Source organism: Taurulus bubalis (assembly GCF_910589615.1).
Source record: "Taurulus bubalis genome assembly, chromosome: 13".
NCBI lineage: Eukaryota > Metazoa > Chordata > Actinopteri > Perciformes > Cottidae > Taurulus > Taurulus bubalis.
Window position 1 is genome coordinate 9,767,891 of NC_136601.1, and position 123,572 is coordinate 9,891,462.

The 123,572-nt window shown below is 39.8% G+C and overlaps 2 protein-coding genes across 2 annotated transcripts; one reads left to right on the plus strand and one right to left on the minus strand.

Annotated features, from left to right (window-relative positions):
- Nucleotides 1-56,376: 56,376 nt before the first annotated feature.
- Nucleotides 56,377-103,533, plus strand: tnmd (tenomodulin; the record flags this gene model as incomplete). Its single annotated transcript, XM_079229178.1, has 7 exons — nt 56,377-56,424; nt 59,399-59,527; nt 81,158-81,298; nt 87,289-87,396; nt 94,416-94,575; nt 97,451-97,539; nt 101,737-103,533. 7 exons carry the CDS (start codon nt 56,377-56,379, stop codon nt 101,944-101,946), a joined length of 885 nt encoding a protein of 294 aa, XP_079085304.1. The 3' UTR covers nt 101,947-103,533.
- A 3,010-nt stretch (nt 103,534-106,543) lies between these two features.
- On the minus strand, nt 106,544-117,384 carry elf1 (E74-like ETS transcription factor 1; the record flags this gene model as incomplete). The annotated part of the gene is made up of 9 exons (XM_079229137.1): nt 106,544-109,520; nt 111,091-111,441; nt 111,567-111,759; nt 112,450-112,533; nt 112,650-112,811; nt 112,939-113,043; nt 113,432-113,606; nt 116,772-116,828; nt 117,313-117,384. 9 exons carry the CDS (start codon nt 117,382-117,384, stop codon nt 108,728-108,730), a joined length of 1,992 nt encoding a protein of 663 aa, XP_079085263.1. The 3' UTR covers nt 106,544-108,727.
- Between the last annotated feature and the right edge of the window lie 6,188 nt (nt 117,385-123,572).

The following is a 123,572-nucleotide window of genomic DNA, read 5'->3' on the forward strand; positions in this document are numbered from 1 at the left end:
CTCGCCCCTCGTCTGCCGTGTCACCACATAAGGAGGCAAGAGCATGTGGTTTGGCTCGTGTGTGTGTGTGTGTGTGTGTGTGTGTGTGTGTGTGTGTGTGTGTGTGTGTGTGTGTGTGTGTGTGTGTGTGTGTGTTTTTTCTCAAGGATGGAGATCCATTTATAGACACATTCCACTGAAAGGTTGGGATCATTTAACTTTGATGCTTTCTCTCTGCAGAGGGGAGATATCCCTCTGCAACCACTGCTTATGTTCTATAAGCATTTGTACTGCAGGCCATCTGAGGGAAATACAGTTGTGCTGATCATATAATAAGGACTAAAATACAAACTGCCTCTGAGCATGCAAAGGAGGGGGGATACATGTATGAAACATGCTTATGCAAGCAGATTTAAATGATTGTTTACGCATGCATGTGCGAACAAACGCTGGAGTGTGAATATATGATCATCTTAATGGTATGCTTTGGTGCAATGCATTTTCCTCTCATCTTTGATGAATGTATCTCTTCACTTTGCAGCTTTTCACATCATGAGCATGTTTGAAAGCCCATTTGACCCTCTAATTCTTGGGCCTGTGACACGGATACACCGTGACTCATCTCTTCAATACAATTTAAAAAGCAATATCAACCATCTATGATCTGATGATGAGCATGGCAAAAAAAACAAAGTGAAGTGCAGTGTAAAGTGAGGGGATTCAAAGTGTGACCAAAGCTTTCCAAGGAGATGCTATTGAAGTCACAAAGCTCTCGTGACAATTACAGCCAATTCCCTTTCCAAGTCCACTCAGCCACTTCAACAGTCTCTTCGAGTAGAGAGAACTTCTTCCAATGTCAGAGTGAGACACTGTGTAAAGAGCTAGATTTCATTAATAATCCTTTCAAAGTGAAATGTCTGCCTTTGCAGTTTTAGTGTGATCCTACTGACAGTCAGGGCAGACTGCGAGGCCAAGTAGTAATTAGAGTTTCTTGAGCCAGAATATAAGAAGAAACTGTTTTACATGAACTTCGTCAAGTATTGTTGGCATTCCATGGAGAGATTTTAGAACCATATAATACATGCTTCATTGGCCACCTACAGTGTTTTTTTCCCTTTAGAACTCAGTGTTCTTTCCCACTCTGTGCTTGTGATTTTTGTTCACTATTACTGGAGCTGTACAACAACCAAGCAACGGAAACAGAGCTGGAATGTAAACGGAGAAAAATCCTGAGACGGCTGTTTTTAGAATATAAGTCCAGTGTGTGCAGGTTTGCATGTTTTCCTAATTTGTCAATTCTAAATTGTTCAGAAAGCATGAGCAATAAATCCAATTACACTGTAAAAGCATCAGTGAATGGCATTGATGTGGCTTTTGGACTAAGCACGATGACCATTATGTCAGACGGGGATGCCACAATAACAATTACTGGAGAATCTTGCCTGTAAATATGCTCTGCGCCAAACTGTCTGGCTCCTCCTGACAGATCTTTATTAGCTTTAGGTGCCAGGAAGATGTGCATGTTGATTACCAACCGCTTCATTTGTCTCACTCTAAGCATCTACATTCTCTGATTCATAATTCAAAGCAGCCACTCTCATTTAGATGAGCCCTGACGAATTGTAAATATTTCATGATGGATAACGCTACCAAAATTAGTATCGCTACCAAAAAATAATCAAGCACAGGCCTTGGTTATCCATGAGTAAAAACAGAGTGTGCTCACCATGTTCTCCTTCTGTACCCTCTACAATGCCAAAGTGGCAGAAATTAATTTAGAAAGTTGTAAGGGTTTAATACATCCCAGATAATGGCCCACTATTTGAAGGGATGGTTCTTTGTCGTTAGAGATTTACTATCGCTCCCGATTTCATTATTTAGCAGTCATTCAAAACTATCACTTTTAACATGGCCTTTATCTGTCCGTTTACTTAGATTTTTGTAAATGGAGTTCTTGACACTCCACCAACCTTCCGTCTGAGCCAAATCAATTGCAGTTAACATCATGTGATTCATAGCCCCACTGTAGAACTTTATCACAGAGGTACTTAATTAGTTGGAGCTTTCCATTTGTACTCAAAAGACAAACCAGCACAGAGGATTTGTCAGTTGTCTCACAGACAATGAGGGAAAAGTATGGCTAATTAATTATCACTTATTTTCACTATTGCCATGGCAAAAGCAATCTCTTAATGCAGGTTTCCAAGTGATTATTGCAAACATGCACCGGGTTCGGCATCAGATATTCAGGATGGTAATACTGGGAAATGCGCGCTGGAAGAAAATGATGCAGTATATAATGAAAGCTGGAGCGTTTCTACTCCTTGGCAATAATGTGTACATTAAATTTCTTCCTGACTGTAACCTGGCCAAGAATGAGAGTTATTTGTTTGTTTTTTCATTCTCTATTTGATTACAGCCCTCGCAATTGCATGGGTGTATGTGTATGTCGGCCGGTGGATACGGAGAAAGAGTTCCATCAAAGTTTGAAAAGCCAATGATATACAATATTCTGTGTTTTCTCTTGTTATATGCCCCCACACTGATCATGATTCAGGGCAGACTTCAGGCATACATTATGCTTTGGTACGTACAGTAGTAGAGCTGGGCTGCTTTATGACATTCTCACTGTATAAGCATGTGTCAAGGCATAGTGTAGAGCAAGAATCACGGGATAAGAAATCACATGTATGAGATAGATACCTCCACATCCAAAATGAAAAGAATAAGTACGAATATTACATTTCTTGTTTTGGTATTTTCTTGGGATTATTGTGAAGAAAAAATATATATATAATATCAGCAGACATATCACTCAATTTTGAAGGTCAGTGGAGCAGGGATTATCTTGTATGTATTTGGAACACAAATCCAATAGAGGCTGTCCCTCTGCTCTTTTGGACCTTGTCACTTGTACGAATATTACCTTTGCTCCAGTGCTGACAAGTGTTGAACTTGGATTCAACATTCATCCAACCACACCAAACCTTTTCTGGTCACAAGTGCCACTCGAGAATGAATCATTGCTTTATTTTGCTATGCTTCATTCACCTTTCCAGGTGGCTTGGCCTCCATCATGCCACAGCTCTCTCAAAGCTAGTAATTCATAGCTGGTATTTCAAGTTAGAACGTATTTTCAGGGCTGTCATGAAAGCTAGCACAGAGGATGCATTTTTCAAGTAATGGGATGTGCATTAATGTCCTGACGTTTGTCCAATCATGTGGTTAAAAGTGGGAAATGTTGTTTTTTAAACAAGCACATCAGATAATTATCATTAACTGTGGCCAAATCCTAAATTAAATTTTAAAAGGTGTAACGTGTGAGATGTGTCCAGAATTTTAATTTAAAACATTCACAACATTAACTAACATTATCAACAGAATGTGAAGAGGTTACAGCGGTGACCATATATTGTACACAACAACTCTATTAGTCAATTAATCAGTTCATTTAATCAATCACCATCTTCGTATTCTTCACATATTTCATGATAAGCAGACTTTGCTGCAGTGTTTTGTATTGGACACCAAAGCAGCCGCTTCACATTGGAATTGCCTGCACTTTGATGTGACTCGCCACATTCCCGTACTAACCAACATACAGTAGGCTTGTTTGAGACTAGTGAAGCAACCAAAAAATAATGAAGCGGCAGAATTTAAGCCACAGAGACTATAATATCTACTGCATAGTTATATTTCAAACATGACATGTTGTGATAACTGCTAAGAGCCATTATCTTTTAGTCATAATCAAAACCAAATACTTGTGAAACAAACATATTGAATATGAACAAATGCTGCTTTAGTTTGCACTTATCAACAGATCTGTTGTGCTAAAATCTTTACTCACAAATGTTTGGGATTTAAATCTTCTTTTTAATATTCAACGCCTGTCTTTTGTATCTCTTCTAACAAAACGTATGTGTAATTTCTGTCAAAACATTCAAAGATAAAGCTTCTTTTGTATTGATGCGTCACTGTGTTAACTATGACAATTTAAAAATACGTTGATCAAAAGAGTAATTTGTAAGACGTTTCAAACCGTAAGACCCACTACCTGATGTTTTTTTAATAGTTGATTTGAAAGAAATGCTCAGCACAGCACTTGTACACTTACACAAACACAATATGTATTCTATTCGAGTGATAAGATGTTCACTTTTCCAACAGATAAAAAGGATTTGCTTTCAGTTCTCAGAGCGTCGGTTTGATCAAGTTGTCGCTTACCACAGCCGTCATGTTTATATTGTTGGCGGTGGTGGAGCCGGTGGCTCAGTGGTTTCAGAGGCGACTTGCTGACAAAGATGGGGAATGTTTTATTCTAAGGGCCCTGTTAGAGTTTAATAATTTATTAGCGCTTCATCCTGAATAGAGCAATGTAATCTGGTAACAATGTATAAGGAAATAAAGACAATGTTCTTAAATAATAGACATGGTTTGTAGCACCTCTCTTATTTGAATTTTTAAGAAGGTTGTATAGCTATCTTGCTGAATTCCAGAGGGATTTCCTTGAAACAACTGCTGTTCAAGATCAGAGAGAAGCTAAATAGCTGCTTATAGACAACTCTATTCTCAACATTTGTGGCAAATGTTGTGTTGGCCAGTAATACAACATTGCGCTTAAGGAAAAAGGAAACATGTCACATTTCTGCATTGCTGCAGGAAATAATAATACCTTTTTATTATTCTTTCCATCAGAATTAAATCTAACTTCATAGTGTAAATGTATACTCCAGTCTCAGTCTCTATACAGCACAGTGTTATATTGTCATATTCTTTATATTACGTGTTTGCATTCTTTAATGTTGGCAAAGGAGAAACAGTCAGTTAATGTCATAATGTCTCGTAATGTCTGCTCTCTGCCTGCTTCTCTGTTGGTTCATGTCGGCATAGAGACGCCAAAACTGGTTGCAAAAGTACTCTTCACAGTGAAAATCTTTAACAATTTCATAAGAATGCATTCGATGTGTGCCACTCTATGTTGCTGACAATAACATTATTGCAATCCAGCCTATGTAAAAGTTTTTGGTAACTTGTTTTTCTAAGTTCAAAGTATGTGTTTCCTGTCACCTATGACATGTCAGAGAAATGCATTCTGTAGTATGTGATAACAATAGTATGTGGAGGTGGGTTAAATATCGGGGTTGAGGAGGAATTTTGCCTGCGTGGTAGTGCAGGCCAGCCAGTCGCATCAGAGATCTCAGGGTGCTGGGCTCTGCCTGTTAGTCGTCCTGTTAGTCGTCCTCCCACATCCCGAGGGTGTGAATGCCTCTTCGGCTTTGCACCGAGAGAGTTCCAGGGAGGACTACCATTTGAGGTTTCGTTAATAGCTACACAGCCCTCCTGTTTCTTGGTAGGCCTGGTGGTGCTAGTTAGCTGTGTCTTAGCTTGCATTTGTACAGGATTTTGAGTCCATGGTAAAGGGGTATCGTTCTGACACAGTCCATTTACCTCCACGATCACTTCTATTCGGTAGATTTGTGTTTCCAAAACTGCAATCATCTGCAGGAGTTTGTAGTAGTTGTCCATGGAGAGGGATGGCATCTTGCTGCTCCTTAGCTTTAGTTTAGCTGCTAAGTAGCCTTTAGCTTAGCTGCTAAGTAGCCTATAGCAATTTATCTTTAAACCAGCGGAATTAGGGCAATAGCCAGCCACATCTATAGAAAAATAGAGTCCCAGTGGTTTTCAAGTGTCCGGGAGTTGCTGCTCAAAGATTCTCACAGAAGAAAAAACAAGAATATCAGAAGGTATTAGCAGAAAAAAACACTGGTACATTTTCACAGAAACTCAAACTTTATCAACAGAAATTCAAGAGTGAATCATCACTACGAGTGTTTAATTAGGACTCTAGCTCTGGAAAGTGCAACATGCAAACCACAAAAAGAATCTTCAAATTACTTATTTGCTAATGCAATACCCACGTTTGAAAGAGAAAAAGAGCATGAGCTTTTTCATCCTACATCAGTTTTGTTTGAGTAATTTAGTTTCTCATTTATTCTAAAGCAATTATTCTAAACCATGGAAATGATTTGTTCAAAAAAAGTATTGTTTTAGTTGTGGACCTTATTATATGTATATATATATATATATATATATATATATATATATATATATATATATATATATATATATATATATATATATGTATATATATATATATATACATATATATGTATATATATATATATATATATATGTATATATATATATATATATACATATATATATAACAATACGCCTTGCTAACAACTCATTTATTTACAATTATTACTAAGATTCACCAGTTGCAACTCACACTTCAATTATGGATCTGCTCCTGAGATGTGATTTGATCGGTTAAAAGAGAGACCTTCCTCACCCAGAACTTAGATTCCCTCTGATGCAACCAACACATTCCCTACAAGAAGGCACGGGCTCATAGTTCTCACTGTTCTTTGCAACATATGTTGTTATTTAATAACAAATGATCAAAAGTGACAGAGCCTTTAGTGACAACTGTAGTTCTATGTCATTCCTTGAGCACTATCAGCAAGGTTGGACATAAAACCAAACAACCCAAAAGACTGGAAAGAGGCAGATGTTATTGGACCAGCAGATGCTGCCATGGTTTGGAGAGCACTGATACTGATGAACCATGGAAGGCCACATACACACAAACATTACATTACTTAGCAGGTTTCTTGCTTGTTGTGCAATGATCTGGAGGTGGGAGCAGCACAGGACACGGAGACATGGGCACGGAATGACCCTAAACACGTTTCAGACCTGCACTGTACTCCAGTTTCTGCTTCATCGGTACAGTCAATTTGCAGAGCCTCTGTTTGGATAGGGCATGATCCATGATCCAAACAAACAGACTCTCAGACTGGTCTTTTCCTTCATATACGGAGCCAGGCCACACTGGGTGAAGCTGTTTTGATATCTCATCCTCCTCACATTGTTGGTGAGCGAGGCCATATGCTGCCAACTCACTGGCCTGATTGGCATGGAAGGCAGACAGTCTTTTGGGGAGGAATGAGGAGTTCCTGCACATGCACACTTGGCTCGTGAACAAGGTGTGGAGCTTACCCACATTCTTTGCTGAGGCTTTAGCAAGAAGAAAGGCCGTTTTGGCAGACGGCCTCTTTGACTAAGGCTTCCCCTAGGGTTCAGAAGGGAGCACACAAAGCCCTTCTAGCACTCAAAACTTGGCTTCAGTACAAACCCCACAGAGGAACTCATAAGGCTTCTAACACCAAGTCCCCTTTAGAAAACAGATACGAAGTATGTGAGACCTTACAGTTTGGTTTCACACACTACAATGTGGGCCATAATGGTGGCCACATGTACCTTCGAGGTAGAGGCTGATCTGTTGCCATCCAGCAGAGAGTGCGGTAAACGTCAACATTATTATCAAACTCTCAGGAGCAGGTCCAGCTATTTAGAGACCAAAGACACGGAGTCGGGGTCTCGAGGAAAGGTGGCTGCCGGTGTGTTAGAGCAGGTTTTGCCTCATGGGCAAGTACAACAGTTTTGAGACAACAAGCACTTGTAATACAGGAAATCATCCCTGGCCAGCAACAGTGTCACTTTGTCGGTCTCTAATGTAATCGGAAAGCACTGTGGCCTCTAACAGCCCACTCCAAGTGTACACCCATTTATCTGCTTAGTGAGAAATACAACTCCACCGTCACAATGTGTCACTCTTATTCAGATTTTTTTTCTTTTCGAATTGTACCGAGGAGCTGAGTGGTTGTAATGTATTCTGAGACACAAATTAAATCTCATTCACCACTCATTATATTCTCACAACACCTTCAGAAATGTATTTTGATTCCAGTCTGCATACAGTCTGCATACACACATTCAACTAACTCTATGAGATGTCATCTGATCACGTTCAAAGCAACAGTGATTTTACCAAGAAGATGGAAAGTTCAGCATGAAGGAAGCTTTACGACCCATGAAGGGTTTTATTGCACGTCGTCATCTCTGGTCACAAGAGAGCTTTATAAACTCTTGACCAGTGAGGACAGAAGATGAATAGAGAGTCCACAGTGTTACCGTGTGTTATGCCGTGTATATGGATGTTTCTAATTCTAAGATCAACACTGTTTCTCTGATAACCACACTATCTCTATAAGGAGATCAAAGACCTTTGTGCAAAGGCTCACGCATGCAATCCATTAGTGAATCTGTCATTTTTATGGCAATGACGACAGGCAAGGTGTTGTCACAGTGCCACAGATGTGTACCTCGGGGAAGCGGGAGGATTGTTTCTCCGTCATCTACGACTCCAGCTGTGGTGTCCACCAGTAGGCTGTACGTTCTTTTGTCTTCAAAGCATTCTTTGTTTGTCTTTTCTTTGGATGCACGCAATTAGGCTTGGGTGAAAAGAAGAAAAAAACACACTGTATGTGCTGTGTAAGAATAGCCCCTGTTTGACCTCTACATTCTACCAACCTCCTGGGTAACAACAACCTCCTCTACCCACCGAGAGGCAGCCAGTTTGATGAAGTTTGGAAATCAAATTCAATGTTTTTCTAATATGGATTGTTTTGTTGCTTGATATTTATTGTATAGAATGTAATGTTATTGTTCTTGTATTTGGGCTGTATAGATCTATATTTATCTAAAAGTTCACTCACTGTTGGTAATTTATTAATTCTGTACTATGTCGGGTGTGTAGAGGTTAACGCTCTTCTGTGTTGTGATATTAAATGTTCAATACAACTGATGACAGTCTCAACATGACGGATTAATGTTGGCGTGGCGCATTAGTTATGTTGATATGTATTGTATGAAATAAAATGTATCGTCTTCAGTTTTTTTCATGAGAAACAGAAGCAAATGGTATTATCTTTCTTAATGATTAACTTCGTAGTAGCTATGTAGCTACAGATAATGTGTGATGTCTTGGTAAAGTAGGAGTATTAAATTATTGCACTCATAATACATTACATGAAAAGGAGTTTACTCTAAGTAATACAATACTTATAATTTGCTGTTGCTACCTCTGGTTGATGCAACATCATTTTATATTCTGTGTTAAGGAGCCAAGTAGACAATATACATTCTACTCTACATGAAGTATCAACTGACATGTATAAAACACATTGAATGTGCATTCGAGCATTTGCAGAATGCACAGATTGTAGACAGGGATGGAAGTGCTGTAATGCAATGAAATAATATGCTATTAAATAGTAATGCTGAGTACTGTAATGGAAATGCTTGCAGGGAAAAGTGCCTTAATATAAAGGTTTGGGGAAACTCTGAAGTTGGGTACGAATGTGTGGCAACCCTCAGAAATAATACATCAAATAGAATACACAGAAGAGCATTTCTCTATTCTTTTTCTCTCTTAAAAGAAATAATTCCTTTCAACTTCTGCCTCATTTTCTTAGTTTTTGCCACTATGATTGTTTTCATTTGACTGTACAGCAGCACTTAGCTGCTCTCCAAAACACACACACGGGGTCTCAACAGATGAACCCAAAAAGCTATTAAAACAAACCCTTTCAACACCATAAGATTTCAAGGCTGATTTAACTGCAGTTTGAGTAAGACGGTGAGTGAGGCTGCTGGAGCGTCTCCAACACACCAGCACAGGCAGACTCTCTACAGATACCTTCCTCGAGTCTAACCCAGTCTGCCGTATACGTTTTTTCACAATACAATCTGTCATACACGGAAAATTCATATTCAGAATTTGAGACATTTGTTTCTATTTTTCCATTTACATCCTTCCACTTTATCACAGCTGTCTCATGTGTTGTTGATGACCTTAATAAGCCATCATTCTGTCACCTTTGACACATATTTTATGACATATAGTTGCTTATCTTGTCAGTAGTTACCACAGCAGTAAAGTGTGATTGCCTTCATTTCCTACCAGCAGAGGAAACATATCTTTCTGGTTATTACATTATCCACACAGTAAATTGAGAAGTATTCACAGTTTGGATAATGACAATGGTGAGGGTTCTGTCATAATCTTTAATCCTCTGCGGGGCTGTATGGCTTCATTTTGGCAAGTTGACGTAAATGGCCTCAAACTCATTTACAGGAAATGTACTCACTTTCTGGTTTGGAATCATCAACAATACACCAAACTATGCTCTTACGCTCTTTTCATGTTTCATTTTTACACAGTGAGTCAACAACTAATATTTCACTAACCTTTTCAAAACAGTTCAAATACACAGCATAAGAACTAAATGCATACAATTACTGTTTTCTATCTATTAACACATTTTAAAAGATCAGACCGTATAACTCCAGTATGCCAAAACCTTAATGACCTTTTGCTTTCAGAATTCAATACAATACAATTCAAAATCCACTTCCTGGTCCTCAGTACATCTTAGACATGCTGTCAGTTTGGAACCTCTGCGGTCACACAGTGGAAATCTGCTCCATGTGCACAAAGCACTTTCTAAGTCCAGTGAGATAGTTTTATGTATTTATGCAACTAAATGATGGAACCTGCCTGCCTAACGTTAGACTTGCTCATAAACTGTCTTCTTTTAAAATCAAACTAGAGACCTTCTTTTCTTCCCCGAGCCTTTTCTCACATGAACACACCATATTTGCACAACACATTTGTATATGTGGGGATGTGTCAGATTATTAGCATATTTGTGCTGCTATATTTGTGCTTTCGTTTTGTATTCATGCAATGTACACTTGACTTTTACACTGTAATACATGGGACGTACATGAAAGACATGTAGACCCATGGAGGCTGACGTAGGAGTACCGTGAAGGTTGCGCTGGACTGCAGAATTTAGTGGAGGAGGGAGTAATATATTTCAGAAACAATGTTAAGTATTTACAAACATTCTATCTACTTGAAAAATATACACTAGATAAGATAAAGTATGAACCACAAGCACATGACCACCTCAAATACCTCACAGCTCATAGTCAATCATCAGTGCATCTACTGCATTGGTCCCTGGCCTTGTCAAAAGATCGTTTAACATTGACAAGTCAATGTGTTATTATACAGACTACATATTTCACAAATTATATATTTTTCCTGCATACCCTCACACAGTCGGGACAACACACAAATCAAATCATATAACCTTAATTTTAGATTAAATTAGTTGACACAATTAGACACATTGTAAATTGCAGTTCAGTATTACAGATATACAGCTAACAAGAGATAATATGCTCTGAGTCATGTACCATGAAGCTGCTTGAGTTTAAAAACTACTGCAACTACTTGGGTCACAATCTTGAGCCAACGACTCCACTTCTCTAAACATTTCTCTTCAAGGTCTACGTCCTTTTGGCTTAGTTTAATTTTTTACTGCACTAACTCTTCCACAATAAATCACAGAGATGAGAGTTTTATTTTTTATTTCCCCTACATTTGAAAAAAGGGAGCTGTGATGCAGCGTGGCAGAACCTTTTATGAAACCAGCAGAGGTGACATGTTAGTCCTGGAGCAGAGAGGGAGATTTCTCAAGTTGGCTGCAAGCATTCGCCACATTATAACGCTATAATGTATGCTAAGCTGTGTCTTTATGAAGGCGGTATTAATGGGTGGGGTCGGTGTAACTGCCTTAAACAAGGGATTAGCCTGTCGCTGATGAGTCGGGGCTCTGTGATGGGATTATTTACATTGCTCTGGTGGCGGGGCGCAGGTGTCATTAGAAATACAAATCCCCTAATAAATTTCTGAAATGGGGGGAGTTTCTGAAGAGCGCTGCCTGGAACAATGCTTGTGTCATCTGCAGTCTCACAGAATTTGCAACATTAATCTGGTTATATTAGGAAGTTGACTGTCAAAAAGTTTTGCTTCACTTTGTCGCCAGAGTGTTTCTTGACTTGCTGAAAGAGTCAGTTAACAATGTTCTAATCAGAGGAAATAATAGCCGATAGGCTTCAGACACTGAGAGTGTCTGAGGCACCTGAGATACAAACACGCGCTGGGTAAATACAGTAATCCGATCAAAGGACCCCGAGTTCTTTTCCTGTTCTCATAATTCCCCGCTTTTAGCCAGGGGCTGGTTTAGCGTCACCTCCCTTGGTAAATGCATATATTAACATTCCTTTAATCCTTAACAGAGGGCTGATGTTAACACGTGGACACTCTACAGAATGCACTCATCCTTTGCTCAAGATTAAACATTATTGCATTGACTAATTATTTCCTGTCCATCCCGTAATTAGATACAATTGAGCAACCTTTATGAGATGAGCATATTTATTGGTTGCATTATTATCTTATATTACAGCAATTAATTCATCTGTTGCCCCTGCTCTCAGCTGGGGGTTTCATTATATTATATTAACGTCAACATCACTCTTGAAACTAATAGATGTTTTTAATTTGAACATTATGAACAGAAATAAATACGGAGAAATGACTACCGCTTCACTTCAAGTCAAGTTAGCGGTGATATATGTGTGTATATATAATATATATAACCATAACACATTTTCCCCTAATTAGTTTTGTTATTTGTACATATGTTTGACCAGCTTTAATGTGAGCCACTTGCAGCCACCACAGGATTGCATATAAGGCTTAGAGACAAGACGGTGACTGTCCCTCATGTGTAAAACGCAGCAGTTCCATGTTGACAATAAGTGCTCTTAAGGAAATCATGGCTTATTCAACTGTGAGTAACTAAATAGTTATGGCGTCGTCAAGGGGATAAAAACTTCTTTTTTTTTAAAGCAGATTCACTGAGAACAAAAAAATCCAGCAACAACTCAGGGCTCTTGTTGTCTTTCCGCTCGAGGTTATGCTGCATTTCTTCACTGTTCTCTGAACGAATGGGGCTCATAACTCAGGAAAGCACAGTGGGAAAATAAATACACTTCACAGGGGTGAATGGTACCTTATGTACTGTGGAAAATAGAAGGTGGGAAATCAGGGTTTTTGGCAGGTAATTTAGCACTTTGTATACAGTGTCAAACTTCACTGAGAATAGCTCAGACGTCAGTGTTGTGAGCGTTTTTCCCTGTGCAGCTCATGTTTTATTAACTTCAACACTGCAGCTTTGGGACTTTTTTGTCATTTGCGCCAGTTGATTTAGATCAAGAGCAAATTAAATTAACCCTTTAGAGTCCTGATGATCGGCCTGTGCTGCAAATTCTGTCGTCTCAGCTCAAAGATTATTCACAATTTTAGATTTGTGTTTCAGAGTACAGATGCATTTTCTCCTTTTCGTGCTACATATCAACTAAATTATACACAAAAGCTTGTGTTAATCAAAGGTCCACTGAGCTCAAATGCAAATGGAGTGTTTAATTAAGCTCTTCTGTGATAAGTGGGACAACCTGCTAATTAATCAAAACTGGCAGAGGGTCTTATATGGCCCATGGAAATAATGTGTCGTACAAGTTGGCATGTATTGTTGAATTCTCAATTAATATAATCAGTTTTTTGATTAAGTGTGATTAGATTTACCAGGTAAACATTTTGCAAACTGCACACGGCAATTAAAATAAGATCAAATTCATTAAAAAAGGTAATTTTGTATAACTTGAAAGACATTTTTATGGATTATATAATTACAGAGATAATAGTAATATGATACGTTTCATATCGATAGTAATTATCACTAAGTAGCTGCAGACTAATTAGCATTAAATCTATCCAAATGAAAATGGCAGTGGAATCATTTATTACCAAGAAATCTACAGTTCCACCTCGCTATACAGTCAAAGGAATGGCTACTTTCTCCCTCTCTCACACACACACACACACACACACACACACACACACACACACACACACACACACACACACACACACACACACACACACACACACACACACAATACTTGTAAGTCATTTCAAGATCTCTGTGGTCATCAATTCATCTATTACAGTAGGAGTAGCCGAGGAAAAACGTTTTGTGCAGTGTGACTATTAAAGGGATGGTTCCTGTTATTTATGTGAATGACAATCAGATCAAAAAGATACACCACACCTCAACTGGAAAATCAGCCATGCAGCAGCATTCTGGTCAAATTGACAAAGTGTGTATTCAGCAGTCAAAACAAACATGTTGCCGCTTCACAGCCTTCTTCAGTTCAACAGCAGTTGAAAAAAGACTTTTTGAGGACGTTTGTTCTAATTGGGTTTTTCAGGCCCTGTAATTCTCTGGTGTTTTTAAGTTATGCTCATTATCCTAAGCTATTGATTGGTCTTCAGCCTCCATTTAGTATGTGCAGTAAAATATTCTTGGATGAATGCATTATATCGTGTGACACGTTGTTTTCTGAGCACTCTATATTATATCATTTAATAGTATTTTGTATCCTTAATCACCAAGTAGTGACGAAAATGTAAAATTTGGAGACAAAAATGACGAGCAGTTCTATCACAGAGTACTTATCATGCAGACTAGTTTCATTTTTTAGCTGCGTTTTCTCATTATCGTAGTTCTAAAATGTAAGGCTAAAAGAACTGCAGAACAGTGACCACAGAGGAAAATAATTTCTGCATAAGCTGCTGTCTGAGAAGGGATCCGGTGGGGACGGGTAGAAAGAGAGCACAGAGGGCGCCAGCATCTCACTTTGAATGAATTTCATGAGACAAAACTTCAACCAATTAGATAATACAATAAAGTGATAAAGGCTATTTAAGTTCCCCTCAAAACAATGATTCAACAGCTTTTGCTGTACTCAAATATTGTTTTGACAGATATGTGTGCTTCACTTTGTATGAAGGTATAAACTTAAGGAGCAAGACGTTCACTCATAAGTTCATAAGAAATGTTTGTCAACACAATACTATCCAAAATAAAATGTTCTTCGATACTGTTCTTCTACAGTGGTGAAAAAGCAAGGAAACTAAAGACACATTATTTATGCTATCCCTTTTTAAGTTTTAAGTGAAATCCATCCAATCACTTCTTTCATGAACTATTTAGTTGGAATAACAACTTGTGGATTCGGTGAGAGAAGAACCGAGACAGTAAAGATATATTGAAGAAAATATATATTGCCATACCCTCTAACTGTGGTGTTTATTAAAGTTGGATAACTTGTTATGGAGAATAACTTTGACTTTCTGATAAACAACTTCATTGTGTTGAGTAAAAACTGTATTCATAGATGCAATTATTTATAAGTTAAGCCTCATATCAATGGATAGAGTGAACTCAAGACATTTGCAAAAATCTCTGCAATGCATGACAGACAAAAATGCCCTGAAACCTTTTTCAGTTTTTTTACTTATTTATGCGAATTGAGTGGGACCATCACTATTTGTCAAAGCAAGAATTTCTTCTTTGAAGGTTTATTTTAATTTGTTTTGCGTAGGTTATATTTGTGTCAACACCATTTTGACTATTAACATAAGCCTTAAATGTTTAAACATGTAAGGCATATTTTAATTGTCAAAATGGAATTGTGTCTCGATAAAGTAAATAATATATATAAAGGTGAGATGTAATCGCAATATCTTTGTGTGTGTGTACCACACAAAGTGCTGAGCTGAGCAAAGGAAGAAGGAGGAACGGCTTATCAGTAAAATGAAAAAAAAGTGAGCCTGGACCAAAGATGTGGCGATAACTTTGTGACGAACCTTGCACGAATACACTGTACACACACTCTGCTACATTCACAGCTATAACTTTACTGCTAACTTCATACTCACCGTCACACACACACACACTCGATTTTAATTCATATAGTGGTGAGATAGATTTGGTATTCCTGAAAATATTCACACTGGCCCAACCCCAGCGCTCTCCTCTATGTCTCTCTACGCACCGACTTAGAGGAGTTTGTAACAAAAGATAAAAACATAAAACTTAAAAGTATATTTGAAAAAGGGTTAGGTTTACAAGTTTACAAGTTGTTCTGTCAAAGATTTGTAAAGTGCAACTGCAGGCTATATTAGTAAGCTATGCTGTGAAATGTTGTTATTTTTCTCGATATTGAAAGCTCATTTTTGATTGATTTCGATTTAGAATGCAAATCCCAACACCCATAGAAGGTACTCGGTAATTATAGCGGTCAGATGAATGTAATGGAGCTAAAAGTACAATATTTACATCTGAAATACAGTATAAAGGAGCATTAAATGGAAAACTCAAAAGTACCTAAAAACACTTTCAGGATGCAGCACTTAATATAAAATGTTCCGACCAGCTTGCACCGAACCACATTCAAAAAATAGAACGGTCCGTCAAACCTGCACTTGCGGATGCCCTTGTAGTTGTATTTCAAATAAAACGATTATTCTATATATTAGAGCAAACATGTACAACATATGCCAATTCTGATACGGTCACACTCAAAGCTCATCAAGTAATGATGCGAGGGTCAGGGTTTTTTAATATTTGCACCCACCCGACTCGTTATGAGCACCAAGCCACACCGCCGAACCCACACAATGTGTGTGAATTAACCGCTTGAACCCAACCCTCAACCAGAATACATCATAGTAGCACAATCGTCAGGATTGAGAGAAGGACAGTGACGAGGGAGTCTTCTCATTTACTGATTGTGTGCCTCCTCATCTCCTCGCTCCTCCAGAAATCTACCTCAGTGCTCCATCTTGAACAAATTCCAAATTCATAAAATGCATCTGGAGGAGTATGAGCGTGGATACACGGGTGTATCCCTTGCTGAAGTCTCTTCAGCACCTGTGACATAAAAAGAGGCACGACACACAGCCGAAATAATCTCAAACCACGGCAGCAGCACTCCACAAATTAATAATGTTGAAGATGATCAAATAAGCAATCATGTTTTCACCTTATGCATAATGCCACATTGCAAATTGAATTAAAAGGAAATATGTAAGTTGTCGTGAACACCTAAACTACTGATGCAGCTGTCATATTTACTTTGAAGTCACTTTAAAATGATCGCTCCGAGGCAAGGATGTCTCATTTTGTTAAATGCCTGATACATCAACCTCTCTCTCCACGCATCTCTTGCTCGCCTCCTTCGCTCGCATCTCCCACGGGAGGAATGGTAAAGGCTCAAGGACTGAGCAGCGCGGAGCCTACCGAGTCGTTCCTCGGAGCTCTGCTTGAAGGGAGCAGCTATGGAACGGGCCAGAGTGCTCTCTTTCTCCCCCGCCCACAGTAAAGGGAAGATAGAGGCTAAATAAACATGAAAACTCTTCCAACTGTGTTTATTGTTGAATAACAGAAGTACAAGTAGCTCTTCATTAAAGATAGGAATCTTTTCTCTCTCCCACCCTTAATAATGACGGATGATGAAGCACTGTTGTCTCATAAAAGTAACACCAGAATGAGAATATTGTTGGACGAGAGCATCTTGACCAAGCAACCGACCAGAAGGTGTCAACCCATCTAACAAAATGCAGATATGTTTAATTGAAACCACTTTGAGGAATATTTCACCAAAACCATGTTTCTTAATACCAAATAAACTCACAGCTGTTGGCTCTAAAATGTTTGTTCATTTTATAGAGAATGAAACCTGCAGATTAAGCCAATAATTAAATGAATTGTTAGTTGCTGTCCTAATTCACAGCATATTTAGTTGCATTCAATTATTTGCATATCTGACAATTTCTTATCAAAACTAGGAATGCAACGCTGCTCTGCTTCTTATGTAAGTGTAGTGAATATATTTAGTATACCGTATGAAGGCCCTATTGGCAAGTCATGAGACAACAGCCTGTACAGTTAGATACCTGCACAGTGTGGCTGTAACAACTATGAATAGATTCACCTAGGGAAGTGTCTGGTCCACAACACATATTGTTTTAGAAGGAGTCCCAATATCATCACAGTATCATACCTTAACACTGTAGCCTACTTCAAGCTTCATATAGCTATACTTCACACTTTTCACATTGAATCAAATTACTAAATTCTACAAGAAAACTGGAAGAAATATATTATTATTCTCAGCTTATGAACAGTTAACCAGACTCTTCCATCTGCACTACCTGCACTTTTTTTTGCTACTGTCTTTAATGTCTTTTTTATATTTTTGTATATTTATCTTGTTTACTGTATACTGTGTGTGAAAAGGTACAAAGAGCAAAGTGAAACCGGAGTCAAATTCCATGTATGTGCAAACTTACATGGCCATTAAAGCTGATTCTGATTCTGAGCTAATCTTAAATATATATTGTCAATATTAAATTAACCGCTTTGGTGATGTTACACATCTTTAAGTTAAAATGCTGAAAAATCAAATCTCTATTGTACCATTTTGTTCTGCCGCTAAATCGAGATTTTATCATTTTCTGGCCATCAAATGAAAAGACAATAACACAATGAATCAGATATCGAAAAGGTTTCACAGAACAGCATATGTTCTCATGAGGCCCTTTAAGTTTTCGATTACACACAATGCAACTTTACAAGATGACCATTTTTAGAGAGAGGAGACACAATCAAAGTCTCATGAATTTATCCATTCCCTCCTCTGTTTTTCACTCTTCCTTGATATTGTATCTGAGCAGGCAGTTTCCATAGAAACATAACTTTATTATTCAACTACCCTTTACTACCTTGTGGGAAATATCTTTGTCCACTTATATTCTAATTATGTTTGAATGAATACTAAGCTGGCTCTTGAATAAACGAGGTGTCAGACAGCAATATCACAACTTCTCATAAAACTACAAATACAAGAAAAGGTGTATAATATACCTGACTTTAAATTCTTGTCTGAGAGGGTGTGTACACAGTATATGAAGTTTGTGTATGTGTGTGTGTGTGTGTGTGTGTGTGTGTGTGTGTGTGTGTGTGTGTGTGTGTGTGTGTGTGTGTGTGTGTGTGTGCGTGTGTGTGTGCGCGTGTGCGTGCGCATTAGGATATGGAAAGACGCTTGTGTCTTCATCTTCTATTCATTCAAGAGTTTATCATTTTGATTTACCCTATTCTACTTATTTTTGGAATTTAGTAGAGCTCTTCTTACACCACACAACAGAGACTGGGCGGAGGTTGTGGTGCAACCATTCATCACCTGTAGCAACAAACCAGAAATGTGTGAATAAACAACATTAAGATAACACCATAAACTGCACTATTTCTGTCTCATAATCCAACTAAATCAACAGCTACACAGAGACTGTCGAGATCTGTCGAGTATGGGGGCTCCGAAGGATAAAACACATTGTTGGAAAGCACAAACTAACAAGAATGCACTCCAATTAAGAAATGCTCCATCACAACACAAACAACGGAAGTGTGCAGGAAAATAAAGCAACACAGATGAGTAGAGAGATGAACAGCAGCAGAATAGTTTCCTATTGAGGCTCAACAGGCAGTGAGAAGAAAGAAGACCAAAACGAAGGGAGCCAGATGTACATGAACGTCCCAAGAGGGCAGCAGAAGGCTTTTGACTTTTTGCTGCCATGTTCTCTCTCTGCAGCACTGCTAAACTATTTTCAAACTACTCGGTGCAACGATGTGAATGCGATGATAAAATTGTATTCCTCCAGACCACATCAGAATATTTTTGGAAGAGTGTACCATCTCAGAGTGTTGTGCACAGAAATATGAGGAAGATCTCTGTGCTACATTCATGGCAGGTGTGTGTTGAAGTCAAAATACTTTCATTGGAAATTGATGGCTCAGCGAGAGACAGGCTAGGTTTTGATCAAAGCGCAGCAACTGACATCTCAACATATGCTGGATGAATTATTAAAAATACAAGTGACCCCTTGTGAAGAAATAAATTGCTGCTCCTCCTGCATCCGCATATGCAATATGTCAGCTCTGGAGGCAAAGTGGAGGTTATTTTTTATTAGCTTAAATCAGAATGGCAGCCTGTCACTCCAAGCGGATGTGCCATGGAAGGCTGAAGCTTGGCTCTACATCTGTAAAGACGCGCTACCCTTCACTTGCTGAGAGTAGGGAAGCGTTTTAGCAGAGATCCTTAGTGTCGGATAGATGATCAAACACATTTGTATTCACAAAATGTGTATGATTTAAACAGAGTTAGTTCAATGATAGTTCAATTGATCACTTGTGACTCAAAGAGCAAGGCTTGTAAACATATAGTTGAAATTATAAATGTGTTCTTAAATTTGTCATGTTGTAATAAAGACAAGAAAGTGAACGGATTTAAAACAGACGTGAATAGATGAAGCAAAAACAGACTAGATTTGATACACCTCATATATTCATCACAAGCAGAGAACCTGCATTTATGCATTTGTGCAGTGGCAAAAAAAGGGAATTATCCAATAGTTTGAGAAGCAATGACTGCAAGATGGGAGTAAAACAGATCGCTGAGGGGTTATAGACATGGCCTTTGTTTAACATATTGATCAGTGTAGGTGTTGAATAATAAATGCTGTGCAGAGTTAGCATGCATAATAAGTTATATATGTCTCAAATGTAGCTTGTTCTTAATCAACTCAGACCTGACTTTCTAAAAGCATGTTAACAGAAAAGGCCAATTTATATGTTTCATATACTTACATCACTTTAAGAGCTAATTTATCAATTTAATTATACATTCATCAACTCTGTTTTCAATCATTTAATTTATGAGTTACAACTCTAATAGATTCAAGGCACCAAGTGTCCTGACCTGAGCTCAGGTGTAAAAGCTGCAAGTGTTACATAATTAATAAACTTGAACTTGTATGTCACACTTGTCTAATAAATCTGTGTACCCGCTGTTAAGTCTATTGTTGTCTTCAAATATTTATCATAACCAAAATCCTTTTTGGACACTTTAATGGTGTAAAATATTAATTAAATGCACATCAAAAATGTAAACTGCGATCAAGTGAGCTGTGGTTTATAAAATGCTCATGCTGAGTTGTGCATACCTGCTGAGTTGCATGCTCCTCGCAGTAACGAGCACAATGAAAGCAGAAATCAGCGAACATTTTCCCATCCTAATTATTTCGGAGCAGTGGGTTGTCACAGCCCAACACCAGGGGACTAACTCCAATTCTCAAGCCAGTTTCTTGGCAGGAGTATTCCCAACACATGTCTTTTGGGGCAGGAGGATACAGTTTGAATGGAGCACACAAACTCATGATCCTCTTGCTGTGAGGCGACAGTGAGCCCCCACGCCGCCAAAACCGTGTCTATTTATTTATACCCTCGCCCAGCGAGTGTGACTTCATGTGGAGTGACGCTGTAGTGAAGTTTGAGAACGGGAAGGCTGTTTTGGATGAGAGCCACATACAGAAACAGAGGAGCGGAGACAGAGAGAGAGTTGGCAATTTGACAGTCATCACTTAAACGTTCAGACAATCAGAGCTTTAATTCTAGGGACGAGGAGGTGTGTATGTACTGCTAGGTATGATTCACATCTAAGAGTATCCTCATACAGCTACAGTCTCAGCAATTAGCCTTGGCAGTGACTGTTGTCGGAGGGTTGAATATGACTGTTGACTTCCCCATTCATGAAGCACGATGTGAAAATACAGATTCACATGCTTCTAGTTACACAAGTCCACATTTTGGCTACTTCCAGACTGAAGGGAACTCAGCGACGGAGGAGGCTCGTATACATTGTGATGCTCACGCTGCAGTCATGGCAGCACTTCACTGGGAAGTAAGAAGCAGGGCTCCAGAATAACTTTTTACATTGGTTGCACTGGTGTGTCGAACTCCAATCAATTCAGAACTACGATGCCCCGGTAATGCTTTGGCCACAAACAATGCAATGCATAATGTTGGCCGTTTCATCGATGTTGGGCCAGGATCATCTCACCGGGGATAGACATGGTTCCGGAATTACCTCCACCGACGATGTCTGGTCTGAGCTCGGCCTTTCAGGGCCGGGTGTAACGGGCACTGCAGCATTATTTTGATGACGAAACAATCAATAGTCGTCTTCATTTCTAATTACCAGTGTGTTTTAAGGCTGTGATATCGCTCGAGGAGGAGTGCAGGGCACAGATGGAGACAGGGCGTGCCCTACTGTGAGTGTGTGTGTGTGTCCTATAGCCAGACCTATCACCACACTCCAGCGATGTGGGTGTGCCAGCGCTGCTGGAGACGTTGCGAGTGACGCAAAAGACGAACAGATGCATCTGTAGAAATCTGATTTGGATCACACTATAAGCCACCACCAAATGTGGTTTGGATCCCTTGTGAAAAGGTTTGCTGTCCAGACTTTCCAGGATCAATCTGGATATACCAAAAAACAGAAACAGAGGCCTAAATGTGCAGGTACTCAAGTGTGAAATGATTCCTGCTGCAGGCAGTGAATACAGAGAAAGAGCCGTCTCTTTTATGGGATCACTTTTATCTGAGCAGCAAAGCAGGTCAGGGATGATTAGTAATGTTGATCAAAACTAAAAATTGACATGGCACCTTTAACATTTCTCTGAGTTGCTCAGTAAATAAATGTCAGAAACCTAATGTTGAGCATTAATGCAGTGTGACAACACCAGGAGCAGACCTCCAGCACAGGCACAGAAGTGTACTAGACTATAATTTATGCTAAGAAAAAAAATTAACATATGTCTGCCATAAGAGCATTGGTGAATCCTGAGCTTGCTCACAGAGGGAATTGATTGGCCTGTTGTTAATCAGCAGTTGTTTTTTAGGTTGTCAGATGGCACAGATTCTGACTTCCTGCTGGACAAAATATGTGCATGTGCATATAAAGATGGCTTCATAAACCACACCAAGTGAACTTAGCAAGTAGATCAAAGGAAGCAGCTGGTTTGGGGTGTGCAGGATCACCTATTCCCGGTCTCTCTAGCTGCTTTGGATAGAGGCGGAACTGCTAAAAGATGCCCGACAATACTTGCTGCCAGAAGCACACCTGTCTCGGTGGACTCAGGCAGACTCCTCTTCGGCTCAGACAGTAGGCTTACGGAGATATGAGTTTAAGTGGGTGCAATTTGTAGCCTTGACTGCCATTAGCCTAGAATGCATCTGAAACCTCCATCACAAATGATCTGACTCGACTCATCGAATCACTTTCACAGGTTGTGAAACCGATGTGAGAATTGTTCACTTCTGCAGCTTCTCTCGGGGTCCTCTGTGGGAGGGAAGGCACTTCAACAAATAGACATGCCATAAATTGCAAGGAGAAAAGGTCTGACAGATGAACAGATGGGTTCAGTATATTACTCTCTCTGCCCGTCCACCTTCAGCTGATGAAGTGAGGTGAGGAGCGAGAGAAGAGGTGAAGGGAAATGATCTGTGTCAATGCATTAGACCAAATTGCTCCTTCACCTGAACATACAAATGAGGCCCATTGGCGTGAGCAATGTCAGAGCAATTAGAAATCCTGTGTTTAGAGGTTAGATCTCTTCCCACAACTGGTCTCTCCTGAGCATCAGAGGCACAGACACAAGTGTAATTTATGTTAGCAACCTTAATAAACCATAGGACTGAAAAAAAACAAATAACTTTGCATGGTCCAAAATACAAAAGTTTTTTGAGACGGAAAAGCAGTCGAAGAAGAAGAAATAGTACTTTGTTTCATGGAGATTAAATTATTTGTTGGAAACAGCAGCTGTTTGCAATTTAATTTGATAATTTCCCGACTTTCCAGCCTGTGCTAGTACTCTTTTTCAGTTAATTTTAAAAGAACATTTGTTTTTCTGCATGCAGTTTATTTATTTTAGACCATTGGGTTATTCCTGTTAAGCACTTGTTGTTTAAAGTGCTGGATGCAAAATTAAGATGATATTCATTGGCCCCCCACCGGCTCTTAAAATGGCTACAGCTGAGCCAGTGGCTTGCAGCTGAAGGTGCTTACAGCTGAAGGTGCTTGCAGCTAAAGGTGCTTGCAGCTAAAGGTCCTAACAGCGCTAAGAGTCCTGACATTGCAAACTATGGCAACAGTGTCAGTTCTCACAGTATTTACCTGAGGTGCAACCGCAGGGTGGGCGCTACGTGTCAGTGATGTCAACGGTGTTACCGCTGTATGAGCCCGATGCAGAGCTACTGTCATGAGCTCGCCAGTGGGGCACGCTCACATGCACTTAAAGACACTTATGGCAGGCCCGGCTATGTCAACAAAGCAAGGAGAAGCTTGAATTACAATTTGCATAGCGGGAAAGGCATTGCCATGTATAGACATTACTCTGCAATGCCTATACGTGGCAAATTGTTGTTTGCTGCTGTACTGCATCAATGCTCTGAATGTCAAATGGAGAACTTTAAAAGGTCACAAAAATGTATTGAATAGCTACTTGTCCTGTCACCAAGCAGTTCTTAAAACAAAAGACAATAATGGACAACAACCAACGAAGCAAAAAAACATCCATAAAAAACCTATCCATTAAAATATGTCAGGATCAGCCTATACTGATCATTAGGAATGGCTCAAGTTGCCTCTACCCGTCCTGTTACATACAGTATTTCACCTGACGAACACATTTAAAAGGACTAGGCTGTCGGACTTAGTAGCATGTAGCGTTGAGGTTGCAGATTGCAACCAGATTAATATCCCTTCACTCACTCCTCCATTCCCAAGGCGAACCTACAGCGACCTTCAGGTAACGTAAATTGTTTGGTTTGTCAATGCTGGGCTACTGTAGACTCTATGGAAGTCTCTGCCTTTGTAGATATGAAGGGCTCATTCTAGGTTAATGAAAACACAATGATTCTTAGCGTCAGGTGATTATACACAAATGAAAACATAGTTTTGAATATTATGTTCTCTTTTATGACAATAAATCCCCCAACATCCTTTACACCGGTCCTTTAAGTCCTACACTTTCTCCAGGTAAAAGTCTTGCTGAAACTGCACAACCTTTTTTTTTAACCCAGACTGTTTCACAGCTATGCAATGATGTATAATTCACATATGGGAGCTGCCACGCACAAAGATAGCCTCCTGAAATCAGCCAGAGTCTTTTCACCTGAACACATAGCAGTTAATTGCCTTGCTCAAGGGCACCTCAACATTAGCTGGTGAGAAAGGGAGAGCTCCACTTGTTCATTCCCCCCTTCAAGGTGTTGGGGATGTCAGGGGTTTAAACCAATAACCTTCAAATCACGGATGTATTTCTATATCCTTTAGGCTACTACTGGTTCCACAAATCTCAGTGCAATTATTGGGTCATGAAGATGTGTCTCGCCGAATTTTTTAACGGGAATCAAATATGCCTCATTTCTCTATTTTGTCAGATAATTCAAGGAGGCTATGAGGCGGTGAATTTAATCTGCTTGTCACAGAGAACAGTTTTGCTGATAGCTTTTGACAAGGGGAATGTCTTATCTGTAGCTGACGAAAAGGGTCATCATCAGTGTTAATGGATTGTAACAAACAGGAGGTGGTAAAAGGACAGTTTTATTTGGCAACAGGTTGAAGATGTTCTACCTGTTTGAAGTGACTAAACTGCCTCTGGGGGAAATCAAGGTGAAACATAAACATAAGCGTGAAATACAGAATTTCCTGTCAGACACAAAAAAAGTATTGACAGTTATCTACACTTTGGGATCTTGAAATTTGAGGTCATATTGATCATTTCCTAATGAGGTTTTCCCAATACATACCCAAGGCATTCCATCAGAAATCAAATGGTCGAACCTGGTTTGATTAACCAGAATGAGCAACCACTCAGGAGAGGGGCCCACAAAGTTGACAAAAATAAACAGTACGGTTCTATTATCAGATAGCTAACAGACAAGGTTATACACCATTTCAATGCTTTCGGTCCAAAAATAAATAAATATTCAAATTGGGTGTTTTTTCATCAATTGCTAAGTCGCAAAAACTTGTAAACTCATACATCTGCCGAAATTTTCATTTTGTGTAAAATGGCATCACTTATCCCATTTGTGTGAAATTCTTGAGTAATGCCAAACAACTGAGATCACACTGACCTTTCTCCTCCAAAATCTAAATCAGTTCATCCTAAGTGGACGCTTTTGCCAAATTCGAAGAAATTCCCTTCCTGAAAAATATTGCATGCATCTGTATGCACCACATGGGAAGACAACCTGGAAGCCTAATGTCTCCGACCACTGTTGTCGCCAACGTGGAGGCATAAACATGTTCAACATGGAGGAGGGGAAATAAAATTAAAATCGAAAATATTTCCATACGAACTTCATTTGGTGGAGAATGTGACAGAGTAGAAAACATCATGTCAAGAAAAATAAAGTAATTCAATCACTTGAAAATAGGAGTGTGCAGTCTGTTAAAAACTATTCAGTCATGTACAAATGTGTCTGTGAGTAATGGAGATGGTAAAGTGAAAAGGAAACAGTGTAAACAAAGGAGGGTAAATATCTGAAGGTGTCCAGAACAACATCGTACGTCATAGCTCAGCAGTTGGTTATGACTGATTCATAGCGGAGTGATAAGGGAAATCCAGCGGCGGTGCATACAGCATGCTTTGTGTTTTTATACTCTATCAGCAAACATGTCAGTTCTCCTCAGCACTTATCAGAGCACCTTGACAGTGAATTATAAGTCTTTTTGTAGAATTTACTTTTCAATAGAGGACACTTTCATAATATTTCATAATTTCTACAGCACACTGTCACATCCACAAAGGTTAACTACTACAATAGCTCAGTATTATGCAAGTAAAGAGACAATGAAAAAAATGGTGGGCTGGCATGTTAGTCGCGGAGTGGCTCAATGTTACATTAAAGCCCCTGTACTCTATTGAATATTTCATTTGAATAATCTTCGCCTCTTATATTATTATACCATAAGATCCTTCCCAACATTGGGTACACATGATCTTCCCGTTGAGTCGTTGCAAGCTCTGAATTATTTCTCTCTCATTACCACGGCAGATTGATATAATCACATGCTCTTCTTAATATTCAGTTTACTGCCGTATATATCTACATGTCATTGGGTAATGTAATAAGAGTCATTGGATTCACTTAGCTGAGAGGATAACTCAATTTTGTAACTTAATGTTATCTCTTTGCTCACGCACAGCGGGATCCCTACTTTTCAACAATAAAAGCGTACGGTTTCCTCGAGCACACGCATAATGAGCACGTTATGAAAGCTTTTGGTTTAATGGCTGAAGCAGACAATGACGTATTCTCACATTCGCATGTGGCACGCATAATGGTAATTGCTAAATTACATCTCGTATTGACATCATTTAACACAAGATTCTTGGCGCCAAAGATCATTTATTGGCATTTATTTGTGGGTTTGCTAAGTTAAAATATATTGTTTGATCTAATTGCAGTGTATGTCACTCAGCACTAATGAATACTGGTCTATGCAAGTGAAATGAAACTCTGGGATGTTTATCCCTTTGGGTGACATTTACCTAAATGCCACGTATCTGCATCCCTCCTTCCAAGATATGTGTGGTATGTAAATGTAATTTCCGTATCACTGTACAATTGTCTGGAAAATATCACTAAACAGGACGCTCCCTTAATTGGGATGTTTTTCACTTGCCATTGTGGAGCGGACCATGAATAGGCATTGTGTGTAAAGAAGCCCTTTTTCACAACATGTATTAGTGTATGTAAAAACGAAACTGCATTCTGCAGTTCCCAACATGTTTTGCTTGTTCAATCAGTCACATTTTACTCTCCTTATTTAGCATTTAGAAACATAATATAACTATGTTTTGAACTGTGATCTAGTTGTAAGCAGATATAAGTAGTGATGTGTCCTTTCGTGTCGAGGCTTCGATGCGCGTGTCGAGTAATCCAGATAGATTTTGGTGAAGCGCGTATCGAGGCTTGTGTCGATGACGTATGCGGTGACGTTCGAAGCCTCGCGAGCCGGCCGTACCACGTGACTGATTCAGAAAATAGTTTGTGGGTTTGCCGTGCGATTTGAAATATAAGAGGCAGAGAAACTCAATGGATTTCCCCCCTTCCTCTCTGTACCCAGCTTCATGTGTGCTGTGAAAGGGTATTTTATAAAGCAGGCGAAATAGTCTCAAAAAACCCAGCACAGTGGAAAAGTTCTTATTTTTAATTTAAAAAAATTGGACACATCAACAAGCGGAGCTGAGGCTTGAAACACCGATCCTCTGACTGAAAGTCAGGTATTCTAACCACTGACCCACAGTCACATCACAACCCTCTCCCAATTTGTTTCGAGTTTTGATTTTGACCCCGCCAATATATCATAAAGATAGACACAATATTAATAAGTTAATAATTGATGTGTTGGCGTCACAAACATAATTTATTCCATTTAAAGCTTCACACACCAAAGCCATGGTGTCGTTATGATCACTCTGCCTGTTTTACATCTATTGTCCACTTGGTGGCGCAGTAAAGCAAATGAAGCTCCATGAAGCTCCGATACATGAGCGAACCAATTGGATGGAAAGCTTCAATGCTTCAGGAAGCTTCATCTCGCCATCACTAGTATCTGCTTAACTCAGTGTGTTATAAAACATATATTGAATGTTATTACACTGTCTATAAATGGTATTTGTTGCCTTCCCGACCTAAAGAAGCAAAATCAGAGGGGGAAAAGCAACAATAAGTGATGTTTTTAACCCCTTATATTCATCTTGTGAAGCCTTATGTGGAGCTACTGGACTAATTCATATATTATAAATCATCAACAAAACACTCTGAAACTATAAAAACTGTAAGACATTACAAACAGCAATTTGTTGTGAATTGTTTTAAGAATGTATCACCTTACATTAACATTTTGTTCTAATATTTAATTAACTGATTTTTTTTATTTTTTTAAAGAGAAAAAAAAAATCACATTTGAGGCAATGACACAAACCCTCCAAAGGCTCAGCTGATGTGCTGTGCTTCACCACCCGACAGCCTAATAATTTTTTTATTTTGCTCCAACCTCTAGCCAACCGAATAATGCGTGGTTAAATGAAGTAATCATTTTTACTGGAGACATCACTCACGGGAAGATAGCAGGTAGGTATATCACTTCCCACCATATGGTCATGGCTGTCAAGCGCGGGCCAATCAGAAAGCAACAATTTGCCACAGAGTTCCATGTTGTGATTAAATAGTTCCAAGGACGGCTCCGGCACACAGGAAGGCTCTTTGACCACACTGATACTCATCTCCGGCTACAGATTGGAAGTGGTGGTGGCACAGTTATGTGGCTCTCTCAGTCTGGATTTGTTATGTTATTCTTTCCCATTTTCCCCCACAGGCTCACTGTGCAACAGACTGTTATTTTGGTCTCATGAATATAGAAAAGTTCAACTTGACTCTCAACTCTGTTCAAATCATAAAAAGTACAGAAAGGAGTGAGGTATGAATATATTGCCAAGATGGCAAATCACAGAGAAGTGGGCTGTGAATAATGAACTCCCAAGAAATATAAGCTATTATACAAGCGCTAGTTACAGGTCTTTGATGTAATAAAAATAGATCAAATCGTTGACCGTGTCTTACATTTGTATATAACGCACATTTCTTACATGTATTCTGAATAACTCTGGCTTTGTTGGTATTGCATGGTGGGATAACATGCAATGCCATAAAAGGCAAATATCAGATTGACAGAAACTAATTTATTGTAGGTACAGACACACACACAAACACACGCACACACACACACACACACACACACACACACACACACACACACACACACACACATTTCTTTGAGGGAATTGCAATACACTGGTTTTAGAAGAATAGATATTAGTTGTGAAGGCATCGACATGGCAAAACCCTCTTTTAAAACAAAAACGCTTCTAGATATTTAGATATTTACCTTTCACACCTTGCATGATGCATTGAATAAAGAATTGAGTGCACGCTTTGTCTGCATAAAGGATGTTGGGCATTCTGTAATTTTCCTTTTTCAAGTTAAATTTTACACATTTAAGTATTTACGCTGTTGGATAGATAGATAGATAGATAGATAGATAGATAGATAGATAGATAGATAGATAGATAGATAGATAGATAGATAGATAGATAGATAGATAGATAGATTAATATACTTTACTTAAACAAGATAAAACATACTTTGTTATTATATTTTTTGGATATTTAGGAAACGGTATACCCTAATAGTATCCAAGTTAAACTAACAATAATGATTTGAAGGTGTATGTTTCTCATCAAAGCATACCAATGCATAGACCAAATGCATGACATGATTACGTAGTTCATCTATATGCTTGGCATACACAGGGGCCCGTGGGCACTGATACTTAACAAACCTCATTACTCATTATACTATTCAGTTAAATGCGAAAGAAGGATGGAGACATTCTAACAAGCAGCCAGCAGATCTGGCAGACAGGTTAATTCTCAAATGACAGACAATCACCATGTGACGGGACCAGCAAAAAATGAATTGTCTGGGACATTTTAAATGATTGATAGCCGTGGCAGGCTCTGTCCCGAAGACTCATGTCAACATCTTAAGTTACCAGACAGACACACACAAAGTACACAGTTCATGATATAATGTTCACAATCGCACATCTAGGTCAAGGAGATAAATAGGCTGAGGTTACAGACATACAGCAAGAGAGAAATTACTTAACTCACGTTATTTGGCAGTGAAGCTCGTTCTTCTTTCTTTCATGGACGTGAAGTGATCAAAATCTACGTCATATATAATCCTCTGCACTTGCTGATTGTTGTCAGAACTCCTCCTCACTAACTAACTAGTAACAGTTAGTCCTACACAAACACAGTGGCTCATCATTTAAGATAGGAAAACAACAACAAACTCTCACAGTTGTTTCACTTAAATTATGTTTTTAACCACCTTCCTGTTTGTCAAGTCCAAAGTATGACTGGCTTTATGATTCAATTTGTTTGCAGCCAACGCTACTTTATCTTAGTCAACTTCACCACCAGGCTTCCCTTTGGTGGTGGACCTGACAGCAATGCCATGTTTGACCACAGAGGGCCGTCACAAGCCAGTGAGGTGCTGTTTCAACCATGTGGCCTCACCAGGGAAATAAGAATTCTTCATAGTGTGAAAGAAAATGATCAATATAGTTGAATTAAAATGACAGCTATAGCTATTGTGGATAGATAATTAATCTTGGCTTGCCTTGTTTTCTGAGAGAAAACCCCACAACCTTTTAGAAAGCAAGAGTGTCTTGTTGCCATAGAGACACTGGACACCTTAAGTAGTGATGGAAGTAACCTATTCAGATCGCCCACAAACAATAGTAGACTATAATACCACAGTGTAGAAATATTTTTTCTTACAGAAAAGTACATAAGTATTTAAAAGCATTGAAATATCCTTAAAGTACCAAAAGTAAATAGTACTCACCATGCAGAATTGGTCATTTAATTTCAAAGTTACTACAGAGACACAAGTTGTGAATCTAGTAGAGTAAGAAGTATAATATTAGCCTCTGAAATGTAGTGAGTGCAGGTACAAAGTAGTAGACAATGGAAATACTCAAGCAACAATACCTCCAGATTGTTCTAAAGAGCAATATTTTCCACCGCTGGATACCATGGACCCCCGACACTCCAGGTTTTTATGCATTTGTCTGAGATTTATTATAAACCACACACATGCCTTGTTTCGGGTGCTAGATAATGATTGCAATTGTGTTATATTTTAAGTTGCACCAGCATGATAGCTTTGACACTGATTTGTCACTAGACCTTTCTTCCGTCATCATTCTTTTTACCACCCACAGTTAATAATCTTGTTCATGTATGCTTTCATGTTTTAACATTTCTTAAGTCCACAATTGAAATGTCAGAGTCATGAGGCAACCCTACAGTGCACTGGAGGAGGGTAGTCACAATTATTTAAAATGTATTGCTACCTAAATATAGCATTAACAGTTTGGAGCAAAAGGTTGTTCTTTGAATGTATGTTTGAAAAATGTGTGAAAACGAGTTTTGTGTGTTATACCGGTCTACTAGTTCCTTGAGAGACATCAAACATTTTCAAAACACCAGCCTGGATTGGTTATCTTAATGACCTAGTCGCTCTGAGACTATTTGATGGATTGTGCTTTTATGCTCAAGCTTTGACAACAAAGAAACTCTAGATAGGGTCCTCATGGGTGCTTCATTTTGAAAGGCAGTCCAGGTACTTTGTTTAAAATTATTTAAAAAAGTAAATGATATCCATATTTTCGAGCAGCTGGTGTCTTTATGTCAACATATAAATTATGTGACGTCAGTCACAGGAACGATTTATTGCAATGGTACGTACAGTAAATGATAATCATTGAGTTGGTGGTAGCTTTACAGTATAAGAGCATATAAAATATGACAAACTGAAAAACACTGGCTGGTATTATCCTTCTGTAAAATCCAAGGATGAGATAAGTGATGTATACTAAACTGTACCCACAATATGTGCTTGCCCCCCACCCCCCTCAAAATCTATCTACTGGATTTTGCAGATAAATGGGGAACCTGCCTCTGACACTAAGATAAATGATGAAAGCTTTTATTGTGGTACTCAGTGGGATTTTTAACCTCTGTAAAGACCTTGCTTAATGTTTCAGATCAGATAAATAGCATTAGCCTGATACAGCTTTCAGACCCATGCATGTTATTCGAAATCAGTTTCAAGATGATAGGTGCCGAGAGGGAATATAGGGATACCGTATATCCGTGAACCTCGGCTGTTTAATGGGCTGCCTATAGGATTATCGCTGGCCTCGGCAGATGTTTATTTCCAAAACATATGTCAAGGCTTAAGCCTGGTGTAAACACTACCAGTGGACAGAGTTTATCAGTTTTGGAACAGGCTCAATATGTACAGCCCCTAAGCAGCAAAATGTCAGTTTCACAGGCCTCTCCAACAACTGCCCCATCACTTTGGCATGGCAGGGCATTGTTGGGGGCATGTGTCATGACCACTAATGTCTGTATTTTAAGAAACAGACCAGATTCAAAAAAATCATTGTGTGTGTGTGCGTGTGCGAATGTTAAATGGACTGTACTTGTATAGCGCTTTTCTCGTCTTCCGACCACTCAAAGCCCTTTCACCTACTTGTCATCATTCACCCATTCACCCACTGATGACAGAGGCTACCATGCAAGGTGACACCTGCCCATCAGGACTAACTAACAACATTCATGCACCGCATAGCACAGCTAGGGGAGCAATTTGGGGGTCTTGCCCAAGGACACATTCACATGGACTAGTGGAGCCGGGGATCAAACCACCGATCCTCTGATTGAAGGATGACCCTGTTCTACAGCAGTGTGTGTGTGCACACAATACAGACACCTTCCGGTTACACTCCCACACAAGTTCCTACTTTCCTACTTTCAGAGCTCGCTATAACTCAATTTCAGATGTTTCACCACAGGAACCACTTCAGTGTTTTTTTTAAACACTGATTTGTGATTCCACAAATATACACCCTTCTTTTGAACACATCAAACATGCTGATTTTACACGGAGAAGCGAAATGTTTCAGTAGAACCTTTATCGATCTTTCAGATAAATTGTCTGGCTCTTCAAAGCAATACTCCATAAGAAAATGTTTGCCTGCAATCACCAGATAAACTTTATGAGCATCTTAACCTTGGGAAATATGGCTCAAAAATACAACATCAAAAATCATCCATGAGAGTGGATGCAAGCAAAATACACAGTAACAGTGTAAAGCTCATGAAAACACATCCAAATGGGGTCTCATGAGAAAAAATTAATTTGGTCATAAAATACATATTTCTCTCACTGTCTGCTTTAAACACAGGCTTTTGCTGCACTGAGGAGATTTTGACTCTCTTGTGGCGCAAGGTTCATTGACTTCACTAAGAGTGTGAGTTCAAGCAACAATTTGGCAAACAACAAGCAACAATTACACTAGAATAAAACAAATATAGTATTCTCTCTGAAATTAATCTTAAAGCATTAATTGGAGCAATTTATCAGCCTATTTTTCACTTTTGCCATTTGCTTTTTACTGTTGTTGGTGTATCTGTATGCTCCATTGATACCACTGCATTACCTACTCTATCAGTCTGGGGATTGCAACAGAATTGTCTTATTTTAAATGCTTTCATCCTACATCTGTCTTACTATGGCCATGGCAAATAATATAAGTTACAATAAGTTAAGAACAGTTTTATTTTTCAGGCAACTGATGGTTGTGACCTCACCACTTCATCATAATAAATACAGACGCACATAAAGTATATACATACTATTAAGGCCACTGCTTCTATTAGTGGTCTCCTGTGCATATATTAGCTTCATAGACACAAGGCAACACAAATGCACTGTTTTGGTTCACATCAAGGCTTTTATACAAGCGTTTATATATCAATATAGTGTCAGGAGAGGTTAAAGAATAAGCGCTGTGATATTCTTTACTTTTCTTATTTTCAGTCCCAAACCAATGAGTTGATCCTGTAACGAGTATTGTCTGTGCAGCCAAAGCCTGTCACAGATTATTCCGCTGTGCCATAGAGCTGCATTGTTGTTCAGAAACTATTAAAAAGGCATCAATGAACCACATTGTTGCACTGGGTGACATGTTCCTTCATTACACTCAACATGGCCACTATACTTTATTTTGAGCTGTGGCTGCCAGAGCACCAACTGTTTATTAATCTGCCACTGAACGAACTATTTGAGTTTTGAGGAAATTACTGAAATACAGTATACAAATATTCATATTGTATTAGATTTACATCTTCAATAGGAAGCAAAGTCCTGAGAGACCCTGTAAAACTGAAGGTTGTAACAGATTGTAAGATAGACTAATTACTTAAATATTGTCAACCTCATCCTTTAACATTATTTAAATGCAGTTTCTGTTCATCCATATTACATAGGAATAAATCATTTTGGTGCATTTTTCCATGCTCACATTTTAATTAAAAAAACTATCACAGAGTATGTCAAACAATTGACAGCTTGAATGTCAGACTAATAAGTAATATAGACAGAAAAGAACATTGTTGGAGAGTGATTCAGGCACCCATTGGGAGCTACGTGTCAGGACAATTTCAATTTAGAGATTCTGAGAAGCAAGCGGAAGGAACTGAAGTTGTCAGGGCCAATGTAATATGATCTTTGTAGACACTGAGAAGATTAAGAAACTCAATAATGGCAGTATGAGCATGCAAGAGATCCTTTGTCCAATAAAGTTGACAACATTGGATGACTGCTCAAACAGAACGCACAGTGGATTTCAGTCACTTGCCTTCTGATGGTGTTATCACTCAGCTCGATCTTGCAGTTTTTCCTGTTTCAATCTGTCTGCAACAGCTTCTGTCAGCTTCTCTAAACCATTATTTATTAACACTTTTAAAGATTCTGCGACTCAGTGGATTTGTCTGTGTGCCATTGAGGCCCATTGGAACCAACCGGACTTCACTAATTGGTAATTATTTTTCTGACAAATTGTGCATACCTTGAGTTTGAATGATGTAACTTTTGGTTGAACACTGACTGACTGATAAAGAATACATATTCTCACTTTCTTATTCTGTGTCTTATCGCTTTTTGTTTTTTGGCGATTGCCTTAAGACATGCTGGTCTTGTTTTAGAGCAAGACTGAGATGAAGGAGCTTCGGGCCAACAATTACTAATTTAAAAGATGGGCACTTCAATGGGATGAAGCCAAAGCTCACTATTTCACTCTTTAAATACCAAAAAAAAAGGTTTTGACCGCATCAATTAGCTCCATATGTATTTTATGTATATGTTATGCACAGTGTGGCAGCAGTAACTCATTATTACATGAACTATGGGAGGGCCCAAAGGTGAGAGTTTTTTGGTCTGAGATATTTCAATAATAGTTATATATTCTTCTCAATTTTCCCATTTCCTCTATTTTGTGTCAGAAACCTGAAGCAATGGGTTAATTCACTTTCTTTTTTTGTGTTAATTTTGCTTTAGTCATTTACAGTCCAACCCTGTCTCCAAAATTACGTTCCCCCAGAACTAATATGCATTCCCAACTACGTTTGATCAGAAACGTATCTCCTCCCTGATTATGTTTGTGTTTGACGTATTACACATACGTTGATTATACACGTATGTGTTGATTAAACACGTATGTTGATTATACATGTATTTTTGTTTTATTGTTTTTATGTTTGTGTTTGACGTATTACAAATACGTTTATAATCGTGTGTTTGTGTTATTGTTTTCTTGCTTTATTTAAGCATATTTTAATTTTTAAACTCTGCGGAGAAAAAAGAAAAGAGGGGCGGGGTGAGGCCAGTGACAGCCGGCCAGCGAGAGCCGGCCTGACGGGCGCCGGCCGCACCGGGAGCCCGAGAGTCGGCCGCACCGGGAGGCAAAGACCGTTTGCCCGCCATTGTTAGGCCAGTCTTCAGACCGCTTGCATCGGGGCTCGGTCTTCAGACGCTTGGCGTCGCCGTCAGGCCGTCGGTAACAGCCTCCTTCGCGCCGGCTCCGGTCTTCTCTGAGTCGGGTTGTTTGTGAATGTAGCCCAAAGTGTGTGATAAACTCCATCTAGTGCAGTAAACCACTGCGATCATCAGCAGACACTCGGATCTCTGTGGTCACATCAAGTGCAGAATCTGACGTGAAAAATATTCAAACGAGCGGAAGGAGTCACGGGACCCAACATCCGGTTTTCAAAATACTAACTGATATGAATGTGTTCAGAACATTTCTGACCACATCCAAACATCTTAACTGTACCAGTACGTTGTGTTTGACATATTACAATATTTCTGCAAGACCAGTACAGTTAAGAACAGCATATACACACATATCAGCATATACACACATTTACAAGACAAAGTTGCAGTGGCTCAGAGGAACTGTGGTCCATCTTCCAATCAGAAGATCGGCTGTTCAATTCAAGTCCATGTCGCAAGTCCGTGGGATGTGTGGTATGCATGATGTTATGTTGTTCACACTCATTCATACAGTGATGGCAGGCTACCATGGAAGGTGCCACCATCCATCAGGGCTGGATAATCATTTACACTCATTCTCACACCAATCCTGCTCTTCCTTTCAGCCACAGTCGCCCGGTGAAGAACATTACCATTTACCAAATACTAACATTAAAAATGATAAAGCAAAAATAAGTTAAAATAAAAAATATTTTAAAATAATTGTAGAAAAAAAAGTTAAGCAATGTATGCAGAGGCAGTTGGCCTTTTTAAAAGATTTAAAAGACTAAAGTCATCCCCAAGACATGGGGGATGATGTCCACCCACTACATCATCAAAAGTGGGCAAGGGGCCTTGAAGCAGCATCGACAAATATGACAGCTCCAATAGCATGGGAAATAGCTATATGGCATGGCCCACTAAATGTTATTAATTTTATATTTATCAGACCACAAATGAGACAATAATTACTCCCCGCAGCTCCTCCGCCTCACTCCCCGCTGTCTACTTCTAGAGGAGAGCGGGGATCCAGCTTTGGGAGACAGACCGTCACGGCTTGTAGCAACTCCAGTTCAGCCAACACAAACACTAGCGCCTGTGCCTTTGGAGCACGGACACACACCCAGTAAATTAAAGGATTTGGAAACGTTTTAAGAAGGAAATGTATAAATTATAGAAATGGATATCCTAGTTATTTTTGTTAGGTTCAATACTGGAAGATGTAGGTGACACAGATCTGAGGTATACTTTTAAACAAAACAAAAGGATTCATATAATTTGGAAGGATGCAAAACCGGCAACCATAACTCAGTAGTTTCAGAGAAGGCAACGGAAAATGGTTACTTTTATAAGAAGGTGGACCTGATTTACAATGTACCTGAGCACAGTGTGTGTGTGTGTTTTTATTCGGTCATTTATTATTTATATTGCTATTATCATCATTTAATAGGCCTTGTTTTTGTGAGGTTATGTCAGGGACTGTTTTTTTAAATAGAAAATTAAATTTAATATCCCCCCCCAAAAAAATGGTGCTGCTATTTAATACCAGCTGCCGTTCAGAGCCAATCAGCTAGTAGGCTATAGCTGGATGATTACAAAAATCCACGGAAGTGTGGAATTGGACAAATTGGAGTGCCTTTTCACCCGGCTCAGTGCTTCTTATAGTGTCAGGCTAAAATTGAACTACTCCAAGGCTAATTGCGTAACAACTTAGAGTGCCTGCACCCAAGAGTTATGCAGAGAATTGAATGTTACTGTGAACAAAGACATATAATGACAATCAATTCCAGAGCGAACAAGTAAATGGAGCTGCTTTCTGATTCGAAGCAAAGGGAGGAGACCATGGCTGAGGATATTTATGAGCCCTTTTAAATATGTTCCTTTTCAAAATGTCAAAAGCAAATGCAAATCCTTCATTAGGATCTATTGTTTGTAAAATGTGACCCTTTCCAACATTTTCGAAATAATGCCACATTGTCCCTTTATTCGTTAGTATCAATTATAACCCATTTAATATACACAGGTACAGGCACATTTTACTGGAGGTGCCGAAGATCACTGAATAGATGCTGATGTGTGTTAAAGAAAAGACAAGTACTGTGATTATTTGATTTAAGGTAACATAATTGTAAAAATAAATCTTCAGAAGTGTATATCATCCAGATTCAAATATAGTAAACTTCTATATACAGTGGCATACAACAAGAAATGGCATTTCTCCAGCAATTTCATAAGGACGATGTCAGCCATACAAGCAATTTGAATAACAAGTGAGTGGAAGCGTTCTCAGATGTTTGAGTGTATCTACGTTTTGTGCGTCTTTAATTTGATATGAGAACTCTAAAGCTCAACTGAGAAACAACATACATGTTCTCATTTAGTGCTTTTGTACTGTCATTTACTGAAACAAATCAATGGCTGTACCGAACAACCAGAGCAATGATACACCTGCACATTTTCAAAGAGCTGCAAATCAGGCTAATAACAATAATGGTGTTCAGTGAAAAGGTGCACAATTATTTGCATTGAAATATCTGTGAGGATCAAGGCAAAATGTGATCCAGTAAAATCCGACACACTCCATTTGTGCATCAATTGCCCTGCAGTGTAATGGCCTGAGAATCAGTTCTCCTGTTCTCAGCTGTGAAAGGGTTAAATATGTATTTGATAAATAATTAAAATGTTAAAGAGGAGTTTGTACGTGGTTAGGTATGCATGCAAAAGAGATACAAAATATGCAACATATATTGCTGGTTGCCAGGCAATACCAATGTCATGTCCTGCAGCTGTTACTGCACACAGAGACATAGTGATGTGTTTCTCACCACATTAATGAGAATAGGACTTCCGTGGTATTCTCAATTCTAATTTCTAGTTTTAATTTATGTTTCTGGGACAGACTTGTTGAATGACATATTTGCATCATCTTTAAGTTAATGTAAGGTAATAGGATTTCAACTCCAAAACTCCAGCAGCCATTTTCATTTGACAAGCAGATGTGCCCTACTGTACACACAACCCCTCAAAAGGAACGCAGTCATATCTAATCACTGACTGGCATTTCTATAGAGTGATATTATATTTGCCTTCTCTGTTTGGCCAGTATATTTATTAAAGCACATCTCCCGGGCGACCACTTCGGTCACAAGGTTTCTATGGCAACCGCCATTGTACCAATACCTTTTATGAGTTCCGTGAACATCACCCCCCTAATTACTTTCAGAGAACAAATACTCATTTCAAATATAACCAGCATTATTTATATTCATTATAAGGGAGGGAAGAGGTGTGAACAGTCAAAAGGGTAAGTATCACAAAACACAGAAGGCTCCGTGGTTGTGCTCAGAAGTGAGATCGGGAGTGATGCAACTAGAAAGAAACTTCTCAGGATAACAAGCGTTGAGCTTTAAACTACCCTTCAGATAGTCAATATTACATGAAGGATGATTGCAATGATGCAGCAGAGATGATGTGTGTCCTGTGCGACAACCGTCTGAAGGAGAAGCAGAAGTCTGCTCCAGTTCAGTTTATAGAGCTACTCCTTCCTATAAAACTCAGCTGCACTCGGGGGAAAGTATTTCTTCATCCTAGTCACACCCGGCGTGACCCAGAAAACCAAACGGATGGTCATGATGGATTTCATCGGCACCTGTTCCATATTCAAAGACAATGCTTACATAAAATACACAATATTTTGACACCTGAACCGATAATTGGGACGTTGGGTTTATACTTTACATTCGTCGGAGTAATAATAACGTGCATTTTTATTTATTAAGAGACTTGGTGGCCTGGTGGTTAAATGATTAGATCTTCTTCTGCATTTGTTTTCTCATTGAACAAAAAACAATACAATAAGAATAAATAAACGATGTATGATCCTTCTCATAAGTGCTTGTAAAGTCTGATAGCTAAATCTTCTGTGACAGTGTTTTATTTTGAGTCAGTCCCACATATACCATCCTGAGGCTCATATACTAGTATACTAAATCTGCAGATGAGATTAACGCCAAGCAAATGCACTATTTACCCTGTTTGAGGTACCCAGCTGCTTTTAAAAAAGCTAATGCATTTTTTAAGAATGAAAGCATAAAGTATTATGTCTTCAGTTAGGGCGAGATTTACTGGGATTTGCGGACAATACCGTAATTAATATCTAAATAGGTATACTGTATAACCCAATGGTCTCTGTTTAATTATGGATGGTGACTTGTATTGCACGTCATACCCCTCTCTCTCTCTCTTTCCCCATAATTCCTGCCCGTTTATCTACTGTCACTATCCGATAAAGCGGCTAGTACTATTAACAAAAATGTAAACATACAAAAAAGTTGGGGAAAACAAACAAAACAGTATTTAATTCAAGTCCAACCTAAAATCTGATAATAAGATCTTGTCAGCAAACTGTTTCCAGACCATAATGACCCAAATGGCTAAAACTATCAACTTCAACCTTAGCTGTGACACAGGACCAAACTGTATTGCAAGTAATTTCCCATTGAAGATGTTGTATCCAGAACAGCAAAGGTCACAACTGTCCACATGTTTATGTTAGCAAGGGGAGCCAGTGGTTAACCTCTGCTGAGTACCAGGTTGGCAGCCAACACTGAGCTGCAAAGTTCTGCTGAAATCTGCTGAGTGTGCTGAGCTCAGTAATGACTATTTCGTCGGGCTACCGAGTGTGAGGGTCGTGTGCTGGCCTTTTCCATTGGAAGCAGTCTCTGACTGGATCTCAACTCTACACAGAAATAGCCTCATGGACCCACAATCTGCTTTCCCGTAATACTGGTGTCACCACACACAAACAGAGATGCCAATCACACCATCACAGCACATTTTCAATTAAGATTCTCATGACAGTTGTTCTCCATGGCGTTACACCGTGCATGCGTCAATTCAGGCCGAATGTGAGAAAATCAACAATCAGCATCCTTTAATTAACAGACTCCAAATTGGTCTAAACTGTTGACATTTGCAGGTGTTTTCATGTTTATTTACTGTGAGCACGAATGAAATTTGGTGAGCTGGGATCAAGCTGGGATCGAGCCTGACGAGTGATATATACTGTCCCTCCTCCGGCAGGTGTTGACGAGTGCCGCAGCTGTCTCTGCAGCTGGGCCTTGGTGGTTGTAATGAGCGAAGACAACACTCTCTCTGCGTCCTCTGATGTTCTAATCACGCAGAAAGTCAATCACAAACCATCATTGCTACTTAGACTTTCTGAATACATTTGCAGCATGTACAACTCGACACAGGAGAATAATGTGGGAGGCATAAACGTGTGGCTGCGAGGTGAAGGAAGGATGATTATTCAAGGCATGTTGCGGTTTCAGAAATCAAAGAAATAACAGTGGTGGCTGGATTATTTTGTAAAAATGATCAGACGTATTTGGAGATGTTTTTTTCCTGCTCCTCTGTCAGCATTTAAGGCCGCCGCTCACACATACCAAACCACCTTTCAGCCTCTATAATTTGCAGCTAATGCAGATCTACAGTATGACTAACAATCGTGTTTTCAAAGCAACACATGCATTCCATATGTAAGACAGAAATGAATAACTTTTAAGTACGGTCCATTTAAAAAAAAGTGCATTTATATAACCGTATAGTTCAAAACCTCCCCCTGACATCACAGCAGTAACCACTGTTCATAAACACCTGTCAATTCTGTGTTATAGGCTAAAGTTGAGAACGTCTCTTGTAACAGCCAAATAGGCTGCAATGAGCCACAATCAGAATTGTATGCAATCAGCCAGCTTTTTGAAGGGACATTTTCTTAGATATGATTATTTTTTTCTCAAATGATTGGCCGTATTATTCTATTTTAAGATGGTGAACAATGTGGAAATGTTGAACAATTTTGACATACATTATTTCTCCTTCTAAAATCTGTGTTCTGTCCAGCAGAGAAAATCTAAAGCAAGTCTAAAGCAAGTCATGTTTTATACTATAAACTGATTGTCAACAAATGAAATGTCCGTCTCTTTTATAACAATTTGACTTCAAAAAGAAGTAATAGGATATTTAAAAAAAGAATCAACAACACAATAAGTCATGGAGGATAAATTAAAAAGTTGTCACAGTTTTCCTCCCTGTGGAGTGGGGCCGAAAACAAAAGTAAGGAGAAATATTTGAAATCATTATCACGATGTGAGGGCTCCCCCTTAGGGAATGATAAATAGTCTGTGCAGATAGGTTCGACCTGCTACCTGGATTTTTAAGGAGCCCAGCCCATCTGCATGCACAAGTGGACACTTAACTGGCATATGATTATGGACCAAGGATATGGCAACCTTGCCTGGGAGTGTGTATGTTCGGATGATGTGAGACTTGTGAAAGTCAAACAGCTACTTATGAGTTAAAGGTGCATGCCAGCTGACATGAAAAATCTGGTTTGTTGGCCTAAGGGCAGCAAAGACTGTTGATGGGGGAAGCTGGAGGTTTGTGATTACTCCCTGAAGCATGCAGCGCTCTGCATGACGAGCTACCTCCACATGACTCGGACATCCACAGTGACCTCTAGACAATAGTCATACATTAGGACAGCCTCTGTGAAGCTGAGAGACAGAAGAGGGAGGAGGGAGAAGTGCTACAGCAAGGTGATCAGTCAGAAATATGGACAGTTCGATGCTCAATCCACCTCTGTGCATCTAGTCAATTACTATACTGTAATCCGTTCCAGCTGTACCCTCAGAGTCAACTTTGAGCGAGGAGTAAAGCAGCTAATGATAGTACCTCTTGGAATATTAATATGTCTTAATTGTCTTAATTTTCATCATTACTTTGTTGGCCTACTTTAACACGACCCAAAATCCAATGTGTTTGTTTCTTCAGAGTAAAACAAAATATTCAGCCTAAATTGCAACATGCTTAATGAAGATAATCTGCTTGCATTGTTGATTATTTTTACACGATTGTTTTTTTATTTCCCAAAAGTAACAGCGTGTAACATTGAGGGGATATATTGGCAGAAGAGGAATAGAATATCAATAAATATGCTTTCTTTATAATTACCTGAATTGGGATTTAGTTACCTTATAATGAGCTGTTTATATCTACATACTCTTTCAAGAGCTGGGCGGCATGTTTCTACAGTAGCCCAGAACGGACAAACCAACCCACTTTGGCTTTATGAATAGCGTAAATTGAGTCGGAAGACCATACTCTTGCAAGCCGTCATTTATTTCTCATACATCTTCCAATCACTTCTCATGCATGCTCACTCATTATTCACTTGTTGTCATGTTCGGGCGTCAATCACGACACCAGCTGTGTAGACCTGCTGGTGTCCTCTATCCAATAAGCACAACGAAACAATTACATCGTTAGCCTATCATCTTGCTGCTGCTTTAAACATGACTGTCTCTCTACCTTCAGTTCATTCATGTTTCTGTTACCTCCCCATCTCCACCCTGTCTTTGCAGATCCATCAGCTTCATCAACTCATCATTCGATCAGCCTCATCATGACCAGATAACAAAGAAAACCTCTGTTGGTCTTTAAGAGCTGCAGCATGTTTTTTTGCACAAACTGCTACTTCCACTGTTCATTCACTTGAAATCGTCCCTCCTAAACTAACTATCTTCTGCCCCCCAACTCGCTAGTGTACACACTGTCTTGCTTCAGCACTCACGTCCCACTGCACCACAATGGGTCTGCCATTATCCAAATAGCTTACACTTCTCTACAACAACTGGCTCTAGCTAGGTCCAATGCACGTTTGCATTTTGCGTTTAATTCTCCTACTCATGTGGCATACAGGAGAATTATCAACTGGTTGCAATCTGTAATACACCGCTAGATGTCGCCAAATCTTACACCAAAACAAACTCGGATTTTTAGCAAAAATCTCAGCCATGAAACAAGTCAATAAATGGTAAAGATGTTCTGGTCTCTCGGCTCACACATGGCGAGAAATGATGAGACAAATATGTCAAATCAAAAACACCTTGAAGGTTCTTTGGTTTGTGTCTATTTCATCATCCGTAATAAGTTCTGCCTTCAGTGATGTCCAGCATGATAGCTTACTTGTGCTCACAGAGGAAATCACTCAAACAAGGAGGCTAAGCTACAGGTAGAGAACTGAGTCTCATGAGAGTGTTTCAGATGTACTGTGGATTGGGAGTCACTAGATGAGTCAATCCAAAGTTTCTGACAAGGTTATGGATGGAAGTGAAGTAGCTGGCTGATGGTATAAAACCATGAAAACATCGCTAGCCATATAAAAAAGGAAAAACAGATTCATGTTGTTTTGGTTCAAGCTTTCTATACAGGAAACTTTTCACCATTATCTGTATCTTTATTGGTCTGTTATAAGCAAAGACAGCCGTTGAGTATTGACAAGATAACAGTAAGAAAACAGAAAACAGGTTGAGGTTTAATTGGCTTCCTTCGGTTGTGATGTCTCTTTGGACAAACCATTCTGTTTGCCTTTCACAGTAAAAAAAAATATCTCTGAAAAGAAATTAGAGCCCCAATAAATATCGCCTGAGTCATGCTAATTATGGTCTAATTATATCAGAAAGTAATTAAACAACAACTATAGCTCCTATTATGTCTGAATGAGCACATCTAAAATAGAGAATACATATGAGTTGATTAAATTCTAAATTATGAGATTCAATGAGGAAGTGTTATAAAGAAAACTACTTTGTTCCTTTGCATGAAATTTATTTATTTAGTTTATTCAGTTTAGTTCCATTTGATTCAATTCAAGGAAAAATCGGTATTGTGTTTATTATTGCATGTTCCCACTCTGTCTTGTAAAAACAATAATTAACAAACATAAACTCCTTTGCCTGAAATAGGCTTTTCAGTGATTTCTGCGATTTCTGTACAATCAGCTGCAAGTCAGCTGGCTTTCAGAGAGGTCAAAGCAACTACAATGAGGGAGAGCAGGAATAAACACATTCACATCAGAGCTCCACATACAGCATAAGAGACCTCGTTCAAAGACATACTGCGCATCAGCATTTGTGTTTTTTTGCTTCGTGGATGCAAGATGCCGCAGCCTTCATCAACTTCTTCAGCCTTTACCAACTAAGGAGGAGGAGGAGGGCAAGACGGTGCACTTCCTGCCTCAAGACAAAAAAATCAGTGTATTACAGCAGAAGTTTTGATCTATAGTCAAAACCTTTATTTAGTGGTGTATAGGTTATTGGGTAGCATTTTATTTTAATCCAATTATTTAGCATTTATGACAAAAAAAATCTTAAATGGTTTATTATACAACTAACTTTTTTTCCAGATGTATCTGCAGATGTTTGTCTTGATTGGAAATACAAACACCAATCACAATTTCCCAGGGAAGAAGGTGAATAAGATTTTTTTGGGGGGGGGCATTTTTGCTTAAAAAAAAATTGAACTATCAAATTAGTTACAGATTAATTTTCTGTTGATTGACTTTTCATTTAATGGCTGAATTGTTTCAGCTCTAAAATGTCTTAGAACACACTGAAATTAGTGTGTTATTATTGTATTTGTCAATGACTACAACAATAATGAAGGATTGACAATATAAAATAACAGTTCTCATTGTGTAAAATGTTGACTTACTGTATTTATTTCTGAAGTAATTACATTTATTGTAGTATTTATTTATATAACATTCTCTCACTTTTCATGATGAGCAAATTCAATCTGCTAATGAAATGCACAAGATGTGGCTGAAAGCTCTGGAAGGTATCTAATAAGTGGAATTTGAGTTCAGAATTTCTTCATCAAACTTCTACTTCCAATTTCAAGAATGAATCTTCAGGCTCAACATATCTTTATTAGCTTTCAACATTTTTACAAACAGATTTTTAACATGTTTGTGCATGCTTTATGGAGGTCTATTTCACCATTAATACATGTCATATCATTAAATATGATAACAGCTAAAATGTTTCTGAATCTGCTCACAACCACATTGTATAATTATGTTTTTGTGTTTATTTTCTGGATAAACAATTGTTATTTTATACTATAGATTTGATTCAATAAAATAGAAATATACTGATCCACAAGCTTAGAGGTCTGGCTTTCATTGAACATGCAGCAGACAATGATCATTTAAACTTTTCTTTCACAATGATGCGTTTATGTCGGCGTTAGCAGCATTTTCTGCTTATTCTTTTGGCTTCAGTGTGGCATCAGATAGGATATTGGAGAAACACTGACTTTTCTGTTGCTGTTTCATCACAAAATTCTACTATTACTGCACTTCTGCCATTCCAGACCCTTTATTACCTTCCTGTAATAGCTCTATGAAGGTCATTTTGATCAAATATTCATAACCAATGTCCATTAAAAGTTCAGGTAACACATTGATAATCTAATGCAGGATCTGGCAAAATGCCATGATTAAGTAAGTGAGTAATTACTCTGTTTGTAGCAAAACCTTTTTTATTCCTGAGTTTTTGGTGAAAACTAGAGGTTAAAATAAAGAAGAAGATAGAAAGATAGAAAGCATTAGATGAGATTTCTTCTTTTACAAGTGTCACCCATCAGTGAATTCCCTGATTTGGGGAAAAGCTGAACATAGATACAAGAAGAGCAAATATTTCATTTAAACTGTATGCGTGGTTTAAATTGATGAGGTGAATTACTACCCTCCGGCAAATTAAAATACAGTTGTGTGCCGTCTGTGGTTTATTCTGATGAAAAGGAAGAGAAAAACGACTAAATTAAAATAATTTAGAGCCCTTCTTATAATTAAGGTTTTCAGAAAGTTAAGGTCCATTTATATAGTCAATGGTCTAAAAGATACCTTGTCTGTAGAGGCAAATCATGATAATTAACACGTGATGAATAGCTCTATTTTGAGCTGCTGCTTATAAGCACAACGATAATGAAGGTGTGTAGCTTATTTGTCTCGTTTATTTTTACGGGTTTTAAAAGAAGCAAGGCCTACATTAAAGTAATTATCTTAACAACTTTACCAATTCCATTTCAAATAAAATATGGTTACCTTCTTTTAATGAAAAGAATGAAGACAGATTGACAGACTCAGACCACACATGGTGCACTATATTACCTGTAGCATTGATATGGATAGAATCTGACATCCACAGAGCTCTGCCTGCTATGGGAGCTCTTTGCTGGACAAATCAGAGTTCCTGCAGATGCTTTCAGTTGTCAGGAATCTTTTAACAGATGTCACAGGAAAGATCGAGTTTTCTGCCAAAAGCAGTGCCACATTCATACGGCACAAAATCCAAAGTACAAAAGAGCTGTGCTCTCCTTTCTGAGGCCAAACTTTAAAAAAGCTAAGTAATGTACATTTTTAAAGTATTTAATATGAAGTTGCATTTTAAAAGTTCTTCATTGATCATTTTGGTTCTGCATAACTTCATAAGCTGACACTTGAAAGCTATATTTATGATTTATGGACAAAATATTTCATTAGATACTATGAGAAGGTAGGAAAATTAGCTTCACTTTGACCAACTGTATATTAATAATATAATATAAATACTTTCCCTTTGTGAGCGCAGTACTACATTTTTTGGCACGATATACTGCCACCAAATAGTGTGACTTTTTCAAAAGGATCTAAATGCAGGACACGAGGCAGGCAGGTTGAATAGATAGCTTTAATGTTGCCGAGCTGGAACCAAAAACAGACAAACAACAAAACGGAGGCAGCAGGCCGAGGCAAATCCAAGAACAAAGGATCGATACAAAAACTAAGGAAGAACAAACCGGCACGAGGAACTCAAGAGAAAAACAGGCCAGGGACTTCAGCCACAAACACACCAAAAAACTGACACCGAAAGAGAGAAAGCACACAGACTAACAAGGGACTAATTAACTAATGAAACACAAGTGGGGCAGAAAACACGCAGGAAAACGACAAAGGCAGGAAAGGGACACAAGACGTTACACATGAGGAGAGAGACTTTCAAAATAAAACCGTAAACAGACATGGACATGGTTGGCCAAACGTTTAAGATTGTGGGCCGTTTACAGAACAATCACATAGTCATGGGCCAGACACTAGTAGATTTGTAGTTTTTAACCAGTTACATTGCAAGAAAATCTGTTTTTATTATTCAGAAAACCCCATAAAAAAATAAAACAGTTAAACATCTAACATTAAAGGTTTACCCTCATAATACAAAGGTTATCTGCTGCATAATTTAAATCATTTTAATATTTTTCAACTCTAATACAGTGCATTCAATCTAATACTTATAACGTGAAGTTGCAAAGGTTAGATTGAAATCTGACAGTATAATGTTAAGATGTAATGAAGAAAACTGGCAGAGATGGTCAAATATTGGTTTCTATACCAAGACATAGAATAATTCACCTAATTTAGTAATCTAGTAATCTATCTATCTATATAATGTAGTGATTAAATACGGACACGGAATGTGCATATATGTAATATAGCAATTTATTCGTAAATAACATTGTGCTTAAGTCATAGTAGTTTATTGAAAAATAATTCCCCACGGCCCATTTAAAAAAGAGCACAGAGTAGTTTGCCCCCTCAGCCATAGGACCATGACAGGGTGGGGCGTGGGTGGACCACATGCACACATTGTGTCCAAGAGCTACTAATACCTCATTATTTGGGGGCACAGATTTTAGAAGGGGTCAACCCTACAGAATTACTGGGTTAATTTGAAATAAAATCTATAAAAGTAGACATGGATCAATTAATATAGTATAATACATATGTCTCCTTGAGTCATAAAGGCACTTTGTTCCTAAAGTAAAGGATCTGAATACTTCTTTGAACACTAATACCTATCTTTGATCTGGTCAACAACACAACAGCGACCATTGCTCTCTGGTAGTAGATAGATCAGATGAAAGGTCAAATGAGGTATGCTCTAAGTTTAGTTGTTTGTTCCCCTCGTGTGTTTACCCTTGAATTCTGCAGAAGCAGAAGACACCGCTTTATCAACAGAGCCAACACTGTTAATCCATCCTTGCCACTGTTGTTTACTGTTCTGCCTCATCTCGCTTACGTCATTTATACCTCAAGAGACCGGATTCAACATTCAACTTTAACTTTAATTGTTAAAGAGAGACCCATTAAAAGGGATTGTCACTTCAACAATAACATCCATCCTATGTATTTCTCTTGACTTCTTAATTTGAAAGCTATACTTTTCCTGCAGTATTCGCCTGGTTCTCTGGCTGGCAAAAGACGAGGTATTTTGAGACGCACACCCTGCAGTGCAGCAGAGAGAATTCAATGAACAATAGATTTAAATCAACAGGCGGCTTCATTCAAAACACTGCAAATCCGCCAAATTACTCAATATACTGTAAATTTACTGCAGGTGAAAGAAAGGCTCCCTTTTGAGATGTCGAGGGGTTCATTCTTGTAATCATCCAGTTTTCTATAGGACAGCTGAAGTTCCCCACAGCGAATCAGCACTAGTTGCTTGGGAACCAGCTCCCTCTTCCCAAGGAGCCCCTTCATCAGGATGTAATGTTCTGTGTGCTGCTCACCTCGTACTATTTTAACTTTTGTTCCCAGGAAATTATTGGCATCATTTAGTTGTTTACTTTCATCACTGGAGATCCAGATGTGTCCTCTGCAGGGGATTAAGATTACAGCTCGTGATAGCTGCATGTCATAATCCAATTAGTGCATGCTCTAAAATCATTTGTGTGTACACCCTCTGTCTGTATTATCTCACAATGGAGGCTTTTGTTCAAAATGAAAGGCAACAGATTGGCAACAGATTGCTCACATTCACTACATTGTGTGTATTACCATGGTAGATCTCATCATACAGTTATGACTGCATTGCCTGTATATGAGATGTGAGATCACAGTGTGGGAGCTGCTGTGCGCTCCTGTTGTCACAGCCCAACAGGTGTGCTGGTGATATCACAGCAGAAGATGTTTTCACAGATCATTTCATCGGCGTTCACTTCAGTAGCTCAGTGTTTGCTTTTTACACATTGTGTCAGCTGTGACACGTTGCGTTATGCTTCAATACGATCACTCCGACCAAATCTGTTTTTTTTCATTCACTCTATGTGCTTTTTAAACTTGGTGATTTAGGAGGTTGAATGTCTTATTTAAGGCAATTGGATTTAATTTGGTTTCAGCTTAATTTTTACAGCCTTTAGATACATATTTGATTGCCTTTATTGTTCTTCAATATAACACATGTAAAGCAGAATTATTTGGACATACTATTTACATTTGTAATCTTGCACTATGGACTCGGTTTTGAATACATGTTTTTGTTTGAAAGACTCATTTACACAGAAGTCTAAAGACTTAATGTGGCAGTTAATATATATATATAAAAATAATGTTTATTATGGCTTTAAGTATGTAATGCTTGTATCCTTGGAAATAAATACTGTTTTGTTTTCAATAAAGCGTCGGATCCAAACAATTAACTACTAACTTTGTAATGAACGTATCATCAATATTCCCAAAATAGATGACTTTGAGTATATTCCACTACATGTGCGCGGATCATTTGTACACGCCGTATTTGTATCACCTAGGTGGTTGTAATTAGATGGCCATCTTTCACTAGCAGTATAATGGAGTGTTTGTTTTTACAACACTAAATTTAAAAGGTCAGTTTGACTAAATTAATGTGTAAAAAGTGTATCTTTAATATCGCCTGCCAGAATAATTCAGAAAGAATTCACAGCTTCTACCTTTTTTAGACTGTTTTTTTTTTACCTGAAGTGCCAATTGTCATTTTGTTTGCACTTGCTGAGGAAAAGACTGCAGTGTAACATCAGTCACTGGTTGTTTATCATGTCACTGTGTGCACACAAAATATCCTTAATCTTCTCTTCTCCATCAACAAAAAACAATTGCTGTCCAACGCTCATTAATTGTGAATGACTACTTGACTTCCTAATGACAAACTATGATCCCATACAATGAAATATCATGTTAAGTAATTCGGGATTAATCAATTATAGGTATTTACAATCAACAACAAATTGGGTAATTGGTCAGGATGCTACAACTGCACAGACATTACACACAACTTGATGTCTAGATGTGTGTGTGTATGTGTGTGTGTGTGTGTGTGTGTGTGTGTGTGTGCGTGTGCGTGTGTGTGTGTGTGTGTGTGTGTGTGTACTACCAGCCGACCGTGACAAGCAAAGTTTCTGAGCAGAATTGTGCCCATAATAAGTCCACAGAATAATAAGGGCGTAATAAGTGAAGCATATCTTCTGCCCTATATAGAGAATTTCCTCTCCCTCTGCACCAAACAAAGCTTCTGAGGCCTGCGGCTAATCACTGCCCTTTACCTGTTGTCATCCATCTAGAAGAGTCAATTGGTCTGCTTCTGCAGGGTGCAGAGGTAATTACGATTTGGCTATGCCTTGGGTTTGGCTCTATTGTCTGACTCTGTGGCGCACATGTGTGGATATTGGGAACTTGAAGCTCAAAGCTCATTCAGGAGGGTTCCACTTTGACTACACCACTCAATGTTCCCCCAGAGAGCTCCTCTGCTAACTAAACAAAGCTCAGCCGAGAAGAGTCGAGATCACCACAGAGAAAAATACCTGCACCTTTTTTTTTTGAAAGCTTCCACTCAAGAGTGCTTCATTTGTTGAAATAGCATTTGAATATTTTCTCTTTCAATGCTTCCGTTCCATTTATGGCTGATTGAAAAAGTTGCAAAGCAAGAAGAACAATTTCATAATATTGCTGTCTAGATAATTTTCACAGATCTGCCTCTCTTCAAACTCAGAATTGTATTAATATTTAATCGCATTATAAATTGGATGAGGAATACAATTATGTAAGTAAATACACCTGTCCCATGAAGCAAGAAATTGAGAAAATCCCCCAGCAAGTAGCTTTACTCTCAAGGTGTGATTTGGGAAATGAGTGAATAAACTTGGTGAAGATTTGCAGCGGCGTAATCCACATTTCTATTCATCTAGTTTCTCTGTATGTCAGAGGAACTCTATAGAGATGGCGCACAGTTATCCCTCAAACTAATGTCAGCCATGGACAGTAGGAGCCAATGGGAGATTATAAATGAATGAATTCACCTATTTAAAAAAAAAAGTCTTCTCGGATATGAAAACCTGCCTTTATTGATTAATGAATTGTTTAAAATGTGCAAATTTCTAACTATATGAATGCTTTCACAGTGAGGTGCAGATCAGTGTGAGCTTTGGTGCCTAGTCCTAAAAAATGAAAACACATTTCTTCCCTAAAATAGGAATCCAAAAGGTGTCATTTGTCAAAGAGAGAGGGAGATTTAGAGTGGCTGTAAAACATTGGCTATTGCAAGTTCAAGATGGAGGCGTTAAGAATTTCTAAATTGGTCAACTTTAAGCCCAAAAAAAGAAAGCAAGCGAAGAGTTTTCTGATGGACTTAAATTGGCCAATTTACAAAAAGAAAACTGCAAATGAACCTTAACTGAAGATGCATATGATGCATATGTTGAGCAAATACTACTTACTGCTTTACTGGGCATCACTGAGTATTTTTACACTTAGGAATTTGCAGTAGTACATCAGCACGATGTGTCAGGCCTTCGCTACAGTTGGTCAAAGAACCAAGTGACTCCTGGGAAACAGAGCACTGTGTAAACTTCCTTTGCAGACTTCCTTCCTATCGTCACACGGACGGAGGCTCTATGATCTTTCGTCCAGACAGAAGTTGGGATCCACGACTGCCTCCTCATCATGACCACATTCTCGGCCCACCTCTCCTTCCTCTGTAATGACAGACTGAGCCAGGAGTCAGATAATCAAATCACACAAGATTACGAGTCCCATTTGACCTGTATGGATCCAGTGTCTGTACTCAGAAGTGTGATTCATTCCATTCCACGGAAGAGCAGAAAAGGAGTGTGAGCGGAAAAGAAAAAGAAACCAAGAAAGAGACAAATAAATTCTCAGTCCTGCAAAAAATTTTCTATATTTTCTTGTACGTCTATCTCCCGTACACATACTCGTTCCACATCTTTTCCTCCCTTCATGTGGCGAGGGACTGTTGATGAATGCGGATGAGCACGTGGGAAATGTGTGGGTTTCCATCACAGCTCTCTCTCTGAGTGACAGAAGCTCGACAAGGCTTTGGAGGCTGGCTTAAGAGTTAAGGAAAGCAAACAAGGAACAGCTTTTTTCCAGATGGCCAATGCAAAATAGAGCAGAATAGACTGCAAGTTTGTGGTGGCAGCGCCCGCCTGAAGTACAGTAAGTCATTTTGAGCAAAACTACTATTGTCTGATGGAAAACTAGTCTATTTGAATGAAATAAGAAAAGAAAAAACTCACAGGATCTCACTTGGTCTGTTGGATTTGTAATGGGCCTCGCTGTTGGTCACAGCGCTCAGTCTGTGTTTGCAAATGTGACAAACACAAGGGAGAAAAATTCCTATCAAAGCTATCAGGCCTGAAGCACGAAGAGGATAGAGCAAATGTTTATTTTGTGATCCTTCCTGGTTTGCTAAGGCTGCTCCCATCAACCTCTGCTCTAATCTGTGAGTATCTGGTAGGCACTCCAAACTAAATTGCTGTTTATTCTATTCTGTGGGTGTGAAAGCTTCAGCCTGCCACTGAATGCTATCGGGGGAATGAGGGTCCCAGGATGCTCAACCATGCTGCTGACACAACACTTTCCCTGAAAGACCCGCCGCTTGATTTACCCAAGCAAAATGCCACGGTAATTGTGAAGATTTATATCAATGGTAAAAAGCTGACGAGGTCCCACAGCTATCAGATCTGACAGACTTAATATGTGCTCAAATGTTGCCTGCCACAGTGAAGGCTTGCAGGTTGACCAATTTTACACGAAATGCTCCACCTCAGATCGTATTGACTTCTATAAATTGGGTGTGAAGTGGAACTTTTAGGTTGTGAAATTGTGTTTTTAATAATCTGGATTCTCGACAAATCATATTTTATCAGCTTTTGCTTTGTGAGCCATCTGAGGCGATGAGGAGGGGGGAAAGACAGGTGGTTTGTATAAATAGGCTGAACACAGGTGCGCTTTGATGCAGTATCCTTCGCTCTCTGTCACATGACATGTTAAGATCAAAATCAAACAGGCATTGTGTGTCTTAAAACAAATAAGCAGGTGGCATGCTGCAAAGACACTGCCAGCTCAGAAAAGCACTGCGTCGGGTAACACTTTACAATAAAGTACACAAAATACTAGGAGCTTCTTGAAAAAACATAGTCCATAGATCTGTGTGATTTAAAAACCTGTAACTTTCTTAATGAGTTAACTCTATATCAGCTGATCACAAATATAAACTACGACTATTGTTTTTGTATTGCTTAAATATTATTTGCCATTTTCAATGAGAGCAGTTCACTGAACCTTATTGTAATGGACCATGTGGTAGGATTCAGACCGGATCTGTAAATAACACAAAACTCAAGGTTTTACATGGTTGTTGACAATGGATATCCAGCAGTAACTCACAGAAAGGCCCAACATAAAGATAAGAAAAATGTAAACATCAATGTTCCGTGTCAATGCAGGAAGTGGCGTGCCGTAGTGCGTCAGACTTTCATGTGGGATCCTTGAGTTTGAGTCCTGTGACAAGCCTGAAATGATCAAACATAACCGCAATCGTTCCCCAACCCTTACCAAGTGATTAGTTGCCTAACCTAACCATGCCATAAGCATAATTTAGTTGTACTATCTCTAACCTGGACTGCAAAATCCAAAATATTAAAACTTTCTTTAATGTTAGCATTGACCGAAATCTAGAATCGTCCAATATTTACGCTCTCAGTGATAGTGTAAGAGTGACATTTTATGGTGTAAACTTAATTACATATATTAGTTATGACCACTAGTCGGCGCTGTTTGGGCGTCTGGAGGTGAGAGGGTAAAGTGAGGGGGAGAAGAAGAGAGGGGTAATAGAGAAGACGTGGACTTGGCGGTGCGGTTGGAATGTGGAGTTGTTGACTAAAGTTATGAGGAAAACCCAGAACGTGTTGGACTGATTTATTCCTGCTGATACACCCACGTCGCTTACAATAGGGTTAGAAATATGCAACCCTGACTGGTGTGATTTTAGTTGTGTAACTGGTTTGAACTCCTGAGTAGGTAATTTATAGAAAGCAGCAGGGCAGCCTCACATGCTGGGTCTGAATCCTGCCCTCGACCTTCATCACAACCTCCCTCTCCCAGCCGCCTCTGTCCAACTTACTTCCAGATGAATCGCAGTACAAAGTAGTCAATCAAACTGCACTGTACGGGACTGGAAACATCTTTTCAGAATTACATGTTAATATGAATAAAAAAACACAAAAAAAGCCATGGTTCACCTGAAGCTGAATGATATGAACCTAAATAACCAAACAAACAATATCAAAATAACTGCAGGTGTGATCACACCTTATGAGTCACAGTGACATTTTCTAAAAATATTAATGGTATTGCACACCTGAGGAGGCTGGTCCAGAGAAGGCAGAGGAAGTTGCTCCTCCTCTATTTTTGTGTGACCAAAGATGAGTTCAAAGGTTATTTGTCGAAATAAATGCACAGCACTTCGAACCACCAGTCTACAACTTTGGCCCGACCCTTTGTTTTTATGAAATCTTGTTTGTGACATTACAACTAGTTTGGATTCCAACATACAATTTATACCAGTGTAAAGTGGACACTTTAAATAAGTATGGCAACATATTGCATCCAGCAGTTTAACAGTTTTTAAATAAATTGCATACATTTGTACTTGTTTGTACTTGTTTGTTTTTTAAAGAAAAGAAAACATTAACATAATCATTATTTAAGTTATTGTATATGTTTATATTACTTTTTATGATGGCTTTTTTCCGACGTAGGATATTTTGATCTTTTTTGACTTTCGAAATGTACTTTTTGTCCTCAGATTCTTTACATTTCTCTTTTACTTATATGAAGTGCAAATAATGTTCATTCTAGTTTGGATCCTTCGTTATGCTGCTATTCAGTCATCTCAGCGAGCGAGCTGTTTGTTGCAGCATTTGTACTATCTGAATACAGTTTCTTTCTTTTTTCCCACATGCAAACTTTGTGTCCTCCAAGAAGGAATCTTTTGAATCACTACAATATGTTTCATCATTCAAGTACAGTATGTCATTTATTCTACAGGTTTGTCTTTCAGTCTGAATCCATTCATGGCTTCCCACCTTTGAAATGGGAGCAGGCAGGCGGGAGAGACATCTGCCTTGCTTTTAATGGGTATTGCAAATGTTTCAGTAATTCCTCTCCACCTGAAACGTCCCTCCCCTTCAGCACACTCCCAAATTACAGCATTGGAATGAAGCAGTAGCCCTGCAGTACGTTAGTATTTTCCCCAGCTAAGAGGATCGGAAAGATTCCTCCTGTGCGCTTGCATCATGGAGGCAAGCAGTAAATCCAGCAGTCAACAGATTCTGTGGAAAGATGTGAGTCCATTTTTTTTCTTTTTGTGTTTGATTTATTCTAATTATTTTAATTTTTTTTGAAAAAACTATTTAAAATACATTCCAACATTTAGTGTTCTTATGAATAATGTGCAGCATTTTAGGTCACTATTGAGTTGAAAAAGTCAGAGCTCCCTTAAACTTTTACAGCTCAATAAATTAAGTGTAAGTGGCAGCAGTAGTGGTTTAAAAGTGGGGAGGGGATCCTGTGATATTTTAGTGTAAGCTTGAAGTAAAATGTTAGAATTTCTCTTTTTTTAAATCAAAAAGAAGCAGCTGCTTGATCTCTTGCTCAGTGATCTGAGTTTTCTCAGAATAGGATTTTTTCAATCTAATTCCTTTTGGCTTTTCACCTTGGCTTCCTGTCTTTATTTCCACTCTACACTCTTCCACACTATATTCGGTCTCACCTGAACCATTGCATTTGCTTTTTATCTAGAATATCCTTCCTTCTCGCATGCAAGCAGCAATCAAATATATAAGTCAAGTACACAGCACATTATTATCTTTGTATTTGTACTGTATATAACATATACAATAAAAACGTTTAATCTACTTCAAAGTAAAGGCAAGTATTCCAACACATACCTGTCATAACTACACTGTAGGTAGTGGATGAATAATGATGATGTTTAAGAAATCCCCTGAATACAGGAATCTGAATGCTTATATGAGCATACCCCAGTGTGATAAACCACTGCATCGGCGTGTTGGTTATGTAGGCTACTTCTGTTTTTTTCTCTCTCAAGGAAGTGCCTCCTCCCTGCATGAGAGCAGCAGGGGGCTCCAGGCACTCTTCCTCACAAAGCCCAAGAGGAATTGACTGGCTGATTCTGAACTCCTAAACCCTTGAAACACTAGTTGGCGAGTGCTGCGCTCTCAGACTGCTCTCTCTGTCTCCATCCCTGCCTTTCTTTCTGTTCGTCTGTCTGTCTGTCTGCCTGTCTGCCTGTCTGTCTCTCTCTCTCAATCCCACCTTCTTCCTCTGTGTATTGGAGATTCAAAGCACAGGCAGGGAGAGAGGTTTGTCCTCTGGTTAAGTTTCCACTGCTTATGCAACCTGCCACGGGAGAGTAGAGGATTTCAGCCACTGCCTTTTTTTCCCTTCACTTCAAAAAATCGCAATAAAAAGAATTCCGAGCCCTCAGATTGTTGGACTCTGTTTCTCATTATGCCTTCGGTTTGTCTCTAAAATGTCAAATAAAGAATGGAAACAAAGTTAGAATTCTTTAATTGCAAATTTAGTTTCAGTTTTTAGGGAGCTATCTTGAATAATAAGTCCTCTGTCCTTCCCCAAAGACATGCCGCTAATGGATTTACCAATCAGAAATGCAATCCAACAAGCAAACTATATAACTGTATGCCATTATTGCTGTCTGCTATTTCCTCCCGTACATCAAGCCACCTAATCTGTAGTTTAAAATAATAAAATAGGTTATGGAAAGGCTATGGGAAATCTATTTTTGAGGTTTATGTTAGATAATTACTTTAACAGGATACAATGTCAGAAAACAAAACATACACCTATTATTTTAAAATAATTCCTGCATATTATTTGAAGACTTTAACGTGTTAAAGTGCAGCCCAATTTACTGTAACAGCATCGGCCACAATAGAAAACCAAAGCTGCATTATCATCATTTAAAAAAGACACAAAGATAAGCAACACCAATTTTGCTAATTAAAGTTGGTTCCATTTTTTTAATTTTACGTATCTCCTTTTCTGTTGTCCTCTGAGGCTTTCAAAAGGGTCCAGTGTGAATGAGAAGCTTTCATTCCTCCCTGCTGGAGCTATGGGCGAACAAAAGCCTGTCTTTATTAATTTGTGGCCCTGAGCCTGGGGAGTTGACTGCAGCGGGCAGAGTTTTCATTCGAGGAAAACTTTAATAAACGTAACCTTTCTGGTGCACTTATGGCAGTGTGTCCTTCCTTGCACTTGGCATGGGAATGGTTATATTTGTGGCATTAGTAGCCTCATTGCTGGATACATTTTGCAAGACAGATCAAATCAAATGTCATATCTTTGTATTAAATGCACACACAAAAAAAGGAAAAAGGAAAAGGAGGAATAATACATTCAGACTTAAAACTAATAAATTGAAGGAACAGTTGAACCTGTTTTGGGAAATATGGGTATAAGCTTTCTTGCTAAGATTTAGATTAGAGGATTGATACCACTCTCATATATCTTCATTAAATAGAGTTGTGAAGTAGGGGGAAATATCTCAGGCGTCTCTTGGTCCTAATGTATTGTAAAAGCCCCATTCATTTTTCAATGGGACAGTGATACATGGCTCACAGTTGGAGCACTTGTACGGCTTGGGTGGACATGAAACGCTCGCAGTTGAATCATCAGTATGAACAACTACTTCGGAAAATGTATTTTTCTTTGTTTAAAAAAAGAAAAGAACAAGCATACATACTTACAAACTTTGGGGAAGAAGTCATCTTCAACTCCCAAGGTGCATTTCAGCTTGAAGTCTTTAATCACTCTTAAAATGTTGTAAGCGCTGTTGAGAAAACTGAAACGCAATCTGCAGCTTAAATCAATTTGATCCTTGATCCTTTTTAGATGAATTCTGCAATTACTGTTGTATTCACTATGATCACCATATTACTCGGGAGAGTTCTTGGATTATATGTTAGCTAAGTCTTACCCAACATAGTATACTGAAGATAGTAGTGGAGAAAAAGAGAGGAAACGAAAATACAGATTGGGGAAATTGTCCTCCATCAGGAGCTCCTCTCCCTTCGCAACTGTTTTAATTATTTGCAAAGATAAATAATTAATACGTCATATCTTGTTTCTTTGGTTCTTTAGTTAAAAACAACAAAATGGGGTTCGACAGGGGATTATGTGTGGGAACCAACCACATATTGCATTCAGCCATTTATACGGCATACATATACAATCATATATGCACCATACATAATATTGGACCCATATTGTTTGCAGGTTGAGATGGAAAAAGAAAAGAAGGCCAAGTACCACACTTACCAGCGAGTGGCTCTGGCTCTGGTCTTCCTTGTTCTGGCTCTCTGTGTTTTCAGCCTGAGATATCTGTGGAGCCCCAGTCTGGGGAAGGTAAGACTAAATATCACCTCATTGTTTGCCAACCATCAGCCTTATTGCCACTGTCTGTTTTAAGTATGACCCTCAAATTAAAGACACATCAGCAAATCATACAGGTTCCCTCAAGGAAAAGAAAATTACACGAGTAAGGAAATGGACAGCTTCAGCCAGTCTCTGAAGTGTCTATTGTATTCTGCTAGATTAAAAGATATGTGGGCTATGGAGAAGACAGCTGTGTTTTGCTCTGCTCGTCTTTTGGCTGTCAGATCTGTAATTTCATGAATTCTTGGACCAAACCACAAACCACTTTTTATTGCTGCAAATGTTGGCCTGTGGCATTTATCTACTTTCTGCTCACATTGTAAACATCTTCTCACAATGACGGATCCTGATAACTCAAAGCTGACCCTAATTGCTGTTGACCAGAGTGGCTGCCGCAGGACTGAAACCTCTTGGCAATGTAATTGGGATAAACACTTGTCCTGCACATTCATCTTGTGAAATCCAATTCAATCACACTTGATGGAGAACGTTTTCACTCGGCTCCTTTCCCCTGATTTTCCCAAGGGGGCAAAAAAAAAGCTAATTTACACAAGCAAAGGGGGAAAAAGGCATCAACAATTTCACAACCAGAAATTGGAAGCTCTACATTGCAAATAAGAGAAAATGAAGACTACGGAATGATGGGTAAAATGTAGCTCATACTGTATATTTCAAACCCGAATGCATACATCTGCTGTGTGTGTACTGTTAATGCCATGAGGTGAACAAAGAGAAATGTACAGTGTAAGATGTCCCTTGGTGTTATACCAACATCTTTGTAATGCCTATAACAAGCATGTATTCAAAAGCCCTCTGCCATTATTCTGTTTTCATTAAGACACACATTCAAGTACTGACAGTTTATTCTACGCTCAGGTTAACCAGGGTTCATCTGCACTTCCTGTGTAGCCGGTATTGTCCATGTTCTCTCCTTTCAACATAGATATGAATCACCTTTGAGCCATCTCCTTTGTCCTTGTTAAATATTTCATGCCGGAGGTAGAGCAGTCATTATTTCTACTTTAATAAGCTGTGATCATTCTCACGTGGCACAAAATGTGTTGATGGTAGAGGTTGCCCAGGTGATGAATATCAAACCTGCAGAGCCTGGGTTTTGCTTTAATGGGGTCTTGAGGGGGAGGCGCATCCTCTGGCCTCCCCATCAGTGAGGAAGATGCAGCCACTTCAAAGGAGAATCACCTGTCCGTCAAATGGGAAAGAAGCCCCCTTACACACAGCAGGACAGTAAGACTCAGTATCCTCAGAAAAGCTGGAAACTACTCTGAAAGTAAAGAGATGGATTGATACATTGATGTCTGGAAAGATACATTTGCTCTCCGGCATCAACCTGACAGCTTGTTTGGTGAAATGGTATTGGGTGCAATGCAGCAGGACACTTGACTAACCAGCTAATCCTGCGCAGCATCTGGCAAAATGTACAGATTCTGGGCAGCAGAGCAAAATCATTTATTCTAGGAAACAGTTGAGTGGGTGTTGTTTTTCATTTGAGTACAAAAATGAGCATTCTGGTGACATTCTCAAATCCAAACGTAGTTAAAGTAATGTGCTTCCGTCAGAGTCCTTGAACATACAGAATATATTAGGACTAATGCAACATGCACATACATAGTCATACATAGAAACCATGGTTATAATGATTATAATTACTTTGCCCTGCTCTAAACATGCTCAAATCAAGATTTACCACATATGCATGGCCCGTATAGAACATGACGTATCGTAAAGAGTCCAATTCCCCGAGTTTAAAACTGCACAAATGAATATCTCTACATATGAAGAAGGCATCAAAGGAGTATGTGTAATGGGAAATCAGTCATTTGTAGTGACAAGCACACTGAAAATATCACCAATTCTACAACAGGGCGATTTCTACTGTCTTTTCAGCTCATTGATTTGGTTTTACAGTGCACGACTTTACTGTTCTGGCTCTCATAAGCACCGTTTCCAGCTGCAGCAGGCAGCTGTTTTCATTAAAAAGCCTCTGATAAACTCACTGTATACACTGTCTGCTGATGACTAAGACACTGACAGACAAAGTTAGCTGGTGAACATGTTGGTACATTTAGCAGCCAAAGAGCTCGATATTTCCCTCAGGAGTTGTTGTCGACAGAAGCAGAGTTTAAAAAAGAGAGTGCATGTTGGACTTACATTCACAGGTGGACAGAAATGCATCCCCTAAATGAATGTTAATATTGCCATAGAAACCTAATAAGATGATAATCCTTTGCTGTTTCTACAGCCTGGTTTGTCAAATGTTTTAATTAATGCAGGTTTAAGACACGTATGGAACATTTAAGGTGGAGAGATGTTGTTTCTTCCCCCAGAGAACTGACGGTGCGTTAACATATGTTACATATTTAAGCATTAGAGTACAAAATGGAATTGTCAATTAATCAGTTAATGAAAACTTGCATTCTTGCCTTCCTAAACTACGGGGGGAAAAGTTCAGGCAAAAACTGTTAGTGTATTAGTTACTTAATTTTAGAGAAAAAAAAAATTCATTGAAAAAGAAAATTGTGTGTATTACCGATTCACAAGTGAAAAGCAAGTTTGGACAGTTCCTGATGTGGCCCCTGCTCAGTTTGGAATCTGCTCTTCCTCCAGCTGTTTTGACAGATTTTGAACATTCTGAACCTGAAACTGTGAAAGGTGCAAACATCCTTTTCACAGTTCAAAACCCAAAGAGGCACTGGAGCACACTATGCAGTGCTCAATGTTACTTAAAAGGTGGTGTTGAACAGTTTGCAACTTTACTTCCAGAACTGTTTCAAGTGAGGGATCAAATCTGACAAATCTGAGAATGAACAGCTTTGAAGATAACAACCAGAGGAAACCCTAATGCTGATGTAAATTTAACTACCTAAAACATTGATTATAAAATGTACTCTGCTGCTAAAAAACGGTTCTCGCACGCTCTCAAAACGTGAATTCATAATGACGAATGCTTAAATTACTTTTGTGCCCAGTCAACAGTTTAACTCATGTACTTGCGCTAAACAATTACTACTAGCCATCACTTAAACAAAAGAAACACAAACATCGCATGCTATATATCACACATTACACAGAGCTTTGAGCTCAGCATTTCTAATAAAAGTTGAAACCGCAGCACGACTGCAGCCACGGATGTTTTTCTCGTCTTCTCACAGCGTACAGAAGCAGCGTGACCTCATGCACCCAGATTTTGATAAATAACCACAGAAAGGTAATTTGCTCTGTGCATTGTGTTTCAATATGACACAATAACCGCTTGTGATCTTCTTTTAATTACCTGAAAACATATGTTGTTTTACAGGCCAGGGGAATATAGTTTGCCATCACTTCCTCTGCCTGTGTGTGTGTGTGTGTGTGTGTGTGTGTGTGTGTGTGTGTGTGTGTGTGTGTGTGTGTGTGTGTGTGTGTGTGTGTGTGTGTGTGAGGGCGTGGCTGTGCTTGTACGCATGTGATTACATATGCATCAGTGTGCACTGTGTGTTCCAGTGTGTAGGTTAGGTGCCTCTGCATTCTCTTTTGGCTTACGGCACATTTCTGTTTACTATGTGCTCGTTATTGTTCTGGGCCACAAGTCTCACTGGGGGATTTTGCCTCCTTGTAAATTAATCCTCTGTTATTACCAGTTTACTTTAGCAACTGTGAAAATGGAATCTGGCTGGTGAATCCAAGAGAAAAGTAAGAATAATTTGCCTTAAAGAAATTACTTTTAAAAATCATAAAGAATAACATCTAGACATTGATGCCTACTGTGTGTGTCTGTAGTGCACAGAATCCAAAATGTAAATTTGTATATTATTAGATTTCACATATTTGGTGCTATTATTATTTCATGAACCACTTTGAGGAGGATTATCTGCAAACCAGCAGCCAGGCAACAGAGTAAATGTGAACCTGTAAACATTGCAAACATTTTTTTCCCTGTGGAATTTTGAAGAGCTCACAGGTGTTGTTGGTCTGTATGGCAAATGTGGAATACATGAATGTTAGACCTGCAGAAAGTGCTCCATTATTCAAGCTGAAATTGCATTGCTCACCTTGATGCCTTTCCCTCTCCGAGCCCAAGGTAGCTGCTGAGTTGTTGCTCCTGATGGCCTCTTAAATGCCTCACTGTCAGGACCGGCTTCTTTAATGAACACTGCTGCGCCTGCTGCTTTCTGCTGGTCACAGGTGTACGGCTTCTCAAGGCCGAGCTCTCCTTTGTTTATCTATTGCTCATAGGCTGTGTATACCCAACAGTCCCCTCGGTGTCCAGATGTCAACATGCAACGGGGGAGAGAAACACAAGATTTGATCATGATATGATTCCATTGTCCTTTTCTTTTTTTTTTTCTTATACTTTGTCTCCAAGAACCAAACAAGACAGTGCTAAGAGAGGAGTTATTATTCTGTGAAGGCAACAGGGCTTATCTAAACAGCTGGTTTGACAATAGGTTTTGGGGGGTGCTGCCCCTCAGTCTGTTACCTTTCTGATTGTACACGTCAGGCTCATGCATTCATTCATTTAGGGAGCTATAGGTCCCTCCTAAAAGTATGCATTTTGCTGTTGACTCTGGTAGCAGTCAGGAGGAGGTAGGGGGTTGCAGACGTAGGAAGAACAAAAGAGAGTTGTTTTAAAATGTTGCCAGTAGAGTGCCTGAGGTGGGAAGGCTTCGTGGCGGTTGTGGCACTTTGCCTTCTTCTGGGACGGTGACTGCTACAGAGAGCGTGACAGCACTGCAAAGCCCACCGGGAGTTATTTGTTGTGCCATACAGCACGTTAGTGCATCTGTGATTTTCTTTTTTTAGAAGCTAGAATAATGTGGGTGTAGAAAAGATCAGCATCTTAATTGCCTGTACTTAATTTTGCCAATCCACCAGCAGCTCATGTGCAGCATGTTGTATGTACAGTGCGGTGGGTAAACAGACACAAATGCTTGCCTTTTTTTCCAGACTTTTTTCTTTTCTCTCTCACCATTGTGACTGCCAAGAAGACTCCTCTGCTCTGTTGTACAATTTAGAATGCGATTGAGCTTTCACATCCACTTTCACTCGCCCAGTAAGTCTGCACCGCTTATAGCCTCGGCGTGGATTCGCAGCCGCAATGCTGAAGTGAACAGCAGACTGGAAATACTCTGTTCCTCTGTCCTCTCTCAGTGTGTTTGAGGTTGCACATCATATATTGCTATTATGTTGATATATACAGTATACTGATGGATCATGACTTTAGCAATTCGTAAATCTCTATTCTCAAAAAAAACATCTGTTATGTCAGAGTGCTTGGCTATACATCTGTCACCATTTAAGGGGTTGCATTGACATTTTGCGAGTTTGTACCATTAGTCACCTTACTTAAATGTGAGGAGAGAAGAGGCATCTAAATCATCTCTTCAGATCTGTCTGGTGCTCAGTCTAACTCTGATAATAATAACCTTAGCTGATTAGTCTTTTTGTATGCAAGAAAAATGATAACTTGTAACAGTAATGACAAGAATTCAGACCTGCCAGGCTTTTTAAAGCTCTGAAAAAAAAATATGAAAAAAAAAATATGAAAAAAATATGAAAAACAGCAAGAAATAACACACTTTCAAATGGAGATCTTTCATACAGTGAAACTTCAAGTGTTTACTCAGCAAAGTAATCTTTAAAGAACCTCCTTAATGATGAGGCATTTATTCAGAATGAAACATTTTAACATACTGGATAATGCAACAAGTCGGCTGACCTACTGAGACGTACTTATGGTATTACTTCAATTTCTCGGACAGTTTAAAAAAGAAAAAATAAAGGTTGTCTGACTATTGGAGGGAAATAAAATATGACTTGAATATTTGTTTTCTTGTGAACAAACACAGTTTACATGAATGTAAAGTTATGTTTGTCATTGTGCTAGTAGACGATACAAATAAAACTGTGACCTGCTCAACAAAACATTGCTGAATAGCCCCACTAATGGTCAAAAACTCTATAGAGCACCTTTAAGTTGTTTAACTACATTTTCACCCCCCTGATTACTCCGTTGCTTTGAGTTAACATTGATGTTATTTGTTGCACATGTCCCTTTCCTGATAAGTAAAAAATGTCTGCAGTGAAAAACATCAATGAGTCTAAATAAAACAAACAATAGTTTCAAGTTAGAAAAGCTATAAATAGTAACTAGATTTATTCAAAAAGCAAGACAACATGTTAAATGCAAGTTGGACCGATCATTGGCGCAGGAGAATGGAAAAAAATGGTGAAGCTCATTAAGCAAAATTCAGCATTGTCAAGACCGGCTTGAGGGGGGCCATGGCCATTAAGGGAGAGAATCCCCAAAGTGCACTTAATTTAACTGCTTTATTTACAAAATAATTTAATTTAGGATTTAAAAAAAAGAATTGCAAAAGACATAAGACGTGGACAGCAGTGGTGTCAGTGATTGGTGGGGAAAATGCTCAAGGAACCAAACCAAGCACATGGACAGAGTCTCCCTGAGAGACCTAATGGCAGCTTTTAAAGGGACAGAGAGCATTTTGCACAGGTGCTCCCAAGTGGACGGCCCCGCGTGCGTGCAAGGGACGAGCAAACAAGGCACAACTGGCCGTTACAGTATCGCAAGGTGGTCTTAGTTTTCTAAAAACTGCCATTATGTCAAAGATTAAATCGATCAAATATCTATCAATAAGGAAATAGAAGAGTTTGTAACTAAACTAATTATACGGTTCACTTATCCAGGGATTTGTGCAATGCACTTTTCGAGGTGTAAACTGGTAAAGTCACACACACATATCTTGGTTAGGATGTTAAAACTCCAGACCTGGTGTAAAAATATGTTTCTCAGTCAGAATTAATTTTGATATTAATATGTAGTGTAAGACAGCAATGTTGTTAATTAAACCCTGCAACACTTCACCCAGGCTATTATTTGTTCCTGCCAGAGAGCTAATGAGCCCCACATTATCTCAGCGAGAGACAAAAGCCCAGAGGACACACTGTACTCTAAGGAGTCTGAGACCCCATGTGTAACTGGTTTGAAGAAAGCTGAGCTTCTGCGCTCACATGTAGTCGAAAAATCAAAACAACGATCATCCTCCTCCTCCTACATTTAAAACAAATTGAACCTTTCCGCTTCATCCATTCCCGTTGAAGCTACTGATGCAGGTCAGTGGGTCAGTCCCGCTGCCGCCATGAATACCAGGAAAAGGAACTTGACAAGCTTTATCGCCGCCAGATGACAAGGTGAAGTACATTTTCTGGGCAAATGAGACACAGCAGCCGAGCAGCAGCTGTCATCCATCATACTTGTGATGAGTGCTGGATAACTACACATCCACCACACTGTATGAAAAAGAAAAATCACTATACTTTACTTTGTACATTTAGGTGCTTCAAAATATGAGGCATCTTAAACATGAATGTGGAGCTTTGGGAATCTATCAATATCAAAAGGTCCTGACCACATACTGTATGTCAAACACAGTGACACAAAAGAGAACAAGTTGAATGATCAAAATGGACACACAGCACATGTACATAGGGCCAATACTGCTAATGAGCAATGTACATTAGTATAACTATTTAACTGTTTCTGTCACGTATGGCATTCAAACAGTCTAAGTATTTGCAAACAAAGTTACATAACTCGTAAAACTCAATGCAAATATATATACAGATTCATTCGCATCTGTAAATCTGAATCTGTAAGTCTTTATCTATATCTATTTACTTTAATGTACAACTAGTCTATCGTCATTAGTACATTTATTTCAAAGGAAATTCCTTTGTGAATCTCCCCCTTCTTGTGTAGATTCTTCTGAGACAGTTTAGTTTCACACTAAATCCAAAAGTACAGACTGTGTCTTGGAAAACACAAGCATAAATAAACGCAGAGTGATTTTTATCTGGCAATCTGTAGTTGTGCCTCTGATTTACTCGTATAATATTATTTGTGAATAATCGTTGTCCTATTTTTACTAAAACATCCTCCATTACTTTGATTATTTAATGGCCATCCTCTGAATGCACAAACAAGTCTGATTTAAAGAATTCTTTGAGAAAAAGACCCAACTTTATCCTTTTTCCAATATTTGTAAATACAGCATGATGTTCATTTAGTAAATTGATCACATTTCATCAGAAGTCTAAAACGTTAACTCTTTCACAGTGTGTCTACAGTTCATGAAAGTTAATTGTAACATTCATGGTACCCTAAAAAAAATGTATTTAGCGTTTGGTTGACCTTCGAACCCTCTCAAGTCACTTCTGATTGCAAAAATAAATAATAAATAAATGGCAAAGGTCAATATTCCCAACTCGAGGATAAAAAATTGTCGTCGCCAAACCAATGGGTGATGTCAGAGTGACGAAGTTCACTTACATACAGTCTATGGATTTTACTGGTTTAGAAAATACAGTTATGTGTAAAAGCTAACCAAATTACCAATTCAGTAACCTAATAACAAAAATGAAATTATGTTGCTCTCTTAGTCAAAAAAAATAAAAACCTGTCTTAGAAATGTGTGTGTATATATTACAATAAATCTATAAGGGAAACATAGATATTATGTAGTCAAAGATCCACCCTACATCCACTTCATTAGATAAATACAGTAAATCTCATGGTCATTAATAAGTTGTCAACTTTAATCTTTGCAAAAACGACTTAATTAGCCTCTAAGTGAATTGTCAATAAGTGTCTTCAGTCTCCAACACTTGACCTTGACTACACACTAACTGGTTGTTAATGAGAGTGACATTGGCTAATCATCGAGGAGGGCATTAAATGTTTATACTTAAACCAATGCAACCTTTTAACCTCACATGACATTGAAAGAAAACCTGCTCGTTTACCTCCTTCTGAGACCAAACATATTGACTGCTGCCTCGCTTCATGTCTCCCAACCAGTGACAGAAATACATTAATTTCCTCCTTCAAAGTGCTTCATTTGCATGTATTTCATTAGTGGCTGACCGTGATGGACCATGTAGGTTTAATAACTGGACTGAAAAACAGAGTCAAATAATGATTCTGATGTGTTCTTTTCTTTTTTTTTATAGCGTGAGACAATGTTCAGCTGTAAAGATTCAGACCATTGGGAGCAAAACGTGTTGTCTTCCATTGGGTCTTCAAAGTATTTTTCAGTGTTATTAAAAAAGAGGACAGAGCAGCACTGACATGCAACCCACACAGGGGCCATGGCAACAGACCAAGAGCTTCTCATCAGTACCAATAGTCCCAGTGTGATAGCCCAGTGTCTCTGCATAGGACTATCACTCCCTCTTGTATTGTGTCTTCAAGGCAGAAGCATGGTAAACAATGTTTGAACAATTATGAGCCTGTATGTCTCCCAGAAGCTCTGTCAGGAATTGTTCTAACGGTCTACCTTGTTACAGGCATCGCTGGCTTGTTCTATAGACACAGACAAAGTAGTGGCGGGATATCATGTGTGTGATGATAAAAGAAGAGAGGTACTCGCGCTCTTGTTGTAGCGATTCCGTCTTTGATCATCACAACTAAACCACTGAAGTCTGCAGAAGCAGCTGTTATTGGTATTTGTCGCTGAAGCAGTGTCTTGGCATTTTTGCAGTAAACTGAATGTAGACCGACTTTTATTGCTTTACACGCACATTTCTTTTTGTATATCTTGGCATGCAAATAATGCACTACACGCACCACTGATAAATAGCAAGGCAACTATCTATTGTCATCTGTTGATAAATTGCCAGTGAATTTAAAATGTGTCACATTCCCAATATTGAGTAAACCAAAGCTAATGGAAAGCAGTTTTGCTCTTTTGAACCACGAGAAGTTCGGCCTTCATTGACTTTTCACAAAATGCTACTAGGACTTTTTTCTTTTTTGTGGCTTTAGTGGCTTAAAAACGTTCTGGTTGCGGTTAATGCCATTCATCTGGCCAAATGATTGCCTTGCGTCTAAATTATCCAAATTACAGCCTTACAGCTCACACAAGCTGTTTCTTGTGCCACTTAGCTGCTGGATCCCAAAGTGTGCTCTTGTTGATTTATTAGCAGGTGGAATGGCTGAAAACCAGCAGAGCGACAAGGAGACGTTTCCACTGGAGGTCATTCACCTTGTGACTGTCTGCCTCATACTTCAGAGGCTTGCAGTCCTTTGTCTGTGGAAGTCTGTGAGATAAAAACAATAAGCAACAGAATTCATTCAGCTCTCCTGACAAGCAGCATATTGTTCTTCAGCTTGGCACAGGGGTTACGAGGCCAGGAAAGGCACAGAGGGAAGCTGCAACCTGGAACAATACGATGACATGGAGAAATAAGAAATGGCACAACACAGTCAAAGCCCAGGCCTTTGTGTCGTTTAACTTTCTTTAAGGTTTTACTACTTTCTACTGATTGTTGATACTGTGGAAACTGTATCTATTTCAAGTTGGCTTGGGGTATTTGAAGGATGTTGCATCATTTGTTGTGCCCTAAAAAGGTGGTTTAACACCATCTTTAAAGGCCTTATGAAGTCTCTCTGTTCTCTCTTACAGTTGGCAGGTGATGTTAAAAGAATATACTCCTGGCCATTTTGGAGGCCATTTTTTTGACATGTTATTGAGGTGAAGTAAAAAGCCACTATTTCCTCTTTCTTGTTTATCTGGGGTTTGGCTAAAAGTTGTTAAGTACAAGTTGGACAGATCTTTTTGACGGTGCACAAAATGTTGGAAGCAGATCAAACATTGGTTAAATGTATGTTAGCAGCTTTTCATTTTCATCCCAGGTTGATGTCACATTTGCTTGAGCACATAAGTTTGTGCCTTGTAAAGTTATAACTGAAAAAAAAAAGATAAAAAAGAAAGGAAAATATTTACTTTTTAAGCAAAAGGTCTGGGGATACAACATATTCCCCAAGCTGCTGTATATAGAAACTACAACCCTTTGTTGTTTTCACTTTGATTTTTATTGAGATCATAGAAACAAACACATTGAACAACAATATGTCCCAGTCCGTGAGTTTGTTTCACGATAGTGTGTTGACCAAAAGTACTGAATAGCTCCCAAAGTTCCCCCTGCTCTCCTCCCTCCTGAATGCAGCTCTATTATAGGCACAGTAGCACGTATCAAGGTGATTTATTGCCAGAGAGAGCTCAAGTTGTTTAAAATGACTGCTGTGATTAGTCATATATGCTTCAGAGCTGAAAAAGGGGTGCACAGTGCTCCTGTAAATTAACAGCAGCTGCAAACTGTAGTCGACCAAAGCAAGGTGGTCAAACGTGGTAAGCGGCAGAGTCGCCAAGGGACGAGGAGAGAAAGTGGGTCATTACATCCCTTTCAGCTATGAGTAGGTTGACAGAAGAGAAAGGTAGGCTACGTTACAGATTCAGAGCCTCGGTGATGAATCGATTACTGCGATGGAAAATAAAACAGTAGAGGTATGATAGTTCTGCCAAAATTCCACTTGAGTTACTGCACAAATATGCTCCATATATTCCCGCAGCCTCAGATATCTCCACACTCCATTATTCAGACAGAAAGGTGCTCCTGGAAGAACTTTTCTGTTTGAGTAACTGTTTTTTTCCTTCTTCTTTTTTTAAAGGTATTATTTTCTCTTTCCTCCACTTCTTTTTAACCAGTAAACTAATGCAGAACACATATTTACTCAGTAAAGCACAAGAACAAAATGATCTGCCATTACATTAACACATTGTATTTTAGTTGTTTAATCCTTACACAAACAAGAAATGTCAAGACTAAACATTTTGATTTTAGAGGGACTTCCATGATGAACATTTTATATCCATTTTTCTAGTTCGCTGAAATAGGCTACGACTCTGATTTTATATTTATATGTATATATATATATATATATATATATATATATATATATATATATATATATATATATATATATATATATATATATATATATATATATATGAATTAAGTTGAGTTAACAGTGAGCTTAAGATGTGTTGGTAGTTGTATGAATTTCTTTTGAGAGAAGCAGGCTAGCTGTTTCCCACTGCTTTCAGTCTAAGCTAAACTAAGCTAATTGTCCTCTAGCTTCATATTTAACATACAGAGAGTAGATCTACAATACATTGATATATTCGTCTGTCTGCAAGAAAGCAAATATGAACTGACCATCTACAAAACCTGCTGTATTTCTCTAAAGAACTCAAATAGAAGGGTTCATATGTCTCAGTGATTCTTTACCAGACTGACGGCCATCTGCGCTACCTGACACCTATCTGATACCAATCTGATTAAGGGCAGAAGACTCAAACCCATTACCTTGTGAAGCTCAAGCATTTTCACCTCCACTATATCTATATAAACAGATTTTTTTGAGGGATGGTTGTTGATAGACTTACAGTAATATGGTTTCCAGTCTGCTTCACGTTAAGGGAAAAATCCACTCTCGGATACTTACGCTGTTAAGTATCAGCAGTTTGTGATGTTTAATGCACTTCAGGAGTGGGATTTTGTGATGAAATGTCATAATTCCCTTTTTGGTAAATGCACTTTCTTTTAAAGTGTGGCTGCATTGCATTCTGGTCCATTGAGAATTCTTTCATCATGGATTTAGTTTTCAACGGTGGATTTGTGTGTTTATTGAACGTCAGTGCAAAATGGTGGGCTTAAAAAGAAGCTTTTGCTCTTTGCTCTTGTAGGACTGACTCGAAGGTCTGACCTTTTTCACTGATGTTTTAGGTGTTTAAACTCCACCGTAGCTCTGCTATAAATGTTTGAGTGCATCGTACAGTCTATCTATGTGTTCTGCAAGTTGTCTTGTCTTGTAAACCATCAAGCAACAAAATTGGCTCCGAAGGAAGGTACATGCAAGGTACATTGCCAGCAGCTGTTTGTTTTAACAGTGTTAATGTGCTTTCGGAAGATGGCTCCATTAAGATTTTGCAACTTGACACGTTCAAGCTTATTCTTTGAAAGGCTAATGACCTTAGCATTTTCCTTAACTGGCCTTTGGCGTTGGCAGCTGTAAAACATTTTAACATCAAGTTGATGCTTAAAGTAATTGCTTGGGTGAATTCCCAAAAGCACTTTAACCCCCACGCCAACCTAGTTTTAGCTTTCAATTTAATGCTACATAGGCCACACCACATACTCGTATTGTGATTTTTGTATGGCTTCCAAAAACATTAACATAGCACAAAAAAGCAAGAGCTCAAATATGCAGAATCATACAATTCAGCAAGATCAAAATAAGTTAAAAATTGTTTATGCCAGTGTGGTGGATAGTAAATATTCAAGGTTCTTTTGATGCTTGATTTAAAATATCCATTGGTGTTTGTCGATGCTCTTGAAGATACTACTTCATTCAAATAAAAATAGGGCTCAGTTTCTTAATTGCTTGCATGCAGCCATTTACCTCCACATATAACAAAGCCACAGAAAAGACTAGTGCTAATTACAATGCAGAAATGTTTCAGTGCCTTACAAATGTTTATATTTAGGGCCAGAATCTGATATTGCGTCCTCTCATTACACACTGACTGGGCCCATGCAAACAGCTTCCAGACAGTAAAGACTACGTGCTTTGGCTTCATATTTGAAAGATTCTTCTGAAATTTGCTTCCAAGAAAGCCCGACATGGTGGTTGTTGTATATTTTAATTGACTAAAAATAAAAATGGATGAAGAATTACATGAAATAAACCCTTACCTTACGTTTGCATCATGACATTCAAGTGTTGGACCGCAGCAGTTGGACATTCTGTTGCTCATAGCTACCGTTTATTTACTGTTGGGGTTGAAAATACATAACAAATAGCCTGTCTTCTAAAAATGATGTAAGATACAAATTTATTTTGTGAAATAAGTGTACATTTCAGGGTCGAGGTAGAATTTATTGTCACTCTCTCCATTCAGGCTACAATACTCGGTATACAGTGGAGCAACATTGTGTTCCTTTAGTGCTACAATATAGGCTTCACACAAAAAAACAGACACAATAAAAAACAGAAAGGAAGTACAAAGTAAGTAAGTAAAGTGAAAGTTAGTTACTGCTTGGTGGGCATAGAAGTATAGAGCTTTCACATCTTGGCTGAGGGTTTGCATCCTGAGTCCTGCACTAAGTTAGACAACACACACACACATGTGGTTAAGGTGTTAGGGTTTTCTTGTTTACAAAATCAATACATACATGTTAGTCTTTTACTAATACTACAACAAGACCATAATCTTTCCCTGACTATAACCAGATATTGTATTTCAAGAGTGGATAATGGAGGGAAAACAAATGGAATAGTCAGTAAACACTTTGCAGATACGCTCAGTGTCTTCTTTTTAATTATGTTTTTATCATAGTGAGTAAATTACTTTTTGCAACTGAAGATTATGATGTAAATGTTTTTTACTTGTCAATACATGCTGCTTCTGACAACTAGATGAAGACAATTTTCATTTCAGCTCTTTTCTTGGATGTAGTGGCTTGCTTATCTTTGAACAGTGTGGAATCAGTTTACTGGTGGGGAGGAAATACAAAGAAGTAGTTTTGAGGTAATTTGATGTAATATTTTGATTGTACAAAAAAAGCCTCTGTGTTTATTTTTGTAATATGTTAAAATGTAGGACTTTTGAAGGAATTTCAGGGGTGAATTTCAGTTCAGATGGAAATTAATCCGATAATAGAGTGGAACTGAAAATGTGTAGCAGACTTTATAAGTTTAAAAAATGTCTTAATGTCAAAATAAAAATAAAGGCACAATAAACTGTAGCTTCAGCTGACAACTTTCGGTCTGTAGAAAATCCTTATAATATTGGGTTGCTTTCTACTGTTCTGTTTTGTTGGGAGTAGTCTTTTTTGTTTCTTTCTTATACCCATACCTGGTTGTGTAATAATTTGCAGGTTTAAATCAACTTCAATACATATACATGTAGGATATATATATATATATATATATATATATATATATATATATATATATATATATATATATATATATATATACATTTACATATACGCATTGACAAAGATGAGTGTCATCATAAAATGGCTGATTTATAGCCGCATGTATTTCCACAGTTTGCAAGATGTTGCATTGTGTTGTATTCTGTTCGCTGTCAGTTTGTCTTGAGTGAGATTGATGTTGTGCACTGCCAGTGGGCTCATTTTACCCTGTACCAACTAACTTGATGACCCATTAGTGACTGACCAGTATTTCCTAAATTGAATTCTCGGATCTGGCGCCTTTCCAAAACCAGCTGCCTGTATTCAGGAGGCACCACCAAACTGCAGTCTGCATGTGTCTGGCAGCCGGAGAGCATTCCTACTTCATTTATCCCAATTCTCCAGGCCTTGGGAGTTGACAGGCTTGGTAATCAGTGTCCACAAGCATAATCCCCATGATCTCAGACACCACACAATCAGATCTCTCTCTCTCTTTCTCTCTCTCTCTCTCTCTCTCCATATCTCTCTTTCTCTCCTATTTTATATATGAAATATGTTAAGATTACCTTGCCAGAGAAAACACATCCACAAATATGCATACCACACAGTATCTGACAGGGAATATTGAGAACATGTGTTTATATGTGTGAAGGCCATCTGCATCACTGGTGGGTGGTAAATCTATACCAGCTGTAATTATTCCCCTTGCGGATCCTCATTTTCAAATAATATCACCATAGGAACCTGCTCCTGCTCTTCCCTCATCTTAATGTGCAACGTTGTTATAATTTGTGTGTTTGTTGTTGTTAGTATCTTTTCATTGACTGTCATTTTCTTGTGTTTCTGGTGAAACTTGAAACTAAGGAAGGATTAATTATTCTAGCAGCGACTGTGTTCGCTTTTAATTGTAAAAAGGTTACACCTCTGCCGTGGCAATATCCAATGTGCCAAACAGAGATGTTCCATTTTTACTCCTAAGAAACTCTAATAAAAACAACATTGTGCCAACCAGATCAAAAGCAGCAAAGTACTTGGAAAATATTAGTTGTTCTCCTGTGACTGCCCATATGAAGCGACTGAAAATAAGTCCGGTGCAGGCTGGTTGACAAAGAGGAGCCAGCAGTACACAGGAGGAAAACACAGGGAGAAAGCTTCCTATGCAGCACTGGTAAGAAGGCTGAAGTGATCAACTTGGCATGGAAACTTGCGTTTCCATTCCCAGCTGTTTTGAGTTGGAGCTTTCCAGAACAAACAAAGAAGAGTCAGATGATTTCTTTTATACCTGGCAGACAAGCCTCATTACAGAGGTTTTTTTTTTCTCATCTCTGGTTCTGTGATTCATTTATAAGACACTTGACACAAGCTAGATTTCACTGCAAAATATTGGCCAATAATAACACTTCACGGGTGTAAATCCTTGACAATAAGCCACAGATAAAAGCTTCGTAATGGGCAATAAAACAAACGTTGGAAGCCTTCACCAGTTTGACATTACACAAACAACAATGCAACTTCTGGCACGCTACAACAGAGGATCTAGAGACATCAAATTGTGTGTGACTCAGACAGCATGAGTTTCTGCAATTTCATTGTCAGTGCAACTCAGGAATCTCCTTATAAACCACTATAGGAAATGTCAGCCTCTTCCGATCAAATATGGCTAAGTGGTCCATTCTCGGCCAATTTAAAGCAGCTCTCGAGCCAGTAAAAGGCACACTATGTGATTCAGATGTGATCTAAAGGGTCGGCCCGATAATATGAGTAGAACGGACGTTCCGATTCAAATCAACGCAGCGGGATGGTCAGAGAGGCGAACATTTCTATGTATACCGCTGCCATTGTAATTGCTGGAGCTTGTTAACATGCATAATACTGACTTATGGAGAGTCGCACATTATCAAAATGTTTTACTAATCATATAGGAAAAGCACAGTTGCTACTAATAACATTAACAGTGGCTCTGTTATATGTCCCAGTAAGCCATGGCAGTGGGACAGTGAGCCAACATGAAAACACCAGAAACCTCAAACTGGAGCCGCCACATGGACTTCAGCCATCTTTCATTTTATTATGAACACATGTGCTTTATCTACTGTGTAGAAAAAAAATGTCTTCTGCCTTTTCGATTAAGGAGGTTAATATGTGTGGGCGTATAACAATTCCAAGCAAAGATCACAGTATTGATTGCATTTTATGGAAAACAACCACCAAATTAGATACAAATTAATGCAAAGACAGTGTTCACCAAATAACATTTTCTTGAAAAGAAATCTCTTGCAGCCATGCAAATAATGGCCTAACAATATTGGTAATTTACTGAAGATACATTTATAGAGGGTGCTGACACAAAACCTACCTCCTTGTTTCAGAATTATGATTTTTCTGTCAAGAATGTATACTTGATGATATATTTGAAATAAACTCTCATACTGTAGATAAATGGATAAATGGTATACTACATGGCGTACTGTACAGGTTTTGCCACAAATCTGAAGGTGTTTTAAAACCAGTGAGGACATCAAAGAGGACTAAAACCAAAAGGACACGATGTTCTCCAGTGGGACCGTCTGAGCTGCTGCCCACCTCGATCTATCACAGGGCTGCCTATGGCTCCCGGGAGATCAGTGCACCGTGCATCCCCCGCTCCACATTACCCCCCCCCCCCCCCCCCCCCCCCCCCCACCTCCACCGCCATCGCTTCCCCGCCATGAGTGACAGGCATCCCGTTCCGCATGGCTGGAGCCTCTATCTCCCAACCCTCAAGGACAACTAAGAGGACATATTGTCATCAAGTCATCTCTCTCATTTTCATGGCTGCCTCCTTCATAGATGCACATATGCACACACACGCACACACACACATATATAGAAACAACTGCGACCCACTCACCTGTAGCAACATCTACGTGACCTTTGCTCAATGTCCTCGGGTGCCACACCAGAACCCGTTTGCACAAACAACCCTGGCTGTGCCTGCCGCTTCTCATTCACTCCCTTCGCTGTGAGTCTGTGTTTGAAACCATCGAGGTGGAGGTTGTTAAGAACCACATCAGACAGAAACCTTGAACAGAGGAAATAAACAAGGTATTGTCTGGGAAGGCTTCAACACAGATCGCCACATAGTCCTGAGCTTGAATATTTTCTTTTTTCTGAAATCTTTATCTCATACTGTAGAATAACAGTCTGAGGCGTCGTGTGATTAGAGGGATATCGGCTGCTGTTCCAGAGGGATGATGGACAAGGCCGTTTTTCAAAAAAATAACTAGAATGGCTTTGCAGTAATGTTTCATGGAAGTCAATGTGCATTTCAGTACGGTGCCAGATTGTTTGCAATGTAACCTTTCGGTGTTCAAATACATTGTTCAGTTTTGTAAAATAACAATAACATCCAAAGACATGCTTGTATTGTTGTTGCTGTTCAACCACTTATTCCTGTGAGTTGTTTTTGCACTTTGATGTGCTCTTAGAAGTTTATATTCAGGTGGGACCACAAGGAGTGGATGCTCAACTTCGGATTACCGTGTGTTGCTTATAGCCGCAGTAGGAAACTTTACAAGGTGAAAGTAAATGCTTCTCAATGTTGAGAATGTTAAATAAAATGTGATTTCAGAGAGCTGTGCAGTTTTTACAAAAATGGCTAGATCCATTAGCTAAGACAGAGATGTTATACTTATGGATAGTTTTTTTTAAGGAAGTTGTGGTGTAAACATAAAATGTGTGCTAATCACATAGAGGTTTGAAAGCATGTAGCTGCACCAATCAGTATTTTCACACTAGCAGTAAAAGAAAATGATGAAGCCACAGATAATTATCAACAGAATCCTCAGTTCCCCTCAGCTTCACTCCTTAGCTCATCTTTTCACAACCTTCAAAGTTATTCTCCGCTCCCAGCATCGTTTTCAGAAGCATCTGGAAGAGCACCTTTATTCAGCATTTAGAGAATTTGACCAGCTCTTACCCGGCTGCCACTGTAATTCTTCCAGGTCATTTAATTCAGTTAGGGGAATGAATATTGTACTTACAATCATCAGGTGCTCCAACTAAATGTGTATATCCATATTTGCCAGATGTGTAAACACATTTGCCATTCCAACTTTACGGGGCGATAATATGATAATGTGTTTATAGCGTGTTACAATGTCCTAAAAAAATCTAATAATGCAAATCTAAAACTGTTTGTATGTTAATTTGTGTTATATGTGTTGATATACAGCTTTGTAACCCTAATAAAATTGTAAATGTATTCAAAGTTGCACACATTTAATACATTTCATCTTTTAATAAAGCAAATAATAATAGGAGAAAATTGATTAAGAAACAAGTACAAAGTTCTTGTATATTTTTCAAACTTGTATGAAGTTTTTAAGTGGAGTTACACTTTGTTGGCAGGGAAGAGCGTGGTGTAGAGTTGAAGCTGGTTCAGTCATGTGTCACAATTACTGGGTGAATCGTAGCCATCTGGTCACGAACATACAATCAATCCATGCAGGTGTTGGCCTACTGTGTCACCATTATGAATATAATACGAATGTAACTATATCATTATTTTGTCTGTTTTTTCAGTATCTGATTGAGCTGGTATGCAGACTTTTAGTTAAGATCGACCACTCAAACTGTACACCCGTTCTTGATTCATATAAAAAATCTTGCATACTGCAGCTTCCATGTGACAGCGCTCTCAAGAGTTTCAGATGTATTAAAAGTCTTATGTGGCCAGAGTAGTTACACAGCGGTATTTCACAGTCTTTGTACAGCGAGTGTAACGTAAATTGGAGCCTCTCCCATGTGCTGGCCTTTTATCTGCCTGTTCACTGTCATGTGGGAAGCTAATTAACTTTCACACTATTTTCGAAAGGTTGTGCAGCCAAGTGACAGTTTCTGTGAATTTGCTATTTAGAAATGGTACAAGATAAGTAAATTACATGAAACAAGACATCTTTAAATCTCCCATTGCATGTATTCAAACATAAACGTACAATGTAAACAATGAGAGTCAGCAGAAAAACTAATTACAACGATGAACGTCAGTACAGTGAAGCAAAATGGCGGGTTGTTTTCTAAAATCTTCCACTTATTGCAGCATGAATCACACTGCAAGTTTCCCGATGTACTGAAGCACATAGAAGTATCAACATAGGCTGTACAGAGGCGATTCATTTCTATTTTCAGAATGCCAATTACGGTGCACAGCAGCAGCTTTGGATATTGAACCAGTTGAAGTCAAACTGTTGTAATACATTATTATCTATTTCAACCCGGTGCAGTGGGGAGATTCTCACCGTTGGATTTTCATCAAAAGTGATAGCCTGCTGAAAATGTAATTCACTGTTTTAGTATAAATCAATAAGCCTCCAGAATCTATTCCCCCATTCCACCTTTATGTTAATATAAAAGAAATGCTCAAATAGAACTTTAATTCACCACACAGACGTCCAGACTGTTTAATAGCCCCAATTTGATCCATAACTGCTCAATTGACACTTAAATTTCAAGCCCATCTTAATTTGGCTTCTCATGACGATTTTAAGTTCTACTTCTCTTTGGAGCCAAGGCTACTGTGACCCATGCTAATGGAGATTTATAGGCCAGTGCCATTCTAACAGTAATCTTCTATTAAGAATTATATCCCATTTGGTTATTATTACTCTGTTCTTTCACGAGAAACAAAAAAAGCAAAGTCATTGCTCTGTATTCCAGTGTATTCAAATGTACTGCGTAGAATCAAGCGGACACAAAATATGTTGAACACGGGAAAGAGTGAAAAGTGAAAGCTAATAATGTGTTCGAGCGTTAGAGGACATTCAGATGTTTCTGATGAGGGATATAAATCCCGATGGACTCCCATCCGAGTGTATTCATTAATCATGCGTCTCATTGGTGAGCCTCTGATTTGCCACTGAGACAGATGAAGATGAACTCAGCAATATATTTCTCGTCATAACACAACACTCACATCAATATTAATAGCATATTTTCAGCTGGTGGGCATGAATCATTTTTCAGACAGGAAATTTTAAGAGCCATCCATGCGTGTCCAAGAACAGTACATAAGCAAGCAGTTGTGATAAACAACACTGCTTTAAGGCACCAGTGAAGAGAAGGCTTTTACTGTACCAGAGATTCAGAAGGTCTTTATTTTACTTACTCCAGGCTCCTTCTATCTATACATGTTCTTATTTAACTGTTTAACTGTCAACACAAACATTTTAATTGCAAAATTGCGTTTGGGACTATTTTCAGGATATCCAGTCAATACTGTCGTAGCGGGGATGTTTTCAGATGGATGTGTGTGTGTAATATGGGAGAAATAAAGGAAATATCCTGCCTTTGATCTCTAAAGCCGCTATAATCAATATTTGAGATGACTATTTCTACTGGTAAGGGGTCCCTTGTAGTGACAAACCAACAGATAATTATCAGTCGACTAATGTGTTCTTAAAAACTTTATAAAGGGACAGTATATCAATATGTTTACTGGCAAATTAAAATACTTTTAAACAATGTTAAACTTGCGGTATCCTATGTGATGTTACCATGGTAATCAGACTGAATTCGCTTTTCATTATTTAGTCTGACACTGTGTTCATGTCACCGGCTTTCTGTTTGACTGTTTCTAACCAGAAACAAGTGACATATTGCTGCAGTTTTTTGTCATTTTCATTTTTGTTTCTGTAAGGAACAATGTTTTCTGTGTCTGTAAGAAACAATGTTTTTTCCCATTCTTTGGATCAAAACAACTACATCTTTGTGTCGTTACAGGTGTACGATCACCAGTACAAAGCTGTGTTGGATGGAGTGGAGAGAGATGGCATGCTGGAGATTGACCCAGGTCAGCGCATTGAGATTTTCAGAATGGGAAACGGCAGCGAAGAAGTACTTGAAGTGCACGACTTCAAGAATGTAAGTCAAAAGGTTAACCAAGGCCATGTAAACTATTCGTCTTTTGCTGAATACTCCTCAGCGCTGTAGGAATTATGATGTTCACATTCTGCTCTTTTCAAAAAGGTGGCTGACAACATTTATCCTTTGTTGAAATCATATTTCCTCTAACAATATCTTCTCCTCTTTTGTCACTCAGTGAAAACAGGTGTGACAAACGTTTCGAGAAGCAAGATAATGGAAATTATACTCAGTGAGGTGTACACAGGGATCAGAAATATTAGTGCCTGTAGTCCTTGTGAATACATGTGTTGGAGTGCACACACACACACACAGAAAAGAAAGTATTTTTCTAAAAGAATTGTTTTCTTCCTGTTAATTTTATACAGTAACTTTGTGGCACTGCAGAGACAAACACCATTAAAAAGCCCTTCTCTATTTCTTTCTCACACCTTCTTCAACTGCAATTTTGTTTCCAGCAGCCCTCATTAACTTACCTTTCATTCCCAAATCCTTTCTCAAGTGTGCAGGAGGTTACACATGCTGCACCTCAGAGAAGGGAGTGTGCTGTTTGACTGGTTAATGAATGTTTTTATTCTCACACCATTATTTACTGTGAAATGTTACAGGATGCTACTCATCCCAAACAAAAACCTACATTGAGTTATTGCTTTTGTTACAATGGTCTCTGTGAATCTGAAATGGGTCTATATGATGGAAACCCAGCACAGTGCCGGAAAACTTTAACCTCTGCGATCAATCTTCATTTCTCTCTCTCTCTCTCTCTCTCTCTCTCTCTCTCTCTCTCTCTCTCTCTCTCTCTCTCTCTCTCTCTCTCTCTCTCTAAGCCCCATACACTCCCACACACATAAACACATGTGCCTGTTGCTTGCTCCACTTCCTGTTAGTAAAGCACAGCCCCAGAGGAGATTTGTTTGATTCAGTGCTCCACCATGGAGGACTAAGAAACAAGCAAGTGAGCAGAGTAATTCAAACCGTAGTGATTCGTTTTTAAAGGGAAGGAAACCCACACAAAAACAATAGGTTGTACTAAGAGGTAGCTTGTGTGCGGATGTTAGAATAGATTTTTTTTATATAAAAAAGTGGCAGCTGCATGTTGTTACACGGACCAAAGCCACCTCTAAAACAATCTCAATCAAGCCTGAGGGCTGTGTGAGGAATGGAAAATGAGGGGATTATAGCACCAGGTCCATGGACCACGGGCGAAAGCCACTCACTATTGTTTCAGACCAATACTAACATGGAGATTTTACATTTAAAAAACTCATAATAAATATTCTTGACAAGTGAACAAAGGCCCACTTAGGAAAATTGGTCTTAAACTGCTTTGTTGTTACAGCACAGATTAGTGTATACATTTTAACAATCAGGAAAACATGAAGAGCTGAAGAAACCCAAAACAGACATTTTGGTTGAAGTTTGGTTCAGTCGTAGTGAAAAGAAAATGTTTCATTGGATTATGTTCTCTGTAAAGTTTATCATCATCATCATCATCATCATCGTGTGTCTTGTACATTAAGGGTAGCCTATTCGTGTAGTTGCCTATTTCAGACTCGAGCACTACATTTCTCTGGGGGGCACCAAAGTTGAAAAGTTTCCTTCTCTCTGTGAAACAATGCCATCATGCCTTTCTTGAAGAACTTGACTTGGAAATTTGATCTGGCCAGAACTTGTACAGAATGTAAAAGGTTCAACAAGTCCACATGATGGCCCTCAAGAACTGAAGTCTGTGGGGTCATCAAGCTAAATTCTTAGCCCTTAGTCCTCTTGGACTAATCACGAGATGTGATTGAAATGTATGTATATTCATTCATACGTAGATGTTTCTGTTAAGTTACAAGGTGATTCTAATGGTATGTCCCTCATATGTGCAAATATCCATTCAATATGTATGCCATCTTATCCTTAGGAGGATCACCTCAGGGCCGTTACTGCAACTCAAATTGAGCGGGCAGCCGGGTACATAACTGGAGATGCAATTAAACTAACCTGCATGTTTTTGGACTGTCGGAAGAAACCAGAAGACCAAGAGCGTTCTTGCTGTTCTGCACCAGTGTGCACCTTAAAGCAAAGGTCACTAATAGGCGGAACTGGTCCGGGTACTGGACACGATTTTGTATCCTTTACAGCACCGGTTTAGTAGCACAGGAATTTAAGACTAATTGCATGTGTTGTAAATCTTGCCACGTGATGCCAACAGAAACTGTGCATTCTGATCAGGATGGTATAATAACAAAACGTTTTTTTTTTTTATCTCAGCACTGGAAGTGTAGCTTGTTTTCAGTTGCCACCAGATTCTCAATCAGTTGTCTGCTTCAACACACATCTCTCAGCTTCTCAGCTCAGATATTGCCAGCTATGCTAGACTCAGTTATGGTGAATCCACGCTGCAGCAGTTATCAGTCATCTTGTTTTAGTTCCTTACCTTCAGATGACGTCTGGAACCAACATCCATAAAGCTCAGCATTGGAAGAAACAGCTGGTGACTGCAGCCAATCGTTAAAGTAGTAATATTAATTTCAATGAAACAGGATTTGTTTCTCAATGGATTTAGTTTATTTTTTTTGTTTATTTCTCATGGTTTACCAACCATGTTGCTCTAATAGATTATCTGTAGCCTGGAACTTCACCTTGATAACAGACCTAATTGTGCCAATATGACTTTTTAGTGATTTAACTTCTTCTAATCTTAATCAAAATGTTGCTGAATATGATAATTGTGCTGGTCATTTGCAAAAATCGTCTTGATTTCTTACACACCCAATAGAAAAATAAGTTTGCCTAACCTGAGCCTATAGCTTGGCTGTAATGTTGGTGCGTAAGACATCATGTTATGAGTTTCATTAGCTTTGTCCAATTTTTTCCGTTTAAATGATCATAAAACATAAAGCACATTTTCAGTTAAATTATTAATAAATTACTCAGTTTTACGGATAAGCTTATTTAAAAATTGTTTACTTGACTGAAGCTCAACATAAACAGCATGCAAGACTTTTCTGCTAATATGTGTTAGTTGAATGTGTTAATTAAAAAGCATACACCTTACCAAAGTATGTTAACAGGATAATTGTGTGGCTGATGTATACTCATTGATATAATTAAGAAAATGTGGAACAGTGAGCAGATTGATGGGGATGGTCAGGTGATCATAGGAATAGCAGGAAAGAGGTTACTTCAGGGCCAGAGGGAGTGGCTGGAAGTGGGAGTCAGGTGACCGGGACAGATGGGAATGTCTGAGGTCATCTCGTGGGCAGGTAGAGAAATGACAATGGAGCGGTCTGTGGGTGTGAATGTGATTAATATCACTCATGGCCTTAACAAATCTTTAGTTTTCAGTCCTTGAACAAAAGAAAAATAATTAAGATTATGACGTGGTTATTGTCCACCACAAAGAAAAAACTACTAGAAAGCTAACAAAGTCAAATATTGTAACGGTTTGAAAAGTAATTTAGTGTTGCAGACTTTTACATGGTTAAATAACTCAAATATAATCAAGGAAAAATTAAGAATGATATATTTGGGCTAACTAAATTGGCAAAGGTGTACGACTCAAAATGTTGTCAGTCAATTCATAGTATAAGCGTGCTTCAGTAACAATTATTTTTAATATGAAGTACGACGACTGAGCCATGTCAGGTGTCATGTAGCCATCATATAGCCATGATCTTCATGGTGGTCTGAGGGGAATTAATTTTTTTAAGGTAACCTCTTTTTCAGCTGGACACTGCACTGTATTATTTTTCTCAGAGCAGATCATACAAAAGAAACAAAATTCCTCTTTTCATCTGGCCAAATATTCTTAGGAGAAAAAAACATGACTGTTAGAAACTGTTGAGGATACGATCATTTTAGCCAACATCATGCTTAGATTTTGGCGCTCCACCATGATGTCCTGATATTGTAGAAGGGCTATTGCCAACATAGTGATTGGACGAATATGTATGGAGCTAAACATAAGGTTACAAACAGAAAAAGGCATGCTGATTGTAACCCTCCATTTTCTGTATTCTTTATATATTTTATTTCTGGTCTATATTCATTTTGTCAGGGTGTCAACGAAATACATGCAATAAATTATAAAATTGTGCTGTGACATTAAAAAGCGTTTATCTACAGATATTGTGTCCATCACTCCAACCCACGATAGCTTTGGGCCAATAGAGATTCTGATTTGATTGTGACACGCAGCCATAAGTTCATTATTTTTAAGATGAAGCACTTACTGAAAGTCAGCTTTAGCCTGGTAAACTAAAATGGCTGGTTGTATTAGGACTATGCCAGTCTTGCTACTGTTAATTTTCTGAACTATTAAGATCAATTACTGGAAATGTAGACTATGAATGCAGTCAAGTTGAGGCCAAAGGCAATTTGAATAATATGACCCTCCATTTTGAAGTGTATGAGTGGTATTAACATGATTCAGATTCAAATGTGTTTATGTTTATCAAACAGTTCTGAAGTATTTAGATTGAAGGGATTTAGAATTAAATTAGTTATGGTAGTTAGCGCATTGGTGTTACGATTGAGAGGGATCCTGGAGAAATTGTGTCCCATGTAAGGGGTCCTTGGCCCCAAAGGTTTCTATTTTAAAGCACAACGATTTGGATTCTAAATTAGATATTTGAAGAGGAATAAAGGTCCCTTTAATACATACAAGTATGTTGATAATAGCAAGACATAAACTAAGCCAATACCTGCCTATAACTAGAGCTGAATGATGCATGCAGTTACATGTTCTCCACCCTCATGAATAGAAGAGCATCTTGCAGATTGTATCATTGTGTATTTAAATTACATCGCTTTTCCATTTCTCATCCCTATGTTAATGTGTCTGTCTTCATTTTCTGATTGACCAACCGCAGTAATCGCTGTATCTCATCACAACATCTCCCTCTCCTCTTCTGCTGCAGCTCTCCAATACAGAAGACGCAAATTAAACAGAGACTCATCACAATAAAGCCTGGCATAAACATTATGCTTTTGTGCTTGAGACCATTATTGCCCCATCCTTTTTCCCCGCACGGACGAAATTACATGTGGTAGATTATGACAGGCATCACAATATATCATGTTGTGTCCGCCGGGTATCTGGCTCTCAGAGTGACAGCGAAACAGAAAATGTAGAAAAAGCCCCCACATGGTCAAGTTAACGGACTCAAAAGGAGATGTCATAGCAATTACTGTGTTACCGTAATTAAATTTAGATTGAATCAAGTCCATTTCCATACAGTTCATACAATTTACAATTTTCAGTTGATACAATTGTAAAGCAGCCGCGGCAGATATAGATCCTGCAGACTGTTTTAATACAGTTTGCTGAAAGGGCAGCTCTAGTCTGCAGGAAATAAATTGGATACAATCTGAGATACGGAGAGTCTTTCAGACTTATTCCATCTGAATATCTTAGATTAACAAAGAATGGCAGCGAGAGAGAGTTAACAGATCTTTCTTGCCTATTGAGGCTCTATGTGTCAGACTGAATAGAGCTACAGTCCACATGGCGGAGGATCATCAGTGGAGCTGAAGAGAGTGACTCCACTTGACTGAGCAGATTAAGAGAGTGACAGGGACCTATGACTGCCTAATTCAATGGGGTCACTCTCTGTAGAAAACACTTCATTCTCAACATTCTCTCCCTGTGCTCTCCTGTGAGATATATAGCGCTATCCGCTTTGAAGCATTATACATCCACGGAGGAACACCCCCGCCTTTTTATTTCCATTCAGGACTGAAAGCAAGAGCGGTGTTGCAAGGGCCAGGCAGTCATCAATTGTACACCATGCTAAAAGAAAAAAAAAAGACTAAAACACACCTCTTCTCACTCATTAGGTTTTAACTTCTTTGACTTTTTTAAGAGCTTTGATTATCAGCGAAAAAAACGAGCATTTTAAAATGATCGTCCCAGCGCTTTAGGGTTATCCACATCACAGGGAGCTAATGAATGATACATTTCTGAATTTCTGAGTGTCCCTTCATTTCTTTTTTCAAAGGGAATCACTGGGATCCGGTTTGCCGAACATCAGAGGTGCTACATCAGGACCCAAACCAGGCAACTACCCACAGTGGCAGAGGTGGAGGCTGAGGACGTAGAGCTACTGGTATGCCTCCTCCCCCGTCTGTCTGTAGTCCTACAGAGGCTGTCATGCATATTGGAGTGAGATAACCAGAGTAGAGCTCTGTGAGAACCACACAAATCCTCTGTCTGTCCATCTTACCATCTCTTCCTCCCCACTCACTGAAGAGTAAACTGTGGTCTGTGGTGCCTGTGAAACCGCCAAGAAGCAGCCCACAAACCCATAGCATCTTTGTGAATCACATCAAATGGTGTTTGCTGTCAATCTTGAGCCAATATAAATGTTTAATCATCTCCTCCAAAGGCTCTATCCAAATAGCCTAAAGGGGGAAGGGTGTAAGAGAGGTATTGAGTGAGAGGTAAACCATTAAAATGGGGTTTTTTAAAAAAAACAGACGATATCTCTGTAAAATTCACAAGGCTCCGTCTCCAAGAGTGATTTTCTGGGTTCTTATAGTTGTATATGAACTTCAGCAAAAGGAGTGGAGGAAATTCAACCAATCAAAATTCCCAATTTTTCAGTGTCAGTGCAATTCACTGAGTGGGCCGTATGTTCAAAGAGAAAATCCCTCTCTCAAATGTCTCTACTGCTTGCATGCCCTCATTTACATTTCACATTGTATCTGGGAAGAAGTAGCTGGCAAATAGCTGATGCTCCTCGCTCATGGCTTCATTAAAAAACAGTATAAGCCAATTGTCAGTCCAAGCAAAACCCAGTTTCAGTTTTATCTTTAAGAAGCGCAAGCTGTTACACCCAAAAAACCAAACGGTGTTTTGTTTTTCCTCTCATCTACATGATGTCTGATCTACGTTTACAGATACTAATTGCCCAGGCAGCACCATATGTCCATGCCATTTCTGTCTTCTTCTGTGCCCTGTGAAGCCTAATTGGCTTAATTTACAGCTCCAACGTGAAACATCTAAGACCAGTAAAGTGAGTAGGGCTTATACCAGTAGTTCTGGCAGCCATTTTGACTGCCATTAGTATAATAATGTTTATTCTACACCATGTTTAATAAAATAAAAAGTTGCAGTGGTTTACTTTAAGTTGTTCACACTACTCAATCACTATTAATATTCAAGCGCAGCCTCTCTGTATGAGATCACAATGAAGTACAGTTAGCAAGGAGCCTTGAATTTACTGCCAGGCTAAGGAGTGATAATCAAACACGCCAGCCCCTCTTCTAGATACTACATTTATATCCTTAATGTGGTATATTGTGTTGGGAATACATAATTGCTGCCTGGATATTATTCACAGTCAACGCTTGTTTGAGTATCTATGCTGCATGGTATTTAAAGGGCGGTGGTCAAGGTGGATGGTGGGCGTACAAAATGCAGGTTTTTGATACCGGAGATCAGGACTTGCATCTCAAATCCCATGTGGGATTAAGGTTAGGCAACAAAAGCACTTTGGTAATAATGCTTCAGTTGTTACAAGTGGATTTAAAAAGAAGGGTATTGTAGGAAATCAACTGAAATAACGGCCAGAAACACAACATAATTTGAACCCAAAAAGCACAACTCACAAGCAGACAGGTTAAGATAGAAGTTCACATTTTTCATTTACTTGCATCAATAACCAGGTAAGCACAAGATGGAAAATGGGCAGGTATATATACTGCAAAACTAATGAAGGACATGTAAACCAGGCAGTGGCGGGCCGTGGATTTTCTACCTGCGCTTCAGTGGATCAGATGTTTAACAGCTGGTCGTGGCGATTCTGTTTAGGCCAGCAGAGAAGGCTTAGCAGGCCCTGACGGCCCGCCACTGTAACCAGGTGAGCAGAGGGGTGGGGACAGGAATGACAGGAAAGGGGGTTTCTAAAAAAAAATATTTTATGTATTTGCTGTTTCAAAGTAACATACATATTATTATATTTGTAGGAAGGTGGAGATGACATTCTCAAAATTGTCTAGTGTTTAAAGGAATAGTCAAGTCAAATACATTTTATTTATAAAACCCTGTATCACAAAACACAAATTCGCCTCAAGTGGATTTACAAGCTGTGCAGCAAACAGCACCATCTGTCCTTTGACCCACACTCCAGATGAGAGAAAACTACCCCAAAACATTTTTACGGAGGGGAAAAAAAGGAAGAAAGTCCAGGAAGAACATTGACACTGAGGTGGGATCCTTGCCTGATATCAGACAGAATTGCCAACTCAGTTTTGATCCTCAGTCTGACATTGAATGGACTCGATCGTTTGGCCCCGATGTAAAATCTGCTTCAAAGCCTGGTGCCTGGTAGCCACTGGTTTTGTGGAGCGGAGTTAAGTAAAAACAGAGACAGTTTGTGGAAACAAACTATGGTGGTGGTCGATATTGATAAAACATGCTGTGCAAACACTTAAGAGCAACCTGACAATGGTGTTAGTCCTGCCCCTGGCGCTGATTGGCTAAATATAGATCCCTCCACCGCATTCATTGGTCAATTACTTTTTTAAACCGCTGTTTCATGTCACAATGCCAAGTTAACCCATTCAACTCAAAGAAATAAACATATTTCCTAAAATGTCAAACTAATAATTAAATTCATACGATTGAATTACCATACATTATCCTCCCAAAAATGTCATTCATAAGGAAGGTAAGATTAGCATTTGTCATTACTCAGTTTTCCGCTGTAGTGCTGCTAATATTGCTGCAGAGGATGGAAAGTCGAGAATCCACCATTTGGCGCTGACAAAGTAGGCAGCTCATAATATGATTGTTGTTGGTTGCCATTTGAAAGGCAAGCTGGGCCTGGATGTTGGGCCAAGAATGTGAATGTTCCTTTTCTGAAAGTGACAGAGACATTTCATCTTTAACTATAATATATTGAGTGTAAGAGTAAAATGTATTCCAATCAGACGTATTTACAATTGAAGTACAAGAAAAAAAAACGTTATTAGAATTGTCCTATACCTACAGGTGCATACATAAAATGGTATCCCTGCTTTTAAACTGCTGTAAAGCGCTCATGGAGCAACTTTTTTAGAGCCTTGCTCCACAACCTTAGGACAGTAGGAGCCGGGGATTGAATCGCCAACTCTCAGGTGAAAGGACAACCTGCTCCATCCACTGAGCTACAGCCGCCCCCCTATATGTAACGCATCACTTCCCACCAATGCTGTTCTCACATTAGACAGCGGCCCCCTGTGAGAATCCACCAGCGTGAGATCCTGGAGAAAATCAGCACAAGTTCCTCCTCAGGAGGAGAAACACATGAAGCTCACAGGGGTTAAAGCCAAGCACTAATGGTTCCTAGCTTAACCCAGCCGCTGGCTTTTGGGAAATGGGGCTCAGAGCAGCTGCGGCAGGCTTTAGAGCCGAGGTAAAAGACAATGGAAAAAATTGCGGCAAAACTGCAAGCGGCTGATAAGGAAATGCAGTCCCTGCGAGAGAAAACCAGGTGACAAACATGAATTGTTTGCCAGGATTTTTTCCCTCCCTTTTCAATTTGCCTCCTCAATGAAACGTCTGAGGGAGTAATCCCTGAGCTTCATTCCAGTTCCCTCAGTCTGACATGGAAATCGCCATCCACTTCCCTCACACCCCTTAGCATTGTCAACTGATGCTGCTTGGTCCATTAAACAGCCACTTAATATGGATGACCAAAGCTCACCCAGCAACCCAAAACCTCCCACTCAGACAACTGCAAAAACAGCAGAGGATGTGAATACAATACACCAAAGTCCTGCAAGCTCACAGTAATGTTTGTTTTGTCTCATATTTGCCTGCATTAAGATATTAATTGAATTCATAGACCAGTGGGACTGGTCTGCCACAAAACAAAAAAGCTAAAACTAAAAGCTTCAGTTCCTTCAGTTGGTGACACATCCAGTCATACATCCTAGTCACACCCAAAGGAGGCAAAGCTAATGCACAACAAAATTCTTCCATGTATTTTTGCAAAGGAGTGACGACTCACAGGGCTTATTTGGAAATGGAAAAGCTGTCAAGCCAATCGCTAACATGCTAGCCAACCAGGAGCATGCTAGCACTCAATTACAATAACTGTCTAGACTTCTTCTGATTTATATTCTCTTCAAACTCACTAGCATTGTAGCTAAATACAGCCACACAGTTTATTCAAAATATGGATTTGTACAGTCGACTCCTGTCTCATAACTATCTAATAAATCAGAATCAGCTTTTTTGGCAAAGTATATATATATATATATATATATATAAGGAATATGACTACATTTGTTTTGCAAATACATGTCATGAATTTACACAGAATAAAAATAGAAATAATAGTTAGGTACAAGGACAACAAAGCTGGACAGCTGGACAAGCAGAACAGTTGTGCAAACAAGTGAAAAATAGGTGTAAATGTAAACATTGGATAGTGTGTATATGGACCAATTCGCAAACAATGGAATAGAAAATAAAACGTCTATATCTACGTATTCTGTAAGTTGTAAATAAAAGAAATAGTGCAAATAAATAAATACTGAATAAATACTGGATGCAAAAACAGCAGAGGATAAAATAAATTGAAGATGTATATACTGAACATACAGCCTGTAGGGTTTATATTTACAGTGGCAGATTATCATTTATGTGCCTTTTATGCTTCCTCAGAGAAGGGTTGAATAAAACTGGACTGTGCCACACAGCTAATAAACGAACAGCTTTCTTTATTTATACTTTCCCTCCGTCTGTTCCCTCAAAGGTCAGGACTGTCAAGACAGTTTGCCATTTGCATGTCAAAGTTCACTAAAGTTGAACTGATGAAAACACAGATGTATTTGACCCTACATCAAAATCAACTTTTAAATCCATTGAGATTAATTGTTTTTTGTCAGTGAAATTTTACAGTTTTTAAATCAGGGTGGCATTTAGTGCCCTTAACCCTCATCATACCAACATATTTAACAAACAAGGACTACCGGCTGGAAGAATAAACCATCGTAAAGCCTAAACAAAAACAGAATTTCAAATAACAAAAAATAGACATGAGCACATGAGGAGATGTGAGTCTGCTGCATCTATAAGTGTCTGCATTGGGTGCTTTTGAATGGGACCCCCAGGACCCCAACACATTGAGATCTTTAAATTATTTAAAAAGCACAAATTAAAACAGAAAGAGAAAACAAAGATATAAAGCCATTGGGAGCAAATTGATAGACAAAGTTATGAAAAAGTGCAATGATAAAAAAAAGCACCTGTGAGAACAAAAGGTATACCTCTGGGGTCCCCATTTGGTTGGATGCCAGCACTTTCATTGTACGTTGCTTTAATATGGGTGTCAACTCAAATTCACCACCTGGTACTCTGCATAATGAAACCCCCTCCCTGTTTTATGTATAATATGTGCAAGCGTGTGGGTATCATGAGACAATCTTTTGTTGATCTCTGGCAAACATAGCACCACTTTAAACAATGTGTCATGTAGACAGTGTTTACCCCCCTCGGGACACAGTGGCAAGAGAGGGTAAATTCATTAACTACAGCAACAACTGGTGTATAATTAAGTTGTGCAGTGTGGACGGAAAGCATACAAACACCAAGAGCAGACCGCACAAAACAAATTACCTTCATTCCCAAGGTCCAATACTTGATCAAAAGTTTCCTGTGTCCTAATAATATATCATTTGTCAATAGCAAAGGGAAAAGCCCCTCAAAAGTGTGTATAAACTAGAGGACTGTAATCATGTTGTCTTTGTGCTTGTCAACTGGCATTTAGAAATCCCTGCCCCATGCTAAAATGCTGACCTTTACCACTTCCCCCAGGCCCTCTCCTGCAAGTTATTGGAGTCGTTTCTCAACTGTGAAGTCAAAGTCATGTTGTGAGCCCCGTGCCTTGACCTCCATTTACTTTGCAGAGAAGACTTACTTGGCTTCAGTGGTTAAGAGGTCCAATTAGAGTGTGCTGTTTGTGTTTCCCGAGTTAGATTTTAATTTCTGTAGCCACAGGAACGGTGAGCGCACCCGCTCATTGCCAGAGCACCCTCACCCCAACTCTGTTACACCCCTCCGAGTCATCCTGACACTACTGGCCAGTTAGTCCCAAACACAATCTTTGATGTGACAGAGTGCACTTAGGTTTTCTTTTTCTTTTTTCCTTCACTGCAGGTCACAACTGTGTCGCTCGATGAAGAGAAACTGTAATTCAAGCGAGAGTGACAGGGGTGAACGTGAGGGAGGGGGCACGACCCAATATAAATGATTCTTGCTCCTGCTATCGCCCCAGGATTCTACGTCAAGCTTAACTAATGTGCAATTAAGCTTTAGACTGGGAGAAAATCACCTTGTAAAAACATTTGTCAAGTGAACAGTTTTTTTGTTCTGGGTTGCTAATTAACAAGGCAATGGGAAGAGGGGTTTGTGTGTGTGTGTGTGTGTGTGTGTGTGTGTGTGTGTGTGTGTGTGTGTGTGTGTGTGTGTGTGTGTGTGTGTGTGTGTGTGTGTGTGTGTGTATTTACATATACATGAAGAAAATAAATATCTGCACTGTTAGGGGAGAGCATTACCAAATCCCCTTCATATGTCTCTATTAGACAACACTGACATGTAGTCCCTATCATTAAGCAATAATAGTTTACTTTACAGCTCATGAACTGCAGTATCAACAAATTAAGCCCACTGATAGTGCTGGGTGCCAAGCGAAGCATTGTGGTGGAGGGGGTGAGGACGGGAGGGAAGTGGGGGAGGGAGGAGAATGCAAGGCTTTATTGTGTCTGTCACATTAAACGATATTGCAGCCACACTCAGAGTAATGAAGACCACTTCTAAAGTCATTTAAAAGTCAGATCATCACTGTCTGTGAATTTCAATGATGTATAATAGAAAGAGCATGCCGCAGGCTTGAGAAGAGGGTGAGGAGAAAGAGGAGGGAGTCGGGGCAGTGGGAGTCAGGAGCCAGGAAGCTGCCGCCCTCTCGGCAGACAAAAAGGTGATAGATAAAAACGATGAGGATGGAGCTGCTGCGAGGCTCAGGGGAGGAGAGTGCAAATGTATGGCTGCACTTTGTGTGGGGCCTGGACATTTTTGCAGGCTCTGACATGCTATAATATATATATATATAGTATATGTGTATATGTTTTCTCACAGGTGGATGAGACAGAGGCCATGGATATGAAGGTGGAAGACTCCCAAGTGTGGGTTCCTGCTGAGGAGCCCATCGTTAACCCGGCCTTCCTCTTTGACTCCAAGATCTGGGAGATTTGCCAGGAACTGCCCATCCATTGGATCCATCCTTCCCCTCTGAGCGGTGAGAGCAGGGGGCATCTCTGCCTCTAAATGCAAACTATTAACACTCTGGCCGGAGGGCATCCCCACAGGCTATGTGCAGGTCCTTGGGGACCGCATGTTTTCCGAACCACATGAGCATCCAGCCCGGGCTACTCTCTGTGTGTTTGGAAAGTTGAGACTGATGGTCAGTGGTGGTATTAAGTATTAGGTGCAAATAAAAGTCCTGCATTTTATTTGAAAGAAACAGTGTGTAGCATTTAGAAATCTATTGGCATAAATGTAATATAATGTTATAAAGGTATTTATTCTCTACTGTATCTCCTGAAAATAAAAATCTTGTTTTTGTTAACTTAGAATGACCCATTTATATCAACATACAGAGCAGTTCCTCTTCAGAGTCCACCATGTTGCTACAGTCGTCCAGAGTGGACGGACCAAACACTGGCTCTAGATAGGGCTATTTGCATTATCGCTTTGGCCACCATAGTTCTACGACAGTTTCAGTTGGTTGCAATCTGCAACCTCACCATTAGATGCCACCAAAGGTAGAGAAAAGTACATTTGACTAATAACATGTAAGCATCAGAACTGAAACATCCTCCTTATGCAGAATGCCTTGCAGGTTCTTTTAATGTACAACATATCAACATGTAAACAGACATGTTAACATTGCAGCTAGTGGAGCTGGTTTTTAATTGGTTTAAAAAAGAAAGAAAAGAAAAGAAAAGAAACATGCACTTTATTCGTCCCCTTGGGGAAATTCTTCTATGCATTTGACCCATCCCTGGTTAGGGAGCAGTGGGCGGCCCTTTGAGGCGCCCGGGGAGCAGCTGGGGGTTGGTCTTGCTCAGGGACACTTTGACATGTAGGCTATGGGGGGACTGGGGATCGAGCCGGGTACCTTGCAGTTTCGGGACGACCACTCATCCCCCTGAGCTACAGTCGTAATGTCATAGTATCTGTTCTGCAAGTATACATTTCCCCTGAGCTACAGTCGTAATGTCATAGTATCCCTAACCCTAACCCTATCGGAGCAGGTAAACAACAAGAACTCCCCAAAGCTTATAACCAAAACAGAATCACAAAGCACTCGAGAAAACACTAACACAAAGGGGGAAAAGATGGAAAACTAAACATCGTGATATGAAGAACAATGGCAAACTGCCAAAGAGCAAAGGAACTGGGCTGGTACATGTAGTGAACGACTGAAGAGAGAACAGGTGAGCAGGAGGTGAGCCGAGTGCAGGACTATTGAGGGACAGGTGAAACTAATGAGGGCGAGGCAGACAATCAAAACTGGCGGGAAAACACACACAGGCAGGAAGTGAAGTGATCCGAAACGAGAGGAGAGGCGAGTAAATGGACCTGAATAGCGCTTTTCTAGTCTTCTGACCACTCAAAGCGCGTTCACACTACTTGTGTTATTCACCCATTCATACACTGATGGGCGGAGCTACGGTTCCACCTGCCCATCTGGAGTAGCTACTGTTCATACACACATTCATACATCGTAGACACAGCTACGGGAGCAATTTGGGGTTAAGTGTCTTGCCCAAGGACACATCGACATGGGCTAGCGGAGCCGGGGATCAAACCGCCGATCCCCTGATTGAAGGACGACCCTGCTCACAAAATAAAACAGGAAACACTAAACATGAATGAAACTAAATGGAACTAAACCTATAGGAGCAGGGAAGATCTTAACAGAAGTGAATTGAGCAACTCATTTGTTTTATAGGATTTGTAATTTCTTTCTTTTAATAAAAAAAAGAAGCAAAATGAAGAATAGATGGATTTAATATTGAGAGGATATCCTCAATACAATTTTGAGCATATTTATATAGGCCTTAAGCTCTCTTGGAAACCTTATATGAACACAGAAATGTCCAAAAGTATTACAATTCTGAACAAACAATGTACCAAGGAGAGTAAGACACCTACACTGTTCTCACCATGTTTCAGTAGAGGAGTAACACATATACAACTATTATGGATCCACTATTCATACTACAGTGGATTCAAGGGAACATACCAACAGACTGTTTATCAAGTGTCAAGGGTAATACAACTTATATCCTCAAATGTTGTTCTTCTAATATTTAATTAAAGAAAATGTACACGAAATACTTGAACCAAAATATGTACAATATCCGGTTATTGGTTGTGTGTGTGTCTTGATGTGTGCAATGTGTCTTAGAAAAGGCTGTTGAAAGTATTATCTGTGGTAGTCCCTTTATGATACTTGTATTGAGAAGGGCCATGTTGTATAAGATCTTCTCCTTGTTACTCATTGATCATTTAATTTCCATTATGGTTTATATATCATAGCTTATATTTTGTGTGGAAGAAATAGCAAAATAATGAATGAATCTCAAAAGAAGGCACAATAAAGAATTGCTGCTTTAAAAAAATCCCCTTATTCCACAAACCAGATGAATTATATTAAACAGATTGAAGTCAAATCAATGGCAGAGTATATTTCAGTAAGACTTTTAGGACTCAATAAAATATTTTAAAAAATGCAGTGTGTGCAGTATATAAATCTGCAAAGTAGCTTCTGCAATAATAATACATTTAGTAAACATTTACCCTCTGAAATGTATTGGAATAGAAGTATAAAGTCACAAAAAATGAAAATACTCAAGTAAAGTACATAAGTAAATATACTTAGTTACATTCCAGCACTGATGATGGTCATCTTCAGATTTGCTTTTTCAGGATTTCCCTGTGTATCACAACAGCAACAACATTATTGTTTGACAGAAGCATGAAAAAGCTTGGAATAAATTCCAGCATATGTTTTCCCCTGAATGTCAAGCTACTGGGACAATACAGTGTCTGAGCTTTACTTCAAACCAGCACAAAAACATCTCCTCTCTTTACTGCTCTCTCAGATGTGGGAAACGTGGACGCGCCCGACGCAGAGGTCACAGGTCAGCGTTTCGCCCGCGACATCCTGGACCACCCTCCTGTAAACGACTATGTAAGTCTGCACCGCCTCCACCAGAGACCACACCACGAGATACAGCAGTCACTTCAATCAGCTCCAGCTCTGCCTCGACTCTTTCTGCATATAAATCGCTCACTAATTGATGTTAAAACTGACTTTGAGCACCAGAGGGCATAGCAATTGCTCTATATATCTGTTTAAGTAAGGCCAGTTCATTGAAGACTCCCTTAATGTCTCTCCATTAATTGAGAGGAATATCCAGGCTTTCAAAGGCAGAAACTTGTGCCTTACAGCGCCCTTGCTTCCTTCTCCCACTTCCTCTTTTCTGAGGCACTACAAAGCAGCCCTCTCAAGGTCACTCATAGCTTGACAGATACGTTACATTTATTAATAATGCTTTAATTATCAAAGCGTATAAAATGACTGGAAAGGCCAAGTGGCATATTTTGGTGGGCTGCATGGAAAGTGCTCAGTACCATACGGTTCATCATTCCTGGCTCTGAGGGAAAACCAAATAAAGCAGTATATTACACAGAAATTATGCTCTTACTGACCCCCCCAAAAATAGCAGTTGCACACGAAAAATAACAGGTGCACAGATATCCGGCTCACACATTCAGCTCTTAACAGTGAATGGCCACTGAAGCTAAATTCAAGGATAATGAGTCGGATTCTGTCTCCTCCTCAGAGCTGTGAGAAATGGAGAGCAGACAAGCAGAAAAATGAGACATCCTATAATGTTGACATTTATCAGGAACGTCCCCCGGAAACACCTCCTGCTCAACTCCTCAACCCCCCCAGCCTCCTGTATCTTCTCCCTCATCGTCTACGGCAAGAGAAGCAGTGCTGTGCAATTAAAACATACCAGGAGATGAAAAACTCGGCTCTCCTTTTGAAACGTTCTAGCACTATCAGCTGAGTAATGTATACCACTGCAACCCATTCCAGCAGCACATCCAGGCTCTGTTTGTGGGTCCGATGATGACAAAGGTCTTTGTGGACAAGCAAAGGGCAGGCAGTAGTCTGTAATTGGGAGTCTGAACTCTCGCTCATTCCAGTGGGATGCGACGTGTGTCAGCCAAACCTGTTTTGGTTTTTGCCTTGTCCAGAGCGCATGTAAATGTGCACACAGTCTGTAAACAACAAAGCACACACCCACACGGGCTGCTGCTAACACTCCACGTAAATCCTTTCATCTATCATACTCACACACGCGGACACATAATAACATGCATTCGCTTCATCAGCATTTCGTAAGTTTGAATTTTAGGACGCCGCGTCTCCCCACAGTTTTCACGTTTGTAAAGCGGAATAATCGTTTGAGTCCTCGTGACAGACGTTGGCAGATATATGAAACTGACCTTTGCCGTGGCCGCCATGTCAGAGTGCATTGTGTATCAGAGGCGGCCCTGGAAATTTCAAACTGAATAACTACCAACTGACAAGGCTGAATGGACGGTACTACTGTCCTTGACCCATAAAGCAAGGAGGGGTTTGAGGGACCTCAAACACATACACATGTAAACATGTTTGGTGTGAGTTTGTGCCTGCAATTGGGTTGTTTGTATTGTGTGTGTGTGTGTGTGTGTGTGTGTGTGTGTGTGTGTGTGTGTGTGTGTGTGTGTGTGTGTGTGTGTGTGTGTGTGTGTGTGTGTGTGTGTGAGTGTGTGTGACCACAGTCAGGGTCAGGCTACATGGCTGTTCATGCGTAAAACAGAGGTGCAAAAAGCTGAAGGAATTTAAATCCACAAACGCAGGAGCTGTTTGTGCCTCCAGAGAAATCTTTACACTGAAGCTAAAGCCCATTATCACTCTGGTTCAGTGTTTACTCAAATACATGACTATCTCTGTATTCAATTACATCCAATTGTATTGTCATTCACCTCACTGTAGAGCACACTGAGATGAGAATCGGAGATCAGGGACAAGCACTGAGGCGTTTTTTATATGTTGTGACTGTCCTGTGCCTCTACATAAAAACCCCTTTTGGAATACAAAGCAGGGTATGAAACAGAAATGTTATCTCTGCGGTTTTGATCCCAGAATGAATGTGGGGAGCTCTGCTGTGAGATTTAATACCACACGTGCTTCAAGCTCATGAAGAGCGGTGATCAGCATGTGTGAAATAACCCCAACAAGTGTGGAGATTACGGGAGCCGTGCTTTGATTCATTACATCTTATTGAATGACTGACGCAGTTTTCTACTCTGCAGACTCATTCATATCCAGCGCCTTATATTATTCACAGAGGTGCCTCCGTGTGTGCGAGTGTGTGTTTGCATGTGTACACCGGAGTGTGTGATGAAATCAGATGCAGCAAGGGGGTAATGGCTTTTACTCTTCATTAATGCTGCTTGTTTTTGAGTGACTGCCTCAGATTTCCCAAGGTGAACCATTCTTATCACCGCAGCATCCCGCTGGAGACGGCAACGCAAAGCCAGAATGATTAATATGTACCCTCCGTTTGAAAAGGATAGCTCTGATTAATTGTCTTTAAGGTACAATGCTGCCTATTGGCTGTTTCTTTTGATAATCGCCGCATCATTTGAATAAAATATTTTCTTCATTTTCTTCGTGGAGCTCCAGATATTCACAAAATCTCAGTTTGGGCTGCGCAGAGCCGATAAGATTATCATTGGTCCATTGACAGCTTTCGTGTTGTTTCCATAACAGATTGTTGCCTGGAAGCTGATGACCCGAAACTTGACTGAAACAATAAATCATTAAAAGCCTACATGCGCTTGTCATAGTAATAAATCAAAGCCAGCTATCCTAGGCGTCATCTGCAGCACGCCGTCTATGTAATTCAAATATGTCTCATGAGTGTAGCAGGGTGTACTTTTTTGTGAATCATGCTTATGGTGAATTTCTTGTTACGTGACTACAATAAAGAAAGGAAATATATGTGTGTAGAACCACTCTGACTGAATGCCCACTGACTTAAAAAGTAGATGCAAGAAAACCCCTAATTCACACACTTAAAATGTCATAGGGGACTGAAGGGACATGTGCTCCTGCGGGTCCCGTCCTCTTAAGTTCCCACACATTTTCTATTCCCAACAGTGGATGTGTTTTGTTCTGCACCGCTGCTTGTAGCTGAGTCACTGGAAGCGCTTGCAAAGAATTATGCCAGTTTGTTCTGAATGTGAAGTCATCGACTCCGGGATCGGAGCAGTTTAATGAGACAGCGCCGGATTGTCTCTGAGGATTCATTTACTAAAAGAGATTGAAATGTGGTCAAATGCGTACTGAGGGCAGTTGCTGCCTCAACTTGCATGGTGAGTTAAGTGGCACTTCTCCGTACCCCATTTGGAGTTGCTCTTGATCAAAGGCATGGCACTCAGCCCCCCACGAGTCTACGAGGGCATGAACCAACCGGCACAATGAAAAAATCCAAGGGCCATTAATTCTACCCAATTTACCTTTCGTTTGGGTTTCATTTGGCCCCTCTATAAATTCAGAGGCAGCCAGCGAGAGCAAATGAAAGAATCCTTGTTAGGCGATCATTACTCTGCTAATTGCTTCAGGAATGTGCCATGCACTTAAAGTCAAGGTCAGGGGGAGGGCGCCAAGACGTGGGGAGCTGTAATTTGAATGCTCTATTGGAGGAGGGGCTGCCATTTTGGTGCAGAGAGTGGGCCGCGGTCGAGGGAGTTAAGAGGTCAGAGATGAAAGAAATAGTGTAATTATGCTGGTAACTACCAGCGTTAGAGTCCCTTTGATTGAAGATAGTGCCGGTAGAGAGGCTGTGAATGCTGGATTCAGAGATGGGGCGTTATGAAGTCGTGCTACCTCCGGTATAATAGAAAGGTCAAGGGTGTTATATCATGTTTTATGCTCCTGCAGCTTAAATCAGGCTCGCTCCCTCTTCCCGCTATCTTGATCTCTTTGTCACAGTCATCAAGCATGGCACAACTTTGGATTTTTACAGACATCAATTCTGATCTTTTCACTCACACTTGTTTTTCTACACATATTCGACTGACCTACAAGGAAAGCCGCTCATCAATTCCCGCCACCTTTTTTTCTTTTTCTTCTTCTTCTTCGCTGGGGTTTTACAGCAGCCAGCATCCGTTATGTTGCATCGCTGCCACATTTGCTTCTTCTTCTCCTTCTGATTTTTCTTCGTCTTCTTCTTCGTCCTCTTCCTCTTCCTGCTCTTGCCTCGGGAGTTCTGCCATTTATCTTGTGTGTGATTGTAACCCTAACCCACTGCTGTGTTCTCTGCAGAGAGAAGTTGGGATTGAGCTGGATAGCCGTCTGGATGACAACGGCTACTGCTGCCAGCACTGTCGCCGTGGTTACCGCTACTGCCGCCGCTACCACGAGCCCCTGGGTGGCTTCAACCCTTGGCCTTACTACTACCAAGGAGGCCGGGCCATCTGTCAGATTGTCATGCCGTGCAACTGGTGGATCGCCCGCATGCTGGGGAGGATCTAAGGAGGCCGTGTGCCTTCTGTCTGTACGGGATTCAAACTGTTTATGTCGTTGTAGGTGCAAATTCTGCTTTTATATCCCACTTAAGAGACCAAAGCAGTCCATTGCACACACGTATTATCCAATCGGTTGGCCCACTGAGTATTAAACAGTCCAAATGGTATTTGAAGCGTTCTTAATTGGCATTGCTCGTTTACAGCTGTCTAATTTTCTTTGCTTATATCTAGTCATGTATTATCTTTGCTATTTGATTCTGTTTAATGGGTGCCATTTAGTTTGGAGGATGTCACCAAAAACTAATCCGCTCTAAAAAAGGGGGGTGCTTCAGCACTGCCTGTCTTGACCTTGTCTAAGTGTGAAAGTTTTGTCTCAATTGTTTGTGATGATTGTTTTTATTGCTTAAGCACATAAAAAACATCCCCATGTTCACATACAATTATAACACAACATGATTCATATTTAAACTAAGACAAATTGAGGGAAACAAACAAACATAAAGTAGATATAACCAAACTACAGGAAGCCTTCCCTCCTGGCTTTATGTATAAGAATTCTTTAATCTGTTTTTAAGATCATGTTAAACTAAGGAGGTACAGTATAATTGAAGAAGCAAAGACCTCAGCTGTCAGCTTTGTGATGTAGTTACTGTTGTCTCATGCTCCATTGTTTTCCATCTTGTTGCAATCCACAAAATGCTTCAAATAGTGCTTCTGTTGAAACTGTTTCTTCTTTGCTGAGGCGATTTTAATCTGCATCAACACATCTCAATCTGTCGAGCTGAAATAACTCTCATCTGCAAGTAACAGATAAGCAAGCGAGATATGCATTTGCTATTGATGTTCTGTCATCAGAATAACAAGGTGCATAAATGCCCAAGAGTATTCAAGCAATGTGAGGTATTCAAAAGTTTAACAGAAACAAAAATGGAGCACTCATGTTGTCATCGTTTGCTTTGAAGCCTTCTGTATGTTTCAGTCTCTTTCCCGATTTTTTTTCCAATTCAAATTTCAATGTATGAATAATCTGAGTTATCCTAGCATATGAAACAGTATGATTTGAAAGCTGATGAAGTGTTGGTTTTAATCTGACTCATGCAAATACAACAGGCAGACCTTCTCTCTTCTCCATTACTCCCATTGCTCATTAGCAAAACAATTTACTGTCAAACTGAAAGGAAAAAACTAGGTGTGCATGCTTTTATTGTTTATTTCATAACCTTAGTCTTTCTTGTGTATCTGATGCATAATAATGCATTGTTATAAAAGCACCTAGCCTGCAAAGTAAAGCTGGATGTTGACTCATGTTGGCTCAGTGTGATAATAATGTCAGTGATATCAATAATATTTGGCAGCAAAATGAATTTTGTGAAAAAGAGGGCAAAACATATTACTGTATGTAAATGTTTTATGGATATGCTCATAAATGGAGTTCAGACTGCAACCGTATTGTTATTTTTAAATCAATAATGTCAATAGCCCAAAGCAACGTGTCAAGTAAAAATGTGTGGCATGAGTTAACAAATGTAATAATTGCAAACATACTTCAAATAAACTGTGTACAGCAAAGCCCCCAAGGCTTTTCTGAAAAGTTCATAAAATCAGTGTTTATATTATTCATTTCTTACTACATCCCCGTTATCACAACAAATAGTTGAGCGTAAAACAAATGCATACAGCATGCTGGTTGCTGCTTCTGCTGTTGTTGGAGAGCGTTTGGCTTTCACAACGTTGGGAAATAGTGTAAAGTGTTATTTTTTGTAAGATGCTGTTAGTTGTCTATTTGCCGAGGTCTCTGAGGACTTTGAGGACTGTTTTGTGTCGTCGTGAGAGTAAATTGCCATGGCGAGTCGATCTGAAAAGGACGGCTCACCCTGCCTGGAAAGGATGATACAGATATTACAGCTGGCTCCCTGAGAGCTCCTTGTGCCTGATGGGACAAAAGTCCAATATTAACCATGAAAGTCAAACTTTAAAGCACAAACGTCTCACAATTAAAAATCATGGATGAGACCCAGAAAAGACATTGAATGGTGGCAACACTGCAGTTGCACTTGTATGAGAGCAAAAAAAGTTGCATGCTAAGACGAGCATCCACGTCTGTATGCGATACACAAATCTCAAGATGTCATTGAAAGCATCTTGAGGAAACCAGTTGAACGTTTTACAGCAAAAAATCTTTTGAAGCCATTTGCTTTTGCTTTCAGTGTTCATGGTTTTCTTTTCAAGTAAAATGTAAACAATGTAAGGAAATGTAATGATTTTAATTAACAAGATATTTCGCGATTGCTTTGAAAGACCAGTAAAAATATGTAGAGAGGAAAGGAAAACAAAGCAGAGGCAGAGGAGTTTAGATGAAAAGGATGTTTTTCCTCTGAAAATGCAAACACACGACTCCAAATCAAATGATTTTTGATTATTAGCATAATTATTTAGCATAAAGGATTTTTAGTACCCTATAAGTTGCTATAAATGAAGGTTAATTTTCATTCCTACTGTGCTTGTTGCAACTTAAAACTGTCTACTTTAGATATAGGGCATGGCAAATCTGTGCGTCTATGACAGTGAACACCTTGCCTGTAGACCAGAATGAAAGAATATATCATTTCAAATGAAGCCCTGCACAATTTTTCTCATGCATTTGATACACTGTCGAGGAATACCCCCCTCCAGCACTTGTTTATCACTGTTTTGATGGGGAGAGGAAACAAGATTGACTACTCTGCAGGAAGAACAGAGATACCAGGCGTCTACCAGGTTGGCACAGTTCAAAGGATTTTTCCTACCTGGCCTGAGGATTGGCCGCTATCATTGAGACTCACAAGTGAATTAATTCCTTTTGTTACTTATCAAAAATGCAGTAAAACTTCACTCACAGCTGCTTATTTTCATTTCAAATAATCTCTCGTTCATTTAGATCAATGAGTTGCTATTCCGCGGCTGAGGAGAGTGAAATCCAATGTATGAGGAGTGTCTGTATTTAGATTAGTAACCTGAAGGAATAGCTCTCACCAATCCAGACTGAGGCGCAGGCTCTGCTGAGGACACGTGTATTACCAGTGCCACCTTATGGAGAGAGAAGTGTACTGCTGCAATATCAAACCAGGCGCTGGTTTGCCGCTTCTTTTTTACATTTTAAAGCCATGCTACACCTGCTGTCCTTAAATACATTTACAACCCCTCAAATGTTTAAAGTGGTCTATTTAAATCAAACCTTGGCTGCAAGTTAACAGTCTGCATATGGCTGCAATAGCCACGAGACTGCAGCCATCAACTCCTTTTCTCTGTAATCTTGCAGTCAGTCTGGTGACCTGATGGTTAAATAAGCTCTCCCTGTACTGTTCCTGCTCCAGGCTGGAGGCACAATAATGTCAGCCGTCATCCTTCAACTGCTCCCACTGTGAGAGGCAGCATGGCACAGCAGTAAACACTCGCGCTGTGTCAGTGGCTACAGGCGACACAGAAATAGTCCTCCTCCTCTCCCCGGTCCCGGCTATCGCTCCATCTTCAGGGTCTCTGACATACTAACCAAAGGAATAGCACAGACGCAACGGCTGCATTCATTCAATATTTTAGTAATCCATAACAACCCCCGCTTGCCATATGGCAGCCGATCGATGAACCGCCTGTTTAGATGTAATGAAGGGTTATTGCTTGCTTTCATCAGTCTCATTTCTAACTACAAACTACATCCTCACCTGCAAAAAGCTCAGGAAGATGTTTGCTGGAGAGAAGAAGGTTTTAGTGGCGGCTGAGACTGAACTTCTGGCTGTGTGTGTGTGTGTGTGTGTGTGTGTGTGTGTGTGTGTGTGTGTGTGTGTGTGTGTGTGTGTGTTAACCCTATGGCAAGATTGGATTGTGTGGTGCACAGCTGTGCATGTGGGTGTAGACAGAGCTAGGCACAGTAGGCAAGCCGTGCTGCCAAACAGCTTCCTCAACACCACCCACCCTCTCCTCCCCGACCCTGAACACGCACGCACACACATTAAATTCAAGCCAATGCACCCCCCAACACACATAGACACACGCACATACACACACACACACACACACACACACACACAGACACACACACACCTCCTCACGAGCACATCAACGTAACACATGCTCTACCCGAATCAATCCAAGTCAGTGTAACCCCTCCACTCGCCAGCCACACACATACACTCTTCACTCTACAAGCTGTGGTGACAGACTCGGCTGTCTTCAGTTCTGGGCATGTCACATGCTAATGTATTCATCCACCCACAGCAACTGGAGAGGCAGTGCTCTTAAGTACAGTCCAATCAGTCTCTGGCCTGCTAATGGCTCCAATCCAGTTCCCCACAGTAGCTTTTTCTTTCTCTTTAAATGCCATGTGGTTGAATGTCCATCAAAGCTGCAGCAGCCCAACAATGCCATTTTGAGGCAGAAATGTTTTTCTCCTTTATCTCTACAGTAAAAATCAATTGACATAGTATCCCCTTGTTTCCAAGTTGAATTTTGTTTTCTGTTTAATTTCAATAAAATGTGACTACTCGTGCAACATTTTATCTGGGCCTCGCGTGATTTCAAAATCACTTTGCCTCCAATAAAAACAACAAATAAAGAGGATATTCAGTGTTGAAGGTTTTAATTAGTACATTGACTTTTTCTTAAAAATCTACTCTATATTCAGCACAACTGAAGCAACTGACAACCCCAAGACAATAGAAGCAACAAAACATTAGCAGTGGACATACCTCAACATCTCAAAGACAACAGTGCTTTTGGGAAAAGGCAGGGCAGATACGGAAATATATACACAACGAAAAGAGAAAAGCAGTGAATTTCCATTCACAGACAGATTTCTATGCAAATGTAACCCAGTGTATTTATTGATTGTCAAGAATGTGCATGTACTTAAACAATAAGTATACATTCAGAGCGTCTTTGCAGACCAAGAGCCCTTTGGCTGATGTGGGATTGTAAAGCAGCGTTTAACTCCTGTCCTTAGGTGCCAGTGCAGATGGAGGTCAGTATGTCTAAATGTCCTCAATCTGCAGCTGCAGTCCGGGTGGAAAACACAACCAATTTAGCTGCGATACCACTCAGGATCAATGTGGCTTCATCCCCGGCAGGACCAGGGGGCCAATCGGATGGCTGGCCTGAGAGGTCCTTTACAAAGTGGGACAGCAAATAAAGAAGGCCCAGACTGGACTGACCCAAGAGCAGGAGAAAAAGAGGAAGAGGAAGAGGAGAGGAGCTTTTAAACAGCACTGTACCAAATAATTAAAGAAACTATGACTTCAAAGGCATACTGATTGATACATTTGATACTTTATGCAGTACACAGAAAAATAATCTTTTCAAATGCGGCGTCCCTACTGCTTAACTGTTGACAAAGATAAAGAGGTATGTCTGCTGAAAAGAAGGAACCAAAGCACATTCAGTACATGTTTAAAATTAGACAGACAACAGAGGGTATCAATAAGATAATATAACAGGGGAATAATGATGCTGCACTGAGCACTCAAGTCCAAAACTCATGAAAAATACCAAAGCTGATTATATGGAATGCTATACAAATGAAAAATGTTGGTCTTAAAAAAAATACCAAATAAGCTTCCTGGTATTAACGTTCATATTCTTTTTTATTTTCCCTCATGTTTACACATGTAAATAGACAAATGTGCCGTTTTTTTATACAGAATTTAGAAATTCACAAAATAAATAAATTCACTATGGCCTTAAAATTGAATCTCAATTGTATATTATATGTATGTATATATATATGTGTATATATAGATCCATATATATTCCATTTTATATAAACAGGATATAAATCTTGGAGCCCCTGAAGTTGAGGCTGATAAAATCTGTTTTATCTTGCGTATTCATTCTCTCCTTTTGTGTCTCACTATTTTGCTGAGCCTCCAGTCTGCAGCTCTAAACAAACAGTTTTGATGTTGGACTGTCCTTGGTGGACAGAAAAATGCCCATTTCCATAGTAGCACAGTGCTTTAAGGCCAGAAGTAATAGAGGTTGAATGCATACCGTTTTTGTTTATATGAAAATAAATGAGTAATGTTCCTTAAAGTCTGAAAAAGCCATAGTCCGTTTTTCATCTTTTTCCCCCCAGACATTTCCATGAAAGAGTCTTGAGCTGTTTGAACTTCCTGTAAGGCACTCTTCAATTAAACTCCGAGATGCGTTGTTTTTTTTCCTCCACCGGATTGGACACCATGACACAGTATCCAAACTTGTATGTGGTAAAAAGAAATTTAAACACACATGTCCTTTGCATGTTCTCAGAAGTCTGATTTCATTGCACCATTTGGCATTCAGTCCCCAGTTTTGGTTTGTTGCATTCTCCTCTTTAAACATAAAAGTCCGATGAGATGTAAGGTAAGAAAATTACTAACTGGCACATTTGGTGGACAGGGATCCCTGGTCTATCCAATGGCTGTTCTCCTAGAGAGGGAGGGTGTGTGTGTGTGTGTGTGTGTGTGTGTGTGTGTGTGTGTGTGCGTGTGCGTGTGCGTGTGCTGGGGTATAATGTCTATGGAAAATAATCCCAAATCTGAAAACAGATTTCTTAGAAAAACTAAACACTACTCCCTTGATTTCAAAATTAGGCACATGGTCACGAAATATGTGAGTAAACAATAAATCCTGAGGCTGAACTGACCAACCTTTAAGAGCAACATTCTGTGAGTTCCCTCGCTCTGATCTTTGATCAGATCACTGCGGTACGGAAGGAAAGCATTAAGTCTGTGGTCAAAATGGATTCAATTGTTGTTTTTTGGTTTGGCTTGTGTCCTTCAGCCCTAGGCCTCTGCAGGCTCTGTCTTTATCTGGATAAAGTTCGCAGGCAACTGGACAGACAGTGGCAGGTCCTGCAGGCCTTTGATTCCCTGTTCAGGCTGCAGGGACATCTCCCCACGCACTTCCAGCTCCTCTACAGGGGTCAGACCCTCACCGGGGCTGCTGCTCTGGGAGAAATGTCCATTAATTAGAGTTTCACTCACTGACTCATAGCTCTGACTTTGACTGGTATCGATGATCACAGTCCTATACTGCAGCTCAGCTTCCCCTATCTCAATCTCTTCTTTATCAAACGCATTTGCGGCGAGTGATGGATCACCATTCACCATCGACTGGAAGTAGCTGGGGTCCAGCATCTCCTCTTTGACCTGCAGACAAAGATCGCTGGACTTGAGCACCGTGGCAATTACGGTGCCGGGCTGCTGTGCCACCATGGTCTGCCCATTGGTTGTGTTGATAGTGACCAGGCGAGGGAAACTGCTGAGGTTGGAAGCGGTGGAACTAAGGACTCCTGCAGGGGAAGTGCAACAGGAAGTGGTGGATGAGCCAAGACTGGTGACCAGGAGGTGCTGAGGGAGGCCATCCTGCAGGTTGTTGGCTCCACCTGTTAGACCTGCCGTCTGGATGGTGAGCACATCTTTACCACCTGCAGTGGTGGAGGGCATAGTGTGGAGAATAACCCGAGGGGGGGAGGAGTGGCAGTCCCCGTTGGCCATGATAGTGGTGAGAGGAAGAGACTGGAGAGAGCTGGGAGAAGTCAGGACCATAGGAACTGATGAAGGAGCAGTCATGGCCCTGAAAAGACAAAATTATCTGAATATGCACTCCTGTTTCTTCATCTTCTCTGACAGAGCTGTTGTAATTGACTATTCAGTTTGTATTTTTGCAAATATAGACAAGGATTATTTTTTAATGGAACACTATTGAGAAAGTTATCCAGTGCTGATCCTAAACAGCAGAATTAATGCCCTTATTAATATAACAAACAGCATTGTCAGCTGTACTGCAGAAGTGATTATTCTTCCTGATTCCTAACTGAAGACAATGTTTAACAGCTTCAAAAGCAAGATGACTGATAAAACATTGTTTATACAGGCAGTATAACTAGAAAAAAAACATAGAATACCAACTCAACACTTCTCTGATATCAACAACAAATTACCTGCAGGGCTTCATAATAAACCTGAATCCCTGCAGGTATATATATATATATATATATATATATATATATATATATATATATATATATATATATATATATATATATATATATATATATATATATATATATATATATATATATATATATATGTGTGTGTGTGTCTATATATATATATATATATATATATATATATATATATATATATATATATATATATATATATATATATATATATATATATATATATATATATATGTGTGTGTGTGTGTGTCTATATATATATATATATATATATATATATATATATATATATATATATATATATATATATATATATATATATATGTATATATATGTGTGTGTGTGTGTGTGTGTGTCTATATATATATATATATATATATATATATATATATATATATATATATATATATATATATATATATATATATATATAGACACACACACACACACACACACATCAAAGGTTTAAGCAAACAGTTTATCTAAATTTCTGAAAAGCTGACAAGGTTTCAAGCTGGAATTGAATTTCTTTTCAAGTTGCCACTGATAAAGGGCCGATATTGGTTGAGTCATATGATGTGAATTTCATGGACAAGTAGTTTTGAGCATGTGTATGAGAACTGTATTCAAGTAATTTTGTGTGTGTCAAGGGGTTCTCAAATATGTGAATTTCCAAACCACCAAATAGATGAGTTTTACACCTCACACCCTTTTGAAATCAAAGCATTTTGGTGGGTGTGGAATAGCTCCCGTCTCAAAACTGTGATATTTGACAACAATATATCAACTGATGTACATTTTTCTTTATATAAATATATTAATGAAGCATCCCTTACAGAAATAGTTTGATGGTTTGGGAGCTTATTTGCTTTCTCGTTGAAAGCTAAGTTTGTTACCACTCGCGTCATGTCTTCTCGTTTAGCTTAGCATGTCTGCCGGGTAGCTTATTTTAGCATAAAGACTAGAAACAGGACAAACCAGGTTAACTGAAATCCGCCTAGTAGCACCTCGAAAGCTCACTAATTAACATGTTATATATTGTGTGTTTAACATGAATCAGGTTACAGATACAAGTGATACTAAGTTATGTACCAGTTATGTGTTGGAATCATTTCTTTACTGGGAACAGCGACTTCCTTGAGTCTGGTTGTCACTATGAGGCTGATGAGGCTGGTCTCTTACCTCATAGCTTGATCATAGATGGCCGACCCTTGGTTGGCCTGCAACATGTGGACAGAGTGAAGGAGCTGCTCAGTCTGTTCATTAGCTTCCTGGTACAGATATTCATCATTCGTCTCCTTCTTCATGTTCTTCATTGAGACTTGATGCTGACCATGAGCCCTCCCGTGCCCTTTGGACCCTCCACGGACCACGGCCCGCCCATTGGTAGGTCTGTGATTCCCGTAGCCGACGTTAGCATCCGAACCGCCGTCCTCGTCCTCGATCACCACCAGATCTGTTGGCATCTCCTTAAACTGATAGACCAGCCGCTGCCCCTCCACTTTGGCCAGGATGCCTCTCTGATAGTAGTACCTGGAAGATAAAGTAGATAAGGAGCAGTCCAGTGAGCCATCGTGAACATATCTGTGTCAGAGCTGAATGTGCACAATGGCGAAGCTTCAGGTTTAGCTTGGTGACCATTTGTAAGTTACCCTTACCTGAGAGCTCTTCCCATGGTCTCATAGTTCATATCCGGCTTGTTCTTGTGTTTGCCCCACAGCTTTGAAACAGCCTTCGAGTCCACTAGCTTAAAGATGCCTTTCTCTCGCTGTGTCCACTTGATGTATTTGGGACAAGTGTTCTTATCTTGCAGTAGAGCGAGAAGGAATTCCCACAGGTAAATTGTGTTGCCTGCAAATTCAAGGGGGGGACTAAATTAAGTCATGTTTTCAACATTCAAGCTCATCAGACATTCATGGTGGTGCCTTAGAGCTGTGCTATAGACATCCATAATGCATTTAGTAATATAGAGTCATGCATAAAAATGCTATATAGCAGCTAAAAGGTTGCAGGAGAAACTACTCTTTTGTAATAGCCATTGTTGTGTCAGTTGTATGTGTGCATGTGTGCCTTGGAAGTGAATTAATTACACCATGCCTGGGAGTAGATTACTCTAATTTGTGAGATGCTTCTGCCAGAAGTGGTTAAAAACAGAAACGCTCCCAGTAGTCACTTGAATCCCAGACACCGTGACAGGGTGATGTATATGTGTGCAGCTGAACCCGCCGTCCCCAGCCCCCTCCTCTTTGTGTCACACTGTATGCTGCAATTAGGGTTCACATCGAGCAGCACCAGTCTGATTCTATTGGTAGAGCACCAACGTGCCCCCCAGCCTGCAATCACTTCTGTTTCCCTGCGAAACACAGCACTCCGAGATCCCCTCATCCATTAACTCGCCCAGATTCAACCCAGTCGGACTGCAGGGGTTGAGGACTGCTGTTTGCACACTCCACAGGAGGAAACAGAGCGTACACAAGAGGAGGGGAGACCTTGATTTTTATTGGCTCATTACAGGGAAGCGGACAAGTTACCGAGGCTTACCTTTGCCCTCCTTGCTCTTCTTCCTGAGTGGCAGGTTAGGGGTGGTGATAGGAGAGCAGGGCCGCACCGCCCGCGGCTTCCGTACTGTGATTCAAAATGAGGGGTTGTGTGTTATGAGGTGAGAGGTCGCAGTGACCGACAACACTGAGTTTTTAGTACAAAGATAATTCCTGTTGTAAAAAAGAGGACTGCAGTGTTACCTTTGGTTTTTTTCTGAGGTTTTAAGGGACACTTTTGGGGTATCTCATCCATTGATGAAGTGTCCTCGTCTAGGGACATGTCAAGGGCACTGTTATCCATCTGGTCAGGCCTCAGGGGGGCGTATGTCAAGTCTGACTCCAGCAGAGTGCCGTAGGTGTGAACTATACATCAACAAGAGATACAAAAACATAGACAAACCATGAATAGAACCTTTCGAATGGATCTCATCCTCAAAATAGGATCAATGTTAGACCAAAGTTGAAATGTAGATAATGAAATACAACTTACTCATACGCTTCTCGTCCAAAATGTTGTTTGGAGACTCCATGTTAAGAAGAGCTGCTGCAGCTTCGTTCGTCTCCATGCTGTCCTCCGGGTCCGAGACTGTTGTTTCTGTCCAGCAGACGACCTCATCATTATGAAATCCAAGTGGGTAACAACTGTGTATATTGTATGTCTGAGTCTTTGTCTGATACAGCTGAATGGCTAGTTTGACTACCAGGCTCCTTTTTTATGTGATGTGGGATTGGTGAATGAGTTTAAAGGTAACATCATGGTCAATTTCACTTGTACACACAATACATTTCAGTTTGTACACACGATATATTGTTGTTGCTAAGTAAAGAATTAGGAAATAGGGGGAACAAATAATACAATGTAGAGACTAAATGGGAAGATTGAGATTTTCCTTCTTTGCGTTGTGTTAGAACACAAGTGTATTGTATGTGCACCTAACATAGCACAGTTTATTATAAATGACAGTAGAGTAAAATATGTTTACCTGAGAGGTCGACCCCTCCCACCAAGATGGAAGGCTCCTCCACGACATGGAGTGTGGTGTCCACCATGATGCCGTTGGTCACCTCGTCGGACTCCAGGCCTGAGTAGACCTGCAGCAGGTCGGCTGCAGGCACGTGCTCAACAATCACAGCTGGGAACACTGACGGGTCGTCCAGCTGAACAGAGAGAGGACACACACACATACAGAGAAAGGAATGAGACGTTGTAACACCAGGGGGACTGATGGTCTTTGCACATACCTAAATGCAATAAAAACACCATTAATTCCTCCACTACACATGATAAATGCAATATAGAACCCCCAGATGACATCGCATTAATGTTATAACCAGATTTGGTTCCTTATCTTTATTGCCTTGTAAAATATTGAATATTCGTGCTCAATTTCAGCTAATGTGGAGGCACATAGCATGGAGGAGAGCTCATTTCTGTGGTGTTGCAGCGGTCCACAGGGACCCGCTGAAGAAGACAGGAACCAGCTGTTTGATTTGGCCTACTTCTCCTGAGAAGTTAATCTTATGCTCAGAAATTATATGAACCCAATTGAATGTTAATGGGTCAATCGTGAGTCGCAGGCGAGCACCCCCTTCATCATGTCCTAAACGTGCTTTGGGAATTCGAACCTCGCAGTCTCATTTCAGGCATGGCTCAGCCTGATGCAGGAAGGAGCCGGGGGACGAGGGAAATTACTGGAGCTTGGGCCAAACCTTTGAAACAACTGAGGAGCCCAACATACTTGAGAGTTCCTCAAACACAGACTGGGTCAAGAGTGCTCACTGGGTGCTTGGTTCGTGTCAATGGGGAGCGACATGGGGACTAATTGAGCCCTTTGAGTGAGTCCATCATGTGGTCCTCTAAAACCCGGATTTTGATGTTTTTCAAGTAGCCTTCAGTGACAGCTGTTCATTTGTTTAATTCAAAGAGCATCAAAAACATGAGCAACACATAAACAACATGAGAGGCAGATCTGATTTAGAAAGCATCAATCAAAATTATACTTTTCTATGGCATAATCATGGTTTTAGTTTTAAATGAAAAGGTCACCTCAGGTTCTTTGATGCAAAGAAACTCAGTCCCACCAGCAGGTGGCAGCAGACTACATTTAAAAAATGTACTGAAACAATGACAGTGCCAAGAAGCTGTAATTTATTTGGCGCTTAGGTGCATTATTGGTCCAAACCACACTGAAACAGATACAATTTTGATTAAATGTTCATCTTAGTAGATCTCTTTCAGCTTAGGAAGAGAAGAAAAGAGAATGTGCATCTTTTCTGAAGTTAAAAGATTTGTGAAATGTAGTCAAATATGTGTCCAAACAAAATAATATATGCATAACTGGACAAACACCTGCTTACAACATGCCGTCTGTAGTCAGGGTTACAATGTCGCCCAATAATTAAGCTGAATCAACTAGACCATTTGCACTGTTGTCTGATCTAAGGGAGACAAAACTCTTACATTTAAAACACTCAACAACAAAGCAGTTATTACAAAATATATACATGTGTGTATTATGAGGTATTTTACCCAGATCAATTATGAACACATTTGTACGGTCTTGACCCAATTAAAGAGGTAACCAGATAGAGAAAAGGTGCAGAAGAAGGAACATGAATAAAGGCTTTTCTGTCTCTTTGCACAAGTGCCCATTGTTGGTCTGGACCTCTGGGGCATACCAGGTGTCTGGGCTTTGAGCCGGGGGGTGGGAAGAGCAGTCCGTGGATACACTCCCATTTCGGCTACACTTTAACCAGGAAACTAACAGATCGGCTCATTATTTGGACACGGTGTTAAGAGGTTGGGCCTCCCGGGTAGAATCAGGAGTAGCTACCAGAGGATTGTTTATTCGTAATTTGATACACTGTACATAATGTAGGTGACTGTGAGTCTAGAGCAAGATGGCTCTACAAGACGTCCATCATCATTTTTAAGATCGACAACAAATAGCTAAAAAAACATCTCAGCAAAACCTCGAGGGGCTAATAAAAACCCAGAGTTTTGCTTTGACTACAGTCAATGTCTCACTGGCATACGCTGAATGTTTCCCATTAATCTGAGTCGGTGGTAGACATATTATCAGATAGCTAGACAGTGAGGCTACCAACGTCTCCTCGTCTGGGCTTAAATTATGTTTGCTGTCCTTGAGTGAGAGTCAAGCATGTGTGTGAGTGTAGACAAAGGCATTTTGAGTATTGGTCTGTTGCACTCCTGAAACAGCAGCCCCTCCACCCCCACCTCAGACAGTCCCACACAGTTTGCTGACAGGGCGTTAGACATCTGAAGGTCCGATCTCTGCTTTTGTTTTGATGTGACCTGGGATCTGTTTCAGCGAGGAACACCAAACTACTCGTCATGTAAACCAAGTGTTGATTTGAAAAGCATGTTGCAATGTGAAGGGCAATCAGTATGAAAGAGAGAGAATGTTTTTTTAAAGGTTTAAAATAGCGATAAGGTGGGGCTTTCAGGAGAGGTGGTGCCCAACATGTAACACAGCCTGACAGAAAAACATATAAAACATCATAAAGGTTGTAACTGCTTCTTCCTCTTTGCTGACTTGAATAGTGTTTCTAGTAGGGAAACAGGAGAGATGAGAATCGGCCAATTTGCATTTCCGAGTTCCCCATTCTGCCATTGAAAGCAACAGCATCTGTGCAAGCTGTTCCCTTCACACCCCACTCTCTTCTGCTTTACCTGCCCAGCCACAATGAGTCCAACTGTCTGTACACTTTCAATATCCTCATTATTACAATATGTGAGAGTGCAGCAGCCAGTTGTATGAGATATACTACCATGTTGTTGTTTCTATGGCTTGAAAACAAAGACATCTTTAATTTGTATGTTCAATTCAAATTAAAAGAACACATTTTTTCATGGCTACCCTTTGTTGTGCTGGAAAAGTCACAAAGCTAAGTATCATTCTGACATGATACACCTTAGGCAGCTACTTATTGACTTAAAATCCAATATAACATGGCTAATCATTACAGAATGCACTATTATTTCACTGAGCTCCAACATCTTGGCCACTGCAGTTGTATGTTGTGTGTTGATTCTTTTTGGGGGTATTTCCAGGACTTAGTAAATAGGGGCATAATGCTTACATAACAGATCGAGTGGGTGCAGCACAGAACAAAAACTGTAGCGCTGGAACAATGCAAGACTTTTGAGTAGAATTATCCCATCCCTTCCAAGCTGCCTTGTAACTGGTCCGTCAGGTTAGGCCTGAACTGGTGCTATTCAGGGATCCAGTGACAACATGTCACTCTAGATGCACACACACAGATACCAGTATAGATGAACACACATACATCCACACTTACAATCAGTCCTGTTCCACAGGATTCAGACGCGGTTGTGGGGATGAGATAACTGCAAACCTGACCGGGCAACGAAAAGACACATAGGCACAGGGTCACATAGTATGAACACACAGCAACCTTTGTGCCACAACACATTGATGGCCAAGCCCCACCCTTTCCCTCCCACGCACCCTAACCTCGCTGCAGGTTTTTCAATCTTTCCATTTCTGTCCACCCAGCAACCCACACTCCTCTTCCCAGACCTCCTCCATCCTCCCTTCGGCCAACCTCTCGTTCCCCAACATGTTGTTACAGTTAAAGATCACAGGCTCTGAGCCACAGCCAATGCTACCCCGGTGTCCATGTTGTTTAGTTTTGCCTGTCCTGCTATGAACAATCTTACACTTATCAACAAGATATTGTGGAAAAGATGGATGGTCAAACACTGGTCCAACGGTCTTTTGATTGAATAAAAAGCATAGTCTCGCCCAGTTATGCATGAAATCAACAAACAATTTGATTAAAAACTTTTTTAATGTGTTTTCTCCAGTGCGATAGGTACCTGATTGATTTCGTCCATCCCGTTGCTGGCAAATTCAAACACCAGTTCACTGGGCTGTACTGCAGTCGTCATGTTCAGTTCAGAGGGCAGGGTATAGCCTGAATGAACCTGGCTATGACCACTTCTGGCTCCCGAGACTCAGCTTCACCTCACAAAATGGCTACCCTCTCGTCCTCCCGTTCTCTAATCTGGGCGGTTAGCGCTCCGAGAGAGAGACCACAAGTTTCAGAAGAGTGTTGTGGCCCAGGTGGGAGCAGCCTCGTCCGTCTCTGACACGGAGGCTGTGTCCCGCTGCGCCTGGAGCATCTACACCTGGCAGAGAGAGAGAGGGGAAGAGACAGGGGCTAAGGTCAGGAGACAATATTTGATCAGTTTAATTTTACTGAGAGGCAAGAGAGGAGCAGGGACAGTCGCGCAGGAGGGCTTGTGCCAGAGCAAATTAAAACAGTGCTTTAAAAACTCATCATTCAACTCATGTCAGACCTCCATAGTTTCAGGCAGGACGAACTCATCTGGGCTATGTCACAAGTCTCAGCAGAGAAATCGGATCACTGCCTCACCACCTGGCAAACCCTCTTATGAACTCACAAAGCAAGTCGAGAACAAGCAAAAAAGCCACCTGTGATTGTCCCCCAAAAAATAGTTTGCAACAGCTTTCAGGCTGAATGACAATGTCCAACCCACAATCCAAACTCCAAAAATATAAAATTGACTATCATTTAAGTCCAAGAAAAGAAGCAAATGATCACATTTGGGAACCTTGAAGCATCAAACGTTTGACACTTTTGCATGAAAAATAATGTTCACCTAAAACATCACGATAGTTGCCAATTCATTTTCGGCAAATCAATTCATTTTCTGAGATCCAAAACCAGCACAACAAGACAAAGTATGATCACGAACGCCACTCATTTCATAGCGGTGTCCGTCCATGATGTAAAGACAGCCCATGGCACTCCCCTCGTGATCATAAGACTCAGGGTTTTGATATTATGATCACATGAGAGAGTCTGAAATGAACCCTCCCTCCACACAGAAACAGACTAGAGATGACTTGTCTGATGATGCACTGGAAGCTTCTCTGTGCTGACCCTCTGGGATCTACTGATCACAGGCAGCGGGGGAGGGAAACTCCTGGTCTGGTCATGTTCCTTGTCAGTGCGTGTGTGTGTGTGTGTGTGTGTGTGTGTGTGTGTGTGTGTGTGTGTGTGTGTGTGTGCGCGTGTCTGTGTCTTGGTGTGTCCAAACAACCCAAGTTTCAGGGCTGAAGGACGGGAGGGGCTAAAGAATAAACAGACACCCCAGGGCCACAACCCCCCCACCACCCTCCTCAATCCCAGAGACCAAAGAGCTGGCAGCAGTAGAGAAGTAAGAGATGGCAGTATTTACACCCCCTCAACACACACACACACACACACACACACACACACACACACACACACACACACACACACACACACACACACACACACACACACACACACACACACACACACACACACACACACACACACACACACACACAATCCCTGCTTTTTCCACTGCTGCAGGGTGGAGCTCATTTGCTTTGAAATGCCTGTGTGACTGACGAAGTTGCATACCAGGCCCAATTGTATTTTGAAGTTTTGAAGGGGTGGGGGGGCGGTAACAGGAGAGGAAATGATAGACGAGGACTGAACTTCTGTGCAGCTTGTGGAGCAAAGGGGACAAACACATTTTACGATTGAGTTTATCTTCCTGCTAAGCATCCGGACCGAATAGTAATATGTGGCCGTGGTCTGGAAAGCATCGCTTTGGGAGCTAGAAAGGAGAGAAACGAGGAAACTAAATATTTTTGAAGGCTAGTGTTTCATTCAGTCAGTCCCTCTTGCTGTCTCTGCTGGGCAGTGTCCATGCCCACTTCTGCCAAAGCTGGACGCTGCTGCCATCTGTCTGGAGCTCTTCAGCGCTCTGGACTTATTGGCATGTTTGCGCCGGGAGAATTTGACAAGCCATTACCAGACTCAAGCAAAAAAGAGGGGATGTATTGCATGAGGCATCCAAATGGAGGAAGATATATAAACCGTGTAAAAACAACAAAGCAAAAGGGAGGAAACATTGGTGGACACCTGGTGACTGCAATTATAATTGCACATGGACCACACACATTTACAGCAACATGCCCTCTGTGAAGACCAATGTGGGATGAGGTAGAAGTGCAGCAGTCTGTGTCATATGGGATCGCTCTGGAATGGCTTTGCCCGGCCTCGCTGCCTTCTCACATCCGAGAAGCTAAAACAGCCACGGTCCTCTGCAACAGAGCATCGCGGTTCCTCTTTTGTCGTTGTCACAGTTTCTGTTCGTTTTATGGACGTTTATGGAGCTGTTAGTGTGAAAGGTTCATCTTATGAGCATGCGGGCTGGACTGGGGGTAAATTATTAAGTTAGTAACGGGTTATCAGATGACAGGAAACGAGAATCAAGATAGACGTACATTTTCCACTCCCCTTTCCCATGTTTTGTATTTGTTTGTCTAACTGATTTTTTAGCATCTCTGTATGTGTGTTGTCTGTTGTATTCATACTATCATGTATCAGACTGTGTCACTGTTGTGTGTATTTTCTATATCCCTCCTGTCCGTTCCTCATTGATCTCAATGGCCCAGTTGGCGCATGCTAACAGCAGACAGGGATACAAGAGAGCCAGCCATTAGTCAGACGCAGCCTGCACATTATTCCTGAGCACATGACAACAGCTGCCTTGTCCCAGCACAGGGGCAGGGTTGTAAGAGAACTTACTACGTCATGAAGAGGAGAAGAGGAGGAGAACAGCGAAGGGAGGGATGTTAGTCAATGCATAATAGTCCGCAGAGCAAATAGACTGCATGTGACTCACTATGGGTGGGGCCTTCTTTTGACAGACTTGAGTATTTTAGTGTGGTTTCCAGGCGGGGCATCCTGGTGACCCAGAGATCTGCCACATGAAATGTGCAACAGTGGTGTCCTGAATCCAACCAAACATATATGCTGCATGTTCACTCCCCCATAGTCGTTGGAGCTCCCCGAATAAAGCCGCAGATCAAAAGGCAAATCTGCTTTGGCTTGGTACTGAATACTTCAAAGACGCGGGCTGAGAGGCTGGTGCATCGCGGACGTATTCCAGATATCTAGCATGTTTTATATCCGGATCTGTTGGGGAGTCTGTGGGGAGCGTGAACACGTGCCGACCAAAACATCAACAAGTGTCACTTCTCCCGTTTGTTTTCGGGACAAAACGCAGTTTGGAGACCTAATCGGAGATTCGTCTCGGTGAAAGATCTTGTCGTGTGTGACCCTCAATGCCGCTCAGTTATGTAGTGTGAAGACCACAACAACTTCATGTCTCTAGTGAGAACAGTACAGCGGAAATGTGAACAAATCATAATTATAAGTAGCACTGATCTGGAGCTTGTAGTACTTTCATCATGTTTGTCTAGTTGTCTGTGTTTTTTGTAATGTATTTCGAGACGGATGCCTCATTTTCTACTGTCTTCTTACTGCAAACCAAGTCTACCTACGGGTACTAATAAAGTAACCAAACCAAAATGTCTGTTTCTTTAGCTGCTAAATGTTCCACTATGTTCACCAGCTCTTTGCTCACTGTGTTTGTCATCTGTTTGTTGCTGTGCAGGTAGAACTAATTTGTTTGCTGAAAACAGAAGTCTGCAGCATCTGAAAACAACTCCGGTGAGAGCCAAAACAATGTGCTGGGTGCTAAGAAAAGTGAACTGCAGAGTTGGTGATAAATCTCTCTGGTTTGGTCTCTTTCCCATCACACTTAGCAGCTTTACAAAATGTATCAAACAAATTGCACCGATTGTGCAATGTAAGGATTTCTTCTATGTCGAAACAATACATTTACAACTGTGTCCATCATAATTCATACAAATATGTGTTTATTATTTAATAATAAATGTTGGTTGCCATAAAGATAATCACTAATATGGATAGTTGATAGTATGGCTCCATCATGGACCTTCTCAGTGAAGATGGTGATGTAATTTTCTTAAGGCAATATCCTCTCCTCCGTTTGTTATATATGGCAGCCTGGTGTGCAGAAGACTGAGGAGTATGAAGCAAACACTGGCCTACACCACCCTACAGCATGGTGACTGCCAGTCGCAATAACAACCAATTAGAGTCAGGATTCATGAACAAATGGAGCATTCCCAGAAGGCCCTACTTCCCCCTGCTTTAGGCTCTAGCTGAGCTCATTGTTGACCATGAAAGGAGGTAATTTAAGCCAATTGAATGACTATGCAATGACTCACTCTGCATGTGGTGAGTGCAAACATTGTGAGATGTGAGAAAAGAACCAAGACAAACTTTACTTATCAGCCATTTTCAGCTCCGGTTACAAATATGCAGATTTGCTCAGGTGCTCAGCAGTGTAGTGGGAAGGCTGCGACACGGCGGTCACAGGACTAAAAGATGTCAGAGAGCAGAAGGTATTCCTGGTATTTTAAACCTTTTTCCCACACAGGTGTATGACTGAATGAGTCCTCTCTCTGCTCGCTAAACACCCAAACTGACAGAAGCAATGATTTTGCCCTTCATCATGCAGTGCTTTGAGACAGAGAAAAAAGTCCTGCAAAGGTTCAGTTTTCCAAACTCAGCTGTGCAAAGAAACAAGGATGTGTAAGATGGCAGAAAATGAGTGGGCTTACCACTACCATGTTATTGAATGGTTGTCAGCACAAACATGCTGTTTTTGCAGGATCCTGTGCTTTCCTGTACAGGAAATGACTCAGTGATATGAGGCTGGAGCTCATTCCTGGAGCCCTGTGATAGCCCATATGGGCATCAGGGGAGATTTCTAGACAGCAGTTCCCTCTTGGTCCAGATGTCATTAAACCTAGCACCAGCATGCAACAATAGCACTTTTAGCGCCAAGGAAAATGGCTCAAACAACACTGCTCACTTCAGTGAAAGAAAGGAATGACAACGCATGTATCTTAATGTATACTACTTTTCAAGATAACAAAAAACGTGTTGATGGAATTATATCAGGAGAAGGTCATAGTGTTGGAAAAGTGTTTTCTGACTCAAAAAGTGTTGAGTAAGAAGACAGTAATTAAAGAGTTGCATCAATGGCAGACACTGCTGCTACAGCACTATGTCAGCACCATAAAAGCCGTTTTGTGTACAGTATTTACTGTGCATTCTACATTTTACAAACCACCCAGCGTTGCACAATGCAGCATGTCTCACCACGTTTCAAACTCCACTATGTTGAGCTGAATAAAGGAGTGCTTTCACAGCAATCCGCAGGCCACACCGTGCGTGTTGCGATAAAATGGCAGAGACGGGCACAGAGGCAGGCACAGACACTGGCTAATAGCATGCAGCTGCAGAACACAAGGCATCAGAAAACACAAACGAGGGGGCACTGCGTCCGAGCCAGCACTCACTGTGTCTATCTTAAAGTAGTAGACATTTGGCTCTGCCGTGGCAGGGCCAAATGAAGACTGGGAGAAAAACGTCACCTCGAGCCCAGGCTTTCAGATGGAGAATGGAATTTAATCTCATCTCCTGTGAACCTTGTACTTTTCCACTCCAGGCTGTAGAAGAAGGATCCATGACAGTTGTTTGTGCCAACCAATACACAATAAGTTATCACATTTGGCTTTTTTTTTTTTAAGATTAGACCTTAGCTTTAGTAGTAACATGGTTATGAGAATGGGAATAAAGGCTCAGTAATGTCCCTCAGTGACTTATGTTCAGAATCCACATTTGTTTGGTCATTTTTAATTTAGAGACGTAAAAGAAATGTCACATGTGTTAAAGGCTGTTCTCTGTCATATATATAGATCTCACATACGAGCAGTAACATGTTTTAAAACCGGATAGAAGAAAAAACACCCACAAACTGACCTGTGAATCTTGCATTCACAGGAACAGCATCACTGAGCAGTGGGTTTCTGCTGCTTCCTGTCTGTTAAACCGCACTGAGAAGAAAATGTCTTCCTCTGTGTAAGAGCGGAAAGTTCTCAACTCCCCCTCCTTCCTTCTCAAACAACATGATATTACTCTGGTAGATATGATGCTTGTGACACAGGTAGCATTTCCAACATGAATAATATAGTTCCTAGAATTATCTCCACGAGTGACGTAAAAGATCAAAAATGATGGGGATGATCACATCTGCAAATGTGAAACCATTAGATGTTCTCACACGTCACATTTTCTAGCCTGCTACACTTGTTTATGACAACAGGCCTCTCAAAGCCACGCCTGCCATTT